The sequence below is a fragment of the Triticum aestivum genome, chromosome 6A (assembly GCF_018294505.1).
Source record: "Triticum aestivum cultivar Chinese Spring chromosome 6A, IWGSC CS RefSeq v2.1, whole genome shotgun sequence".
NCBI classification, from domain to species: domain Eukaryota; kingdom Viridiplantae; phylum Streptophyta; class Magnoliopsida; order Poales; family Poaceae; genus Triticum; species Triticum aestivum.
In genome coordinates, this window is record NC_057809.1 from 110,555,622 (window position 1) to 110,699,800 (window position 144,179).

Below are 144,179 nucleotides of genomic sequence, written 5' to 3' on the forward strand. Positions count from 1 at the left end.
TTGCATGGCCAGCAACGGCGCCCACGATGTAGACGACCTTGCAGAGCACCACCATCAGGCCTCGCACCAGTGTCGATGGCGACCTTTGTTGCAACGCCGCCTGCCTCTACAGCAAAGTTCTTAGACAGGGAGCACGGGCATCCCCCTGTTGAATGAGAGCACGATGACGGGAGCAATCACGTGTCGTATGCCAGAGCGGGGAGAGGGGGGGAGGGAGTACGCCATAAGATAGAGACGAGCGATGGGATAAGATTTCATAAAGGTTTCATTGTATGTCCACCCACTTTCACGTTGCCTGCCCGATCGGTTGAAACGAAGTGTTTCCCTAATATCAATTACTGTCACCTACATTTTGAGCTGGATTGCTGAACAAGCTTCACTTGGGTGGGGAAAAAGGGGATGAAGAGTGAGCTCATCAAAAGCAAAGATGTCCCTCTTGCAAGTTCTGTTTTACTCCCTCCGTCCGTGAATAAGTGTACATCTAGATTTTGTCCTAAGTTAAAGTTTTAAAACTTTGACCAACTTTATAGAGAAAAATAACAGCATTTATGACACTAAATTAGTATCACTGGATTCGTTTTGAAATGTAGTTTCATAATGACCAATTTGATGTCATATATGCTACTATTCTTTTCTATAAAGTTGGTCAAAATTTTAAAACTTTGACTTAGCACAAAAGCTGGATGTACACTTATTCACGGACGGAGGGAGTAAAGTTATAAGCCTCTCTAGCAAGCAAAACGAACATCTTGGATGACTTGCTCGGAGGAGAAATGGATGAAGAATTTCGTATTTATATTGTCCATCCGAAGGATATTGGTTACTAGCCCCACACTCATGGGAAATACCGTTTCATTCCTAGATGTATAAGCATCTGACGTGAGAAAAGAATCTGATTTTTTTCTAAAAAATTATTGACCTTCTATTGTACTCGTATGGAATTTTCACAAAGAAAAAAAATCCCGTCGACTTCAGGCAAAAAACAAAAACTAAGGATAAAAAATGGGGAAACTCTTACCATCACCCGGTGGATCGCAGCGGCGCGTCCGCCACCTCCCCTGTGTTACACGTGTTCAAGTGAGACCCCGCACTCAAACGCACTTTTGCAACAAAAGCTATGTTTCTGAAACATATATAGTGTTGCAATGGTCTACGACGAATCTACGTTTTGTAACAAAACTTCTCTTATAAAAATTTTCTACAATAAGACCTTGATTGCAGAAAACATTAAACTCAATTGCAAAAAATGCAACAAAACAACTGTTGTAAAAAAATTCTGCAACAAGACCTATGTTGCAGAAATAATTCCGCAACAAGACATATATTGCGGAAATATTTCTGCAAGAAAACCTGTGTTGCAATGGTGGGGCGCACCCGGCCGCTTGATGCGGCATCTGGCGACTCGCGACCCGGCTGATCTATTAAAAAGATTAGCCGGCGAACGCGTAGCACGTCCCTAAAAAATGTGAATAGAAACTTCTATATATAGTGTTGTTTTTGTTTTCTTCCATGAACAATATCATGGAATATTTTTCTTGGCCAAACTATTCATGCGAAGGTCAAGTTTATTTCAGAAAAGTTTCAGAATTTTTTAACTTTCCATACTCATCAGCTATATCTTATACAGTTATATCTTATACAAGTGCATTGTCACGGCTTTTGCTGTCGCCGGGTGGCTTCGGCCCTTCCGTTCTAGCTGTGCAAGCTCTCCGGCGGCTTGATCGCAGTTTTCTTGCTGCCTTATTCTCTGTAGTGAATTTGGCATGTATTTTTCAGTTTTTGTCAAATCTTTGCCTTTGTAATTCAGCACCATTGTATACTAGCCGGTTGATGGCTTCATTAATTTGAAGTCGGGCCTTTGTGCCTTTTCTCTAAAAAAAAGTGCATTGTCAAAGTACAGTACGCAGCCAGGAAATGAGTTAGAATCTCACTAGCATGCATCTGCAAGCTGAGCATAGCTCAGATACAGCTCACCTGGATTCATCGATGTTTGCATTTTTCTGAGTTTATTTTCAGATTTTTTTCTGAGTTTATTTTCAGTTTTTTCAACGATGTCAATCTTAAGATATTTTGTCGGCTAGATGCTCATATGTTGGGGTGTGCGTGCGTGCAGGGGCAATTCTACTGGGGGCTTTAACAGGCTCAAGCCCTCTCCACATATTTGCATGACCCAGACAGCCCAGCCCGCCCTTCATTTTTTTCTAGATTCACCACTACGTGCGTGGATTTATAGGTGTGAGAGGCTCAAGCCCCCTCTCCACATATTTGCATGACCCAGACAGCCCAGCCCGCCCTTCATTATTTTCTAGATTCACCACTACGTGCGTGGATTTATAGGTGTGAGTGCGTCTGCGATTGTACTGTAAAAAAACTCACATGTCTTAACAAAATGAAATATACACAAATCCAGATCTTCAGTTCATGACAGTCCTCCCATTTCAAGAATTTCTTCTCTCAAGCATCCAAGACAGAAAACTGCAGCTCTTCTCTCCAAAGAACCAGATGAACTTACCACAAAAAGAGATCACAAGCTGCCATAATTTCAAGTGAAGAATACTTAAAAGCATACTGTAACAAGTAACGAAATTTGAATATAACTTGCATCTAGAGCCGCAGCAGCATCCAAATCTAGCATTTCACCTAACGAGTTCGCATCAATATTCATTCAAAATCCAAAAACTAGGACCTACAGCCCAGAAACTGTAAAGACAAATGAGCACAGGAACATTACTTCAAAGTTGACTTATTCATACTTAACGGTGCAGATGTACCTGCAACTGTTTGCACCAAACCACAGGACTCGATGGTCCATTAAACCAGACACAGTACGACTTCACACAAACGAGACAGCACTTGAACAAAGGCGCACCCACAGGACGACACAGGGTACAGCAGCAGCAGCAGGTCGAGTGAGAGGGCAATTACTGACCACCACGGAGGCGGAGCACCAGGTGAAGGGTGGACTCCTTCTGGATGTTGTAGTCGGCGAGGGTGCGACCATCCTCCAGCTGCTTGCCAGCAAAGATCAGGCGCTGCTGGTCCGGGGGAATGCCCTCCTTGTCTTGGATCTTGGCCTTGACATTGTCGATGGTGTCAGAGCTCTCAACCTCAAGGGTGATAGTCTTTCCAGTGAGGGTCTTCACGAAGATCTGCATGCCACCACGCAGACGCAGGACAAGGTGGAGGGTGGACTCCTTCTGGATGTTGTAGTCAGCGAGGGTACGGCCATCCTCCAGCTGCTTCCCAGCGAAGATGAGACGCTGCTGGTCTGGAGGAATGCCCTCCTTGTCCTGGATCTTGGCCTTGACATTGTCGATGGTGTCAGACGACTCCACCTCAAGGGTGATGGTCTTGCCCGTCAGTGTCTTCACAAAGATCTGCATCTGCAAAGAATAATCGCAGATAGGATGGTAAGAATAAAGAAGCAGACCAGGCAAACTCACAATGATGGAACAACAAATACTAATGCATGGACAAGCTCACAATGATGGAAGAACAAACACAAATGCATGGACAAGCTTCTACAAATGTTTACAGATTTCATTGATCTAATGATTTAACATAGCTGCCAGACATGCTTATTATCTAAGAGAAACCTAGCTTCAGGGTAATAAATCAAGCACATCTGACACTAATCTACATGTATTCGCTATCTCAAAGATTAGAGAAGCTTCAGGAAAAATAACAATCTGCAATCCTAGGCCTACTAGGACAATCTTGGTACAACAGCAATCTGATAAAGAGCGACAGATCAGGCAGTATCTGTGTGTGGAGAAAAATTTATCGCGCAGCAACTATTTAGGATCATAAAAAATTTACCAAGCCAGAACGGAACTGTAATAATAGATAAAACATGCATAGACTAACATATGAGACCATATGGCATCAGGAATTGACCCGGAAGACAGATAGACCTAACCCTTCTGTCAATTTTTTCAGGGCTTGTTGAGCTGTGCCCTCAGCATTAACCCTTTGATTACCTGTCTGTGCTAGACCTTCGTGTGTTTGTATGTTTGAACCTTGTTGGATGTTTGGCTTGGGCAGTTGCTTTATAATATAAAGCGGGGCGAAAGCCTTTTTTGGTAAATTACAAAATAAACACAAAATCCGTACAAATTCGCTAAAGCTTATAACCAATCTAACAACGCAAATAGATAAGTCAGAGACTCAATAGACATATTTTCTTCATCAGAGATATAGCAGCGAGCAAACAGGTTCACGCACATCCAGACTATCAATTTTCTCACGGATTTCCATATAGCTGGTGGGCGTGCTATCAGAACGAAACCTATCTTCGGGTCAAAACCAATCCACAATCTTAGGCCTGCAGATCAGGCAGTACACGCGTCTGGAGAGAATTTTATATGGCACACAAGCTACTTGGGGGAATCTATCAAGCAGGAAGACGCACTAGAACATAAACATGCATAGATTAACATACGAGACCACAAGTCATCAAGGAATTCATCCTGATAAAAAATTAGCACACGCGAAATCCATACGAATTCGCTAAATCTTCACCGATCTAACCACAGATCGGAGCCAAATTCGACAGCACTAGACGTCCAGCTATCACGGAGCACCATAGAAACGTAGATCCAGACGATACAGGGAGAGGGGGAGCAAGCGCGGTACCTTGAGGCGGTGGGGAAGGAGGATTCGACGAGCCTCGGGTCGATTGGAGACGAGATTGGTGGGGATTTGTTGGTTCCGTTCCTGGGAGCGGTGGCGAGTTTACAATCCTGAGGCGAGGAAGGGGGCGGGTATTTATGGCGGCTGGTGACGGGCCGGGTGGGGGAAAAGTCCCGGGCCGTGACGATCCGACGGGCGCGGAGGATTCGAGAGAGGACGGCCGTCTACCCCGGGCGGGGTTGATGGCCGTTAGCCACCCGATCACGCCGTTAGATGGACGTTTTGTCCGTGTCGCTGGTAAGTATGGCCCGCTGGGCTGGTCTGTGCAGGTGTGATGATCGTAAGTTGAGTATTACAAAAAAAAATGCCATGTTAATTAACTCTACTAAAAAATGCTATGTTAATTAACGTGTCATTTTGTTCCACTCCTAGTATAGAAAAGAATAAATTTCCAGTGAGCTACTTTTGACTTTTTTTTAGCATCAGTACAGACACAAGCGCTCATATACACGCGCATACACTCATCCCTATGAACGCACACACGCACATCCTACCCCTATGAGCACCTCCGAGAGACTGAGCCGGCATATCATCTTGAGATTTACGAAGTCACCGTAGGCGCCTCGTCGTCGACGGGAACGTCTCCTCCCACTGAAACGCATCGCCGGAAATCCTGAAATAAATTCAGGAATGATGCGAGCACCAGGATTTGAATCCTGGTGGGTTTGGGATACCACTGTCCATCTAACCATCTCAACCACAGGTTGATTCGCAACGAGCTACTTTTGACTTGATGGGTTCATACTTTTGCATAGTTTGTGACGGCAAAGGAACACATTTTTTTATTTGCAAAAAAAAACACTTGGCATACTCTAGAGCAGGTGAATTCATACTTAACGAATGGGTACTTTCCAAATATATTATATGGATCATTTTTTACATACATTCATGGACGATTAGCTGGGATGAATGAGTTTATACAGGACCACATGTAAGTAACGAATAATGCAAGCTGGCAACTTGGCATACCTGCACAAAATAATACTCCCTCCGTTCATTATTATAGGACACTCGAACTTTTTTTCTAAATCGATGTATGTAGACAAGTTTTAGAATGTTTGTTCAGTCATCTTGGTATGTATATAGTCTATATTAAAGTATCCTAAACATCTTATAATAGTGAACTGAGAGAGTTCTAATGATTTCTTGGTTGTTCTTATCTGATACTCCCTCTGTAAACTAATATAAGAGTGTTTAGATCACTATTTTAGTGATCTAAACACTCTTATATTAGTTTACGGAGGGAGTATTTGTCATATGGACTCGTTTGAGCTATAGGCATAGAGGTAGGGATGCAAGAGCGGGTCCGCTCAATCCCACAAAATGCGGGAGGTTAGGTTAAAATGTACCGCAACAATCAAACAACTCAATGGTTAGGACTCAACCATAACTTGCACATTTAACAGGTTAGTTTGTTGGTTTACTTGCATCCTTACATGGAGAAAATGAGGAATGATGCATGTCCCCGTTGCCAAAACCTCCTTTGTTTTCTCTTGTTGCTTTCTCTTTTATAGGCACGGATAAGGGACAAGTGTTGGGAGTACTTCCTAAAATTGCACTTTTACATTTTAGGTTTTTGCTCTCCCGAAAACCGCTGGACATCATATTACGATTGTATTACTCCTATCTCTCCAAAGTTCAGTATATTACTATATTTTTCGTATCTCTCACAAGAAATACAAAATTGGCAGGACCAGGGCATGTGTGAATTGTTTGATTGAACTTTCTGTTTATTAAGGAACAGATAAGAGTATTTTGTAGAGCAGGACATATATGCACACGACATCACTTTGATTGCGGCAGGAAGCTGCAAATGTACTCAACTAACTATATCGTGCAAAATTAGCAACTGGCGGCTAGTGATTGCCATCTGTTGGCATAATAGACCAATGCAACAATAATATTTTGCTTAATCAATGAAACGCCGACCGTTGCCGGATTTAAAAAAAAAATATGTGAGACTAAACCGATGTGAATGAGACGTGTTGCTGTTTTATAATTTCAGCTCGGCGCTACCTTGGATTCGGTCAAAAAAAGCCAAAGCATTCTATATGCCCACTCATAATTCCCATGTTAAACAAGTATAGGCGCATAATGATTATGGTGCCGGGTCAAGAATTTGTGCACTTGTTTTGCCAAGGTGTATCCATATTGCATCCATTTTGAACGATGCAATGCAACAAAGTGCAGGGCTTTCCATTAAAAAAAGTATCCAAGTATCCCCAAGCTATGTTATGAACGACAGTGCTAAGCGGCGCGCAACGACCCGTTTCGAATCATCCTCCTATTCGCTTCGTCCTCCTCCTGACATTGAGCCCTTCTTCTTTCCCTCAAAAATTGCTCCGGGCACAAGCACCGCCAACTTCCACCATAACCAACCAAGTTGACAACACCACCCGGTTCACCGGCCTCGCTGCCCTCACAACAACCTCCGCCGCTAAAAAAAAATCACCCTGTCATCACCGGTTGCAGCACCCAGCGGCGGTCGCCCCAACTCCTCCGCTCCAGAACCAACACCCACCGGTTGTAGCCTCCCTCACCATGGGTTGTAGCATTCCTTAACCACCGACTGTAACATCCATCGCCTCCGATTCCAGCAAAAATCCTTGGTGCGCCACGGCCCCAAGGCAACATATTTCGACAGCGGTGGAGCAGGAGCTAGGGGAAGAATGAGAGGCACCCAGCAAATGAGTTAGCGCCGCTAATCAACGACAATGCATCTAACTTAGAAATATTTGTGTTCACCTGCCGTCATGCAGACTACACACGCAAAAAAAAAAAACTGGAACAAGAATTTTAACACAAACCGACCACGCAATAACGCAGCAGGGATCCCACAAAGGATTTCAAGAAACAAGATAGAAGTATAAAATTGCATCATCCAAATCTGAACAATGCAGCCACCGGTTTCACAGGAACATTCAGAACCTAGGAAATTAGCATCTATAGTCCAGAAAGTCACAGAAAGCCACAATATATCAAGCAAGCAATTCAAGCACAATCTATAAACAGAAAGGCCGCAATAAGATCATTGCCAGATCAAAACTGCAAGCAAACAATTCAAGCACAATACAGAACCAACAGCAAATTAGCGCAAGCAGATTTATCTGAAGTTCACTTATCTTTTCCTACTAATAAAGCACGGAGTGCTTCTGCCCGTACGTCGTCGGCGTTTTTGCATAAAGGTCCGTGTGCTTTTTAGTATTTGACCCGCAGTCCATGGATAAGTGAAAAACGATTCGTTATTAATTAGGGTCGGGTCAACGCGGTGGCACGGCAGCGCGATGCAGAACGGCGGCAGCGGCTGGAGCTTGCAGGGGCCGGATCCGTGCGCGGTAGGGGCTGGGGAGGCGGATCCGGAGGCGGGCGGCGTGGCGAGGATCGCCGGTGACGACGAGGAAGGCCGGAGCGCGGCTTCCCGGGCGGGTTCATGGCATCCACGACTATTGGGCAGAGGGGAGACAAGGAGGCGAGGGAGAGAAGAAGGGACAAAGGAAAAGCGGTGCGGAGAGAAGAAGGCCGGAGCTCGCCGGAGCCGGGCGATGGCGGACGGGCGCGGGAGACGGAGGGAAGGCCGGAGCTCGCCGGAGCCGGGCGATGGCGGACGGGTGCGGGAGACGGAGGGATCCCGTGCGGGGGCTGGTTCCGACGACCACTGCTGCGTGGCCGCGGGAGGACAGCACGCGCCGTCGCGCCGGAGCCGCCCAGGTCTCCTGTGTCTCTCCCCTTCCCCCCTTGCTCCTCTCTCTCTCTCTCTCTCTCTCTCTCTCTCTCTCTCTCTCTCTCTCTCTCTCTCGGAGCTCTTATCATCTCACCGCCGTCCTTCGTTTACAGGAGCAACCATGGATGCTCCGCGTTCAAAGTGTACAAGGCCGATTTGGAGTGGTTCCCTCGCAAGCTCCTGCTATTCCCCACCTCTCGCGACGTTCTGCATCTAGATTGTTTTCTTCAGTGGCAGGAAGGTGAGTGGGATGACCATATGTCAGGGAGTGTTTGGTTTAAAGAGAGATCACTGGGGATGAGTTCACGACCATGTTCCTGCTAATTTTTGGCAATATGGTTCAGAGAGTGGTAACTATTTGGTCAAACAAACATCTTCCTGTCTTGATATGCCTTTTTATTTTTGGTTATTTGTGAGAACTTTTAGTACATGTCTTTGTCATAGCTAGAACTTCTGACAACTTTGAAGCAAGAATGTTCAGAGAAATTGTTCCATGGAATAGCTAAACGATAATACTATTATTGATTTATGATAGTTTGCACATGCATACAGAAATAGATATATTCAAGCCTGTAATGGCTAACAGCCAAAAGTATGAATCTATTCTTGATACTCTTTTCCCCTTCTCTTAAAATAATCATATACAAATTATAAGCTTTCTAACATTTGCATATTTCAGGTTTCCAAGGAGGTACAGAAAGCGAGGTTCAAACAATTCAGTGCAGCAGCAGCAACACCTCCAAGGTGAGAAATAGGTTCCTATTTATCCTTCTTTGCTAGCTGTGTTCCTCTGCTGGGCATCGACCATGATCTCCATGTCGCCACTAAGGCCATGGCTCCTGGGATCGAGGACGCTGGGCTCGCATGGTCTAGGCCACTATTGATTTGTTTCTCTTGGTTTATGGCCTCTTTCGCCTATGGTCGGATCTGCGCGTCCGCGTCCACAGGAGGACTAGGATCTGGCTGTGCTCCACGACTATCACAACCAAGCCGGGGAGCACCAGAGATCACAACTTGAAAATTTTAACTGCAATATTTGTTGGTCAGTGTCCTCATCTGAAATTGTTCGTAAGGTAGTGCTTTATTCTGTATAGCATCCTTGGAAGATTGTGTGGTGTGATGCTTGGGTGTAGAGCCTTTTTTGTTATTCTGTATAGCAAAGGGAAATAGCCTCAGGCCCTCAGTTTGGTATAGCAATGGGGGTGATCCTTCGTTGGAAGAAACATTGGTGTGAAACAGATAGACTTACTGTTTTTTCATACTATACTAGCATAGTGTTGGTTGTTAATTTTAAGTGTATCAGCAGTTTTTTCAGCCAATGAAGTTATGCTCACGACATGGAGAACTTCAAGGACAACCTGCCTGAACAGTTTCTACCTGATTAGTGAACTAGGCCATTTACTATACAAATAGTTATTTTGTTGCAAGTTACGCCGTTGCTTCTAAATACTACACTTTTGGTTGTATTTAGCAACTAAGAATGACACAAGCAGCCGCTAAAACATTCGAGCAATGCCCAAGGTTAGTACAGGAAGCATAGTTGTTTGCTTTAGTAGAAATTATATTCCTTTTTTCCACTACTGTGAACATGGACGTGAGTAGGTAATTGCTCCTAAAAGAAACCTAATTAATGTATTGTTGAACCTAATTTTGAGATGATTTTTATTCTGCCATTGTACAGTGCACATTAGCATCGTCTAAATACACATGTCTCTGGGGTTTCTTTTTGGTGGCAAATTGATTCTTGCAATCATGGTGGAAAGGCCAGCAATAAGGCACTCTACACTGATGAAATTTGCATAAGTATTCCTCTTTGTGATAAGATTTCACCAAAAGTTTCAACATTAAGATGTTTACTTAGTTAAATCCTGAACTGAGGCACCCACCCATACATGTATAAGCTCCAAAAAATAAAACAATTTGCAAAGAATTTTTCAGCTTTCGGGCTATAAGCGTTAGACATTTTCATAAGAAATGCTGAATGTTAGTATCAATTGAATCAATTTGACCTTACACGCAGTGCAGGTATTGTTAAATCTGTAGTTGTAATTTATTCACCTGTAACTTGATTTTCTTTTCACTTCTCTTTTTATAAATTCATGTAGTCGGCTATAATAATGATATTTTTTTCTTTTGAGAGAGAAATTGTGTGTCTGCTCTGGTTTTAGTTTTAACGTCAGCTCGTTACAATCCGTAACTACTTGTAGACTACTTCATCCGGATGGGTTTGCAACTTTATGTACAGACTGCTTCAACACTTCTATTTTCTATAGGACTTGGATTAATAATCTCCAACAATATGGTCATGCTTCTTATATTTACTTTCAGTTCTAAATACATTTATGTTTTTCTCTATGTTGTACTACTAAACTATGTGTGCTAAAGTAAACATAAAAATATGACGGGGTGGTGGTTTCAGCCATAGAAAGAATTGATTTGGAGAACAAAGGGAATTTTCGGCGGACGAAGAACTCGCTCGAGATGCTCCAGTGATGATTTTATATAGCGTTTTATCTAAACCTGGGTTCCTTCTTTCAGACTGGGCGGTGCCCTATGATGTGAAGCCGGTGTAATAACTTTTTCATTTGGCATCGGTGGTGATGTGACAACCTTTTAGACAAGTTGGCACCTGTAACACAGTGGAAGACCTCATACGAGCTGGTTGCCTTCCTGGTAGTTGTTGCGGGTTTTGAATTAAGTGTACAACTATGTTTAAAACGCCATGATCAGAAGCTGTGGTGGGTGTACAGATTGACTCTTATTACATGACTATTCCTAAGATTGATTCTGATTGGGTTAGGGGCATGTGATTTTGTTCTCCCGGTGCAACGCACGGGCCCTTTTGCTAGTTCATTACTTAAGGATACTGCTGTGCCAGCAACGGTTTCAACCAACATAACATGGGGACTCGATAGTTTTCAAACCAACACATAGGACTGACACAAACGAGAAAACAGTTCAAACGATCGACAGGGCACCACCAACCGGACGACCAAGGATAAACCAGCAGGTACAACGCCAGGACAATTACTGACCACCACGGAGGCGGAGCACCAGGTGGAGGGTGGACTCCTTCTGGATGTTGTAGTCCGCAAGGGTGCGGCCATCCTCCAGCTGCTTGCCGGCAAAGATCAGGCGCTGCTGGTCCGGGGGAATGCCCTCCTTGTCCTGGATCTTGGCCTTGACATTGTCGATGGTGTCAGAGCTCTCAACCTCCAGAGTGATGGTCTTGCCGGTGAGGGTCTTCACGAAGATCTGCATGCCACCACGCAGACGCAGGACAAGGTGGAGGGTGGACTCCTTCTGGATGTTGTAGTCAGCGAGGGTTCGGCCATCCTCCAGCTGCTTGCCAGCAAAGATGAGACGCTGCTGGTCAGGGGGAATGCCCTCCTTGTCCTGGATCTTGGCCTTGACATTGTCGATGGTGTCAGACGACTCCACCTCAAGGGTGATGGTCTTGCCCGTCAGTGTCTTCACAAAGATCTGCATCTGCAAAGAAGAATAACAGATAGGATGGTAAGCATAAAAGAAGCAGATCGGCAAACTCACAATGATAGAACAACAAATACTAATGCATGGACAAGCTTCTATGGCAGCAGCATATTTTTTCATTTAAAGATATTAATGACCATAGGTCCATGTATGTAACACAAAAGTCTACAGATTACATTGATCTAACGATTCCACATAGCTGCCAAAACATGCTTATTATCTAAGAGAAACCTAGCTTCAGGGTAATACATCAAGCACATCTGACACTAATGTACATGAGCTTCAGGAAAAAAACAATCTACAATCCTAGGCCTATTAGGACGATCTTGGTACAACAGCAATGTGATAAATAGCAACAGCTCAGGCAGGATCCGCATGTGGAGAAAAAATTATCACACAGCTACTAATTTGGATGATAAAAGATTTACCAAGCCTGAACGGAACTGTAATAGATGAAACATGCATAGATTAACATATGAGACCATATGGCATCAGGAATTCACCTGGAAGAGCGGATAGACCTAACCCTTTCAGTAAAAATTAGGAAATAAACACAAAAGCTTAACCAATCTAACAACGCAAATAGATAAGCTTATACATCAAGCCAGAGACTCAACAGACATATTTTCTTCTTCAAAGAGATACCAGCGAGCAAATAGGTTCATGCCTTCATGCACATCTAGACTATCAATTTTCTCACGGATTTGCATATGTTGGGCATGTTATCAGGATGAAAACCATCTTCGGGTCAAAACCAAACTACAGTCTTAGGCCTATTAGGACGATCACGAGCGACAGACCACGCAGTCCACGCGTCTACAGAAAATTTTATATGGCATACAAGTTTTATGTACTACTTGGGCGAATCTATCAAAACATACGAGACCACACGTCATCAAGGAATCCATCCTGATCTACCCATTCAATACGAATTAGCATACGCGAAATCCCTACGAATTCGCTAAATCTTCACCGATCTATAACAACAGATCGGAGCCAAATTCCACAGTACCACGCGTCCAACGAGAGCACCACGGAAACGTAGATCCAGACGATACAGGGAGAAGAGGGGAAGGAATCGCCGTACCTTGAGGCGGTGGGGAAGGAGGATTCGACAAGCCTCGAGTCGATCGGAGACGAGATTAGCTTGGGATTTGTTGGTTCCGTTGCTGGGAGCGGTGGTGAGGATTGGAGGAGGGGAGGGGGTGGGTATTTATGCCGGCTGGTGACGGGCCGGGTGGGGGAAGTGACGGTCCCGTCTGTTTGGTGCGTGCGTCTCCGCCACGCGATCTCCGCGAAGGGTCCGACGGGCGCGGAGGGTTCGAGAGAGGGCAGCCGTCTACCTCGCGTTTGCCCCGCTCACGCCGTTATCTTTTTTTTTTTTGGAGGATTAAACTCACGCCGTCAGATGGATCGTTTCGTCCATGTCCATGGCGCGTATGGCCCGTGTAGGCGTGATGATTGTTGAGTAGTTCTTGATTGACGTGCTAATTGTTATGTTATCTTCTAAAAAAATTGATAATTGCTATGCTAATGAACTCTACTAAAAAATGCTACCCACTCTGTGTACATCCGTTTCAAAGACAACTAATATGAATCGGAGAGTATATTAATTAACGTGTCATTGTGCTCTACTCCTTATTATATAGATATAGAAATAAAATTCCGGTGACCTAATTTTGACTTGACGGATTCATACCTTTGCAGAGTTTGTGACGGCAAAGGAACACACTTTTTGTTATTGTGAAGGAACATTGGCATACTCTAGAGCAGACGAATTCGTACTTACCAATGGACACCCTTCAAATATCTTATACTGATCATTTTTTACACACATTCATGGACAATTAGTTGCGATTAATTAAAACTAGAGGCTAACCCGCGCTTCGTTGTGCCGTTCTTCGCTCAAGGATTTTTTTAGCAAATTATTGCGGCCGGTTGTTCGTTTGGCTTTTCGGTGTTTTCTTGGGTTTTTTTATGTTCTGATTTTGTTTTTTATCATTTGTATATCATGTTGAGGTGTTGCTATAGGGGGCATTTGTTTTGACAGGAGAGTGGAGTTGTTTAATTCGTTGTTATGGTGTCCCTTTCACATTTCAGCCTTGGTGTCAATCATTAGTCACTTACTGTGTGAGCCCTTTAGTAAGGCTCCAATTCCACACTGAAACCATAGAATTAATGTTCTAACATTCACATAGTCCAGCCCACGAAACTCCCACTTGCTCAGCTCGGCTCCCTGTTTCACTTGCTCGCTTGCATTTTTTGCTCTTTGCTCCACTGCTATCTTATAAAAGACTAGCTACCGTTTATTTTTGAAAAAAGTTTGTTAAATCAAATATGTTCACAAATTTTAAAAATCTTTAACTTCTAAAAACATTGCAAACTAAAAAACTTACCCATTTTTAAAAGTGGCCAAGAATTTAGAAATATTGGTGGAGGTGGATTTTGTAAAACATTCTAAAAATTCAAATAAAGTTCATGGATTTCAAAATAAAACTTCAAAAATATTAACAAATTGTAAAAATGTTCTACAATTTTAATGATGTTCAATTTTTTCAATAAATGGTCATGAATAAGAATGTGAAAAGGGAAATTTTAAAAATAGAGGAAAACCAGAGGAAAATAATGAAAAGAAAAAATAACAAAACCCATCAACCAAATGACACACAACCTTATAGGCGGACCCCCAATGACCCCACAAGTCTCGATGCACCAAGAGGCTTAAATTCTAGGAAGCTTAGTATCTTAATAGATTATATTGGACCACTTGTAAGCAGCGAACAATGTAAGTTGGCATACCTGCACAAAATAATAGTACTAGTGATTTCTTGGTTGTTTTTATCTGATATTTGTCATATGGATTTGTTTGAGCTATAGGCATGGAGGTACGGATAAGTGGCGGAGCTACACATAAGAACATAGGCGGACCAAATTAAAGGGAAGTACAAGTATTTTACTCCGATGCCCCATCTGCTCTCATATGCTAGATTTTCACTAAACCTGGGCAGGCCATAGCACGGTTTTGCTTGGGTGTAGCTCCGCCGGTGGTAGGGATGCAAGAGCAGGTCCCCTCAATCCCACAGAATGCAGGAAGTTGGTTTAAAATGTACCCCATGCATCTAACAACTCAATGACTAGACTCAACCGCAGCTTGCACATGGAGCGGGTTTAATTGTGGGTTTACTTCACTGGTATCCTTACTTGGAGGAATGGTGCATGTTCCTGTTGCAAAATCTCCTTTGTTTTTCTTGTTGCTCTCTCTTTTATAGCCACGGACAGGTGTAAGTTCCTAAAGTTGCACTTTCACATTTTAGAATTTTGCTCTTTCCAAAACCACAAGACATCATATTATGATTATTAACTCCTATCTCTCCAAACCTCATTAGATTTTTGTATCTCACAAAAAATACAAAATTGGCAGGACTAGTGCATGCATGAATTGTTTGACTGAACTTTCTATTTATTAAGGAACAGATATCTTGTAGAGCAGGACATCTACTTGGATTGGGACGCTGAACCAACCGATGCACTCATGCTCAACCATCTGGTGCTCTGGACAACTCAACTAATTAGTGCAAAATTGGCAGCTGGCGACTAGTGATTGCCACTTGGTGGCAGCATAGACCAACACGACAATAATATTCCAAAATTGATACTTTATACATGAGATTAAACCAATGTGAATGAGACCTGTTGTTGTTTTATAATTTCAGTTCGGTGCTGAGACCTTTGGATTGGATCAAACAAAAGCTGAAGCATTCTATATACCCACTCATAATTCTCACGTTCAACAATTACAGGCGCATAATGATTATGGTACCGAGTCAAGAAATTGTGCACTTATTTTTGCCAAGGTGGTGCCTTCTCGATAAGATCGGTAGACAGTGTCAGCCTCATGTGTAAGCAGAATTCACAAAATATACATTTGAACACACACGCACGCGCACGCAGGTATGCACGCATGCATACATTCTCCAGGGGAGGGGGGTGGTCCATTTTGCATCCTCTACTATAATTTTTTTATCCATATTGCATCCATTCTGAACGATGCAATTTTATTCCCCATGCAATAAAGTGTGGGGCTTTCCATAGAAAAAACGGTATCCTTCCCTTATAAATTAAGCATCCCAAGCATTGTTATGAATTTTGATTTGAATTTTTGCTCGGCAGTGCTAAGCGCCGGTCGACTGGCCCAAATTTCAGCAGGTTGGCACGCAGCGGCCTGTTTCGAGTCTCCTGCACCATTGGATCTTCCTCCTATTCGCTTCGTTGTGTTGCCATAGGTGCTATCAGTTCAGTTACTCTTTTAAAGAATTTCATGGGTGAAGCTGATTTTTTCACGAATACGCACAGTTTGTGTGTCATTTCATTGATAGAAGAAAATAAAATAAGTATACGGGGTACAACACAAGTCATGAACACAAGATGGCGTGAACAAGGTGCCCAAAGCAGAGAGAATGGGTGCTCGGCCCGAACAAGCAAACAACATAGCAAAACCCCTAACTTGAGAGGAAATCCTAGCCTACGCAGCAACCGACAACCACAAATTCATAATCGGGGACGTCGCGAGCACACAAGACGACTCCTACAAGAAGGATAACGACGTAGCGTCATCGCCGCCCGATCCAAAGAATCAGACCTAGGGTTTCCCCTGGTGCTCAAAGAGGGGCACAGAGGGAGGCCATGACAACGGATCCAAGAAGGGGACGACACTCGCAAGTGTCGTCGCTGCCAGCATCAGCAAGCCGAGCAGGGATTTCTCCTTGGCCTTAGTCTGAGCAATCCCATAGCCTCTGGACCAAGAACCTGGAGTTGGAGGTTAGACGTCGGTCAAAAACTGCCATCACAAGAGGGGGCCGCGCCGGACACAATGAGCCTTGGACATGACAGGGGACGAGGCATCGAGGTGGTCGGGGATGGGGAGCCGGCAGGGCGGAGAGGGCCGACGCAGGGCCCCAACGGCGATGCCGACACCGGCGAGCCCAGAACCGGAAGGCGACGCGGATCCGAGCCACCGGGGCCAAGGTCGTCCGGTGTCATGAAATTGTCACGGCAGATGTCCTAGTGAAAGGACTTAATCATGGAGCCATCGCAACTAGGAAGCTTAAAGGGGTTAAACGGGACAAAGGACACGAGAGGTTTATACTGGTTCGGCCCCTTGCGGTGAAGGTAAAGGCCTAGTCCAGTTGAGATGGTATTGCTAGGTTTCGATGACCGAGGAGCGAATACGCTTAACCTGGCTCTCAATCTGTTGTTTCTTGCCCTAAGCCGCCGCCGGGTCGTCCCCTTATATACACGGGTTGACGCCCTGCGGCCTACAGAGTCCCGGCCGGCTCATACAACGTGTCCGGCTCGGTGACTGTCAGTGTCAAAACCGGCGGATCTTGGGTAGGGGGTCCCGAACTGTGCGTCTAGGCTGGATGGTAACAAGAGGCAAGGGACACAATGTTTTACCCAGGTTCGGGCCCTCTTGATGGAGGTAAAACCCTACGTCCTGCTTGATTAATATTGATGATATGGGTAGTACAAGAGTAGATCTACCACGAGATCAGAGAGGCTAAACCCTAGAAGCTAGCCTATGGTATGATTGTATGTTGTGGTTGTTGTCCTACGGACTAAAACCCTTCGGTTTATATAGACACCGGAGAGGGTTAGGGTTACATAAGGTCGGTTACAAAGGAGGAGATATCCATATCCGTATTGCCTAGCTTGCCTTCCACGCCAAGTAGAGTCCCATCCGGACACGAGACGAAGTCTTCAATCTTGTATCTTCATAGTCTAACAGTCTGGCCAATGGAGATAGTCCGGCTGTCCGGAGACCCCCTAATCCAGGACTCCCTCAGTAGCCCCTGAACCAGGCTTCAATGACGATGAGTCCGACGCGCAGTATTCTCTTCGTCATTGCAAGGTGGGTTCCTTCTCCGAATACATCACAGAAGAATTTGAATACGAGGATAGTGTCTAACCCTGCAAAATAAGTACCACATTCCACCGTAGAGAGAATAATATTTTCGCAGATCTAATTTGCTGACTTGTCTTAACAGTATGACGTCATGTCATGGCCCAGTGATTATTCGAACCGTTCCCTTTAACCAGCCCCGCACATAACGCGAGGCAGTTTTTCGACACGTCTTGTCAAAGCAGAGATCGTGTCCCCTTATTGCGGGATTCTCATCAATATGGGCGTGGGTAACCCAACCGCGCCATCAATTGCGGCGCTTGGGGGATAAGCGAGTTTTACCAGGCAAGTGGGGACGCTTAGCTTCGTCCGCCCATATAAAGGGATAAGGATTCACCTTTCCATCCACGCCTTCTTCCTCCTTTGCTCATCCGTTTTCGCACACTCGAGCTCTAGCGCCCAAGCCCACACTTCCCACCTCAACCTTCTCCAACCATGTCCGGAGCGGGAGGCAGGTGGATGGTCTCCTCCGTCACGGAGGGAGACATCAAGAAATTGAGGAGAGCCGGATACCTGCCCGACGACATCGCGCACTGGCTCCCAGATGAGGGGCAGCTCATCCCCACCCCTAGGCCCCACGAGAGGGTAGTATTCCTCACCCATTTCCTCCGCGGACTAGGATTCCCTCTCTATCCATTCGTCCGGGGGCTCATGTTCTATTACGGCCTGGATTTCCACGATCTGGCCCCGAACTTCATCCTCAACATCTCGGCGTTTATCGTCGTGTGTGAGGCCTTCCTCCGCATCTAGCCCCACTTCGGCTTATGGCTGAAGACCTTCAATGTCAAGCCGAAGGTGGTGGGCGGCCGCCAGGCGGAGTGCGGAGGCGCCATGGTGGGAAAGATGCCCAACGTAACATGGCTCGAGGGCTCCTTTGTGGAAATCATAAAGGGGTGGCAATCGGGGTGGTTTTACATCACCGAGCCGCGCGACCCTGTATGGGCAGCGGCCCCCGAGTTCCGATCTGGCATCCCCACGCGGCTCACCTCCTGGGAAGAGAAGGGCATGTCCTGGGGTAGTTCGGAAGAGCTGACCGGACTCCAAACATGTATTCAAAACATGGTGAACAAGAAGCTTAAGCTTGTCAACATAGTCCAAGTTATGCTCATCCGCCGGATCCTCCCGTGCCAACAACGGGAGTTCAACTTGTGGGAGTTCGACCCTGCGCAGCACCGAACTCTGAACAGGCTCTTAGACACGACTCATGAAGATGCCTGGAGGGTGCTGTTCAAAAGTGCCGAGGTCCCCCCTCCTATTACTGAGGATCGCGGATTCAGCGCGAAGCGCCAAGCCAGTGCGGTAAGCTGCTTTACCTTTCACAGGATACTTTTTTTATAGATTGACTCTATGCGGGATCTAAACTCCCATACTTTTGACAGGACTGGCAGAAGATGGCCGGATAGATCGACTGTCCGGCTCCTTTGCCCGAAGGCCCCGCAGACGCTCTTCTGGCGAAGATGTTGACTCCGGCCCCTTATACGGTGCCGGAGAAGACCAAGAAGGCCAAGGGAACCTGTTGGGGATATTACTACTGGGCATAAACCGGCCTACCTGGGCCGGATGAACTCCATCAGTAGTTCAAAGGTGTTAAAGCCCAAAGAGGCAGATAAAGGCCCAGGGCCCGTAGTCGGTTTACAACCTGTAGCCGTATATTAGCTTTGCGCATATACTTGTAATATAAGTTAGGAACAAGGAGAGACCAACCCGGATACGAGTATGAACCGGTGTTGGGACTCTCTGAACCGGCAGGCGTCACCATGTATATAAGGGGACGACCCGGCGGCGGTTCAAGGACAACAGACAACAACTCGAGACATAGGTGAAGCTTGTTTGCTCCCTAGTCATCGAAACCCCATCAATTCCATCACAACTAGACGTAGGCTTTACCTTCCTCGAAGGGGCCGAACTAGTATAAACTCTCTTGCGTCTTTGTGTCCGCTTTAACCCCTTCAAGCTAACCCGTCGCGATGGCTCCACGACTAAGTCCTTTCTCTAGGACATCTGCCGTGACAAACCCACGACAGTTGGCGCCCACCGTGGGGCTATCGCACAATGGTTTCCGGTTCTTGGAGGGCCGCTTTGAAGGACTCAAGGGCTACGCTGTAGGCCGGATGACTAAAAGTCGTCGCGGCAAACTCTACATCAACGACGCAGGCTGGGGCCCCGAGGCCGGCTCAATTGAGTATGGGTACCGGGTCCCCTTTGATAGCATTCACGTTTTCATTGGCAAGATCGGTGAACCGGGCCCTAAGCCGGACATCTGCGCCGACCTTGTCGAGACGGCTCAGCGTGCACGATCTGCCCGGGTTAAACCGGCCATGAAGCGTGCCTTCGTGGGAATGATCCATGGAGGGAGTTATGAGGATGTATCGGAGCTTCGCGGGGCAACTACCGTTTGTTCCGGTGACGACTCTTCGACCGGAGAAACTGAATCTCTTTATCAGCTACAAGATGGCCGGATTGAGAGCTGTTCCGATGGTGACAGTATTCCGGACCCCTCTGATCTGCCTAACCGGGTTTGAATATTTATGACCGGAACACAAGCAGCGCTTCACTCTTCGACAGCCGCGGCAGCGATCTCCGGTTCAGCAACGGCAACGGCTGCCGGGGCAGGAGGCCCTGTCCGCCCGCCGGCTCAGGTTCTATCAGAACCGTTTGATGCATTGGTTGTGCTTATGGCAGAAGTTAATCCGCCAGATCAGGACGCTGACAACATGGAGATTGCAAAGGTAAAGGAACAAATCACCCAGGCCAAAACAGATCTGGCGGCTGAGGACACCAGGATGGCCGCAGAGCGGGCCGCTTTAGATGCACAGGCCTACAGGCTTATGTTAGACCAGAGCGCATTGCATGAAGTCATGAGGAGGAAGCACCGATCCCGCTTACCTCCGGTTTTTGAGGCCAGGGACCTTTTCAACACTCCAGGACCAAGAGCCAACAATCCGCTAGAGGGGAACCAGGCAGAAGCCCCTGGGACCGGTGCGCCGGTTCAGCCCCGTCAGATGGACCCGCCTCGTCAAAACACCGTTATACCTCGGGATGCTTTAACACCTCCGGGTCACTACTCCAACCCAATGGACAATCTTGTTGCCGCTGCTGCACGACTGGAGGCCATTCTAGTTGAAGGTGACTCGCCGCAAGCAGTAGAGATGCGACAGGTCAAGGAACTTCTGAGGACAGCTTTGGCCCAACAGGAGGCGTACTCGTACAGCTGCGACCGAATCCACTCGACCCCCCGTCCAAGCCGGAGCTATAGCAGACATATGGATGAACCAGCAATGTCGAGTAATGAACAACGTGGAGCACCCCATGGTAACAACCCGACGGGTAGTGCTGATGACGCTCAGGAAGTAGTGAACCGGGCCCGAGCGCGTAGGGAGGCCGAGTTAGCCGCACAACATCAGGCTCGGCAGCTCACGCCGGTTCGTCCAACCATTTCGATCGAGCCTGGTGTTACTTCTAGTTCTTTGGGGGTGCCTTGCCTCGTCCCCGCTTTACGCAACGTGCGTTTGCCCAAGGATTTCAAAGGCCCACGCAAGGTACCAAATTATACGGCGGATCAACCACCAGAGACATGGGTAGAGAGCTATGAGATGGCCATGGAGATGCTTGATGTGGATGACACGGCGTGTGTGAAATACTTCACCATGATGCTTGAAGGAACGTCCCGTACTTGGCTAAAAAGCTTGCCCGCTAATTCTATTAGCTCGTGGGCCCAATTACGAGCCCGGTTTATCAACAATTTCAAGGATACCTGTAAACAGCCTATGTCGATAGTGGACTTAGCTGCATGCATCCAGGAGGAAGGAGAGTCAACGACTCACTGGGTGCGCCGGGTTTCACAAGTGTTGCACTCCTCAGACCGCATCAACACTGACACCGCAGTATTAACCCTAGAAGGCAACTGCCAGTTTGGGCCCCTAAAGTTGAAATTGGGACGGATGAAGCATCATTGCACCAACATGGGAACCCTCATGGCCGCTTTGGTAAAATATGCTGATTCTGATAGTACCAAGGATCCCGAGTCTGATGATGACAAGACAGGGAAGGGGAAGAAGAACAGCAGCTCCAAAGGTCAACAGCATCACTGGGTAGGCAATGGCGGAGGAGGCAAGCGTAAAGCGGATGGCAACATGGATTTTGTGGCTAATACCAACGTACAAGACAATGGCCAGCGGCGCAAGGGCAGGCCGAAAAATCATAGTGGAGCGCCCAACCCCAACCCAAACCGCCTGAACTATTTGCTAAACCAGCCCTGTCCAAAACATGGGACGAAGGAGGAGCCAGCAAACCACCTTTGGAAGGATTGTTTTATTATGCAGGAGTTCAAGAATTCTAATAATTTCCGGTATGATCACGGATCTGGCGGCGGCTTAGGATCCGGGCCGGGTTACGGTGGAGGAAGTTCCGGTTCAGGATTTAATGGTAATCCGGGCGGGCATAATGGTCAAAATAGTCAGAACAACCAGGGTGGTTACAACCAACAGCAGCAACAGTCAGGTTACCAAAGCAACCCAAAGCAATTGAGTAGTGGGCAGTACCATGTCTTTACCTAGCTTGGACAAGCGAGACCGGAAGGTTCAGAGGCGGGCAGTCAACTCTGTTGAACCGGCCACACCCCGTTATCTACGTTGGTCTGAACAGCCAATCATATGGAGCAGAGAGGATCACCCACTCCAGGTTGATAATCCGGGTCAGTTGGCTCTGGTGGTGGCGCCTCAGGTGGGAGGTTACAAGTTCACCAAGGTGCTCATGGATGGAGGGAGCAGCATTAACATCCTATACTATGAGACCTTCCGTCGTATGGGACTAACAGATAAGAATCTCAAACTGTCCAATACAGTATTCCACAGTGTAGTGCCTGGCAGATCAGCATATCCCGTTGGTAAGATAGCTCTTGAAGTGGCCTTTGGGGATGATCATGATTCCAGGTCAGAGACATTAACGTTTGAAGTGGTGAAAATCCAAAGTCCATATCATGCCCTGTTTGGGCGTCCGGCATACGCCGAGTTTATGGCTCGGCCCTGTTATGTGTATTTGCAGCTCAAAATGCCGAGTCACAAGGGGACAATAATGGTTCACAGAAGCCGCAAAATCGCTTTGGAATGCGAGGAAGGAGATGCGGCTTATGCAGAGTCGGTTTGTGCCATCGAGGAGTTGAAATACTATAAAGACAATGTTGATCCGGCGGACATGACCCCGTTGAACAAGCCAACTACGGAGCACGATCCGGCCCTGAAGTTCAAATCGATAGCAGAAACTAAGCTGGTTGACTTCGTACCTGGTGATTCATCCAAGCATTTCAACATCAGTGCCAACTTGGATCCAAAATAGGAAAGCGCGCTCACCGAGTTCATCCGTGAGAATCGGGACATTTTTGCATGGAAACCCTCTGACATGCCAGGTGTACCGAGGCAACTCGCTGAGCACACACTTAATGTGGATCCTAAATATAAACCGGTGAAACAGTTCCTCCACCGGTTTAACGAAGAAAGACGCAAGGCAATTGGAGAAGAGGTAGCCAGGCTCTTAGCAGCTGGCTTTATTATTGAAGTTTTTCACCCTGAGTGGCTTGCCAATCCGGTGCTGGTCCTTAAGAAAAACGGCACCTGGCGCATGTGTGTAGATTACACAGATCTTAATAAGGCTTGTCCAGCAGATCCTTTTGCCCTCCCCCGTATTGATCAAATCATTGATGCTACGGCGGGTTGTGAGCGTTTAAGTTTTTTGGACGCATATTCTGGCTATCATCAGATCAAGATGGCAGTTAAGGACCAGGAGATGACGGCATTCATAACTCCCTTTGGAGCCTTCTGCTATGTGTCTATGCCTTTTGGGCTCAAAAGTGCCCAGGCAACTTATCAACGGTGTGTACAAAATTGTCTTCACGAGCAGATTGGCCGTAATGTACATGCTTACGTGGATGATATCATAGTTAAATCCAGGGAGAAGGAGACTCTGATTGACGATTTGAAGGAAACCTTTGATAACCTAAGGACGTATAAGATGATGCTCAATCTGGACAAGTGTGTCTTTGGTGTACCGGCGGGCAAGTTATTGGGTTTTCTGGTGTCCAACAGGGGAATTGAGGCTAATCCGGAGAAGATCACAGCCATCACCTCCCTGGCTAAACCAAAGTGTATCAATGATGTTCAACGCCTGGCAGGCCGGATTGCCGCGTTAAGCCGGTTTATCAGCCGCCTTGGGGAGAAGGCGATCCCTTTATATCAGATGTTAAAGAAGACAGATCAGTTCATCTGGAGTTCTGCTGCGGATGAAGCATTTGAGGACTTAAAGTGGCAATTGGCCAATCCGCCTGTGCTCGCCGCTCCCATTGACAAGGAGCCGTTACTGCTATATGTTGCTGCTAATGCTCGTGCGGTCAGCGTGGCTATTGTGGTGGAGCAAAAGGAGACAGGTAAGGAGCATCCGGTTCAACGTCCGGTCTATTATATCAGCGAGGTACTCATTGAGTCCAAGCAAAGGTATCCGCATTGGCAGAAGCTGGTGTATGGAGTTTTTATGGCAAGTCGGAAGCTTAAGCAATACTTCCAAGGGCACCCAATTACAGTGGTCAGTTCTGCTCCTTTGGGGGATATCATCCAGAACCGGGAAGCAACTGGCCGGATTGCAAAGTGGGCTATAGAGCTGGGACCGTACGGTTTGAAGTATGTGCCCCGAACAGCGGTTAAGTCTCAAGCACTTGTTGATTTCATCAATGATTGGACGGAAATGCAAGCACCTGAAGAAAAGTCGGATCATACGTATTGGACCATCCATTTTGACGGATCCAGGCAGTTGGAAGGCTCGGGGGCTGGAGTCATATTAACTTCCCCACAAGGTGATAAGTTTTGTTATGTTCTCCGTTTAATGTTCCCTTGTACTAACAATGCAGCTGAGTATGAAGCCTTGCTCCATGGTTTCCGGATGGCTAAAGAGATGAATCTAAGTCGAGTTAAGTGCTTCAGTGACTCGGACCTTGTGGCTTAGCAAGTTTCTGGCACTTGGGATTCCAAGGGCCCACTCATGGCAGCATATCGTCGGGAGGTGGATATTGTTGCAGGTTATTTCCGAGGCTATCAGGTGGACCACGTGGACCGGCGGAAAAATGAAGCGGCGGACGCTTTAAGCCGGCCGGGCTCTCAGCGCAAACCGGTCCCGCCCAATGTTTTTCTGGATGTGCTGCACAATCCGTCGGTGAAGATCCCTGGTGAAGAGGATTTGGCTATTCCTGATCCGGAGGCTCAATGGGTGGCAGTTCTTCATGTTATTCCGGATTGGACGCTTCCTTACCTGGCGTACAAGAACCGGGGCGAGTTGCCAGAAGATGAGATTCTGGCCCAGCAAATAATCCGGCGATCCAAGTCCATGGCTATCATCAATGGTGAGTTGCATCATTGCAGTGTGTCAGGAGCTTTTCAACGTTGCGTGTCTCCTGAAGAAGGCCGTGAAATTTTGCGTGAGATCCACGAAGGAGATTGTGGTCACCACGCTGGTTCAAAGTCTCTGGTGGCTAAAGCGTTTTGCCATGGTTTCTATTGGTTAACTGCTCATGCTGATGCAAAGGATCTGGTCAGACGATGTGATGGTTGCCAAAGGTTTTCAAGACGTGCTCATGTACCGGCTCAAGAATTGAGGATGATTCCAATTAATTGGCCGTTTGCGACTTGGGGGCTGGATATGGTTGGGCCTTTCAAAAGGTCCAAATATAAGAAGACCCACCTCCTGGTGGCGGTGGACAAGTTTACAAAGTGGGTGGAGGCAGAACCTGTTAGCAAATGTGATGCGGCCACGGCGGTTCAGTTCATCAAAAAGGTGGTTTTCCGGTTTGGATTTCCGCACAGTATTATCACAGATAACGGTACCAATTTGTCCAAAGGTGCTATGAAGGAGTTCTGCGAACGGGAGCACATCCGGCTCGACGTTTCATCGGTGGCACGTCCACAGTCCAATGGTCAAGCAGAAAGAGCTAATCAAGAGATCTTGAGAGGCATCAAGCCCCAGCTCATGGTTCCTTTGCAGAGAACGCCGTGTTGTTGGGTAGAAGAATTACCATCTGTGTTATGGAGCATCAATACAACACCCAACAGATCAACAGGATACACACCGTTCTTCATGGTTTATGGAGCGGAGGCGGTTCTCCCCAGTGATATCCGTCATGATTCACCTCGTGTCACGGCTTATATTGAAGCGGACAACGAGACAGCACGGCAAGATGCCTTGGACCGGTTGGATGAAGAGCGTGACATCGCAGCCGCCCAATCGGCGATTTACCAACAGGATCTTCGTCTATAACGCCCTCGATGCGGCTATATCTCCCACGTGTCGAAGCACGACTTAGAGGCGTAACCGCATTGAAAGCAATGTCGCAAGTGAGGTAATCTTCACACAACCCATGTAATACATAAGGGGAAAAGATACATAGTCGGCTTACAATCGCCACTTCACACAAATACATGAATAAAGCATTACAACATCCAAATACAATCAAGGTCCAACTACGGAACCAAAATAAAAGAAGAACCCCAAATGCGACAAGGTCCCCGATCGACCCCAACTGGGCTCCACTACTGATCAACTAGAACGAAACAACACAAAGGACAAGATCTTCATCGAGCTCCTCCTGAGCTAGATTGCATCATCTGCACGGACTCATCGGCACCTGCAAGCTAGTTTTGGAAGTATCTGTGAGCCACGGGGACTCAGCAATCTCGCACCCTCGCGATCAAGACTATTTAAGCTTATGGGTAAGGTAAAAGTATGAGGTGGAGCTGCAGCAAGCGACTAGCATATATGGTGGCTAACATACGCAAAAGAGAGCGAGAAGAGAAGGCAAAGCACGGTCGATAAAAGTATGATCAAGAAGTGATCCTAAAACAACCTACGTCAAGCATAACTCCAACACCGTGTTCACTTCCCGGACTCCGCCGGAAAGAGACCATCACGGTAACACACACAGTTGATTCATTTTAATTAAGTTAAGGTTCAAGTTATTTACAACCGGACATTAACAAATTCCCATCTGCCCATAACCGCGGACACGGCTTTCGGAAGTTCAAATCCCTACAGGGGAGTCCAACTTAGCCCATCACAAGCTCTCACGGTCAACGAAGGAATAGACCTCCTCCCGAGACATTCCGATCAGACTCGGTATCCCGGTACAACAAGACATTTCGATAGGGTAAAACTAAACCAGCAACACCGCCTGATGTGCCGACATCCTGATGGGAGCTGCACATATCTCGTTCTCAGGGCAACACCAGATAGGTCAAGCTACGAGTAAAACCAGCCCTCAAGTTTCCCCGAGGTGGCCCCGCAGGCTTCCCATTTCGGACCAACACTTAGACAAGCACTGGCCCGGGGGGGTTAAAATAAAGATGACCCTCGAGAGAGTGACTCCTAAGGGAAAAATAGGTGGTGGTGAGGCAAATGGTAAAACCAAGGTTGGGCATTGCTGGAGGAGCTTTACTTAAGGCGAACTGTCAAGGGGTTCCCATTATTACCCAACCGCGTGAGGAACGCAAAATCCGGGAACATAACACCGATATGACGGAAACTAGGGCGGCAAGAGTGGAACAAAACACCAGGCATAAGGCCGAGCCTTCCACCCTTTACCAAGTATATAGATGCATTAATTAAGTAAGATATATTGTGATATCCCAACAAGTAAACATGTTCCAACAAGGAACGATCTCCATGTTCCAACAAGGAACAAACTTCAATCTTCACCTTCAACTAATAATGCTATAAGAGGGGCTGAGCAAAGTGGTAACATAGCCAAATAATGGTTTGCTAGGACAAGGTGGGTTAGAGGCTTGGTTCAACAAAGTAGGAGGCATGATAAGCAAGTGGTAGTAGGTATCGCAACATAGGCATAGCAAAAGAGCGAGCATCTAGCAAGCAAAGATAGAAGTGATTTAGAGGGTATGGTCATCTTGCCTGAGATCCCGCAAGGAAGAAGAACGAGTCCATGAAGAAGACAAACGGACGTAGTCGAACGGGTCCTCACAAACACGACGTTATCGGAACCAACCCGAAGAAGCAACACCGGAAAGAAGCAAACAACATAGTAAACAACCACCACATAAGCATGGCACGATGCGCAAACAAGTATGATGCATGTTCGGTTTAATGATACATGGCATGGCATGGCAAAGTGCACAAACAATCCTACAGATTAAGTGGAGCTCAATATGCAACTCCGTTGCATATTGACGAAACACCACATGACTTATTTAGTTCTCTCTCATTTATGTACCCAACAAGATTAAATGTTGTTAGCATGGCAAGAGGTGAAGCAAATGAAAACTACCTATCTAGTCAAGTTTAAATGAGGCCGGAAACAACGAACAACAATTTCCGGAAACTCCTCATATGCATATTTTAAAGTTTGGTACTGTTCTGCCCTAAACAATATTTTAGAGTTTTTAAACATGCAAAGTGAGGCCACCATGTTAAACTAGGCATTTTTCTACCCCATTTACATATAAAGTTTATTAAATTTGGAGCTATGGTTATTTAGTTATGAATTAAATCATTTTAGCATGGCATAGGAGTAAATTAATGCAAACAATAGTTTAAGCATTTTTAACATGGATGAAAGTTGCATATTATTAAACTAGATGAAATTCTAAGCAAGTTTCACATATAAATCATTTTAATATGATGCACCGTTGATGAGTTATTAAATGCATGATCTAGAGGGACTAAACTGTAAAACAAGTTAACTGGAAAAAAATAGACAAATTCGCATAACTTAAAAAAAAACAGATATGGGTCGCAACAAAGGCCGACCCAACAGTGCATAGGATCTAGGCGACTGCTCACCATGGGCTTCGGCCCGTTGGTGAAGGAGGCTGGCTGGGGAGGAAGCGCCTAGGCCTTGGCGATTGTCGGTGAAGGCGGCCCAGGGGGCGCGGTCGAGCAGGCGAAGGAAAAGGGCGGTCAACGGGGCAGCGCTCGACTCGTCCCTGAAGTGAGGAACGAGCAGGCAGCTGATGCGGACGGCAGCGACGAACAGCTCGCCGGATCCGCCTGATCCGGGCGAGGCAGCGGTAGGGGAGGCCGAACATGGGCAGGACAACAGCGGGGCACCCAGATCCGGTGGCCTTGGGGGTCCCTATACAAGGCTGGAGATAGAGGGAGGTTAGAGGAAGGAGGAGAAGGAGATGGCCAGGAAAAAACAGAGCAGGGCGGCGGGATCCGACCTGGGAGGTTCTTCGGCGAGGCTTGCCGGCGACGAGGTCTCTAGAGACCGTACGGCGAGCTGACGGGGCGGGGTGAGTTGGCTCTCAGCACCTGCCCGCTGGATCGAAGGCTCGAGGAGCTGCTCTCCTTTGGTGCTGGACCCGCACGGGTGTCGGGAGGGGAGGCGGCTGCTAGCAGAGGATGTCGAGGAGCAGAGGATGTGCGAGGAGCTATTGCTGGGCTTTGTCGTCGGCGGGGACGAGGCCTCGGGCAGGAGATCGGCGAGCGGTGTTGGTTCCTCGGCCAGGAGGAAGGAGGAATCGAAGGGAGCCATGAGAGGGCTCTGGTTGGGTGGATCGATGGATTGGTAGGTGGAGGCAGCGCTGTGGTTGGGCAGATTGGAATGAGAGGATCCCGAGGGACTGGCGGCGGCGCTAGGTAGGATGGGACAAGGTACCTGATTTTTAGGGTTGGACCTTGTGTATTTATATGGCAGGTGGATTAAGTTGGGGCTATCGGATCCCTCCGATCGTAATCGGGCGGTCGAGAAAATAAATAGTTAGGAGATCCAAATAAGAAAACGCTGACGTTTTGTAGATGTTTGGGGATGATCCGGACACAACGGTGACGACTGTTCGGGTCGGGTCCAGGACAATTTCGGACGCGCACGTGAGGGGTTCGATGCACTGTGCAGAGAGGGTTTCGGACCGTGCGGTCGCATCGGACAACTCCGGAAGCGAAGAGGGGAAGGAGGATGGACTAGGTGGGCCGTGGCGAGACTGTGAGGGGGAGAAGAGAGAGGGAGGGCCCGGCATCTGTTTCCGAAGACCGAAAACGTCCGACGTTAGACCGACTATAATGTCGCTATAGTTATCCGTTGGGCTATCAAACGAACTCCGAATGCGATGAAACTTGGCAGGCGGCCTACCTACAACATAAAAACACCACATGCCAACTTTCAAACCATTCTGAGAACATTTTCCGGCCACTTATAAAATACTATTTCGGACATGCCACGGGCGCGTGCAAATGTGTCTGGGCTCAGAACGGACAACGGAAAGAACTCGGAGAACCCGGACGAATGCAAGTTTTGAAAAACATGATGATGCAATGCGTATGATGACATGGCAAGATGCGACACGCAAGCAAAAGACAAGGCAACAACAGCGAATAACTGGAGGACACCTGGCACATCGGTCTCGGGGCGTTACAACACTCCACCACTACGAGAGGATCTCGTCCCGAGATCCAGAATGGCACCGGAGGGAAAACGGAAGAGGAAGAGGAGAGGTAAAACTAAGTTGCTTCTTTGACAAACGAGTGAGACCAAAGAACCTTGAAAAGGTTAAGCCATTTCGAGAAAAAGAATAACGGAGATGACAAAGTTGAAAACACTCCGTTAGAAAAGAGGGACAAAGAACATTGCGAAAAACCTTGAGGTTGAAGGGCAAGATGTATATTGAAACCACTCCGGTTAAAACAAGATAGAGAAGGATTAAGAATGATATAATTTGAGCAGCACTCCGTGTGAGAAGGGAGGCAAAACTTGGCAGAATGGGAAAAATTCGAAAAGCAGGCACGACACTCCGGTTAAAAGGATAAGGACGAAAAGAACACGATCCTGACAAAACAAGAAGATGGGTTTCAGAGAGCAACATCACAATGCCTCCGGAACGAAAGAGTAGAGTAAAGATAATTGAGACAAACGAATGTAGAAGACAATGCCAACTTCTGCTACAAAAGAGCCTAAAAAGGCATCTTTAGGAGAAGGGTTGAACGGAATTGTTGGAACACCAACAACGGAAGGACAAGCTTGAAGTGGGCTTATAGAAGGCATCTCAACATTATGGGGTGACAACTTGCCACTCACGGAAAAGATTTGATTGGATTTATAAGACAAGGGGACGAGAAACTATTTCACCGGGAGGATAAATGAAGAGTTTGGGTCATTTATGGGCACCATAAATAGCAACAATCCTTAGGGAAGGTTTTAGGTGAAATATGACCCAAGATAACTCCAATGACGAGATTGATGGATTTAAAATATCTCATTCTTGATAACATGTGAATCATGAAACATGAACTCAAGATATCAAGAATGACATAATACCACCTCCAATGATATGGAAGAAAGAATTGCACTCCGGATAGCAAGAAGAAGAATGCTGGAGCTCCTCTCAAAAGAATCTTGATGAACACTTCGAGAAGGAATTAAATCCTTGATGAACCATCATGTAGAACCTTTGTGAGAACTCCGGTAATAAAAGGATGATCAAAAGGAAGTGAAGGATGAAAAGAATAAGATTGAAACCTTGCAATGATTAGATGGAGCTTTGAAATGATATAATTGAAATAACTTGGAGCTCCGTAAAAGAAAGATTAACCAAAGCAATCAAGAAACTATTCGTCATGAGCAAACTCCGGAGGAAAAGATTAACATATGGATGGAACAAGAATAAGAATTACATTATGCTTAACCTTCACCAATTTAATTGATGACAAGCAACGGATTTGGCACACTACTTATTCTTGTAGAAAGGATTAAGAGAGATATGGCGCAAACTTGAGAAAGTCTTCAACGATCCATCAGTAGAATTTGAAAAGCACGAATGCATAGATATGATACACGAAGGAAGAAAACTCTTGAACGAACCACCGTAAGAATTGAAAAGAACGATTAAAACATGAAGATACACCGGGAAGAATTAGCAATTAAACGAAGATGCTTGAGAGAATTTAGATACAAGAGGACGAATAGGTCACAAGCTTAATAGAGAATATTTGAATGATGTACCGGTAAGATTTGGGGAACGAGAGATGAAAGCTGAGAATGAATAAACCTGAATTGATGGACTCCGGATAACAAACTGAGAAGACTCTTGAATTACTCCGGATAGGTGAAAAGAATTCTCACGATCAAAACAAATACGAGAGGATGGCAACAAGCTAGAATCACGAATCTTGAAGAGAATGGAGCAAGATTAAAGAGAAACTCTTCTTCGGTCTTCAAAATCCGATAATGACGACGAGAAACACCACCAAGAATTATTTAGACACTCCGGAAGAATCAAAACGAAGAGGTTGAGCCAACGATGAAAAGAATTGGGAGATCTAGGAGAAAGACATTTGATTGATGACAATTCATTCTTACGTCAAACTTCGAAAAGCAATTTGAGGATAGCTCCAGGAAGATTGGAAGAGTCAGGTAAGATCCTGGGAAAAGACCTGTGGATTAGGGCCCACTCAAAATAAACACCGTTGAACGATTTAAAAGAGAGATTGCATCGGTTGAATTAAATGACTTGAATGAGATAACATCCTCGAAATAGGTTGAACTGATCTTGAATGAAAAGACGAGCCTTCTGAGATATTTTGAGCACTCCGGGACAAATGAATAGTGAGAAGTGAATTATTATGAGGTGCACCGGTATGAGAAGGCAATGAAATGAGGAAAGGGTAAGATCACCAAAGCTTGACTTGAAACCATTGGGGAAGATAAAAGAAACGAAGAATGATGAACTAGAAGCTCCGTTAGTATCTTCAAGAGAATCACCGGATAAGAACCTAAAGGAAAAAGAATGGAGAGGCTTCCATAATAAAATGGATACTCGATTAAGAAATCTGAGTCCTTGAAGAAAAACAAGGGAGGGAGGGCGGGAAAACAAAGGCAACTTGGAAACGGATGAAACGAACAACGTTGAGAAGACTTTGAGTTGATCTTGCGGATGTTGAAAATGATTAGATCCACTTGAAGAGAAGCACACCGGTTGAAAAGGATTGACATGACAATCTCGATTATCATGAAGGATTGGTATCCACATCGGAGTATGAGAACACCATTTAGAAAAGGTATGGAATCAACATTTAGACATTGAAGCAACTCGAATACCACAACTCAAAACAAAAAAACAAAGGATTAGCTTGTAGAATAAGCCGGAACAAACATATGATAGAGATTTTGCCCGAAGTTTTCGTGGTGGGGCCAACACGGGCTTGATCGTACAACACCATCATGTACAAGGCAGTGCACATGACATACAAAGCGTCCCCGAGTCGGCATAGCCAAGGACTCTTTAAGACACAACGAGACCACTGTAAAACCGACCGTGAATAGGCGGACCACTAGACGTCGAACCCCAATTTCATATCATACATCTGTCGGAAAGATATCCTAAGAGCTACTTGAATTCCCACTTATAAACTCCCGAACCTTTTCCGGTTATGCAATCAGGTGTTGGGGATACAGGGGAAGCATAATATCTCACCCAAACTAACAAATCCTACATCCAGCTGTATCCATCCTTCAACACATAACCAAGAAACCTTCGGAAATCATCTACCTCAACCTTCGAAAAGCATCCGTTATAGGAGTTATGGCAATACTCCCGACTCCCGCCCCAGTACTGGGTGGCGTCGAGGTTATCTCACCAACGAACTACATAAAAGAGATTTTCGATGTCGGCGTACTAAACTCAGGTATTCCAGAACTGCAACGATAAAATTATGACGACAACACCTCGGAGCTCAACTCCCCGGGACACTTCCACAAAACCCCTGACACGAGGCACCAAGACACTGTTCTCATCATAAAACCATCGGAATGATTCCAAGATACCCACGTGATCCTAAAATTTTTTTTAGTGAAATTTGAGAAGAGAAGAGTCAAAACTCTACGTCAGGATGCCTTACCAGAGCGATGAAGGGACTGGGAAGTAAAAAGAATTCCTAAACTCTCTGATATATAATTCCTAAATGACTCAAAATATTTTTCTAGACTCAACAACGGCTGCTAAAAACGATCAAGCAATGGGGCTCCTAAGGTCGGGGAAGGCACTGATTACCAACTTGTAACGCCCTCGATGCGGCTATATCTCCCACGTGTCGAAGCACGACTTAGAGGCATAACCACATTGAAAGCAATGTCGCAAGTGAGGTAATCTTCACACAACCCATGTAATACATAAGGGGAAAAGATACATAGTCGGCTTACAATCGCCACTTCACACAAATACATGAATAAAGCATTACAACATCCAAATACAATCAAGGTCCAACTACGGAACCAAAATAAAAGAAGTACCCCAAATGCGACAAGGTCCCCGATCGACCTCAACTGGGCTCCACTACTGATCAACTAGAACGAAACAACACAAAGGACAAGATCTTCATCGAGCTCCTCCTGAGCTAGATTGCGTCATCTGCACGGACTCATCGGCACCTGCAAGCTGGTTTTGGAAGTATCTGTGAGCCACGGGGACTCAACAATCTCGCACCCTCACGATCAAGGCTATTTAAGCTTATGGGTAAGGTAAAAGTATGAGGTGGAGCTGCAGCAAGCGACTAGCATATATGGTGGCTAACATATGCAAAAGAGAGCGAGAAGAGAAGGCAAAGCACGGTCGATAAAAGTATGATCAACAAGTGATCCTAAAACAACCTACGTCAAGCATAACTCCAACACCGTGTTCACTTCCCGGACTCCGCCGGAAAGATACCATCATGGTAACACACGCTGTTGATTCATTTTAATTAAGTTAAGGTTCAAGTTATCTACAACCGGACATTAACAAATTCCCATCTGCCCATAACCGCGGGCACGACTTCCGAAAGTTCAAATCCCTGCAGGGGAGTCCCAACTTAGCCCATCACAAGCTCTCACGGTCAACGAAGGAATATACCTCCTCCCGAGACATTCCAATCAGACTCGGTATCCCGGTACAACAAGGCATTTCGACAGGGTAAAACTAAACCGACAACACCGCCCGATGCGCCGACATCCTGATGGGAGCTGCACATATCTCGTTCTCAGGGCAACACCGGATAGGTCAAGCTACGAGTAAAACCAGCCCTCAAGTTTCCCCGAGGTGGCCCTCCAGGCTGCCCATTTCGGACCAACACTTAGACAAGCACTGGCCCCGGGGGGGGTTAAAATAAAGATGACCCTTGAGAGAGCGACTCCCAAGGGGAAAATAGGTGGTGGTGAGGCAAATGGTAAAACCAAGGTTGGGCATTGCTGGAGGAGCTTTACTTAAGGCGAACTGTCAAGGGGTTCCCATTATTACCCAACCGCGTGAGGAACGCAAAATCCGGGAACATAACACCGATATGACGGAAACTAGGGCGACAAGAGTGGAACAAAATACCAGGCATAAGGCCGAGCCTTCCACCCTTTACCAAGTATATAGATGCATTAATTAAGTAAGATATATTGTGATATCCCAACAAGTAAACATGTTCCAACAAGGAACGATCTCCATGTTCCAACAAGGAACAAACTTCAATCTTCACCTGCAACTAATAACGCTATAAGAGGGGCTGAGCAAAGCGGTAACATAGCCAAACAACGGTTTGCTAGGACAAGGTGGGTTAGAGGCTTGGTTCAACAAAGTAGGAGGCATGATAAGTAAGTGGTAGGTATCGCAGCATAGGCATAGCAAAAGAGCGAGCATCTAGCAAGCAAAGATAGAAGTGATTTCGAGGGTATGGTCATCTTGCCTGAGATCCCGCAAGGAAGAAGAACGAGTCCATGAAGAAGACAAATGGACGTAGTCGAACGGGTCCTCACAAACACGACGTTATCGAAACCAACCCGAAGAAGCAACACCGAAAAGAAGCAAACAATATAGTAAACAACCACCACATAAGCATGGCACGATGCGCAAACAAGTATGATGCATGTCCGGTTTAATGATACATGGCATGGCATGGCAAAGTGCACAAACAATCCTACAGATTAAGTGGAGCTCAATATGCAACTCCGTTGCATATTGACGAAACACCACATGACTTATTTAGTTCTCTCTCGTTTATGTACCCAACAAGATTAAATGTTGTTAGCATGGAAAGAGGTGAAGCAAATGAAAACTACCTATCTAGTCAAGTTTAAATGAGGCCGGAAACAACGAACAACAACTTCCGGAAACTCCTCATATGCATATTTTAAAGTTTGGTACTGTTCTGCCCTAAACAATATTTTAGAGTTTTTAAACATGCAAAGTGAGGCCACCATGTTAAACTAGGCATTTTTCTACCCCATTTACATATAAAGTTTATTAAATTTGGAGCTACGGTTATTTAGTTATGAATTAAATCATTTTAGCATGGCATAGGAGTAAATTAATGCAAACAACAATTTAAACATTTTTAACATGGATGAAAGTTGCATATTATTAAACTAGATGAAATTCTAAGCAAGTTTCATATATAAATCATTTTAATATGATGCACCGTTGATGTGTTATTAAATGCATGATCTAGAGGGACTAAACTATAAAATAGGTTAACTGGAAAAAAATAGACAAATTCGCATAACTGGAAAAAAAACAGATATGGGTCGCAACAAAGGCCGGCCTAACAGTGCATAGGATCTAGGCGACTACTCACCGTGGGCTTCGGCCCGTTGGTGAAGGAGGCTGGCTGGGGAGAAAGCGCCTGGGCCTTGGCGATTGTCGGTGGAGGCGGCCCAGGGGGCGCGGTCGAGCAGGCGAAGGAAAAGGGCGGTCAACGGGGCAGCGCTCGACTCGTCCCTGAAGCAAGGAACGAGCAGGCAGCTGATGCGGACGGCAGCGGCGAACAGCTCGCCGGATCCGCCTGATCCGGGCGAGGCAGCGGCAGGGGAGGCCGAACACGGGCAGGACAACGGCGGGGCACCCAGATCCGGTGGCCATGGGGGTCCCTATACAAGGCTGGAGATAGAGGGAGGTTAGAGGAAGGAGGAGAAGGAGATGGCCAGGAAAAAACAGAGCAGGGCGGCGGGATCCGGCCTGGGAGGTTCTCCGCCGAGGCTTGCCGGCGACGAGGTCTCCAGAGACCGTACGACGAGCTGACGGGGGCGGGGTGAGTTGGCTCTCGGCACCTGTCCGCTGGATTGAAGACTCGAGGAGCTTCTCTGCTTTGGTGCTGGACCCGCACAGGAGTCGGGAGGGGAGGCGGCTGCTAGCAGAGGATGTTGAGGAGCATAGGATGCGCGAGGAGCTGCTGCTAGGCTTGGTCGTCGGCGGGGACGAGGCCTCGGGCAGGAGATCGGCGAGCGGCGCTGGTTCCTCGGCCAGGAGGAAGGATGAATCAAAGGGAGCCATGAGAGGGCTCTGGTTGGGTGGATCGATGGATTGGTAGGTGGAGGCAGCGCTGTGGTTGGGAAGATTGGAATGAGAGGATCCCGAGGGAGTGGCGGCGGCGCTAGGTAGGATGGGACAAAGTACCTGATTTTTAGGGTTGGACCTTGTGTATTTATATGGCAGGTGGATTAAGTTGGGGCTATCGGATCCCTCCGATCGTAATCGGGCGGTCGAGAAAATAAATAGCTAGGAGATCCAAATAAGAAAATGGTGACGTTTTGTAGATGTTTGGGGATGATCCGGACACAACGGTGACGACTGTTCGGGTCAGGTCCGGGACAATTTCGGACGCGCACGTGAGGGGTTCGATGCACTATGCAGAGAGGGTTTCGGACTGTGCGGTCGCATCGGACAACTCCGGAAGCGAAGAGGGGAAGGAGGATGGACTAGGTGGGCCGTGGTGAGACTGCGAGGGGGAGAAGAGAGAGGGAGGGCCCGGCATCTGTTTCCGGACACTGAAAACGTCCGACGTTAGACCGACTATAATGTCGCTATAGTTATCCGTTGGGCTATCAAACGAACTCCGAATGCGATGAAACTTGGCAGGCGGCCTACCTACAACATAAAAACATCACATGCCAACTTTCAAACCATTCTGAGAACATTTTCCGTCCACTTATAAAATACTATTTTGGACATGCCACGGGCGCGTGCAAATGTGTCTGGGCTCAGAACGGACAACGGAAAGAACTCGGAGAACCCGGACGAATGCAAGTTTTGAAAAACATGATGATGCAATGTGTATGATGACATGGCAAGATGCGACACGCAAGCAAAAGACAAGGCAACAACAACGAATAACTGGAGGACACCTGGCACATCGGTCTCGGGGACACCTGGCAAAAGACAAGGCAACAACAGCGAATAACTTCATGGTTTATGGAGTGGAGGCGGTTCTCCCCAGTGATATCCGTCATGATTCACCTCGTGTCATGGCTTATATTGAAGCGGACAATGAGACAACACGGCAAGATGCCTTGGACCGGTTGGATGCAGAGTGTGACATCGCAGCCGCCCAATCGGCGATTTACCAGCAGGATCTTCATCGTTATCATAGTCGCCGAGTCAGAACCAGAGCCTTTCAGGAAGGAGATTTGGTGCTTCGGCTCATCGAAGATTAGACTGGTATGCATAAGCTATCCCCACCTTGGGAGGGGCCTTTTGTGGTCAGCAAGAATCTGCACAACGGGTCGTACTATCTGATTGATATTCGAGAGCATAAGGACTCGCGTACATCAGAGGAGGAGACTAGCAGGCCATGGAATATAGCTCATCTCCGGCCTTACTATACCTGAGCCATTGGCCATACTTATGTACATATTATGACAATGTATATATTATGATAATAAACCGGAACCTCAGCTAAAGCGGGGTATCTGTTCTTTTACATCATGTGAGGTTACACGGAGTTGCTCTAAAGCGGCCTCCGGTTTACCCCTTGAGTTCGCTTTGCTAAAAGCATCGTGTTATATCACTTGGAGGATTGGTCGTGTCCGAACCAATACCATGCCTCTTGATAGGCGAAAGCCACCAGATCACTTGGGGACTTGGTCATGTCTGAACCAGTCACGCCTCTTGATTGGCCTAAGGCCACAGAATCACTTGGGGGCTTGGTCGAACCCGAACCATGACCACGCCATTTGGTTGGCTTAAATGCCACAAGAATCACTTGGGGACCTGGCTAACTAGAACCATAGTTACACCTAACGGGAGCTTGGTCGTGTTTGACCATGGTTACGCCATTTGATCACCTTAAATAAATCTTTTTGGCAAACATTTTTGTCGTTGCTTTTTCTTCATACTTTTCTTTGAAGGTTTTTTTTTGCTTTTTATTGTGTTCTTTAAACCAGCAAACTTTTTTAACCAATCAATTGACGGAACACAGTTCACTCAATCCGGAGACTATTTGCCCGGTTTGATCCTTGTTGTTAACATCCTCTTACGGAGTAACACGGTGTTTATCACAACCCGACACGGTTTTATTATAAACCGGCACAATATGGAAGGAATTATCAGTACTCAAATTTTGGGTTATCACCCTTACTACAAAAAGTTGGTAAAACCAACGATGTGATTCAATGTCACAGGTATGATATATTTCATATTTGATTATACATATATACAGGAGTCATTATTTCCTCCAACAGTGTGGGTTTACAAAACTCCGCTTCAAGGTTGGCCAAGCCAACTTCACACTCAACGGTGGCAGGTATTATGTATCGCAATTTTTTTTTGATCATATATACTTAAAATTTTTGTTTTGGATGTTTTGACTTTATACGTACAGGCATCATATTCCGCCTGACGGTACAACCGCGGTGGCACTTAACGAATTTCTTATTTCAGAAAGTATTTTGGAAAGTTCATTACCACAGGAAGAACAGTTATGCATGAAGGCATATCAACATCAAAGGTATCAGCTAGCCTATTACAAGGCAACATGGTGCCCATAATAACATAATTTTTTTTCACAAAGGAGAGACAGTTTTAAAACCGGCTTCCGGTTTAAGATTGGCCACCAGCCTGGCCTGATGGTTGTGGGTCATCCTGCGCCGCTTCAGCTTCCGTTTCTCTACCCAGTGGCTGGAAATCCACAGTTGTCCAGTCGATTCCCATTAATGCTTGAAAAACAGCTTCGTCATGGATTAGCGAAGACGGATCAATATCGGGAGCGTAAGTATGCTTACGGATTGGAGGGATCAAGTTTTCCGATTCATGGATTGGTGCAGCTATTCGCTTGTTCTGGCTGTCATATTTGGCTTGATAATGAGACAAATCTGCCTCCTCAGCCAGTTGACAAGCTAGCGGACGTACCTCCCGGTTTATGGCTCACAAATCCGCTTCACCAAATTCTGACCCGTCTTCCTTCAAGCCGGGATAACCCTGAGCCGCTTCAATAGGATCAAAATCCGATACCCAGGATTTTGCCCGGATTAAAGCATTGATTGCACCAGTTCGAGCAGCAGATTTCTTCAGCTCTTCAACCCGGGCAGGAAGCACTGACAGTTTCATCAGAGTATCTTGAATCAAATTGGGCGCCGGTTTGTTATGAGATGCGGTGCAGATGATCCACTGGGCACCAGTGTACAATTGTTCAACTAAGGTATAGGCGGCTTTCAGTTTCCTCCGCACATCTGACCCCAAGTGACCAATGCGTGTCCTTGAAATACCATGAAGGGTTAATAAACTGGCGACCCTGTAAAGAAGGCAGAACCAATTCAGAAGGCAAGATGGCTTACCAAAGATAGCAGTGGTCATGGCATGAACGTGCCGCTTTATGCTAGTCAGTTCATCTGTCATTGGTTTTAATGCAGCCTCGGCATCCTCTGCTCGTTTGGTCAAAGCGGACTTTTCAGTGGCCCAATCCGCACGTTTCTTCTTGAAGTTCTCCTTAAGTTGTTCCATGGCGCTTAAGGCACTGGCCAATTCCTCTTTTGCTTTGGAGGTTTCAGCTTGTCGGGTTTTCAAGTTTTCTTGAAGATCGACGACTTGGTTTTGTTTCGCCTTTAGCTCCGCCTGCAGGCAGACGGATATATGTTTCAACAAATCGGTAGAAGGATTCAAGTGCCAACCACATAACAAGTTATGTGCTTAACACTTGGGGGCTAACGCATATTCGATCTTCATCTTTCAATGGTTTACAAAGTCCCAAGCTCAATACAAGTATTCAACTTGGCACTTGGGGGCTAATGCATATTCGATCTTCATCTTTCAATTGTTTACAAAGTCCCAAGCTCAATACAAGTATTCAACTTGGCACTTGGGGGCTAATGGCTATTTGATCATATGTATTCTGATGCGGCAGTTTCATTTACTTAAAGTACTGGTTTAACTACGCTAAGTTGAACCGGCCCTTGGGGACTACATCAGCAAATTTCAAAGCTTCAAGATTCATATTATTAAGTCCCGGTTTGAAAGAATATTTCAAATCGGCCCTTAGGGGCTAGGAGAGTCAACAAGAATGAAAGCATACAAGCAAGAAGGAGCATATGGAAGTTACCTCATATTTATCCTTCATCATATTAACCAGACCAACTTCACAGTCACGGCTGGTATACAGCCGGTTCAGATAGCCGGAATGGATATCTCGGGCGTTCAGAGCAGCGTAAGCCGTCAGATCAGCATTCCACTTGCCTTTGCCAAAAGCAGCTAATTCCTCCTTGGCAGAATGTTTGGATAAAGCGACAGGGTTGCTTGGCTCAGTATGGCCAGTGCCAGTAATGACAACTTCATCATCATTCGTACCGCCGGTTTGCACGGGAGCTGTTGGCTTGTCAGTAGGTTTCGCGAGACCGTTGGAGCTTTCAACCCGAAGGGAACCTGTGGGCTGATGGATAGGACCTGAGGTATCAGTAGGTCTTTCCTCAGCAGTAAGATCATCATCTGGTTGCGGTGGATCATTGGGAATATCCTCAGGAATAGCCGCTTCAAGATTGGGTGTTGTGCCTGGTTCAAGAATGACATCTTCTTCGGCCGCTTTATGCAGGCGGGCCTTCTTGCTCGCCCTAGGTTTGGCCCTGAGAAAAATAACAAAATTAAATACAACATATGTTCTAAGGCAATATACTACAAACATCACAATAAATATAGCTTACCCAAGCACCATTTTGAGCGGTGGGAGCTGAGTAGCCGACGACTCGCCAGAAGATGAGTGGGAAATAGCCTGATAATCAGAGTCAGACGGATTAAGAGGTTGACGGAAGCAGCCCGCTTTAGGACAAGTACTGACAAGCGAATTAGAGACCTCGGAATGACGTTTCCGAACTGGATTGTTCAGTAAACCGGTAGAGGTAACTACCTGGCCGCTGTGCCGGGTGGTGCGGCGAGCTTCGTGTTGTTGAGTCTTCATAAGAAGTTTAGGATCCAAATAAGCAAGAGGATGAGAAAATTTAACTTACCGGTTTACCTAACAGATTTTTGGTGAAGGCAAAGTTTCTGAATCGGAAGAGAGAATAATTACCTCTGCAACATCCGCATGGCTGGCTTCGGCATCATCCTGACAAATATCATTATCAATAAGATGCATGAAAAATAAACCAAGTGAGTCAAGCTCTACCTCAAAGTCCGGATTATCCACCTCGTCATCAGGGGCCGGATTAGAAGATGCAGTGGTTCTTTTCCGGTGGGCAGTCTTCTTCACAGCTTTAGTTTTTTGTCGGGTTGCTCTTTCCGGTTTATCTGTTTTCTCTGGTTTCTCCTGCGGCAGCTTTTTGCTCCAAAACGGATCATCACCCTGATTATGCAGACACTGATATTAGAAACAATGGCCAGACATATCGATAACAGATTCAGCAAAGAGAAAAATCAAAGTCTTACAGCTGGCGGTTTGTTGGTGGCGCAGAAGGGAAGCAGGCCGGTTCTAGCGCAGATGTGCTCCGGTTCATTCAGTATCTTATGCACAGCCTCCGTGATTTCTTCACCAGACAGCTGGAGTCTTGAATGTCGCAGTGGGTCATCCACACTATCAGTATATTCGCACATCAAACCGGAGCGCTGACTAAGGGGCAGTATGCTCCATGATATCCAACGGCGAGCAAGGTCAACCCCTGTTAAACCGTTGGCCATAAAGGCTCTGAGCTTTGACAGCTAGGGAGCATATTTGCTTCTCTCTTGGGCAGTCAATCGTTGAGGAAAAGGATGGGTATTGCTGAGCCGCTCCGGACGAAAACCAGGAAAGGGATTCTCACCAGCAGGGGAGGTGTCTTTGCAGTAGAACCATGTCTGATTCCACTCCTTGGGGTGACTGTGCAGCTTGGCGTGAGGGTATGTGACCTCTTCCTTTTTTGAATCGCCATGCCACCCAACTCCGTATTAGAGCCATCAGTAAACTCAGTACGGCGGTTTAGATGGAAAAGATCTCTGAATAATTCCACTGTGGGCTCCTCTTGAAAGAACACCTCACAAAGCACTTGGAAGTGGCACATATTTGTAACAGAGTTGGGGCCAGTGTCTTGCGGATGGAGTTGGAAATCAGCTAGAACATCCCGGTAAAATTTAGAACCGGGCGGTTTAAAACCCCGGGCTAAGTGGTCTACGAAGACAACAACCTCTCCTTCTCGAGGTGTGGGGGGCATTCTTTGCCAGGAGCCCTCCAATGGATGGTGTCTTTGCTGCCCAAGGCGCCAATCAGGACTAAATCGTCCAGTTGATCCTTTGTGACGCGAGAAGGGACCTAGTTGCACTCATACACTTGCTTGGCCATGATGAAATCTACAAGGTACATTGATATGTGCAATGTTAAACCGGAAGCAGATCTATCTAAACCGGAGTTTTATGAAGCAACAACATATGGCGGTTCAACAAGGGGACTAATGGCATATACCGGTTTGGAAAATTTTCTATCAGGTTAAACCGCCTGATCTAAACATTGAAGCAATTGAGATTGCGGATGGTTAAGTATGTAGAAACAGGTTTCACAAGGTCTTGTTACGGCGTTGGATCTGAAGCAAGTTCAGAAAATAAGAAAAATAGTCGAAGATCAAAGCAGAACAGTATTGAATCAATGGGCAGAAGTATATGTGAGATCTACGGTTTTGAGCAGGAAACCAACGGCAGATACTAAAAGTTACCGCTACCCAAAGCAAGGGTTCACATGTGCATCCAGGAGCTAGTACATGAGTATGAACAAGTGAGGAACACCGCAAGAACACGAAGCCCTAGATCAGATCTATGTTGATAAGAACAGAAGACCTACCAGAGCTGAGGAAAACGCGGAAGGTCGCCGCGGCTTTCTGGCACGTTCAAGTTGATGCAGCGGACAAGGGTGATGCAGAAGACGACGGCAGCGGCGGAGCTATGAGACTGGCGACACGAGGAAGACGAAGAGGAAGGGCACGAAGGGAAGAAAAGAAATGACCCTTCGGGCCTATTTATAAGGCAAATGACATGTGTCAGGCGCGGGAATCAAGGGACCGCAGATTTTGGAAGTAGGGCGGTCACCTAGGTCATTGCGAATCTATTAAACAAGAAGATATCATGGATGTTTTCTTTATGACAGATGATGTCACGCCGGTTTACAGCAAACAGAGAAGATGACGTCACGACGGTTCAACAACTACAAGAAGATGTTGAAGACGAAGATTTTTGCTAAGGATTGACATGAACCAGTTCAAATTAATCTGGAGCCTAATGTTGGGGATATTACTACTGGGCATAAACCGGCCTACCTGGGCCGGATTAACTCCATCAGTAGTTCAAAGGTGTTAAAGCCCAAAGAGGCAGATAAAGGCCCAGGGCCCGTAGTCGGTTTACAACCTGTAGCCATATATCAGCTTTGTGCATATACTTGTAATATAAGTTAGGAACAAGGAGAGACCAACCCGGATACGAGTATGAACCGGTGTTGGGACTCTCTGAACCGGCAGGCGTCACCCATGTATATAAGGGGACGACCCGGCGGCGGTTCAAGGACAACAGACAACAACTCGAGACATAGGCGAAGCTTGTTTGCTCCCTAGTCATCGAAACCCCATCAATTCCATCACAACTAGACGTAGGCTTTACCTTCCTCGAAGGGGCCGAACTAGTATAAACTCTCTTGCGTCTTTGTGTCCACTTTAACCCCTTCAAGTTAACCTGTCGCGATGGCTCCACGACTAAGTCCTTTCTCTAGGACATCTGCCATGACAAACCCACGACAGAACCCGAAAGAGTTCCCGACGCCAGGCGTCGTCGGACTCACCGTCCGATGACTCTGCGGCGCACTCTTCCCTCGAAGACGAGGAAGAAGAAGAAGAAGAAGAAGAAGAAGATGCTCCCCCACCGACTGGGGGAGACAAAAAGGAAGGCCGTCCCAACTGGGGGGGGGGGGGGCGAAGGGTCCAAGAAGGGAAGGACTCTCCTTCCGGACAGCTCCACCGCCGCCGACGAAGGCGAAGACGAGTGGTTGCCCAGGGCCAAGCCCCCGGGGAGATCGTAAGTATTCGGATACCAGAGTACCTATAGGATTCCTTTGTCACACTGCTTTCCCTAACGCCGGACACAATTATGCAGGCCGCCACGAGCCAGTATCGATGTATCATCGGACGACTCCTTGGGCTTGTCGGACATGGATAGTGATCCAGTCCCGACCGCCACCTCCCCTCATCCTGCCGATGACGCCGAGGTGTTGTCTCAAGAGGCACCGGATCGAGGGGAGGCAGTCCCGGAGGCGCCTCAAGGCGACCTTTCGGACTCCAAGAGCCGAGGGGACGGGGCCCCTAAGAGCTCCGAGTTCGGCCCTCAACCGAACACCGCGTCGGAACCTCCAGCGGTTCCAGGCTCGGGCAGGCGGCCTCCTTCTAAGAGGGGCAAGACGCCTGTGCTGGTGACCTTTGTCCATCCAGAGGCGCCGGACAATCTGCTGGAAGCGCTTCGCAGCACTTCCATCGACGAGGAGCACCGCACTATCATGAGTGCGGTGATCCAAAAGGTTCAGTCCGCCAAGAGCGGATTGACTGAAGCCTGTGCCAGCCTTCTAACAGGCTTCGAGGTAAGTGTTTTAAAATGTAGTAGAAATATTACCGCATAGACAGTAGCCCCTGATGCTTTGTTCGGTGTTCACAAAGAAAAGCCGAACAGAGGATCAAATAATATCGCAGGAGTCTAACATAAGTGTGTCAATATGCATATGCAGGCTTCGCTGCTGGCGTCCGCCGCACTGACTGCGGAGGTCGCCATACTGAAGCAGGACCTCGAGGGGTCCAGGAAAGAGCTCGGCCTTGCCAAGAGGCAGCTTGAGGAGAACAAGGGTAAGTAATACCCTGTCTATATATATATATATATATATATATAAAAGAGGACGCGATTGCAAAATGACAGGATCATCGTATGTTTGCCAGGGGCCACAACCGAGGTGGCGACCCTGAAGCAAGCGCTAACCAAGGCCAAAGATAAAGCGGCCAAGGAGCGCACCGAGCGAGAGAAGTACGAGGCTCGGGTGGGCGAGGTGCAGCAAGAGCTCCAGGCTCTCGTGGTGAAGCACGAGGCGTTGGAGTTTGACTCAAAGACGTGGGAGTCTGAGCTTGCCGCGGCCCTCGAGAGTGTAAAAAGTGCCAAGGCTGAAGCCCAAAAGGCCCTCCAATAGATCGATGCGATGAAGAAGATAGCGGCGGGTAAGGCTTTCTATATGCAAAGCAAGCATGTAAAAGTAAATTACCAATTACTTACCCAGATCCGGAGCTCTTCAGGAGCATTCGCAGATTTGCCCCGCAGTGTGTCCGATGCCGCACAATTTTACCAGGCCGAGGACGGAAGCTCGATGGAGAAGTTGTTCTGGTCTCAGTATCCTGAGGCCGGATATCCGGTACCAATGAGCGACCAGCTGAAGCAGATTGTCGAGCTACATAAGGCAGCCGATCAGGCCATGAAGAGCTTTATAGTCCGGCTGTGGCCTGGCGACGCCCTTCCGAACAGCTTCTTTAGCCTGGTGAGGCGGCTTGTGGATGCCTACCCGCGGCTGGAGGTCGTCAAGCGATCTGTCTGCATTGAAGGTGCACGCCGAGCTTTCGCCAATGTGAAATTACAGTGGGTCAAGCTAGACGCCGTGAAGCTGATCAAGGAGGGGCCGCCGAAGGGCAAGGAGCACCGCCACCCCGAGATGTACTACGAGAGTGTTCTGCCGGGTGCCCGTCTCATCGCGGACGAGTGTTCAAAAGATGTAATATTTGAATAAGACTTGCTCGTTTTATCCTGTATGTATGAAAACTTGTTTCATATGCGCTATGCAACACTTGTTGGAATTTAAAATATTACCTTTTGTTTGGCTGTTTATACAATCTGAGAGATGGCTAGTCCTCGGCTTCTGCCCCCATGCCACGAGTGCTGGGGTGTTCGGGATAAACCTGAGCACTCTTGTTCCCATGTTTGGGTCCTTCGAGGGAGGTGCTCAACACAGCGAACGAGGCAGCCGGACTAATAGTGCTTTATCACTCTCACTTAGCCATAGAATTCTATAATTTTAAATTTTGGCGAAGCCCCTGGTATTCGAAAGGCCGAATTCGGGGCGCGATACACACCTTTAAGCCAGACAGGGCCGGCCCCTCGCTCTAAGCGGCATAAGTCTTTATGGACTTGAAAACCTCGCCGAACAGCGACCAGTCTATCGCCTTATCATGACAGTCAGTTTTAGCTTTCTCTACTGAGGTGCTGAACCCAGCAGAACTGGGGCACAATCGCAGTAGTTCTCCTAGCGTTACCTTAGCCGATAGAGCGGAACGTAAGGTACCAAAACATAGGAGCCGGGCAAACCCAACATTTGACCAAAGACATGATTCGGAGCTGATGCATATAATGCTATAAGTTCGGGGTGCCGCACTTGTGAAAGTGTTCGGACTTTTCACACCGCATTGTGGGGTACGTAAGCCCCTGGTGTATTGGCCGTACCATAGTGTATGGTTGCAAGGCTTCATTAATGGACACACACACACACACACACACATATATATATATATATATACGACTCCTCTTTTATATTCTTAAGAGTATGTACTCTCATCTTAACGGATAAGGTTGAAGGTACCCAATAAATATAAACGCATTGCTAATAACATGGATTAGCTAACCAAGAGCTATTTTTTCAGGAATCAGTTAGTTAATTAGTATTGCATTAATTAATTAATAGCTAACGGATTTGCATGGTGCAACCGAATAGAAACTCCATGCATGATGGTCATGGTGGATGGAGCTAGGAGTATGTACTCATAGGAGTACCAACCCATTTTCCTATATATATATATAACAAGAGTGCAATAATAGTCGTAATGTCATGCATTGTTTATTAAAAAAATGCGTTAAAGCAGAGTGATACAGATAGTGCGATAAGCAAAGAGTAGGACTATGTCCCTTCCAAGGGCAAGCTGAGGAATGATATTAAATTGAATATTTCACTCATTACTGTAATCAACCCGGGAACTTTGTGGTATAATGTAGCTGTCTGCCTCCTTGGTTGCTGCATCATGTGTTTGGCAATAGTGCTGCCGGACAGTGTTTCCAGAGATTAAGGTCCTGAAAGAAAAAGAAAAATAACCAAACGGGAAGCCCCTAGTGCGGTTTAGGCCGCGTCTTGGGGCGTGCCGTAGTTGTGCCCCCCTCCCCACCTGTGCCCATGGTATTTTTAATGTGTAATTATGTACGCGCGGCACGGGTTTCGCCGCTGGGCTGGGATTGGGGTGGCCGCCGTATTGCTACGCGAGCTCAGATCGCGCCAGGCGGTCTATTTGCCGATTGCCCCGAGCGCGCTTGAAGGTGTCCGGGCTATGAAGCGCCGAACTGGTTGATTGCCTTGAGAGGCTGCTTTGCGTTTCTGCTGCGAGGGCTGCGGTGTGCTCCTCTGTTCAGAGAGAGCGCTCTGTTTCCATTGACTGTAATAACTCCGCGAGGTCCTGGCATCTTGAGCTTGAGGTATGCATAATGCGGTACCGCATTGAATCTAGCAAATGCGGTTTGCCCTAGCAGCGCGTGATAACTACTGTGGAACGGGACTATATCGAAGATTAACTCTTTGCTTCGTAAGTTATCCAGGGATCCAAAGACCACTTCCAGTGTAATTGAGCCTATGCAATGGGCCTCTACACCTGGAATGACGCCCTTAAAGGTCGTTTTTGTGGGTTTGATCCTTGAGGGGTCTATACCCATTTTGCACACTGTGTCCTGATAAAGCAGGTTCAGGCTGCTGCCGTCATCCATAAGGACTCGAGTGAGGTGAAATCCGTCAATGATTGGGTCTAGGACCAGTGCGGCGAATCCGCCATGACGGATACTAGTGGGGTGGTCCATGCGATCGAAGGTGATCGGGTAGGAGGACCAAGGGTTGAACTTTGGGGCGACTGGCTCCAACGCATATACGTCCCTGAGCGCACGCTTCCGCTCCCTCTTGGGAATGTGGGTTGCGTATATCATGTTCACTGTCCGCACTTGCAGGGGAAACCTCTTCTGTCCTCCAGTGTGCGACTGCCGGGGCTCCTCCTCGTCATCGCTATGCGGCCCCTTGTCCTTGTTTTCGGCAATTAACTTGCCGGCCTGCTTTAACACCCAACAATCCCTGTTGGTGTGATTGGCTGGCTTGTCTGGGGTGCCGTGTATTTGACACGAGCGATCGAGTATACGGTCCAAGCTGGACAGACCCGGCGTACTTTGTTTGAATGGCTTTTTCCGTTGACCGGGTTTAGAGCCTTTGAATCCAGCATTGACTGCCGTATCCTCAGTATTTTCGTTGTTAATGCGGCGCTTATGTTTGTTGCGACGTGACCTGCTATTTCCATCCTTGGTATCTGAGGTACCATGGTTCTTTGATATGTTATTACTGCAAGCCAGCCAGCTATCTTCTCCCGCACAAAAGCGGGTCATGAGCGTCGTGAGAGCTGCCATAGATTTCGGCTTTTCCTGACCAAGGTGCCGGGCTAGCCACTCGTCTCGGATGTTGTGTTTGAAAGCCGCTAAGGCCTCTGCATCCGGACAGTCGACGATTTGATTTTTCTTTGTAAGGAATCGAGTCCAGAATTGCCTGGCCGACTCTTCTAGCTGCTGAATTATGTGGCTCAAGTCATCGGCGTCTGGTGGTCGCACATAAGTGCCCTGAAAGTTGTCGAGGAATGCGGCTTCCAGATCTTCCCAACAGCTAATGGAGTCCGCTGGCAAGCTGTTAAGCAAATGTCGCGCTAGTCCTTTGAGCTTTAGTGGGAGGTATTTGATGGCGTGTAAGTCATCACCATGGGCCATGTGGATGTGGAGGAGGAAATCCTCAATCCATACTGCGGGATCTTGTGTGCCGTCGTGTGATTCAATATTTACAGGTTTGAAACCTTCTGGGAATTGATGTTCCATTACTTCGTCTGTGAAGCATAAGGGGTGTGCGGCGCCTCTGTATTGGGCTATATCGCGACACAGCTCGAATGGGTCTTGCCCGCTGTGTTCGGCCCGGCCGGATTTGCTTTTATTGTATCCGGCGTGATGTTTATCGTCTCGCAGAGTGGTGCGCCATCGTGATCCGTAGATCGATCTTGCATGCTTTGCTTTGTCCTCCAATATGTCCCGCAGGTCTGGCGTATCTCCCCATGCCTTTTTATTTGAATGGCGTCGGGGTGGAGGCTGAGCTTTTGGCTGGAATGCCTCTCTATTGCGGCCGCGAGGTGGCCGATCAGCCGTATCATACGCTTCTTCCTCCAGTCGGGGTAGTAACCTGCACTTTGGGTAATTCTTGGAGGGGCGCTCGAGTTTATATTCCTCGGCCGCGAGGACTTCAGTCCATCTGTCAGCTAGCAGATCTTGATCAGCTTGAAGCTGTTGCTGCTTTTTCTTCAGGCTATTTGCCGTGGCCATAAGCCGGCGCTTGAAGCGCTCTTGTTCGACGGGATCCTGTGGTACAGCGAATTCACCGTCGCCGAGGCTTGCCTCGTCTTCGGAGGGGGGCATGTAATTGTCATCCTCCTCCTCTCCGTCTGCCGCTCTCTCAGGAGAGCTGGCTTCTCCATCCTCCTGCTCTAAATCATGCTGGAGGGGATTGTTGTTGTCTTCGGCACTATCCGGAGTGTTATTATCTCCTGTGCCGGTATCACCACTTTTGCTTTGGCGGGACTTAGAGCGGCGCCGCTGACGTCGGCGCTTGGGTTGCTTCTTGGAGGGGTCATCCTCCGCTATCTCGTCGACATTGCCTTCGTTGGGTGTATCCACCATGTATATGTCATATGACGAGGTAGCTTTCCAGTGCCCTATAGGCGCTGGTTCATGTTCGTCTCCTACATCGTCGTCCATACCATCGATGTCTTCGGAGTCGAAGTCGAGCATGTCTGTTAAGTCATCGACAGTGGCTACGAAGTGGGTGGTGGGTGGGCGTCGAATTTCTTCGTCGTCCGCATCCCAATCCTGTTGGCCATAGTCCGGCCAGGGCTCTCCTGACAAAGAGAGAGACCTTAGTGAATTCAGAATGTCGCCGAAGGGCAAGTGCTGAAAGATATCCGTGGCGGTGAATTCCATGATCGGCGCCCAATTGGATTCGATTGGCAGGGGCACGGGCGGTTCGGAGTCAGAAAAAGAGTCCGGCACCTTGGAGTCACGGGCTGCGCGGAGGGTTAGGCTGGTGTTCGGCTCGATCGCCATTGAGACTGCAGCCCCTGAGGCGGTGTCTAACCACCTGTCCTCGATTGGCGCAGTGGGCTCCGGGCTAAGGATCGGAGCTAATGCGGGTGCGGCCTCTGGGGTACTGTTCGGCGGCAGAGCTAGGTCATACCCATCGTGACAGTGCGGCGCACCCGGATGGGGCTCGAATCCGTCGAAGATCAAGTCTCCGTGGATGTCGGCCGTGTAGTTCAAACTTCCAAATCTGACCTGATGGCCAGGGGCGTAGCTTTCAATCTGCTCCAGATGGCCAAGCGAATTAGCCTGCAGTGCAAAGCCGCCGAATACGAAGATCTGTCCGGGGAGAAAAGTCTCACCCTGGACCGCATCGCTATCGATGATAGTAGGAGCCATCAAGCCTAACGGCGACGACACAGAGGAACTCTCAATGAAAGCACCAATGTTGGTGTCAAAACCGGCGGATCTCGAGTAGGGGGTCCCGAACTATGCGTCTAGGCTGGATGGTAACAGGAGGCAGGGGACATAATGTTTTACCCAGGTTCGGGCCCTCTTGATGGAGGTAAAACCCTACGTCCTGCTTGATTAATATTGATGATGTGGGTAGTACAAGAGTAGATCTACCACGAGATCAGAGAGGCTAAACCCTAGAAGCTAGCCTATGGTATGATTGTATGTTGTGGTTGTTGTCCTACGGACTAAAACCCTTCGGTTTATATAGACATCGGAGAGGGTTAGGGTTACATAAGGTCGATTACAAAGGAGGAGATATCCATATTCGTATTGCCTAGCCTGCCTTCCACGCCAAGTAGAGTCCCATTCGGACACGAGATGAAGTCTTCAATATCTTCATAGTCTAACAGTCCGGCCAATGGAGATAGTCCGGCTGTCCGGAGACCCCCTAATCCAGGACTCCCTCAGTGACGTATCTTACATGCCTTACATTACAAGTCTATTCATACATGGCGGTTTATACTTACGGGCCTTAAGTCACCTCTGGGCTTGGGCCTATTATAAGCCTAACTATGAACCAGGCCTAACTATGAACCACAAACTTGTATACTCTTGGGATTCATTTAGGTAAACCGCCATTGTGGTTGACCCGGCCCCTCTTGGGCGGGTCATACCTGGTAGTCATATCCCCAACATTAGGCCCCAGATTGATTTGAACTTTGTTCATGTCAATCTTCAACACTCAGAAAAAATCCATACCACTGCTATGAAAGCCTTGTAACCCGCCATGACATCATCTCCAGGAATTTTGGAAACCCGCCATGACATCACCTTAACGGATCTTTATCTTAAATGCCTTTCGAAAATCGAGGCGTTCAATTAGCTGGATAATCATCATTTTGGCCTCCTCGTCTTTTGCGCCTGCCTATCGGCCCTTTCCTTATAAATAGGATCGGAAAGCCATCTCACATTTTTCTCCTTCTTCCTTCTCTCGCAACCCCTCTGCCGCTCGAGCTCCACCGCCGCCGCAGAGCACTTCGTCTTCCTCAACCTCAGCCACTGCATCAACCTGAATTGATCCAGATAACGGCGGCGACCCTCCACAGCAGATCTGCAGCTGTAAGTTTCTGCTTTTTCATACCTTAGATCCGCACTAGGGTTTGCGAGCTTCTTCGTGTTCTTCGTAGTTCGTCGGAGTTCGTCGTAGTTCACCCTCTAGGCTATACCACAAGCCTCTTTGATCTGAGAACAATGTTAAGCTGATGCGGTAGCTGTTTTAGTTCCACTTTTAGTATTAGTAGATCCCCTTTCTTGGAAGAAAAATCTTGTACAAGCTCATGAACTCATTTGTACTGACTTTTAGGTCTAGATTTATTTTTCTTTTCTGAACAGCCGTTGATCCAAAGTAATATCTGCAGTCTGTGAAACTTGTTTACCTCAGTACTTAACTAATTTTTTGTTGCTGGCAACTTTTGAATATCCTTAGTCATGGCAGCTTACCATTCCGGCTTATTTTTTCCTTCATATACCATTAGCCCTTATTTAAGCCGCCATTACACATCTGTATTGCAATCATTAACCTGTAATTCCACCAATTAACTTGAACCGGCAAATTACTTCCTTTTTAGCTTGTCTTTTCGCCATGCCGCCAAAGATGACAACAGTTTGCAACTGGGTCCCTTCCACAGTCACTGAGGACACTCTGAAGGATTTTGTCACCGTTGGGTATTTACCAGATAAGAGCATCATGTCCTACCGCACCCCTGACCCGGCCGAAGAAAAGCCTCAGCCAAAAGATGGTGAAATCATCGTCTTTACTGATCATATGAACCGGGGTTTTTCACCGCCCGGCTCAAAATTCTTCAGAGAGGTCTTGCATTTTTTCAAGCTTCGTCCGCAAGACATTGGACCCAATTCCATATCAAACATCTGTAATTTCCAAGTTCTCTACGAGGTTTATCTTCAAGAAGAACCTACTGTTAAACTCTTCAGAGAGTATTTCTATTTGAACCGCCAGAATGAATACACCAACGGCCCCAGCTTGGAACTTGGTGGGATTTCGATTCAGCGCAGACGGGATGTTGTCTTTCCTTTAGTAGTCTTGCCAAGCCATCCCAAGGACTGGAACCAAACTTGGTTCTATTGCAAAGACACGTCGCCAGCTGATGAAAAACCAATGCCGGGTTATCGCGCTGAGCGTCTTGACGCTAAGTATTCACTCCCTGATAAGCTTTCTGCCACTGAATGTAAGAAACTCATCCCAACCATCAAAAGGGTTCAAGCCTTGCTAGGAAATGGCTTAACTGGAGTTGACTTGATCCGTTGTTGGATCACATGGCGGATCATCCCTCTTAGCCGCCGATCTGACTTGATGTACAACTACACCCGAGGAGCAGACGATTCGTTACGCTATAGCGCCCTACGTCTGACTGAAAAAGCCATTGTTGAAATGTCAACCACCCTTGTCAACAACAAATATGAAGACTACAACAAAGTAGGGTTGAATCCTTTCTGCAAACTTAACCCGGCACCAGAGGCAAATCCCCTTGACTCCTTTTTCTTTAGTAGTTAAGTATTTTCATGAGTTTCAACCTGTTATTTTCCTACAGGCTAAATCTGACTTTTGGAAGGCCAAATATGATCATGAGGCTGCCAAAAAAGCTAGAGCCGCCGCAATAGCCGCCAAGAAGACGGCCAGAAAATCTAAGAAGAAACCAACTCCTTCTGACATGTTCAAGTTGGATGACGTCTCTGAGTCGGAGGTAGCCCTTGACTCTCTTGGCCTACTTTTTAACAACCTTATCGACACTGACTATTACCAGGATGACATGGGGGCCAGGCAGGCAGTAGAAGAAGAGGTAACTATCATTTCCTCCGACTCGGAACCTTTGCCAAGCCAGAAACCTCGGTGGGGTAACCCGGAAAGTAAGGTTTTCACACCCCTTGGCTTATTTAGATCCTCATTTTCTTTTGAAAAAGCAGCAACATGAGAGCCGCCGTCAGACCCGAACTAGTGGAGACGATGAGTTTCCCTCTGGCTTACCAAAAACTTCTCGAAAACGCGAGAATGAGGTTCTTTTACATCTCAACTCTGATGAACGAGTCACTTTTATAAAACACACAACATAATTCCATTTTTTGTAGGAGATTGCTTGTTCCTCCTCTGGCGATTCCTCCCAAACTCAGCTGCCAGCTTTTAAGACCGCCCCCGGGTAAAGATAATTATCCTTCTTCTGCACCTTTATGCCTGTATCGTTATATTGACTCTTTAAATTCTCCTTAGTGGTCAAACAAAGCCCAAGAAGGCCAAGGTGGCCAAACCGGCTGAAGACCCAAAAGTTGCTGAACCGGTGCAGCTGACTCTTGCCACGGAACAACCTGAAGCACCGGAAGACCCTGCTGCCAACGTTCACTCAGATCTTCCTGAGCCGTCTGTTGACGAAACCGTTCTCAATCCATCCACTACTGAACCGTCAAGCTCAGCTAACCCGCCAGAGACTTACGACAATGATGTTTTAATCACTGGTAGCAGATTCGTTGAACCGGGTAATCCAACTGTGCTGGCAAGACACTCCGCCAAGCAAGATGTCATGGAGAGGCAGAAAGTGAGGTTTGATGTCTCCCACTACACCCATCTGAGTATTGGCGAAGTATTATCTGGCTACCTTAGCCAAGTCAACTCCAGTCGTGACTCGGAGATTGAAATGGTCAAACAGTTGTATCAGAAATATGAGGTATGTCATCCGGCTTATATATACATCCTGTCAGCCCCCAAGTCTTCTGATTATGAAAAAAACTTGAATAATCTGTAGACTTTGAAATGTTTAGAAGATCTTGTCCTAGTCCCTCCAAGTCCGGTTTATATACTGTAAACCCGGATTCAGATGACAGCATAACTGTTGCATATGTAGTCCCCAAGGGCCGGCTTAATCAGTATGAATGAGTCGGTTCTTAAATAACAAAAAACAACAATATACATTAGCCCCCAAGTGCCAAGTGGTCTTGCTTGCAAAGCACTTGGGACTTCTGGAAAAATCCAATTCCTTTGATAATAAGATTGCGCTGACAAACATTAGCCCCCAAGTGCCAAGTGTTATTTCTTGCAAAAACACTTGGTACTTGTTTTTACAATCCGCCATGAAACTAACAACTTTATTCTGTATACATGCTACAACCGCAGAACTGGAATCCCAATTGACTGAAGCCAAGACCCAGCAGTCGACTCAGGAGACTGAAACAAAGAAGATTGAATCCAAACTCCAGTTGAGCATGTCTGAAACAGAGAAACTAAAGACCAGTTTTAACGCAGAGAAAAAATCTTGGGCCGATGAAAAGACGGCCCTGACACAGTGTGCTGAAACGGCCGAGGCGGCTCTCAAGGAAGTTACCGCTGAACTCACCGGTTTAAAGAACCATGTGTCTCAGATGGTCTCTGCAATCTTCGGTGATTCACCTTATTATTTACTTAAAGTCTATTTTGTCACCATAATGTGAGCCGCCTGCTTAACCTATTGGAAATACCTCACAGGTCACCGGAGCAGCAATCTGAGTCAAAATAGCTTGTTAAAGCTCAAGGCGGTTTACACCCTTGTGGAGCAACTGTATACTGGATCTCAATGGGCTCTTGCCATTATCTCCCCAGCTAACCAAGGACCAAACTTATTGAGTGATGTCTTGAAGAAGCTATCCATCTTACCCGCCAGATTTCAAGAAGTCAAGCGTTCCTGTGCGAGAGCCAGAGCCATGACTGCTTTAAGCCGCTCCAAAGCCTGGGTACCGTAGCTAGACCCGGTGGACGTAGCCAAGGGGTATCCCAGTTTTAAGGAAGATGGGAGTCCCTTCGACCAAGAAGACTTTGCTGCTTGTGTAAAAGAGATTCGTCCTCATGCCACCATCATTGCCGAAGAAACCAACCTTACCAAGTATCAGCCGGGTTTTGATGCAGAAAATAAAAAGATGGCGACTCCTTCGTATAAAGTGGCGGATCTAATCCCGCCGGTTCGCCAGCACACTTTCGCCCTGGAAATTGACCCGTCTAGTCTGATTGATGATGAGGTTGAGTTCGTCGCCCTTCATGGCTTTGATTGGTCCAAGCCCAATTTCCAAACGGTAGAAGAGGATGAACCGACAAGGGATGAGTCGTAACCATCCAAACAACCCGGCCTGGATTGATGAACCGGCTTTAGTTTATCATCCGCTATGAGAGTTTAAAAACAACATTGTCCTTTTGGGCTCCAAGTGCCTTGTAATAGGCCAGCTTAAAACTTTGTGTTTAGCTTATGCCATCGTGCATATTGTGCTGCGTACAACACTTTTATCCGTCATGTGAAGATATACCTTACATCCTTTACAATATCAGTAGTGTTTCAATCTGTTCCTGCATGTAAGATATGAAAATTGTCCTGGCGGTTTATCATCGGACGGGTCAAAACGCCCAGTATACAACCATGGAAACTAACATAACTGTATAAATAAGGCTGGATGTAAGGATAACTAAGGCTGGAAAACCTCTGATTGAAGAGACACAGATAAGCCTGTTATGAATTTTAACTTTGAAACACAACGGCAATATCATACCTGTGATCTTGAATCTGAACTGTCGGCTTATGTGACCCGAACAGTAAGGGTGATAACCCAATCTTTAGAAGCCAACACTTCCATATGTATGATGACTGTCATACACTAGCGATTCATCGTCAAAAAACCAAGCCAGGTTAAATTGAAACCATACTTATACTTAGATCGAGACGAAAAACCGCAAAATAAAAAACAAAGATAGTCTTTCATAAAGCATAAGTCAAACACAGAAAAAATTTGGAGGCTTCTGATTGGAATACGATTAGTAAACTAGACCAGAGGGGTTAAGCTAGGATTCAAATATGATCATGTAGCCCCCAGTGGCTTTGGCGTTGCGTCGATCAAGAGCGTACCGACAACTATATTCTCTTCGGTTCAAATACGACCTATGTTTGAACAGGAAGCCCCCAAATGACCTTGAGAATTTTTTAACGACTCTGATTCGAATACGATCAAAGTTGGACCCAAAAGGGTTTAAGCTATGATTCGAATACGATCAAGAAGCCCCCTAGTGAGTTTGGCATTGCACCGATCAAGAGGGTACCGACAGCTATGCTCTCTTTGGTTCGAATACGACCTATGTTTGAACAGGAAGCCCCCTAGTGATCATAAGGTTTAACGGCTAGATTCGAATACGATCATGAGCCGGACCAAAGGGTTAAGCTAGATTTGAACACCATCAACCCCTAATTGGTCATTTTGAAAGTATAATGATAAAGACAAGTGATTATTGAGAATGAAAAGGACGGAGCCCTGCTTTATTACTTATCATAATATATACAACGCCAAAGTATGTACATCATGAGAGCCGGTGGCTCAAGTATAGTAAGGCCAAAGATGAGTGATATTCCACGGTCGGCAGGTCTCTTCCTCCGACTTACGTGAGTCTTTGTGCTCTCGAACATCGATGAGGTAGTATGACCCATTGTTCAAGTTCCTGCTGACCACAAAGGGTCCTTCCCAAGGTGGGGATAATTTGTGTGCATCAGTTTGGTCCTGGATGAGCCGGAGCATGATACGTCTCCAACGTATCTATAATTTTTGATTGCTCCATGCTATATTATCTTCTGTTTTGGACATTATTAGGCTTTATTATTCACTTTTATATTATTTTTGGGACTAACCTATTAACCAGAGGCCCAGCCCAGAATTGCTGTTTTTTTGCCTATTTTAGAGTTCCGCAGAAAAAGAATATCAAACGGAGTCCAAACGGAATGAAACCTTCGGGAACGTGATTTTCGAAACGAACATGATCCAGGAGACTTGGACCCTACGTCAAGAAACCAACAGGGAAGCCAGGAGGTAGGGGGCGCGCCTACCCCCCAGGCGCGCCCTCCACCCTCGTGGGCCCCCTGTTGCTCCACCGACGTACTCCTTCCTCCTATATATACCTACATACCCCCAAACGATTAGATACGGAGCCAAAACCCTAATTCCACTGCCGTAACTTTCTGTATCCACGAGATCCCATCTTGGGGCCTGTTCCGGAGCTCCGCCGGAGGGGGCATCGATCATGGAGGGCTTCTACATCAACACCATAGCCTCTCCGATGATGTGTGAGTAGTTTACCTCAGACCTTCGGGTCCATAGTTACTAGATGGCTTCTTCTCTCTTTTTGGATCTCAATACAATGTTCTCCCCCTCTCTTGTGGAGATCTATTTGATGTAATCTTCTTTTGCGGTGTGTTTGCTGAGACCGATGAATTGTGGGTTTATGATCAAGTTTATCTATGAACAATATTTGAATCTTCTCTAAATTCTTTTATGTATGATTGGTTATCTTTGCAAGTCTCTTCGAATTATCAGTTTGGTTTGGCCTACTAGATTGATCTTTCTTGCAATGGGAGAAGTGCTTAGCATTGGGTTCAATCTTGCGGTGTCCTTTCCCAGTGACAGTAGGGGCAGCAAAGCACGTATTGTATTGTTGCCATCGAGGATAACAAGATGGGGTCTTTATCATATTGCATGAATTTATCCTCTACATCATGTCATCTTGCCTAAAGCGTTACTCTGTTCTTATGAACTTAATATTATAGATGCATGCTGGATAGCGGTCGATGTGTGGAGTAATAGTAGTAGATGTAGGCAGGAGTCGGTCTACTTGTCTTGGACGTGATGCCTATATACATGATCATACCTAGATATTCTCATAACTATGCTCAATTCTGTCAATTGCTCAACAGTAATTTGTTCACTCACCGTAGAATACTTATGCTCTTAAGAGAAGCCACTAGTGAAACCTATGACCCCCGGGTCTATCTTCCATCATATTAATCTTCCAACACTTAGTTATTTTCATTGCCTTTTATTTTGCTTTGCATCTTTATCATAAAAATACCAAAAATATTATCTTATCATATCTATCAGATCTCGCTCTCGTAAGTGACCATGTAGGGATTGACAACCCCTTATCGCGTTGGTTGCGAGGATTTATTTGTTTTGTGTAGGTGCGAGGGACTCGCGCGTAGCCTCCTACTGGATTGATACCTTGGTTCTAAAAAACTGAGGGAAATACTTATGCTACTTTGCTGCATCACCCTTTCCTCTTCAAGGGAAAACCAAAGCAATGCTCAAGAGGTAGCAAGAAGGATTTGTGGCGTCGTTTCCGGGGAGGTCTACGCCAAAGTCAACATAGCAAGTACCCATCACAAACCCTTATCTCCCGCATTACATTATTTGCCATTTGCCTCTCGTTTTCCTCTCCCCCACTTCACCCTTGTCGTTTTGTTCACCCTCTCTCTCTATCCTCCCTCTCTTTCTCTATTTGCCTCTTTTTTGCCTATTCCTCGTTTGCTTGTGTGTTGGATTGCTTGCTTGTCATGATGGCTCTTCCCCATTTGGTGATCTTCACCTTAAAAGGTTAGAAGAAATCGAAAGCAACGTTAGGAGTTTTATGGTCTTACAATTTGAGCATAATAATTTCTTTAGAAACGAGCTTAAGGAACAAAAAAGCTTTATGAGTTATATGAATAAAGAGCTCGATGATATGTCTAAAGAATTTGATGGTTTGAGATCCCAAATTTCTTGTCTTGAGAAGTTAATAGCTGAAATTTCGGACAAGCAGGCTTCCTTAGTTAATAAGATGGCCGCTAAGCCGGAAAACTATGAAAATAAAGATGAAGGTCTAAAAGTTATTGATGTGTCCCCTATTAAATCTCTTTTTTGCAATATGAATCTTGATAATGATGGGACCGAATATGGTCCACCTTTACCTAGAAGGCGTTCCAAAAATTCGGAGTTTTTAGATCTTGATCCTAAATTTGATAAAAGTGGGATTGAATAGATCAAAAATCTAGATGTTAATGAACCTACTATTTTGGATTTCAAGGAATTTAATTATGATAGATGCTCTTTGATAGATTGTATTTCCTTGTTGCAATCCGTGCTAAATTCTCCTCGTGCTTATAGCCAAAATAAAGCTTTTAGCAAACATATCGTTGATGCTTTGATGCAATCTTATGAAGAAAAACTTGAGTTGGAAGTTTCTATCCCTAGAAAACTTTATGATGAGTGGGAACTAGCTATTAAAATTAAAATTAAAGATCATGAATGCTATGCTTTGTGTGATTTGGGTGCTAGTGTTTCCACGATTCCGAAGACTTTGTGTGATTTGTTAGGTTTCCGTGATTTTGATAATTGCTCTTTAAACTTGCACCTTACGGATTCCACTATTAAGAAACCTATGGGAAAATTAATGATGTTCTTATTGTTGCAAATAGGAACTATGTGCCCGTAGATTTCATTGTTCTTGATATATATTGCAATCCTTCATGTCCTATTATTCTTGGTAGACCCTTCCTTAGAACGATTGGTGCAATTATTGATATGAAGGAAGGGAATATTAGATTCCGATTTCCATCAAGGAAAGGCATGGAGCACTTTCCAAGAAAGAAAATCAAATTACCATATGAATCTATTATGAGAGCCACTTATGGATTGCCTACCAAAGATGACAATACCTTGATCTATCCTTACTTTTATGCCTAGCTAGGGGCGTTAAACGATAGCGCTTGTTGGGAGGCAACCCAATTTTATTTTTATTCCTTGCTTTTTGCTCCTGTTTAGTAATAAATAATTTTTCTAGAATCTGTTTTGGTTGTGTTTTTTGTGTTTAATTAGTGTTTGTGCCAAGTAGAACTGTTGGGAAGACTTGGGGAAAGTCTTGTTAATCTTGCTGTAAAAAACAGAAACTTTAGCGCTCACGAAAACTGCTGCCATTTTTATTTGGAAAGTGCTATTTAGTTAATTATTTTTTCAGGTGATTAATAGATAAATTACTCACGTCCAAAAATTTATTTTAGAATTTTTGGGGTTCCAGATCTTGCGCTAGCTACAGATTACTACAGACTGATCTGTTTTTGACAGATTCTGTTTTTCGTGTGTTGTTTGCTTATTTTGATGAATCTATGGCTAGTAAAATAGTTTATAAACCATAGAGAAGTTGGAATACAGTAGGTTTAACACCAATATAAATAAAGAATGAGTTCATTACAGTACCTTGAAGTGGTGTTTTGTTTTCTTTCGCTAACGGAGCTCACGAGATTTTCTACTTTAAGTTTTGTGTTGTGAAGTTTTCAAGTTTTGGGTAAGGATTTGATGGATTATGGAGTAAGGAGTGGAAAGAGCCTAAGCTTGGGGATGCCCATGGAACCCGCAAGATAATCTAAGGATACCAAAAAGCCAAAGCTTGGGGATGCCCCGGAAGGCATCCCCTCTTTCGTCTACTTCCATCGATAACTTTGCTTGGAGCTATATTTTTATTCACCACATGATATGTGTTTTGCTTGGAGCGTCTTGTATGATTTGAGTATTTGATTTTTAGTTTACCACAATCATATTTGCTGTACACACCTTTTGAGAGAGACACACATGATTCGGAAATTATTAGAATACTCTATGTGCTTCACTTATATGTTTTGAGTTATATAGTTTTGCTCTAGTACTTCACTTATGTCTTTTAGAGCACGGTGGTGGATTTGTTTTATAGAAACTATTGATCTCTCATGCTTCACTTAGATTGTTTTGAGAGTCTTAAATAGCATGGTAATTTTCTTAAATAATCCTAATATGCTAGGTATTCAAGATTAGTAAAAACTTTCTTATGAGTGTTTTGAATACTAAGAGAAGTTTGATGCTTGATGATTGTTTTGAGATATGGAGGTAGTGATATTAAAGTTGTGCAGTTGAGTAGTTGTGAATTTGAGAAATACTTGTGTTGAAGTTTGCAAGTCCCGTAGCATGCACATATGGTAAACGTTATGTAACAAATTTGAAACATTAGGTGTTCTTTGATTGTCCTCCTTATGAGTGGCGGTCGGGGATGAGCGATGGTCTTTTCCTACCAATCTACCCCCTAGGAGCATGCGCGTAGTGCTTGGTTTTTGATGACTTGTAGATTTTTCCAATAAGTATGTGAGTTCTTTATGACTAATGTTGAGTCGATGGATTATACGCACTCTCACCTTTCCATCATTGCTAGCCTCTTCGGTACCGTGCATTGCCCTTTCTCACATTGAGAGTTGGTGCAAACTTCGCCGGTGCATCCAAACCCCGTGATATGATACGCTCTTTCACACATAAACCTCCCTATATCTTCCTCAAAAGAGCCACCATACCTACTTATTATGGCATTTCCATAGCCATTCCGAGATATATTGCCATGCAACTTTCCACCATCTCGTTTATCATGACACATTCATCATTGTCATATTGTTTAGCATGATCATGTAGTTGACATAGTATTTGTGGCAAAGCCACCGTTCATAATTCTTTCATACATGTCACTCTTGGTTCATTGCATATCCCGGTACACCGCCGGAGACATTCATATAGAGTCATACCTTGTTCTAGTATCGAGTTGTAATTGAGTTGTAAATAAATACAAGTGTGATGATCATCATTTAATAGAGCATTGTCCCAATAAAAAAAGGAGAAAGGCCAAATAAAAAAAGGCCCAAAAAAGAGAGAAATGAAAAGGGACAATGCTACTATCTTTTTTTCCACACTTGTGCTTCAAAGTAGCACCATGATCTTCATGATAGAGAGTCTCTTGTTTTGTCACTTCCATATACTAGTGGGAATTTTTCATTATAGAACTTGGCTTGTATATTCCAACAATGGGCCTCCTCAAGTGCCCTAGGTCTTCGTGAGCAAGCAAGTTGGATGCACACCCACTAGTTTCTTTTGTTGAGCTTTCATACATTTATAGCTCTAGTGCATCCGTTGCATGGCAATCCCTACTCCTTGCATTAACATCAATCAATGAGCATCTCCATAGCTCATTGATTAGCCTCGTTGATGTGAGACTTTCTCCTTTTTTGTCTTCTCCACATAACCCCCATCATTATACTCTATTCCACCCATAGTGCTATATCCATGGCTCACGCTCATGTATTGCATGAAGGTTTATAAAGTTTGAGATTACTAAAGTATGAAACAATTGCTTGGCTTGTCATCGGGGTTGTGCATGATGAGAGCATTCTTGTGTGACGAAAATGGAGCATGACTAAACTATATGATTTTGTAGGGATGAACTTTCTTTGGCCATGTTATTTTGAGAAGACATAATTGCTTAGTTAGTATGCTTGAAGTATTATTATTTCTATGTCAATACTAAACTTTTATCTTGAATCTTTCGGATCTGAATATGCATGCCACAATTAAGAAGAATTACATTGAAATTATTGTTGGAAATATGCCCTAGAGGCAATAATAAAATGGTTATTATTATATTTCTTTGTTCATGATAATTGTCTATTGTTCATGCTATAATTGTGTTATCCAGAAATTGTAATACATGTGTGAATACATAGACCACAACATGTCCCTAGTGAGCCTCTAGTTGACTAGCTCGTTGATCAAAAGATAGTCATGGTTTCCTGACTATGGAGATTGGATGTCATTGATAACGGGATCATATCATTAGGAGAATGATGTGATGGACAACACCCAATCCTAAGCATAGCTCTAAGATCGTGTAGTTCGTTTGCTATAGCTTTTCCGAATGTCAAGTATCATTTCCTTAGACCATGAGATTGTGCAACTCCCGGATACCGCAGGAGTGCCTTGGGTGTGCCAAACGTCACAACGTAACTGGGTGACTATAAAGGTACACTACAGGTATCTCCGAAAGTGTCTGTTGGGTTGGCACGAATCGAGATTGGGATTTGTCAATCCGTATGAGGGAGAGGTATCTCTGGGCCCACTCGGTAATGCATCATCATAATGAGCTCAATGTGACCAAGTGGTTGATCACGGGATCTTGCATTACGGTACGAGTAAAGTGACTTGCCGGTAACGAGATTGAACGAGGTATTGGGATACCGACGATCGAGTCTCGGGCAAGTAACGTACCGATTGACAAAGGGAATTGTATACAGATTGATTGAATCCTCGACATCGTGGTTCATCCGATGAGATCATTGAGGAGCATGTGGGAGCCAACATGGGTATCCAGATCCCGCTGTTGGTTATTGACCAGAGAGTCGTCTCGGTCATGTCTGTGTGTCTCCCGAACCCGTAGGGTCTACACACTTAAGGTTCGGTGACGCTAGGGTTGTTGAGATATTAGTATACGATAACCCAAAAGTTTTTCGGAGTCCCGGATGAGATCTCGGACGTCACGAGGAGTTCCGGAATGGTCCGGAGGTGAAGATTTATATATAGGAAGTCAAGTTTCGGCCATCGGGAAAGTTTCGGGGGTACTCGGTATTGTACCGGGACCACCGGAAGGGTCCCGGGGGTCCATCGGGTGGGGCCACCTATCCCAGAGGGCCCCTTGGGCCTCCCCTGCGCCTAGGGTTGGAAACCCTAGGGGTGGGGGCGCCCCACTTGCCTTGGGGGGCAAGCCACCCCCTTGGCCGCCGCCTCCCTTGGAGATTGGATCTCCTAGGGCCGGCGACCCCCCCTAGGGACCCTATATATAGTGGGGGGAGGGAGGGAAGCCGCACCCTAGCCCCTGGCCTCTCCCTCTCCCTCCCGTGACACTCCTCCGTCTCCCTGTGCTTGGCGAAGCCCTGCCGAGATCACCGTTGCTTCCACCACCACGCCGTCGTGCTGCTAGATCTTCATCAACCTCTCCTTCCCCCTTGCTAGATCAAGTTGGAGGAGACGTCTTCCCAACCGTACGTGTGTTGAACGCGGAGGTGCCGTCCGTTCGGCGCTAGGTCATCGGTTATTTGGATCACGGCGAGTACGACTCTATCAACCCCGTTCTCTTGAACGCTTCCGCGCGCGATCTACAAGGGTATGTAGATGCACTCCTCTCTCCCTCGTTGCTAGATGACTCCATAGATTGATCTTGGTGATGCGTAGAAAATTTAAAATTCTGCTACGTTCCCCAATAGTGGCATCATGAGCTAGGTCTATGTGTAGTCTCTATGCACGAGTAGAACACAAAGCAGTTGTGGGCGTCGATATTGTCAATTTGCTTGCCGTTACTAGTCTTATCTTGATTCGGCGGCATCGTGGGATGAAGCAACCCGGACCGACCTTACACGTAGGCTTACGTGAGACTGGTTCCACCGATTGACATGCACTAGTTGCATAAGGTGGCTGGCGGGTGTCTGTCTCTCCCACTTTAGTCGGACCGGATTCGATGAAAAGGGTCCTTATGAAGGGTAAATAGAAATTGGCATATCACGTTGTGGTCTTGGCATAGGTAAGAAACGTTCTTGCTAGAAACCTATAGCAGCCACGTAAAAACTTGCAACAACAATTAGAGGACGTCTAACTTGTTTTTGCAGCATGTGTCGTGTGATGTGATATGGCCAAAAGGATGTGATGAATGATATATGTGATGTATGAGATTGATCATGTTCTTGTAATAGGAATCACGACTTGCATGTCGATGAGTATGACAACCGGCAGGAGCCATAGGAGTTGTCTTTATTTATTTATGACCTGCGTGTTAACATAAACGTCATGTAATTACTTTACTTTATTGCTAAAGTGTTAGCCATAGTAGTAGAAGTAATAGATGACGAGACAACTTCAAGAAGACACGATGATGGAGATCATGATGATGGAGATCATGGTGTCATGCCGGTGACAACGATGATCATGGAGCCCCGGAGATGGAGATCAAAAGGAGCAAATGATATTGGCCATATCATGTCACTATTTGATTGCATGTGATGTTTATCATGTTTTACATCTTATTTGCTTAGAACGATGGTAGCTTAAATAAGATGATCCCTCGTAATAATTTCAAGAAAGTGTTCCCCCCTAACTGTGCACCATTGCGAAGGTTCGTTGTTTCGAAGCACCATGTGATGATTGGGTGTGATAGATTCTAATGTTCGAATACAACGGGTGTAAGCCATATTTACACACGCAATACACTTAGGTTGACTTGACGAGCCTAGCATGTACAGACATGGCCTCGAAACACAGAAGACCGAAAGGTCGAGCATGAGTCGTATAGAAGATACGATCAACATGAAGATGTTCACCGATGTTGACTAGACCGTCTCACGTGATGATCGGACACGGCCTAGTTTACTCGGATCATGTTTCACTTAGATGACTGGAGGGATGTCTATCTGAGTGGGAGTTCATTGAGTAATTTGATTAGATGAACTTAATTATCATGAACTTAGTCTAAAATCTTTACAATATGTCTTGTAGATCAAATGGCCCACATTGTCCTCAACTTCAACGCGTTCCTAGAGAAAACCAAGATGAAAGATGATGGTAGCAACTATACGGACTGGGTCCGGAACCTGAGGATCATCCTCATAGCTGCCAAGAAAGATTATGTCCTAGAAGCACTGCTAGGTGACGCACCCATCCCAGAGAACCAAGATGTTATGAACGCTTTGCAGTCACGTGCTGATGATTACTCCCTCGTTCAGTGTGGCATGCTTTACAGCTTAGAACCGGGGCTCCAAAAGTGTTTTGAGAGACACGGAGCATATGAGATGTTCGAAGAGCTGAAAATGGTTTTCCAAGCTCATGCTCGGGTCGAGAGATATGAAGTCTCCGACAAGTTCTTCAGCTGTAAGATGGAGGAAAATAGTTTTGTCAGTGAGCACATACTCAAAATGTCTGGGTTGCATAACCGCTTGACTCAGCTGGGAGTTAATCTCCCGGATGACGCGATCATTGACAGAATCCTTCAGTCGCTTCCACCGAGCTACAAGAGCTTTGTGATGAACTTCAATATGCAGGGGATGGAAAAGACCATTCCTGAGGTACATTCAATGCTGAAATCAGCAGAGGTGGAAATCAAAAAGGAACATCAAGTGTTGATGGTGAATAAAACCACTAAATTCAAGAAAGGCAAGGGTAAGAAGAACTTCAATAAGGACGGCAAGGGAGTTGCCGCGCCCGGTAAGCAAGCTGCCGGGAAGAAGCCAAAGAATGGACCCAAGCCTGAGACTGAGTGTTTTTATTGCAAGGGAAGTGGTCACTGGAAGCGTAACTGCCCCAAATACTTAGCGGACAAGAAGGTCGGCAACACTAAAGGTATATGTGATATACATGTAATTGATGTGTACCTTACTAGTACTCGTAGTAGCTCCTGGGTATTTGATACCGGTGCGGTTGCTCACATTTGTAACTCAAAGCAGGAGCTGCGGAATAAGCGGAGACTGGCGAAGAACGAGGTGACGATGTGCGTCGGGAATGGTTCCAAGGTCGATGTGATCGCCGCCGGCACGCTACCTCTACATTTACCTACGGGATTAGTTTTAAACCTCAATAATTGTTATTTAGTGCCAGCTTTGAGCATGAACATTGTATCAGGATCTCGTTTAATTCGAGATGGCTACTGATTTAAATCCGAGAATAATGGTTGTTCTATTTATATGAGAGATATGTTTTATGGTCATGCTCCGTTGGTGAATGGTTTATTCTTAATGAATCTCGAGCATAGTGTTACACATATTCATAGTGTGAATACCAAAAGATGTAAGGTTGATAATGATAGTCCCACATACTTGTGGCACTGCCGCCTTGGTCACATAGGTGTCAAACGCATGAAGAAGCTCCATGCAGATGGACTTTTGGAGTCTCTTGATTACGAATCATTTGACATGTGCGAGCCATGCCTCATGGGTAAAATGACCAAGACTCCATTCTCAGGAACAATGGAGCGAGCAACCAACTTATTGGAAATCATACATACTGATGTGTGCGGTCCAATGAGTGTTGAGGCTCGCGGTGGCTATCGTTATGTTCTCAGCCTCACTGATGACTTGAGTAGATATGGGTATGTCTACTTAATGAAACACAAGTCTGAGACCTTTGAAAAGTTCAAGGAATTTCAGAGTGAGTTGAGAATCAACGTGATAGAAAAATCAAGTTCTTGCGATCAGATCATGGGGGAGAATACTTGAGTCACGAATTTGGCACACACTTAAGGAAATGTGTAATAGTTTCACAACTCACGCCGCCTGGAACACCTCAGCATAATGGTGTGTCCGAACGTCGCAATCGCACTCTATTGGATATGGTGCGATCTATGATGTCTCTTATCGATTTACCGCTGTCATTTTGGGGCTATGCTTTAGAGACTGCCGCATTCACTTTAAATTGGGCTCCGTCGAAATCCGTTGAGACGACACCGTATGAATTATGGTTTGGGAAGAAACCTAAGTTGTCATTTCTAAAAGTTTGGGGATGCGATGCTTATGTCAAGAAACTTCAACCTGAAAAGCTCGAACCCAAAATGGAAAAATGCGTCTTCATAGGATACCCTAAAGAAACTATTGGGTATACCTTCTACCTCAGATCCGAAGGCAAGATCTTTGTTGCAAAGAATGGGTCCTTTCTAGAGAAAGAGTTTCTCTCGAAAGAAATAAGTGGGGAGGAAAGTAGAACTTGATGAAGTATTACCTCTTGAACCGGTAAGTGGTGCAGCTCAAGAAAATGTTCCTGAGGTGCCTGCACCGACTAGAGAGGAAGTTAATGATGATGATCATGAAACTTCAGATCAAGTTGCTACTGAACTTCGTAGGTCCACGAGGACGCGTTCCGCACCAGAGTGGTAAGGCAACCCTGTCTTGGAAATCATGTTGTTAGACAATGGTGAACCTTCGAACTATGAAGAAGCGATGGCGGGCCCGGATTCTGACAAATGGCTGGAAGCCATGAAATCCGAGATAGGATCCATGTATGAAAATGAAGTATGGACTTTGACTGACTTGCCCGTTGATCGGCGAGCCATAGAAAATAAATGGATCTTTAAGAAGAAGACAGACGCGGATGGTAACGTAACCATCTATAAAGCTCGGCTTGTCGCTAAGGGTTATCAACAAGTTCAAGGGGTTGACTACGATGAGACTTTCTCACCCGTAGCGAAGCTGAAGTCCGTCCGAATCTGTTAGCAATTGCCGCATTCTATGATTATGAGATATGGCAAATGGACGTCAAAACGGCATTCCTTAATGGTTTCCTTAAGGAAGAATTGTATATGATGTAGCCGGAAGGTTTTGTCGATCCTAAGAATGCTGACAAGGTGTGCAAGCTCCAACGCTCGATTTATGGGCTGGTGCAAGCATCTCGGAGTTGGAACATTCGTTTTGATGAGATGATCAAAGTGTTTGGGTTTACGCAGACTTATGGAGAAGCCTACATTTACAAGAAAGTGAGTGGGAGCTCTGTAGCATTTCTCATACTGTATGTGGATGACATACTATTGATGGGAAATGATATAGAATTCTTGGAAAGCATAAAGGCCTACTTGAACAAGTGTTTTCAATGAAAGATCTTGGAGAAGCTGCTTATATATTGGGCATCAAGATCTATAGAGATAGATCGAGACGCCTCATTGGTCTTTCACAGAGTACATACCTTGACAAGATATTGAAGAAGTTCAAAATGGATCAGTCAAAGAAGGGGTTCTTTCCTGTATTGCAAGGTACGAGATTGAGCACGGCTCAATGCCCGACCACGGCAGAAGATAGAGAAAAGATGAGTGTCGTCCCCTATGCCTCGGCCATAGGGTCTATCATGTATGCTATGCTGTGTACCAGACCTGATGTAAACCTTGCCGTAAGTTTGGTAGGAAGGTACCAAAGTAATCCCGGCATGGAACACTGGACAGCGGTCAAGAATATCCTGAAGAACTCGTCGTAAAGGGTTACGTTGATGCTAGCTTCGACACAGATCTGGATGACTATAAGTCACAAATCGGATACGTGTATATTTTGAATGGTGGGGCAGTAAGCTGGTGCAGTTGCAAGCAAAGCGTTGTGGCAGGATCTACATGTGAAGCGGAGTACATGGCAGCCTCGGAGGCAGCACAAGAGGCAATCTGGGTGAAGGAGTTCATTACCGACCCAGGAGTCATACCCAATGCGTCGGGCCCGATGACTCTCTTCTGTGACAACACTGGAGCTATTGCCCTTGCCAAGGAGCCCAGGTTTCACAGGAAGACCAGGCATATCAAGCGTCGCTTCAACTCCATTCGTGGAAGTGTTCAAAATGGAGACATAGAGATTTGTAAAGTACATACGGACCTGAATGTGGCAGATCCATTGACTAAACCTCTCCCTAGAGCAAAACATGATCAACACCAGAACTGCATGGGTGTTCGATTCATCACAATGTAACTAGACTATTGACTCTAGTGCAAGTGGGAGACTGTTGGAAATATGCCCTAGAGGCAATAATAAAATGGTTATTATTATATTTCTTTGTTCATGATAATTGTCTATTGTTCATGCTATAATTGTGTTATCCGAAAATCGTAATACATGTGTGAATACATAGACCACAACACGTCTCTAGTGAGCCTCTAGTTGACTAGCTCGTTGATCAAAAGATAGTCATGGTTTCCTGACTATGGACTTGATAACGGGATCACATCATTAGGAGAATGATGTGATGGACAACACCCAATCCTAAGCATAGCTCTAAGATCGTGCAGTTCGTTTGCTATAGGTTTTCTGAATGTCAAGTATCATTTCCTTATACCATGAGATTGCGCAACTCCCGGATACCGTAGGAGTGCCTTGGGTGTGCCAAACGTCACAACGTAACTGGGTGACTATAAAGATACACTACAGGTATCTCCGAAAGTGTCTGTTGGGTTGGCACGAATCGAGACTGGGATTTGTCACTCCATATGACGGAGAGGTATCTCTGGGCCCACTCGGTAATGCATCATCAAAATGAGCTCAATGTGACCAATTGGTTGATCACAGGATCATGCATTACGGTACGAGTAAAGTGACTTGCTGGTAACGAGATTGAACGAGGTATTAGGATACTGACGATCGAGTCTCGGGCAAGTAACTTACCGATTGACAAAGGGAATTGTATACGGATTGATTGAATCCTCGACATCGTGGTTCATCCGATGAGATCATCAAGGAGCATGTGGGAGCCAACATGGGTATCCAGATCCCGCTGTTGGTTATTGACTGGAGAGTCGTCTCGGTCATGTCTGCGTGTCTCCCGAACCCGTAGGGTCTACACACTTAAGGTTCGGTGACGCTAGGGTTGTTGAGATATTAGTATACGGTAACCCGAAAGTTGTTCGGAGTCCCGGATGAGATCCCGGACATCACGAGGAGTTCCAGAATGGTCCGGAGGTGAAGATTTATATATAGGAAGTCAAGTTTCGGCCATCGGGAAAGTTTCGGGGGTACTCGGTATTGTACCGGGACCACCGGAAGGGTCCCGGGGGTCCACCGGGTGGGCCACCTATCCCGGAGGGCCCCATGGGCTGAAGTGGGAGGGGAACCAGCCCCTAGTGGGCTGGTGCGCCCCCCTTGGGCCTCCCCTGCGCCTAGGGTTGGAAACCCTAGGGGTGAGGGGCGCCCCACTTGCCTTGGGGGGCAAGCCACCCCCTTGGCCGCCGCCCCCCTTGGAGATTGGATCTCCTAGGGCCGGCGCCCCCCCTAGGGATCCTATATATAGTGGGGGAGGGAGGGCAGCCGCACCCTAGCCCCTGGCCTCTCCCTCTCCCTCCCGTGACACTCCTCCGTCTCCCTGTGCTTGGGGAAGCCCTGCCGAGATCACCGTTGCTTCCACCACCACGCCGTTGTTCTGCTGGATCTTCATCAACCTCTCCTTCCCCCTTGTTGGATCAAGTTGGAGGAGACGTCTTCCCAACCGTACGTGTGTTGAACGTGGAGGTGCCGTCCGTTCGGCGCTAGGTCATCGGTGATTTGGATCACGACGAGTACGACTCCATCAACCCCGTTCTCTTGAACGCTTCCACGCGCGATCTACACGGGTATGTAGATGCACTCCTCTCTCCCTTGTTGCTAGATGACTCCATAGATTGATCTTGGTGATGCGTAGAAAATTTTAAAATTCTGCTACCTTCCCCAACAATTATGCCTAGTAGCATTCCACATCAAAAATTCTGTTTTTATCATTTACCTACTCGAGGACGAGCAGGAATTAAGCTTGGGGATGCTTGATACGTCTCCAACGTATCTATAATTTTTTATTGCTCGATGCTATATTATCTTCTATTTTGGACATTATTAGGCTTTATTATTCACTTTTATATTATTTTTGGGACTAACCTATTAACCGGAGGCCGAGCCCAGAATTGCTGTTTTTTGCCTATTTCAGAGTTTCGCAGAAAAAGAATATCAAACGGAGTCCAAACGGAATGAAACCTTCGGAAACGTGATTTTCAGAACGAACATGATCCAAGAGACTTGGACCCTACGTCAAGAAACCAACAGGGAAGCCACAAGGTAGGGGGCGCGCCTACCCCCCCAGGCGCGCCCTCCACCCTCGTGGGCCCCCTGTTGCTCCACCGACGTACTCCTTCCTCCTATATATACCTACGTACCCCCAAACGATCAGATACGGAGCCAAAACCCTAATTCCACCGTTGTAACTTTCTGTATCCATGAGATCCCATCTTGGGGCCTGTTCCGGAGCTCCGCCGGTGGGGGCATTGATCACGGAGGGCTTCTACATCAACACCATAGCCTCTCCGATGATGTGTGAGTAGTTTACCTCAGACCTTCGGTCCATAGTTATTAGCTAGATGGCTTCTTCTCTCTTTTTGGATCTCAATACAATGTTCTCCCCCTCTCTTGTGGAGATCTATTCGATGTAATCTTCTTTTGCGATGTGTTTGTTGAGACCGATGAATTGTGGGTTTATGATCAAGTTTATCAATGAACAATATTTGAATCTTCTCTAAATTCATTTATGTACGATTGGTTATCTTTGCAAGTCTCTTCGAATTATCAGTTTGGTTTGGCCTACTAGATTGATCTTTCTTGCAATGGGAGAAGTGCTTAGCTTTGGGTTCAATCTTGCGGTGTCCTTTCCCAGCGACAGTAGGGGAAGCAAGGCACGTATCGTATTGTTGCCATCGAGGATAACAAGATGGGGTCTTTATCATATTGCATGAATTTATCCCTCTACATCATGTCATCTTGCTTAAAGCGTTACTCTGTTCTTATGAACTTAATATTCTAGATGCATGCTGGATAGCGGTCGATGTGTGGAGTAATAGTAGTAGATGCAGGCAGGAGTCGGTCTACTTGTCTCGGACGTGATGCCTATATACATGATCATACCTAGATATTCTCATAACTATGCTCAATTCTGTCAATTGCTCAACAGTAATTTGTTCACCCACCGTAGAATACTTATGCTCTTGAGAGGAGCCACTAGTGAAACCTATGACCCCCGGGTCTATCTTCCATCATATTAATCTTCCAACACTTAGTTATGTTCATTGCCTTTTATTTTGCTTTGCATCTTTATCATAAAAATACCAAAAATATTATCTTATCATATCTATCAGATCTCAGTCTCGTAAGTGACCGTGTAGGGATTGACAACCCCTTATCGCGTTGGTTGCGGGGATTTATTTGTTTTGTGTAGGTGCGAGGGACTCGCGCGTAACCTCCTACTGGATTGATACCTTGGTTCTCAAAAACTGAGGGAAATACTTACGCTACTTTGCTGCATCACCCTTTCCTCTTCAAGGGAAAACCAACACAGTGCTCAAGAGGTAGCAGAGCACTAAGTCACCTTCCTGAAAGGTTCTGGACTTAACCCAGCGGCTGTGATAATGGCGCATGTCCTGTTGGTAAATCGCCGAGCGAGCTACTGCTAAGTCACGCTCTTCATCTAATAGGTCAAGTGCATCCTGACGGGCTTGTTCGTTATCAGCTTCAACGTAAGTCGCCACGCGGGGCGAGTCATGACGGATGTCACTAGGCAGGACTGCCTCTGCTCCATAAACCATGAAGAAAGGCGTATAACCTGTAGACTGATACGCCTCCAACGTATCTATAATTTTTTATTGTTCCATGCTATATTATATTCTGTTTTGGATTTTTAATGGGCTTTATTATACACTTTTATATTATTTTTGGGACTAACCTATTAACCGGAGGCCCAACCCAAATTGCTGTTTTTTGCCTATTTCAGTGTTTCGAAGGAAAAGGATATCAAACGGAGTCCAAACGGAATGAAACCTTTGGGAACGTGACTTTCGGAACAAACATGAAACAAAGGACTTGGAGTCTACGTAAAGAAATCAACGAGGGAGGCACGAGGCAGGGGGGGCGCCTCCACCCTCGTGGGCCCCTCGCTGCTCCACTGACGTACTTCTTCCTCCTATATATACCCATATACCCTGGAAACATCAGAGACAGAGCCAAAACCCTATTTCCACCGCCGCAACCTTCTGTACCCGTGAGATACCATCTTGGGGCCTTTTTCGGCGCTCCACCAGAGGGGGCATTGATCATGGAGGGCTTCTACATCAACACCATAGCCTCTCCGATGATGTGTGAGTAGTTTACCTCAGACCTTCGGGTCCATAGTTATTAGCTAGATGGCTTCTTCTCTCTCTTTGGATCTCAATACAAAGTTCTCCTCGATCTTCTTGGATATCTATTCGATGTAATCTTCTTTTGCGGTGTGTTTGTCGAGATCCGATGAATTGTGGGTTTATGATCAAGTTTATCTATGAACAATATTTGAATCTCCTCTGAATTCTTTTATGTATGATTGGTTATCTTTGCAAGTCTCTTCGAATTATCAATTTGGTTTGGCCTACTAGATTGATTTTTCTTGCAATGGGAGAAGTGCTTAGTTTTGGGTTCAATCTTGCGGTGTCCTTTCCCAGTGACAGCAGGGGCAACAAGGCACGTATTGTATTATTGCCATCGAGGATAAAAAGATGGGGTTTATATCATATTACATGAGTTTATCCCTCTACATCATGTCATCTTACTTAAAGCATTACTCTGTTCTTATGTACTTAATACTCTAGATGCATGCTGGATAGCGGTCGATGTGTGGAGTAATAGTAGTAGATGCAGAATCGTTTCAGTCTACTTGTCACGGATGTGATGCCTATATACATGATCATACCTAGATATTCTCATAACTATGCTCAATTCTATCAATTGCCCGACAGTAATTCGTTTACCCACCATAATACTTATGCTCTTGAGAGAAGCCACTAGTGAAACCTATGGCCCTCAGGTCTATCTTCCATCATATTAATCTTCCAACACTTAGCTATTTCTATTGCCGTTTATTTTACTTTGCATCTTTATTTCTCTTTATCATAAAAATACCAAAAATATTATCTTATCATATCTATCAGATCTCACTCTCGTAAGTGACCGTGAAGGGATTGACAACCCCTTTATTGCGTTGGTCGCGGGGTTCTTATTTGTTTGTGTAGGTGTGTGGGACTCGAGCGTGATCTCCTACTGGATTGATACCTTGGTTCTCAAAAACTGAGGGAAATACTTACGCTACTTTACCGCATCACCCTTTCCTCTTCAAGGGAAAACCAACGCAGTGCTCAAGAGGTAGCATGGACCTGTTTGAAAGATCATGGATGTCACCTAGAGGGGGGGTGAATAGGCGCTTTAAAATAATTACGGTTTAGGCTCGAACAAATGTGGAATAAACCTAGCGGTTAATTTGTCAAGCACAAAACCTACAACAACTAGGCTCACCTATGTGCACCAACAACTTGTGCTGAGCAAGATAAACTACTAGATGATAGCAAGATATATGACAAGAAACAATATGGCTACACAAAGTAAAGTGCATAAGCAAAGAGCTCGGATAAGAGATAATCGAGGCACGCGGAGACGACGATGTATCCCGAAGTTCACACCCTTGCGGATGCTAATCTCCGTTTGGAGCGGTGTGGAGGCACAATGCTCCCCAAGAAGCCACTAGGGCCACCGTAATCTACTCACACCCTCGCACAATGCAAGATGCCGTGATTCCACTAAGGGACCCTTGAGGGCAGTCACCGAACCCGTACAAATGGCAACCCTTAGGGGCGGTCACCGAACCCGTACACTTTGGCAACCCTTGGGGGCGGTCACCGAAACCCGTCAAATTTCTCGGGGCGATCTCCACAACCTAATTGGAGACCCCGATGCTTGCACAGAGCTTTACACCACAATGATTGAGCTCCGAACACCACCAACTGTCTAGGGCGCCCAAGCACCCAAGAGGAACAAGCTCAAGGATACCAAGCACCCAAGAGTAATAAGCTTCTCAACTTGTAACTTCCACGTATCACCGTGGAGAACTCAAACCGATGCACCAAATGCAATGGAAAGGGCACACGGAGTGCCCAAGTCCTTCTCTCTTGAATTCCACCGAAGCAACTAATGCTAGGGAGGAAAATGAGAGGAAGAACAAGAAGTAGAACACCAAGAACTCCAAGATCTAGATCCAAGGGGTTTCCCTCACATAGAGGAGAAAGTGATTGGTGGAAATGTGGATCTAGATCTCCTCACTCTTTTCCCTCAAAAACTAGTAAGAATCCATGGAGGGATTGAGAGTTAGCAAGCTCGAAGAAGGTCAACAATGGGGGAAGAACACGAGCTCAAAGGATAAAGTTCATTGGGGAAAAAGACCCCCTTTTATAGGTGGGGAAAAATCGAACCGTTATGCTCACAACCCGCACCGAGCGGTACTACCGCTCCAAGGAGCGGTACTACCACTAGGGCGGTAGTAGGCCTTTGAAAAACAATGACGAGGAGGCAAAAGGCAAGAAGAACCGTCGGAGCGGTACTACCGCTTGTCCTCACGGTACTACCGCTAGTGGTAGCGGTACTACCGCTAGGGGTAGCGGTACTACTGCTTGCGAGCAGTACTAAAAAATACATCCATGCCTACCACCACTGGACTTATGACGATTTTTTGGTCCAGAACGGAAGTAGCCGCGGAAGTAAAAAATTACATGCGGTACTACCGCTGCAGCCTTTCTAAGGACACCAAAACTGACACAACTTTTGCAAACGGACTCTGAATTCAATGAAACCAAGTTTGTTGAAAAGCTAGTGACAAGGGCTAACACAATCTTGATATAAATAACAATAATAAGAAAATTAGAAAAGGCCCATAAGAAAACGGTGAGAACCCTTCCTCGAATAAGACCGGTAAAATCTCCAACACTGAAAACACAATAGAAGAAGCATGTGAACTCCGTTTTAGATGAACTCGAACTTGTCAAGAAGATGACCATAAGCTCCAAATATCACAAAGAGAACCAAATGAGAACCAAGAAAGATGATGCAAGCATGTAATGGTTTGAGCTCTCTACGAATGATGCGATCAAGCTACTCACTTGAGAGCCCCCCTTGATAGTACGGCAAACGATCCTATAACCCGATCTCCAAAATACCACCATGAGACTAGTAAAATAGAGAACCTATCAAGGCCAAACCTTTGCCTTGCACAAAGTCCACTTGAGCTAGATGTAGACGATCTTGACTTCCTCAAGTAGGACCACCTTTCTTGATTGCGTTGGCTCAGTGAAGACTAGTAGATTGCTCCCCCATACTCCATTATGGGTGAGCCACTTTTCGGCACATCTTCAAAAGTCCATTATCACCACAATGGATGGCAATCTTCAAGCACTTGATCTCTTCGTGATGCATCACTTGAACGTGCACACCGCAACCTAACCCCACAAAGATCTCTCATGAAGACTATGGGTTAGTACACAAAGCGTAATGGACAATGCTTACCATACCATGGGATCACTTGATCCCTCTTGGTACATCTTCTATGCTTTGTGATTTGATCAACTTGATTCACTCTTGACTTAGTCTTGATCAACCTTGAACCTTTCCAACTCTCTTCATTTGGATGATTCCTTGAAGGTACATGAATGATCACACAATCTTCTTCTTCAAGACATGCTTGCAATAAGCTCAACTCTCACATGACCAATCTTTGGACAATTCCTTAATAGAACCTTGGTCAACACATAAACTCCTTGAAACCAACACATGGACTTCAAGAAGTGCATATGGACAAATCCTTCAAATATAACTCAATGCAACCATTAGTCCATAGTGATTGTCATCAATTACCAAAACCACACACGGGGACACCGCATGTCCTTTCACTGTTAGGGGTAGTATTGATGCTCCATATCACAGAGGGTAACTCCCCCACCCAACAACCCAGCGTCCATTGTAAAGGAACCATAAGCCGGGGCTTGAGACCTTTCAAGATTTCCTGATTTGCTCTTTCAGCTTGACCATTGGATTGGGGGTGAGCTACTGATGAAACATCAAGCCGGATATGCTCACGTTGACAAAATTCCTCCATAGCCCCTTTGGACAGATTAGTACCATTGTCAGTTATAATGTTGTGTGGAAAGCCAAAACGAAACATCACATTCTTCATGAATTGAACCGTCGTGGCTGCATCACACTTACTAACCGGCTCTGCCTCAACCCACTTTGTGAATTTTTCAACTGCCACCAAAAGGTGTGTCTTTTTATCTTTGGATCTTTTGAAAGGTCCAACCATGTCGAGCCCCAGACTGCAAACGGCCAAGTAATTGGAATCATTCGCAATTCTTAAGCCAGCACGTGTGCTCGCCATGCGAATTTATGACAACCGTCACACCTGCTGACCAGATCCTCCGCATCAGCGTGAGCCGTCAGCCGGTAAAAACCACGACGAAAGGCTTTGGCTACTAAGGACTTTGAACTGGCATGATGGCCACAATCTCCTGCATGGATTTCACGAAGAATTTCTTGACCTTCCTCAGGAGAAACACAACATTGAAACGCTCCTGTGACACTGCGATGATGCAACTTACCATTGGCAATTGTCGTTGATTTAGATCGCCAGATTATCTGTCTGGCCAAGGTTTCATCCTCAGGCAACTCACCCTGGGTCATATAAGCCAAGTATGGCACTGTCCAGTCTGGGATGACGTGAAGAGCCACCACCAATTGTGCCTCCAGGTCTGGAACAGCGAAGTCCTCCTCTGTAGGTAATTTGACAGAAGGGTTATGCAGAACATCTAAGAAAGTGTTAGGTGGCACCGGCTTACGCTGAGACCCCAGTCAGCTCAAAGCATCGGCTGCTTGATTCTTTCTGCGATCAATGTGTTCTACCTGGTAACCCTTGAAGTGTCCAGCAATGGCATTAACCTCACGGTGATAAGCCGCCATGAGAGGGTCTTTGGAATCCCACTTGCCTGATACTTGCTAAGCCACCAAATCTGAGTCGCCAAAGCACCTTACCCGGCTCAAGCTCATCTCCTTAGCCATCCGAAGACCATGGAGCAAGGCCTCATACTCAGCTGCATTGTTAGTGCAGGGAGACATCAACCGTAGCACATAACAGAATTTGTCACCTCGAGGGGAAGCTAAAACAACTCCAGCCCCCAAGCCCTCTAATTGTCTGGACCCATCAAAATGAATAGTCCAATATGTGTTGTCCGGCTTCTCTTCAGGCATCTGCAGCTCTGTCCAATCATTGATGAAGTCCACTAATGCTTGAGATTTGATAGCAGTGTATGGCACATACTTTAAACCATGAGGCCCAAGTTCAATGGCCCACTTGGCAACTCGCCCTGTGGCTTCTCTGTTTTGAATGATATCTCCTAAAGGAGTAGAACTAACCACAGTGATGGGATGACCCTGAAAATAATGCTTAAGCTTCCGGCTCTCCATGAACACCCCATAAACAAGTTTCTGCCAATGTGGATATCTCTATTTGGACTCAATGAGCACCTCACTGACATAGTAAACCGGCCGTTGAACCGGGTATTCCTTGCCAGCCTCCTTGCGCTCTACCACAACGGCCACACTGATAGCACGTGTGTTAGTAGCCACATACAACAATAATGGATCCTTATCAATGGGAGTAGCGAGAACCGGCGGCGCAGCGAGAACCAGCGGCTCAGCGAGCTGTGTCTTCAAATCTTCAAAGGCAGTGTTAGCAGCATCACTCCAGACAAAATCATTTGTTTTCTTCATCATTTGATACAGTGGTATGGCCTTCTCACCTAACCGGCTTATGAAACGGCTTAAAGTAGCAACACGACCCGCCAACCGCTGAACATCATTGATGCACACCAGTTTAGCCAAAGATGTAATTGCTTTGATTTTCTCCGAGTTAGCCTCGATGCCTCTGTTAGAAACCAAAAAACCCAAAAGCTTGCCCGATGGCACTCCAAAAATGCACTTGGTCGGGTTAAGCATCATCTTGTAGACCCGGAGGTTATCAAAGGTTTCCTTCAAATCATCTATCTAGGTCTCCTTCTCTCTAGACTTCACCACAATATCGTCCACATAAGCATGAATATTACGCCCAATCTGATTGTGAAGACAGTTCTGCACACATCACTGGTAAGTCGCCTGGGCACTCTTAAGCCCAAAAGGCATAGACACATAGCAGAAGGCTCCAAACAGAGTAATAAAAGCCATCTTCTCCTGGTCCTTAACTGCCATCTTGATCTGATGATAACCAGAATAAGCATCCAAAAAGCTCAAACGCTCACAACACGTCGTAGCATCAATGATTTGATCAATACGAGGGAGAGAAAAAGGGTCGGCCGGACAAGCCTTGTTTAAGTCCGTATAATCCACACACATATGCCAGGTGCCGTTCTTTTTAAGCACGAGCACCGGGTTAGCCAACCACTCTGGATGAAAAACTTCAATAATGAACCCAGCCGCCAAGAGCCGGGCCACTTCTTCACCAATGGCCTTGCGCCTCTCCTCATTGAACCGCCGAAGAAACTGTTTGACCGACTTAAATTTTGGATCAATATTGAGAGTGTGCTCAGCAAGTTCTCTCGGTACACCCGGCATGTCAGAAGGTTTCCATGCAAAGATGTCCCGGTTCTCACGGATGAACTCGATGAGCGCGCTTTCCTATTTTGGATCCAGATTAGCACTGATACTAAACTGCTTAGATGAGTCACCTGGAACAAAATCAACAAGCTTAGTGTCATCAGCTGACTTAAACTTCAGCAACGGCTCATGCTCTGTAGTTGGCTTTTTCAAAGACGTCATGTCCGCCGGGTCAACATTATCCTTATAGAACTTTAACTCCTATGTTGTACAAACAGATTCAGCATAAGCAGCGTCGCCTTTCTCACATTCCAAGGCTATCTTTCGACTCACATGCACTGTGATAGTGCCCTTATGACCCGGCATTTTGAGCTGTAAACAAACATAACATGGTCGTGCCATGAACTTGGCATAAGCCGGTCGTCCAAACAGGGCGTGATACGGGCTCTTGATTTTGACCACCTCAAAAGTTAGTTTCTCGGCCCTGGAGTCATGCTCATCTCCAAAGGCTACCTCCAGCTTAATCTTACCCATTGGGTATGCCGACTTACCAGGCACCACTCCATGAAAAACAGTGTTGGATGTCTTAAGACTTTTGTCAGTCAATCCCATGCGACGGAAAGTCTCATAATAAAGGATGTTGATGCTACTGCCTCCGTCCATGAGTACTTTAGTGAATTTATATCCACCAACCTGAGGTGCCACCACCAAATCTAGGTGACCCGGATTGTCAACCCGGGGAGGGTGATCCTCCCTACTCCATAGAATAGGCTGCTTAGACCATCTCAAATAGGGATGGCAATTTTATCCACAGATCTGGATATCCACGGATACCCGACCCGGTTGGGCAAGGGTATGGAGCACATTTTCGCCCATGGGTCCATGGATATGGATACCCACGAACAGCCGGGTTGGGCATGGTTATAGTTTATGCTCCATGGATATCCAATGGATACCCGTATGACATGTGGGGCCATATGCCAGTGATAGTAGAAAGAGCGAATCAATGGGAAATGGCAGGATATATGCAACTTGTTCCATGAGCTATATGCTGGAGAATCAACCTCTGGTATGTCACACTTAAGGACTCATCGTATTACTTGTTGCCTACTTATGCATGTAGCTTATGTTGTCATTTGTGAGTGAATGATGATGAGTTAATTTGCTCTTTAGGAAGGCTTCATGCTGACTTTTCTATGCCCATGGAGCTCCATGGGTATGTGGGTATCTAGTGGGTTTGGACGTGGGCACAAGTTTTTCCCATGGATAATTTGGTGGATGGGCAGAGGGTGGGAAGATGGGTCATGGGTTGGATTTGGACCAGCTCCACCCGCCCCAAACCCGACCCATTGCCATCCCTAATCTCAAATAACAAGGGACTGCCGGCTCAACAGCATTCACAGCCCTCTTATGAAGCTTCTGGTCCCGTCTGCACAAACTGGTGGTGAATACATGATACTGTCCACTATTCAACTGCTTTGTATTGCTCTAGTATCCAGATTGTTGTTGCTGCTGCTGACCCCCTTGGCCAGATTGCTGACTGTAACCACCTTGATTTCCTTGAGAACCTTGAAAATTGGAATTTGAACCGTCGCCCGGACCATGAAAACCGCCGCCAGCTGAGCCGCCGCCCGGACCATGATTGCCATTGAACATGTTAGAGCTCTTGAAAGCCTTTATGATCGTACAGTCCTTCCACAGGTGAGTGGCCGGTTTCTGCTGAGTACCGTGCCTTGGACAAGGCTCACTTAACAGCTGCTCAAGAGTGGGACCTGACCCGCCGGACCAAGGAGGTGGCCTCCCCTTACGTCGCTGATTGTTGCCCTGTGTATTGGTCTTAGCCACAAACTCCAAGCTACCATCAGCCTTACGTTTATTATTGCCTCCCTGATTTGCCGGGTTATGCTGATGACCCTTGCTGTTCTTCTTCCCCTTTCCTGTCTTCTCCTTGTCAGACTCAGGATTCTTGGTACTATCAGAGTCGGTATACTTGACTAGAGCCGCCATCAGCTGGCCCATGTCATTACAATCGCGTTTGAGCCGCCCCAGCTTCTGTTTCAGAGGCGTAAAACGGCAATTTTTCTCCAACATTAAGACTGCAGAGCCTGCATCCATCTTATCAGATGAATGTATTATGGCTTTGACCCGGCGCACCCAATGGGTCGCGGACTCTCCTTCCTCTTGTTTACAATTAGTCAAATCCACAATTGACATGGGCTGCTTGCAAGTGTCTTTAAAATTCTGAATAAACTGGGACTTTAATTCTGCCATGAGCCGATGGAATTGGGTGGCAGCCCCTTCAACCAAGTGCGAGACGTTACATCTAACATCATGGTGAAGTACTTGGCCATTGCCGCGTCACTAACCTCTAGTAGCTCCATGGCCATCTCATAGCTTTCAATCCATGCCCCTGGCTGTAAATCGGCCATGTAATTAGGCACCTTTCGAGGCCCCTTGAAATCCTTTGGCAAATGCTCATTAAGCAGAGCCGGCACCAAGCAAGGGACACTTCCTATCCTTGTGGCCACGCCTGCCTCAATAGAGGTCGTCGGATGAACGAAAAAAGACTGGTGAACCGCCCACTGAGCCGCCTGCTCAGTTGCCTGTTGAGCCACTTGCTCAACCTCTCGGCGGATCCTGTCCTAGTCAACCAAGTTAAGATCTCCATCATGCATCGGGTCATGCTCGCGCGGCTGGTTACGGCGTCGGGCATTGCTTGAAACGGCTGCTGAATCTATGTGCCTGCTATAACTCGGGCTCCGGCTTGGGCGAGGGGTCGAATGAATCCTGTCTCGACTATAAGAATAAGCCTCCTGCCGCGCCAGAGCCGTCTGAAGAAGTTTTCTGACCCTTCGGGTTTCAATCGCCCTCGGAGAATCACCCTTCGCTAGGAAAGCCACCAATCGCGCCGCCACATCGATCATGTTCTCCAAAGGGTTAGAATAATGACCCGGTGGTGTTGGTACATAATGAGGTGTAGCAGTATTCACACGAGGAGGTTCCATCACCCGTGGCTAAACCGCGCCCCAGCCCCGGGCGTTGCAACCCGGTTTTCATCTGGCGGGTTACTGGGGCCCGCCCCGGGTGTGCGGAAGAGGTTTCTAGGATCATAAATCAGAGGCAGACGGGATTGAGCCTTCTGGTGTCTTCTCCTCATGACTTCATTTGATGCGTTCCGATCCATCGTAAGTTGGAAAGCTTCTAATTGAATCTGCTGAGCTCGAGCATCTAAAGCCACCTGCTCTGCGGCCATCCTGACATCCTCTGCTGCTAGGTTCTCCTTGGCTTGTGCCACCTCCTCACTTAACTGTGCCACTTCTGCATCATGCTGAGCTTGATCCGTCGGGTCAACCACGACAGTTAACAGGGCTGTCATCCTGTCCATGAGATCCATTAGTGCCTGAGCCGGCGGGCGCGCAGGGCCTCCTGCCCCGGCCGCTGCTGACCCGGAGGTTATCGCTGCCGCAGCCGTAGAGTTTTGAACGGGCTGCATGCCTGTCATGAAGATCCCTGCCCTGCTCGGCGACTCAAAGGGGTCCGGAATACTGCTGCCATCGGAACAGCCCCCAAGCCCACTATCTTGCAATTGATACAATGAATCCGTCTCACCTGTGGACGATCCACCATCAGAGTAGATGGCCGTCTCATCGACACACACCGATCCTTCAGAGAACTCTCCTCCATGGATGCATCCCACGAAGGCACGCTTCATGGCGGGCTGAGTCCGGGCGGGTCTCACACGATGAGCCGTCTCGATGATGTCGGTGCAGATGTCTGGCTCAGGGCCCGGCTCGCCGATCTGGCCGATGAAGACGTGGATTCCACCAAAGGGGACCCGGTACCCGTACTCAATTGAGCCGGCATCGGGGCCCCAGCCAGCGTCGTCGATGTAGAGCTTGCCGCGATGACTCTTGGTCATCCGGCCCACAACGTACCCCTTGAGCACTTCGAAGTTGCCCTTCAAGAACTCAAATCCATCATGCATAGGCCCCACGGTGGGCGCCAACTGTCGTGGAATTGTCACGACAGATGTCCTAGTGGAAGGACTTAATCGTGGAGCCATCGCAACTAGGAAGCTTAAAAGGGTTAAACGGGACAAAGGACACGAGAGGTTTATACTGGTTCGGCCCCTTGCGGTGAAGGTAAAGGCCTAGTCCAGTTGAGATGGTATTGCTAGGTTTCGATGACCAATGAGCGAATACGCTTAACCTGACTCTCGATCTGTTGTTTCTTGCCCTAAGCCACCGCCGGGTCGTCCCCTTATATACACGGGTTGACGCCCTATGACCTATAGAGTCCCGGTCGGCTCATACAACGTGTCCGGCTCGGTGACGTATCTTACATGCCTTACATTGCAAGTCTATTCATACATGACGGTTTATACTAACGGGCCTTAAGCCGCCTCTGGGCTTGAGCCTATTATAAGCCTAACTGTGAACCGCCATCTTGTATACTCTTGGGCTTCATTTAGGTAAACCGCCTGAGGGAGTCCTGGATTAGGGGGTGTCCGGATGGCCGGACTATACCTTCAGCCGGACTCCTGGACTATGAAGATACAAGATTGAAGACTCCGTCCCGTGTCCGGAAGGGACTTTCCTTGGCGTAGAAGGCAAGCTTGGCGATACGGATATATAGATCTCTTACCATTGTAACTGACTCTATGTAACCCTAACCCTACCCGGTGTCTATATAAACCGGAGAGTTTTAGTCTATAGGACAAGATACACATCAACAATCATACCATAGGCTAGCTTCTAGGGTTTAGCCTCCTCGATCTCGTGGTAGATCTACTCTTGTACTACCCATATCATCAGTATTAATCAAGCAGGACGTAGGGTTTTACCTCCATCGAGAGGGCCCGAACCTGGGTAAAACTTCGTGTCCCTTGCCTCTTGTTACCATCTGGCCTAGACGCACAGTTCGGGACCCCCTACCCGAGATCCGCCGGTTTTGACACCGACATTGGTGCTTTCATTAAGAGTTCCTCTATGTCGTCGCCGTCAGGCTCGATGGCTCCTACGATCATCAATAGCGATGCAGTCCAGGGTGAGACCTTCCTCCCCGGACAGATCTTCGTCTTCGGCGGCTTCGCACTGCAGGCCAATTTGCTTGGCCGTCTGGAGCAGATCAAAAGCTACGCCCCTGGCCGTCAGGTCAGATTTGGAAGTTTAAACTACACTGCTGACATCCGCGGAGACTTGATCTCCGACGGATTCGAGCCACTGCCGAGCGCACCGCTCTGTCACGACGAGCATGATTTAGCTCTGCCGCCGAACAGTGCCCTGGAGGCCGCACCCGCGTCAGCTCCGACCCTTAATTCGGAGCCAACTGCGCCGATCGAGGATGGGCGGTTGGACGCCACCTCGGGGGCTGCGATCTTAACGGCGATTGAGCCGAACGCCAGCCCCACACTCCGCGAAACTCATGATTCCAAGGAGCCGGACTCCTCTCCGGACTCCGAACCATTCGCGCCTCTGCCGATCGAATCCGATTGGGCGCCGATCATGGAGTTTACTGCCGCAGACATCTTTCAGCACCCGCCCTTCGGCGATATTATGAAATCACTAAAGTCTCTCTCTTTATCAGGAGAGCCCTGGCCGGACTACGGTCAGCGAGGTTGGGGTACGGACAATGAAGAGATTCAAAGCCCACCCACCACCCACTTTGTAGCCACCGTCGACGATTTAACCGACATGCTCGACCTCGACTCCGAAGACATCGACGGTATGGACGCAGATGAAGGAGACGATGAAGAACCAGCGCCTATTGGGCCCTAGAATGCCACCTCGTCATATGACGTATACATGGTGGACGCACCAAAAGATGACGGCGAGGAGCGGAAGGACGCACCGAAGGCTTGTTCCCTCGAAAAGCAGTCAAAGCGGCGACGCAAGCGCCGCCCCAAATCCCGCCTCGACAGAAATAGCGATCACATAGACCCAGCACTGGAGCAGGGCAAACCGCTGCCGGACAACGGCAATCCGGATAATCAAACCGAACAAACAAATCCTATCAAGGATCATGGTCCGGACGACATAACGCCGGACAGGCACCCGGAGCAGCAGACTGCCCATACAAGGCTTGTTGCCACCACGAGGAGTCCGAGAAAGCAGAAGCAAAGGCTCAAGGCCGCGCAAGACACACTCCAAATCAGATGGAGTAAAATACTCAACATAGCAGCAAGGTACGGCAATAATCGCCCCTACAAAAGCTACCCAAAGCGGAAGCTGCTACCCGAATTCGATGAGGAGGCCTTAGACCCCCCGCAACCAAATATCAAAGCAGCCACCTGGTCGGATAGACGACCCCTCTACCAACACAGAGTGGCATACAACGCCGCTCACCATACAACATGCAACCAATGCGAGGGCTCACACCCAAAGGACGGTGCAACAAGATCCATCTATGGACCACGCAAGCGTGCCCCAGCATACAATGCAACACAACAAACATCCGAACAACGCGGTACACCCAGCTACAGGGGTGCCGCACACCCCCTATGTTTCACCGATGAGGTGCTGGACCACGAATTTCCAGAGGGATTCAAGCCCGTAAACATAGAGGCATACGACGGAACAACAGACCCCGGGGTCTGGATTGAGGACTACATCCTTCATATCCATATGGCTCGAGGAGATGATCTACACGCCATCAAGTACCTACCCCTCAAGCTCAAAGGGCCAGCTCGTCACTGGCTCAAAGGCCTCCCCGAAAGCTCCATTGGAAGTTGGGAAGAGCTCGAAGACGCTTTTCGGGCAAATTTTCAAGGGACATATGTCCGACCTCCGGATGTGGACGATTTGAGTCATATAACTCAACAGCCCGGAGAGTCAGCCCGAAAGCTTTGGAACAGGTTTCTTACTAAAAAGAACCAGATTGTCGACTGTCCGGACGCCGAAGCCTTAGCAGCTTTCAAGCATAGCGTCTGTGACGAATGGCTCGCCAGACACCTCGGCCAAAATAAGCCGAGAACGATGGCCGCGTTAACAAACCTCATGACCCGCTTTTGCGCAGGGGAGGATAGTTGGCTAGCCAGATGCAGCACCAGCGACCCCAGTACATCTGAAGTTAGAGATGGAAACAGGAAATCACGGTGCAACAGCAATAACAAACGTTGGAATAAAGAAGACAGCACGAAGGGCGCGGTAGTAAATGCCGGATTCAAAAGCTCTCGGCCAGGCCAAAAGCCGCCCCCTAAAGGCACCAGGGACGAACTGTCCAGCCTCAACAAAATTCTGGACCAAGTATGTCAGATTCATAGTACCCTTGGTAAACCTGCTAATCATACCCACAGAGAATGTTGGGTCTTCAAGCAGTCCGGCAAGCTCAACGCCGTACACAAGGGGAGGATACACCAAGTGAAGACGAGGACGAACCCCCCAAGCAAGACATGAGGGAACAAAAGCAATTTCCACCCGAAGTCAAAACAGTAAACGTGTTACACGTAATCAAGAAAAAAACAATGCGGCACTCCCAGGAAAGTATACCCAAGTGCCTATCACCACGAAGTCCTGCCACTGGTCATCTCAACCGATCACTTTCGACCATCGCGATTACTCAGCAGGTATCTGACACGCAGGACGGGCTGCCCTGGTATTAGACCCAGTAATTGGCGGATATCACTTCACAAGGGTCTTGATGGACGGTGGCAGTAGCCTAAACCTAATATATCAGGATACAATCCGCGGGATGGGGCTAGACCCAACACAAATTCGTTGTAGCAATACTACCTTTAAAGGAGTAACGCCAGGCCCAGGGGCTCGTTGTGCGGGCTCCCTCCTACTACAAGTTACATTCGGCTCCCCCGATAACTTCCGACGCGAGCATTTAACTTTCCACATCGCTCCATTTCAAAGTGGCTATCAAGCAGTGCTCGGACGCGAAGCTTTCGCTCGCTTTAATGCAATACCACACTACGCCTCCCTCACACTCAAGATGCCCGGTCCACATGGCATCATTACAGTGCACGGAAATATCAAGCGATCTCTGTGCGCCGAAGAAAGTGAGGCTGCCTTGGCCGCCGCACACTAAAGGCGCCCGGACAAAGGAAAGCATCCAATAGGTCGTCAAGACCTCAGATACAACTAATCAAGTCCGGCGCCGCTATTTATACGGAAATAAGTGGTCACACCCCTATTTGTCAATACAAGGGGCTCAAGGCGCGCAGACAAGTGGCAATTTCTTATCATCTTGAATTATACATGGTTTCTTTAAAAACTATCCTTTTGCACGACAACTTTTTCACTTAACTTCCTCTCTTTTACAGACGATCATCATGCTACACCCGTCCAGGATACGGCACAATGGAGACACAGGCGCAGACGTGCAGCAGGGATCCGCTCCAAGGATTCTTTTTAGATTAAGACCCTGCGTAAACCTTTCTTACTGTCTCTTGTTGATACATATCCACCGTTGAGAAGGATGCTGACGTCTTGGCATGTGGCCACGCTAGAACAATGCACGTACCTGGACACACGGGGCTTCTTACAAAGGCCACTATTTAGGCCCGGTTTATACCACAAAGACCGAATACCTTAGGGAGTGTTCGGCGTCGCGAGTTTGGCCCTATATGCGTCAGCTCCGAATCATTGTCTTTGGTCAAATGTTGGGTTTGCCCGGATCCTGTGTTTTGGTGCCTTATGTTCCGCCTTGCCGGCTAAGGTAGCACCAGGAGAACTACTGCGATTGTGCCCTGGTTCATCCGGACGAGCACCTTAGTAGAGAAAGCCGAAAATTGACTGTCATGATATAGCGTGAGACTGGTCAACCACTCGATGACCTGTGGGAATGTTAGAATTCCTCCACCTTAACGAAGGGCCATTTCCCGGCCAGGCATGTACGCACCCCGAGATCGGGAGAGTGCGGAGCCACCAGGGGCTATCTAGTAGCCCCACTGTCAAACTCCTATGGCTAAGTGAAAGTGCTAAAGCATCATAGTCCGGTTGCCTCGCTCGCTCCGCTATCACCTCCTTAATAGGACCAAGACGTTGGGTTAAGTGTGAATGCGTGTTTTTGCGAGCACCTCCGCATTATATGCGTGAGGGTTGAAGCCGACAGCTGCAATCTTTTAGGTTATACACATGTATACATAAACGGCCGCCCAGGAGGCATCATATTACTTTCAGGCAAAAGTATAAAAATAGCCTTATAAAAATTTATACAAGAATTTCGCTTACAATGAGATTACATATCACTCAAACATAATATTTTTTAGCACTGGGTCTCTATCAAACGGCCACCCTCAAGAACTTCTTCGAAGTAGTGCTCGGCAGCCTTTCGACCTATAGCCGAATCCCGCACTGCAACATTGGTAGCATCCATCTCCGCCCAATATGCTTTAACACGGGCAAAGGCCATCCGTGCGCCCTCTATGCACGCCGACCTCCTCATCGCATCAATACGCGGCACCACGTCAAGGACCTGCTGCACCAAGCTGAAATAGTTATTCGGTTTTGGCCTTCCCGGCCATAGCTGATCCACAACAGACCTCATAGCGAGTCCGAACAACCTATTTAGTTCGGCCCACTCAGCTAATTGGTCAGTCAATGAAAGTGGACGCTCGGGAGAATGGAATTGCCTCCAAAACAGCTGGTCTACTCCACGGTCCGTCTGACCCTGGAAGTACTTGGCCGCATCGGCAGCGCTCGCCGCCAAATCCATATACACATCCTCCGAACTCCACAGCCGATCCAAAGGGGCATACCGTGGATCTCCGAATTTCCTCCGCAACATAAAGGATTTCCTAGCTACAATATCCCTGGCTTCCCGCAGCTCCTCCTTCTTTGCCCTCATAGCAGAGCGGAGATCCTTTTTCATCGCAGCAACCTTCTCAAGGTCCGATGCCTTCGCTTGGTTTTCCTTTTCAAGAACCCAGCAGCAGTCGGCAGCGGCTTTTAATTCTATACCCATCTTGGCCATCTTGTCTTGGGTCTCGCCATGCGCGGCCCTCTCGGCTTGCAACTCTTCGGTCGCTTTCACAGCAGCCGCATTACCTAACCCCGCTTGTTCCTTGGCTCGGGCAAGTTCTGCCCGTAAGGCTTCCACAGTGGCAGCTCCATCTGCAGTCACAACATATTTAAGATACTGGCATCATGTTGCTCTTCCTATGTGACGTTTACCAGATATTGATACTTACCCTGTGCCTCGTCAAGCCTTTTGTTAACAAGCTCGATGTCGGCGTCTGCCGCATCTAACTGCCGCTCTAAATGGGCAAACTCGCTAGTCCGGCTAGCCACTGGAGCTTCCATCACCTGCACATAGAGGCAGTATGGTTATTTCCTGGGAATATGATCCTTTGTTTGCCGTTGTTTCCGGCGACAACCAGAGTCTCAGGGGCTACTATCTACACAGGGCACACCTAGCATGTGTAGTATTATCATACATTCTTTTACGTACCTCAAAGCCTGTCAGTAGACTCATAAAAGCTTCATGCAATCCGCTTTCAGCGGACGACATTCTCTCCATCACCGTATTCATCATCACACGGTGCTCATCTGAGATGGCCGCTCGCCCCACCAACTCCCTCAGAACATCCGATCACACGCTAGACGGGGTCGGACTCTTTTGTCTGCTCCCTTCGGGAGCCGGACACTGGGAGCCTCGGTGGTCAATGGGATTATCTTCTGGCCTCACCGTACTCGGAGAGGCCCTCCGCGACGACACTTCAGGGTCGCCCGCTTCTAGAGCGGAGGAGTCCGGAGGAGGCATTTCGCTCTCCATCATCTCTGGAAGAAGATCCCCCGAAGATGAGCTCATTTGAGAGGGGCTAAGGCCCGACCTGCAAAATATATGCGGTGGTTATTTTCTCAGAAGAAAAATGGCACATCTGTACTATTAAAGGTATTTCGGGTCATTTACGACTCATGGGAGAATTGATCCCCCCGCGGACTTTGTGCGGCAACAGCGCCCCCCAAGGTGGGACCCTCTGTGGGAGACTTCTTCTCCCGTTGGGAAGCTTCGGCTTTCGAATCCCCGGGCGCAGTCCTTTTCCTCTTCTGGCCGCCTTCCCTCATGGAGACGCTCGCTCCCTTGGCTAGAATGGACAGCATTGGGGGCCTGCGTCCGCCCGCATTATCCTCCACAGTATCTTCTTTCAAGGGCTCCGGGCAAGGTGCGGTCTGGAGCATCTTTTCCAATACCGGATTTTCCAAACCCTCAGGGAGGGGGGTCGAACACCGAATCAACTTTGCCTTTGTTAGCCAGTCCTGGTCAAAAAGCAAACTCTCAGAAATAACTTCGTAACAAAGTAGAGATAGTATGTTCGGTCGGAAGATGCCTTACCTATTCAGCGACGCAGTTACTACTCAGACCCACGTCCTTGGTGATTTCCGGACACTCCATCTGAGGTCCAAAGAATGACTTGTACATCTCCTCGTGCGTCAGGCCGAGAAAATTTTGAATGGCACACGGTCCCTCGGGATTGAACTCCCACAGGCGAAGAGGCCGGCATTTGCAAGGCTGGACTTGACGAATCAGCATAACCTGTATCACCGCAACCAAACTGAAATCTCCATTGAAGAGATCTCGAATGCGGCCTTGCAGTATAGGCACGTCCTTGACTGGACCCCAGCTCAGACCTCTGCTGGTCCATGACATCAGCTGTGGTGGGGGGCCCGAGCGGAAAATGGGGGGGCGCCCACTTGGCACTTCTAGGAGCCATGATGTAGAACCACTCCCGTTGCCACAATTCAGACACCTCTGGGATGGAATCTTTGGGCCACGGAGCTCCCGTCATCTTGCGTATTGAGGCACCTCCACACGCTGCATGTTGCCCCTCGACCAGGTTCGGCTTCACTTCAAAGGTCTTGAGCCATAGGCCAAAGTGAGGGGTAACCCGGAGGAAGGCCTCGCACACGATAATAAATGTCATGATATGAAGAAAGGAGTCCGGAGCTAGATCATGAAAATCTAGCCCGTAGTAAAACATCAAACCCCTGACGAAAGGATCCAGGGAAGGCCTAGGCCTCGGAGGAAGTGGGAGACGAACACGACATTCTCGTTGGGTTCGGGGGTGGGCACGGCCTGCCCTCGAGGAGGCAGCCAATGCAAAATCTCGGCGATCAGATATCTGGCCTCCCTCAACTTCTTGACGTCTTCTTCCGTGACGGAGGAAGGCATCCATCGGCCTTGAAGGCTAGATCCGGACATGACTGGAGGTTCGGAGCACCTGACCTGAACTTCGGGCGTTTGAGCTTGAGGTGAGGGAAGGATTCGATTGAGCATGGGAGGGAAAAATAAAATCCTTGTCCCCTTTATAAAGAGGGTGAATATCAAGCATCCTCTCCGTGTCCGTTTGGACTTACCTATAATCTAGGAGTCCTAGAAGCGGTTAGGTTCTCCACGTCCGTATTGATGAGAATCCCGGGATAAGGGGACACAATCTCTGCTTTAACAAGACGTGCCAAGGAAACCGCCTCGCATGACGCGCTAAGGTTGGATAATGAAACGACTCGGATAAAGGCTTGGCCGTGGTGTGACACGCTACGGAATACGTCAGCAGATTAGATTGGTGTAAATATTATTCTCTCTATGGCAATATGTGGAAACTTATTTTGCAGAGCTGGACACTATCTTTGTGTTCAAAATCTTCTATGAAGTACTTGGAGGAGGAACCCGCCTTGCAATGTCGAAGACAATCTGCGCGCTGGACTCGTCGTCATTGAAGCCTGGTTCAGGGGCTACTAAGGGAGTCCTGGATTAGAGGGTGTTCGGATGGCCGGACTATACCTTCAGCCGGACTCCTGGACTATGAAGATACAAGATTGAAGACTCCGTCCCGTGTCCGGAAGGGACTTTCCTTGGCGTGGAAGGCAAGCTTGGCGATACGGATATATAGATCTCCTACCATTGTAACCGACTCTATGTAACCCTAACCCTACCCGGTGTCTATATAAACCGGAGAGTTTTAGTCCGTAGGACAAGATACACATCAACAATCATACCATAGGCTAGCTTCTACGGTTTAGCCTCCTCGATCTCGTGGTAGATCTACTCTTGTACTATCCATATCATCAATATTAATCAAGCAGGACGTAGGATTTTACCTCCATCGAGAGGGCCCGAACCTGGGTAAAACTTCGTGTCCCTTGCCTCCTGTTATCTGTCACATCCCTAGCTCTGGCCTGTCCTATGCTTGCTTCCATCTGTGCATCATGTTTAAATTTTTGAAACTTGAACTGAGGAAAATTGGAAGCCTCAAAATCCTAAATAAAAGAAGGGCAAAAACCCTAAAATCTCATTCATTGTTCCAAAATGTTCTTCTTAAATGTTTGATAATTTTTGGCAAGGGTTCTGGTCCCAACCAAAATATTGAACATTTTTAAGGAATTATTTTGGGACTTTGAATTTCAATCAATACTATTTTGAATTTGAACTTATATCCAAATATTACTGAATATATGTTCAAATAACTGAAACATTTTTATGTGCTTTGGTATAATTCCATTGTGCTAAATAAAATGTTCAGGGGAATTTTGTCACTGTCTTTGAATTTGTTTTATTTCAAAACAGTGGCAAAATAAATTTAAAAATAAAACAAACAGAACAATAAAACAGGAGAGAGAGGAAGCCTACCTGGGCCACTTACCCGCAGCCCACCTAGCGCCCCCACCTGGCCCAGCAATGTGGCTGAGGCCCAGCCCAGCTCCCCACCGTCTTCAACCTCTGCCAGTAGGCAGAGGCGTGTCGACGCGCCCGCGCCCGAGCACCACCTCCTGCTTCCACCTCCTGCTGCCCCCTCATCACCCTGGACTCCCTCCGCGACGCCACGCACTCCCCCTCGACTGCCCCTCTCTCTCTGGACCCCCTCCTCCTCCTCTGCTCTCCCCCCCTCTCGTCACCGAACGCACCTGAGAGCGCCGCTCGCCGTAGCCATGACCACCGGCCACCCCTCGCTCCCTCTCCACATTCCTGAGCCCCATCCCGACCCCATGGAGCTGCACACCGACGCACGTGACCAGAGGAGGCCCCAGTCGACCGGAGCGTCATCGTCTTCATCCCCGGTGCCCGGAGATCGCCGCCGTAAATTCGCGTCGTCCAGAGCTTCCCCGACCTCGTCGTCGACTCTGCTAGTCCCTACGTGAGCCACTCTTCTTTTTCCCACTGGAATCCCCGTCGTTCCCCTCCCCTAGCTAGCTTCCCCACCTCGGCCGAGAGTTTCTCGCCGCCGGCCATGGCGTGGCCGTGGCCACAGCAACCGCAGCTCGCTCCCGAGCCCACCATCATGCTCAGCACGATCGCATGAACCCGTAGACACCCACAACGCCTCCTGCCGTGCTCCCTAACACCGACCCCGAGCTCGCCCGAGCTCCGGCCGCCGCCGAGGTCGACGCCGTGCTCAACTCCAGCCACCTCGCGGCCTCCCGCCCGTTCCTTTGGATGCGGAGGCTCAAGAGCTTCTCCCTAGTGCCCTCAGCGCGCCAAACCACCGCTCGTAGCGCCAAACCCGCCACCACCCGAACTCCGGCCGTCGCTCACGAGCTCGCCGTCGTCGGTACCGGCCATCACCGGCACGGCCACCACCACCGTTCGATGCGCACGAGTCCCAGCTCGCCGTAGAACCCAACCGCACCCTAAACTGTGCCATGTAGCGTGAACCCGATGCGTTTCCGCCGCTCCATTGGTCGTCGCCGGCGAAACTCCGGCGGGAGCTGACGTGGCTCCGTCATTAGGAGCTAACCCAGCTGGTTAATCAACCTACAGACACTGACAGTGGGCCCCACCCCTGGTTAAACCCCAGCCAGCGCTGGGTTTGACCGGGATTAGTTCCTGTGTCACTGACGTGTGGCCCCCACACGTCAGGTTTGACCTGGACCCGCCCTGATGACCTGATAACGTCAGGGTGAGGTCATGCTGACGCAATATTCCTTTTCTGGAATTTAGTTTATTTTATAATATTCAGGAAATTCCAGAAAATTGTATAAACTTCTAAAATTCATAGAAATTCAACCGTAACTCCAAATTAAATAATTTATATATGAAAAATTATCAGAAAAATTCAAGGAATCCATCTGTACCATTTTCATGCATGTTAGAACAACTTATAGATGCTGTTTAGCACAAATCATATTAATGGCATTTAAATATCCACATATGGAGTTTGAGTTTGAATCTTGGATTCAAACCAACTTCATTTAAACTGGTTCTAGTTGCATTAGCACAAAACACAGCATATTGCCATGTCACATTCATGCATCATATTGTGCATTTCATTTGATTGTGTTTTTCCTCAGTTGCCGGTGATTGCCCCCTTTCGATAGACGTGATACCGACGATGTGATCGATGACACCGATGAAGAGCTATATTATCTTCAGAAGTGCCAGGCAAGCAAAACCCCCTTGTTCATTCCGATAAAATCCCACTCTCTCGCTCCTGCTCTCTTTTACTGCATTAGGACAACAACGACATATTTGTTACTTGCTGCGGTAGTTGAACCCCTTTATCCTTTGCATGACCTGTCATTGCCACAGTAAATAGATGAAACCCACTAGCATGAGTAGGAGTTGTTTGAGCCCTGTTGTGCCTACTCATTCATGCTTGTTTGTCATGCCTGCTACTGCTTAGACTTGAGTCAGGTCTGATTCATCGGGGATGAATCAAAGGCGTGTGAACATGTCCTACTGTGTGTGAGCTAAGTGTGTGAACACGATTTGGTAAAGGTAGCGATGAGAGGCCATGTAGGAGTACATGGTGGGTTGTCTCATTGCAGCCGTCCTCAGGAACTGAGTTCTGTGTTTGTGATCCATGAACAGCTACTACCACACATTGGGATCCTTAATTGACTCTCTCGACTTATTAATCAACATGATCTCTGTCCAGGAGTTGCAACTAGTTTCTGGTGTTTGTAGGTAGTGTTAGTAGTCTACCAAGTGGCACCCGGTACAGGTGGGCTTGGGACAGACTAGGCACAGTGGCCCGGTGTACCAAGTGGCACCCGGATGGTGGGCTTGGGAACCCTGCTCACATCGTTTGGGGCCGTAAGCGACACCCCGGCCGGATCTCCTTGCGGATGGAACCCGAATAGGCGATAAACCTGGACTAGAGACTTGTTCGGTTAGTCAGGTCGTGGCCGACTCCCTCGCCCGGCTTCCGCTTGAAGGTTGTCGAGGTACATGACGTGTACAGGGCGGTAAGTGGCGAGAGCGTGTATGAAGAAGTACACCCCTGCAGGGTTAACATCATCTATTCGAATAGCCGGATTCCTCGGATATGGAAACTTGGACCCCTTGCATAGTTCATAGACAAGTGAAAGTGGACACTCTAAAATACGCAAGATAAGCGTGAGTGCTATGGATGGCGTTCTCGTAGGGAGACGGGAGTGGATCCATAGTGGTGTATTGATATGGTGAATATGTGGACTCGTGTGCGCCACCTCAAAAGAGTTACTTGCAATCGTAGTTCAGGTTAGCCACCGAGTCAAAGCTGGCTTGCTGCAGTCAAACTCCACCATCCCCTTTGTTGATAATGATGCATATGTAGATAGTTCTGATGTAAGTCTTGCTGGGTACATTTGTACTCACGTTGCTTAATTTATGTTTTTGCAGAGAGACTTCAGTCTCACTAGTAGTTCCGCTTGGACTTCGACGTTTAGCTTGTTACCTCAGCTACGATGTTGTGCCCTCGGCAGGATCTGGTAGATAGTCAGGCTTCTCAGCCTTTTTCATTTGTAGATGTCTGTACTCAGACATGTTGAGCTTCCGCTTGTGTTCTGACTTGTATGCTCTGAGTGTTGGGTCATGAGACCCATGTTTGTAATATCTCGCTCCCCGGAGCCTATTGAATTAAATACTTGAGTCGTAGAGTCATGTTGTGATGCCATGTTGTGTTTGCACATATCGAGCATATTGTGTGTATGTTATTGAAATGCTTGGTATGTGTGGGATCTGACTATCTAGTTGTTTATCTTTAGTAGCCTCTCTTACCGGGAAATATCTCCTAGTGTTTCCACCGAGCCATGATAGCTTGCTACTGCTCCGGAACACTTAGGCTGGCCGGCATGTGTCCTTCTTCGTTCCTGTGTCTGTCCCTTCGGGGAAATGTCACGCGATGAATACCGGAGTCCTGTTAGCCCGCTACAGCCCGGTTCACCGCAGTCCTGCTAGCCCAGTGCTACAGCCTGGATTCACTTGCTGATGACCGACACGTTCGATGCTGGGTCATGGATGCCTGTCCCTGTAAGTTTGTGCCACTTTGGGTTTATGACTAGCCATGTCAGCCCGGGCTCCTTATCATATAGATGCTAGCGACACTGTCATATACGTGTGCCAAAAGGCGCAAACGGTCCCGGGTAAAGTTAAGGCGACACCCGTGGGAATACCGTGCGTGAGGCCGCAAAGTGATATGAGGTATTACATGCTAGATCAATGTGGCATTGAGTCGGGGTCCTGACATTATCATCCGGCCTAGACCCACAGTTCGGGACCCCCTACCCGAGATCCGCCGGTTTTGACACCGACACCGCCATTGTGGTTGACCCGGCCCCTCCTGAGCGGGTCATACCTGGTAGTCATATCCCCAACACCCGGGCCGGAGAAGACGCAACCTCCAAGGCGCCGGGTTGGTTCCGCGCCGGAAGAAACACCCGCAACCCATGGACATTGGAGAATGTAGGTCCAGGGTTGTCGGGACCGGAGCCGCACCGGCCAGAGGCCCAACGCAAAGGCACAAACACCCGTAGAACGCTAGGCCAGCGCACTGCCAAGGGCAGCCGCCGCTGCCAAGTGAAGCTGATGCCAGGTTGTGGAAGAATCCACCTTAGTGGCTTTTATTAGCCTACTACGAGATGATTTATTATTTTGCCAGCATAACTATTACTCTAAATTTTCCTTATAAAGTAGCATTACTATCAGTCTTCCTCCCCACATCGCGTCCTTCTTTTCCAAAAAAATCGTTTCAGGCACGAGCGCCGCCAGCTTTCGCCATACCCATACCCCTCGCGCGAGGCAACCGAGCTCACAGCACCACCGGTTCGCCGCCCTCGCAGTGACCTCTCGTGCTTAAAAAATCGCTCCATAGAGCTTGCATCATCCTGTCATCACCGGTTCCAGCATTAGGCGGCGCCGATCCCAGCAAAAAAACTTGCCAGTTATAGCAAATAGCAGTAGCACGGTCGCCTCGACTCACCTTCGCTCCAGCACCACTGCCCGACAGTTGCAGCAATTCTTAATCCTTATTACCCGATAGTTGCAGCATTCCTTATCACCGATTGGAACACTCATTGCCGCCGATTCCAGCAAAAATCCGTTGTGTGCCACGACTACAACGCGACATATTTGGTAGCCAGTTCCGGCAAAAAATGATGTCGGTCACAGCTAAATTCGTTGCCAAATGTAGCAAACAACACCCTCGTTGAGGATCTCTAATCGTCAGCCACCCCCTGCAGGTGCTAGGGGAAGGAGAGACGGGATAGGATGACAAACGAGTGCGTGGCGATGCGACCAGCCGAGCACGAGGCCGGTCGGCCGGCACCAATCGTTTTTTTTTTAATAACCTACTCGCTCATCCTAAATATTTGTCCTTAGATTTCACAAATGAATTATCACATATGAATGTATATAGACATATTTTAGAGTGTAGATTTACTCATTTTACTAAGTATATGTAGTCAATTGTTGAAATTTTTAGAAAGACCAATATTTAAGAACGGAGGGAGTAGGTTGATGTTGTGTTAATGTGCTATTTCTCTAACTACTAGTACAATGCCCGTGCGTTGTCACGGGCTTTTGAAATATTTTGCCGGAGTAATATAAACATAATACATGTTAAACTTCACATGCTAGAGAAAAGATAACACGAACACAATCGGGTAATAATTGAAGTACACTTTACATGCAATATAAATTGATAACAGAAAGGCAATTTGAAGATGTATACATATGACTGATTATCCAACTAAAAATCTTTACAAATTAAGATCTACTTGATGTGCTTAAGAAATTCTCACAATATCAGAAATATTGTTTTTAGCTCCATTCGCATAATATTTGAGTAAGTACAATAAAAACTTCTTGTAGAATCATACCCATTCCACACAAGCAACATATGTAGTTAGCACAAATACTTCACGTCAAATGTCTTAAAATATGTAATAGAGAGTACTCACGGTACAAACAGGACGAACAATTCTTTACCATCCCACCAGAGCATAAAATAAAAAGTAAAATAGCCGGACACATCCCTGCCATTTCCTAAATTAATTTTATCTTGAATATAATGATAAAAAATGTCTGTATTTTGAATGTTATGATAATGAAATATATAAACTTACCAGTTTATACTCGTTGGAATACCAAGCGGAAATAACGCTGTCATCTAGATACATCTGAATGCCCGTGCATTGCCATGGAACAACAAGTTTAATACATTAATAAAAAATCATTTTAATTCACAACATGTCACTTGCAGCTTATGATTTCTTTGGAACAAATATCATTATGTATTACTGTTAGACAAAATCATGATTAGTCTTAAGACAAAATCCATGACTGCATTCAAATTTGAGGTGGTATAATTTTATGACACATAACACGTATATTATCAATTAAATTTAATGGTCGAAGTTAAATCACATTCAGAGAGTATATACACGCTACTTTTCTTACAAAATTTGATCTATGAATACATCTTCTCTTCCCCCTTGCAATCCATCTCCTCGGCTTTGCCGCAAGCTTTTTTTGCAATAAAAGCCACACTTTAATAAGAAAATGAGAAGTACATCATTTGGTAATAACCACACATTCAACAACGGACTTGAATGTCACTAACTCTGCTCTGCACTACAACGGGATTTGTCTTTGCCATACACGACGCTTCCAGCAACATCACAACAAATGCTCTGTCAGCTAACAATCATAGAAACATCTGTCATAATGGTTAAATGGTGCTTTTGTTGACACTTGTATACATATCGTCGACATATTTCAATGGGCATACACTACTTGCCATGTGTTACATCAAAATATATGACCACAACATCTGCTCTCCTTCCCCTCCTTCCGTCTGCCACCGAGACAGGGACCTAGACTTTGTGCTGCTCTTATTGATTTAATGAAAAAAGTTATTTATCTCTATTAGAACACAAATGCTTAGATAGCATCTGCATGTCAGGTAAGGATAATGTGGCTTGGATAGCATCTGCAAGTTAGGGAAGAATTATGCGACCGTGTAATATTTGGACAGGAACAAAAGTCATGAAAACCTAAAAGTAAAGTTCATGAAGACACAAACGATAGTCTTATCACTTCTCAGGTTTTCACTTTCTTATTAGTGTACCAAATTGGCTCAAATATCTACCTATAGTCTGAAAAATAAGAATGAACGAGATCACGCAATCAAGATGGAGGTTGTCATGCATTTTTCTCTGCAGATCATCAACATGAATAAACAGGTACATAAACAGAAAAAAATGATGAAATGGAACTTATTCAGCCGATTGGTCTTAGAGCATTGTATAAAATTGATACTCCCTCTGATCCATACTACTTGTCTCAAACAGATGTATCTAGCATTGATATACGTCTAGATACATCCGTTTCAGCGACAACTAATATGGATCAGTGGGAGTAATAGATCATGCAGAGATAATAGTGTACCTCTAAATGTAAGACCATCCAAGTGACAATATTTTTGTTGTCAGTACAAATGCAGTTGATGTTGCCAAAATAATTCATCTTCTTGGTCCATAAAAGAGGAGAAACTTAACACCAAAACATCTTATCATAAGTGATCCAAGTTGTTTTCTTGCGAGAGTGGGAATTCTTGGAATATCCTTTAACCAAATAGTGCGAAATGGACATCACTTTATTCAGGGGGTTCGTTCGATGGAATTTACCTTTTCACATAGCAGGAGCAGAAATTTGTGAGGATGAATGTCTCCATGATTTGTGACAGGAGAACTATAGCCCGCCAACACGAAGCCAACATACAGCCACGAGTAAGCAAAACCTACAGAAGACATTTTAGTAGTTTAACGATCAACGCTTCCACAAAAAAGTCTATGACATCCCAGCTTTTTTATTCTTATAAAAGAAAAGTACCAGGAACACCTGTGTTTTACAGGGCAAACTAATGGCAGAGGTAAAAACAAATCCCCACGGATCAACACAACAGCCTGCTGGGAACAAAAGAGCACGGAGCAGGCGCACACATAAAAAAAATAGGAGTGCAGTCCATCATATATAGACTTGGTTTTTGTCTTGAACAACTCAAGCAGCTTCCAAGTGGACACATGTACACCTGTATTTGGAATTTAGAATTCCTTGAGATGCCATCATGAGCAAGTATCAGTTTTGATCCATAAAACACATGGTCTCTCTTTTTCTAATCATTATACATCCTATAACATCATTAAATCTTATCAATCTATATCTATAAAAGATGCAAAATATCAATCAAATTACGATCTCAAATTTGGAATGAAAGTGAAATCGAGTCATGATATCTCGCTGAATTCGACATTGCATATGTTGTCCAACTTGAGTTCAAGTAGTCACCAGCAAGACCCTGCTAACTAACCTCGTACAAAACCTTTATCTCTAGATCTAAATTGGCGAACTTGCACGGAAATTGGAACTAATTTTTAGCATAGAGGGAAAGGGGAGAGGAGCACTCACCTGCCATGTTGCATGACCTTCATCGACCCAGCAGCATTCCAAGCCAAGATATGCCCTCAGTGTTCTAAAAATCTGCAGAACATCCTGTAAAAAACATTAAGTGTATCCTACATACAGAACAGGAGCAAGATCGATGCATGCCTGTAAAATCAAGAACCACTAAATCTGATTCATACACAAAAGAACATGGGAGAGCTTATGATATCCTGCTAGGCTACAGCCAGCACCACCCCTCCACCACGACCTCCTCGTCAGTCCCGTGGCCAGTAGCCACATTAACGTGAGGAGACGCGGGGGTGCAGACCGGCGAATATAAACGATGCATGTAACAGTTGAGATATAGAAAAATAAAGAGAATCACTCAAACTGGGAGGGCCAGGATGTTGTTCTGTAGTCGATAATGGATTCGTGAAATAAAGCCCGGGGGGGACCCTATTTCATCATAATGGATCCGTGAAATCTGTGGACAAGAAAAGAGATTCATCACGGGTGACTTTCATGTTAACTGAAACTACACAGTAACTGGCAAGCTTTATAAAAGATGCAAGCCTTAGTATTCGTTCAAGATCATAATAAGAAATTGTAATTTAAGGTAAAGACCTCAGCAAGTTCATGAGTTGGCCTCACCTCGGAGCATCCCAACAGAAGCCAACCCATAGCCAGGCGCATCAGCACGATCAAATGCGTGTACGACAGTGGACGTCTCATACACGGTTGTCTGATAACCGATGGACAAAGGAGAAGGAGAGCCTCATCAGTAGCATCATGGTGGATTTCACAGCTTGTGCTCCGCCCAACGAACATGGACGCCGCCGGCGGCGGCCCGGTGGAGCTCGAACCCGAGAGACTCTGCTGCTTGCTGGGAGGGGTCAGGGAGGGTCGGAGCACAGGAGCATTGACGTGAAGAGAGAGTATACAACTCAAGTGTGCAATCAAGCAGTATTCAACTCAAAGTCATTAGCCAACAAATTCCCTGTACCAAGCGATACGGTTTCTCAGGCTCAGACTTGCTTTCCCCAGCGTGTGTGGCGGTTGAGACATCAAACTTTTTAGAGGAAGGACATCGTCACTGCGAGAAGACGGAGCTAGTCATGCCTCCTTTTGGCTTCTCTGGCCAGTGGCGCCATAATACGACCAAGAGTGTTATACCCAGCAGGAGCAGTCATCTCGTCCTCCAAAAACAAAGCCAATATTTATATACAAATTACAGAGATACAAAACCAAGCTTGGAGTAACTTTTATAACACATGCACGAACGATGAACAAAAAATAAAATAACCTGCTGCAGTAGAAGTAGAACGTTGTTGTCACCGTGAAATGTAGACTGGACATCAGATTCAGCTTTGAAAACTCAGTCTTCAAACATTGGCCACCACAGGCCTCACGAAACTACTGATAAAAGTGAAAGAAAATCCAGTGAGAACCACCGATCCGTGTGGTCCGTGTAGAAAAAGATATACTCAATTATTTTAACATTTTCACAATACCTGAATTGTGGTCATATTCTGCCAGGTTAGTGTAGCTTTCAGAGCACTCGAGTAAACGTGTATCGCCTAACTAATTTAAGGTGTTCTCTTCACGTCCATATTTTCCTGAATGCATAAAGGTTATATAATTAATGTTCTGGCTGAAATTGAACTTCTCCTATTGGGTTCACCTACATTTTTTTTTGAGAAAGTTCTTTCCATTTTTCTCTCCTCTCTAATTTTTTTGATATATTATGCTGCAAATTTCTTGATTATTCTTTGCTGCATGTCAGGCTCACTTAGTTGTAACAGGATTTAGGAAAAACTGCTTATAGTGGTATTTAATCAATCTGCTTTGTTTCTTCTATGGATTTATAGCATGAAGAATCAATATGAGAAAATAGATATAACTAAATCCCATGATTTCTTCGGCAAATGAATGTTTACAAACTGCAATTCACATGTATAGGACATCATCAGACAATGTTATACTTACAGTTCTAATACCTAGTACATAGATCACGCCAAGGATCTGACAAATATTACTGGAGAAGGGCAGAAGGTGGTCATGAAAATCCAGCGTGATTGCTCAAGCAGTTCGTATCTATACACAATTTAATTTATATATGTGCTAGGAGGATCGATGCACCAGCGTGATTGCTGAAGCAACAACAATGCAGTAGGCTAGGTAAGAAATGGTGTGATGTGCTTCCTGAATTTTCCTTACCGATCGGAGAGGCTCTGCTCTGTGCTGCTACAACTATGATTACACAGTACTGTAATCTGAATTCCCCTGCATTAATATGACCAAAACCAAATATTGTACAATAGCCAACTAAATACAGTTGTTTTCATTCAAATGCAGGTCCATTGATTGACGACAGGGAAGTTGTGCGAACCTGAAGAAAATGTGTCTGCCCGTGGTCGGATTGCCGGAAAGTTGTGGAGTTTGGTGCGTCCGTCCGGAGCAGGGGACGTGCAGGCCGGGACGTGGAGCAAGGGACGGGCAGGCCGGCGTGTCAGTGTCCCGGCGTGGAGGGCGGTCTCGTTTGGCCGGCATGGAACATGCATGGAGTTCGACCCAGCTGGCCGCCCGCAGCTGACAGTGGGCTAGGCAGACCGGCGGCGCGCGACGGTTGGTGACGTCGGCAGCCTACGGGACTCACCGGCTGTGTGAGTGGCCATGGCGAGGACCTCAATCAGTCGTCTGGCAAGCCCGTCGAGCTTGGGGATGTGGGGATTCCTCCGGCCAGGGAGGGGAGAGGAGCGGCTCTAAAAATTGTATGGAAAATATACCATTAATGCAAACTTCTTAGCACAAGAGTACGTGAATAAGGTTGGCATACTACCTCAAAAGATAATCTTCCCAGTCATTCTACCTGTTCATAAAGAAATTACTTGTGAATATAATTAGATCATCATACGTTTTATGATGCTTTAGTTCCAAAAACTCACATGAATCTACTTGATGCCTTTCTTTGAAATAAGAAGAATGTCGCTCCTTATTTTTGCCATCAATTCCTCTGCTGTTCTTGCTATTCTCATTGATATACAACAAGAACATACATAATGCAAACCCCTTTTGCAGGGACATGAAAAGGCTGATAGTAGTTCTATAGTGGCATATATCAAATAGCTTTACTGGCACAACCGTACATGCCCTAAATACAGCAGAATTCTTTTAGTCTTGAGCACATGACGAAAAAACAAACTTGCGATGGGGCTTGTGGAGTTGTGGTGGAGGTTGTTAATTACCTGATGCAGTGGCCACACGCGCGCTAGTTGAGGGCTCACGGTGCACGCCGCACAGCGACCTGGACCTCGAGGGCCTTGGCTCTGTCAGGAGGAGGTCCCGAGTTCCTGCCGAGGACAGCTTGACGGAGGAGACGCACGGCCGCTCGCACTGCCCACAACGCGACCACGCCCTGCCCTAGGGTTCTGCGACGGCGGCAGCGTCGTCCACAGCCACACCCTCCCTGAGTCCTGCCCTGAACTGGGGTTCCGAGATGGCGGCGGTGGCGGAGGTCTCTGAGGTTGGAGAGGGGCAAGATGTAGGACGGCGGATGCTGGAGCAATGGCGGCGGCGGCGTCATCCCACAATCACGACCTAGGAAAAGGATTGAGGAGGGATTAGATCGAGAGAGCAGTTGGATTGGCTGCGTCGTCTTCCCTGTGAGGTCCGCGGCGGCGAGATCGCCCCTCCCCTGTCAGGTCCACGGCGACGAGATCGCGTCTTCCCTGTGAGGTCGGCGGCGGTGAGATCGCCCCTCCCCCATGAGGTCAGCGGCGGCTAGATCGCCCCTCCCCTGTGAGGTCGGCGACGGCGATCTCGTGGTTGGCGGCGAAGTTCTCGTGCGCCCTGCTGTAAGATCCGCGGCGGCGAGATCGCACCTCCCCTATCTCGCGTCTGCAGCGATCGTATGTCGAGGGGAATCGGGATCGAGAGGAGCCTACATGGATTTTTTTTAGTGCGTGGGTAGGAGGGAAGACGAAAAAAAAACCAGCGAAATAAAACAGATGAAAATGGTGGGACGAAAATAAACCCGAAACGGAGACTACCAACTGAGACATGTTTTTCTTGGTTTTTCGCGGCTGAGAGGAAGTATCAAAAAAGTACCAAAAAACACCGGGTGAGATGGGACGAAAATTAAACCCGAAACGCGACCTACCAACTGAGACATTAGGAGTAGAGATAGATGCTAGGGATGCACCATAAGCACCCGTGTATGTGCATGAGAAGGACATGTCAGGCCTATTTGAACCTTCTTTGCAAAAGTTCCATTTTGAAATATTTGAACTTCAGGTTTATCCTAAATCAATCATTTTAAGTTCAACCAAATCTGTAGAAAGTATACTAACATCATCAACATCAAATTAGACTCTTTTTTTGCGAAATAACATCAAATTAGCGTATAAAAGTACTAAGTTGACATCTCTTCTTTGAGATGGAAGAAGCTTCCCTGGGGAGGGGACTAATCACAAATGCAATGTTGAATTACAGTAAGCACCCAAGATAAAAGTTAGCAGCACTATATGAACGACAATGCATCTAAAGATTTTACTTTATTTTTTTACTACACACGCTGCAAAAACTGGACCGAGAATTACAAGAAACCGGTCACAATAACGCAGCAATCAACCACACACATAAGTGGGCAACTTCCATTTTTCAGATCCAGAAGGATCTCAAGAAACAATCAGCAGCAGGATCCACAAGATAGAAGAATAAAATTGCATCATCCAAATCTGAACATTACGGCTAATGATTTAGTCCAGAAGGATATCACAGAAATCCACAATATATAAACAAGCAATTCAAGAGAAAGTAGGAAATCATATAGGCTGTGATAGTAAAGATCATTGCCAGATCAAAACTGCAAGCAAGCAATTGAAGCACAATATACAAAACCAACAGCAAATAAGAGCAATATCTGAAGTTCACTTATTCATTACTTATAATGATACTGATGTGCCAGCAACGGTTTCAACCAACAGATAGTTCACTAAACCAACGCAGTAGGACTGACACGGGGATTCGACAGTTTTCAAACCAACACAGTAGGACTCACACGAACGAGAAAACAGTTCTACTGAACGACAGGGCACCGCCCACCGGACGACCAGGATAAACCAGCAGCTCAAACGACAGGGCAATTACTGACCACCGCGAAGACGGAGTACCAGGTGGAGGGTGGACTCCTTCTGGATGTTGTAGTCCGCAAGGGTGCGGCCATCCTCCAGCTGCTTGCCAGCAAAGATCAGGCGCTGCTGGTCCGGGGGAATGCCCTCCTTGTCCTGGATCTTGGCCTTGACATTGTCGATTGTGTCGGAGCTCTCAACCTCCAGGGTGATGGTCTTGCCGGTGAGGGTCTTCACGAAGATCTGCATGCCACCACGCAGGCGCAGCACAAGGTGGAGGGTGGACTCCTTCTGGATGTTGTAGTCCGGCGAGGGTGCGGCCATCCTCCAGCTGCTTGCCAGCGAAGATCAGGCGCTGCTGGTCCGGGGGAATGCCCTCCTTGTCCTGGATCTTGGCCTTGACGTTGTCGATGGTGTCGGAGCTCTCAACCTCCAGAGTGATGGTCTTGCCGGTGAGGGTCTTCACGAAGATTTGCATGCCACCACGCAGGCGCAGGACAAGGTGGAGGGTGGACTCCTTCTGGATGTTGTAGTCGGCGAGGGTACGGCCATCCTCCAGCTGCTTGCCAGCAAAGATCAGGCGCTGCTGGTCCGGGGGAATGCCCTCCTTGTCCTGGATCTTGGCCTTGACGTTGTCGATGGTGTCAGACGACTCCACCTCAAGGGTGACGGTCTTGCCGGTGAGGGTCTTCACGAAGATCTGCATGCCACCACGCAGACGCAGGACAAGGTGGAGGGTGGACTCCTTCTGGATGTTGTAGTCAGCGAGGGTGCGACCATCCTCCAGCTGCTTGCCAGCAAAGATGAGACGCTGCTGGTCCGGAGGAATGCCCTCCTTGTCCTGGATCTTGGCCTTGACGTTGTCGATGGTGTCGGAGCTCTCCACCTCAAGAGTGATGGTCTTGCCGGTGAGGGTCTTCACGAAGATCTGCATGCCACCACGCAGACGCAGGACAAGGTGGAGGGTGGACTCCTTCTGGATGTTGTAGTCAGCAAGGGTACGGCCATCCTCCAGCTGCTTGCCAGCGAAGATGAGACGCTGCTGGTCCGGGGGAATGCCCTCCTTGTCCTGGATCTTGGCCTTGACGTTGTCTATGGTGTCGGAGCTCTCAACCTCTAGGGTGATGGTCTTGCCAGTGAGGGTCTTCACAAAGATCTGCATCTGCAGAGAAGAATACCAAACAGAATGGTAAGCCTCAAGAAGCAAACTGATATGATGAAGACTACTACATAAATAAATAAGATTCCATACATCACATCATAGTGAATATAAACAAACGGCAGTAGCCATATACTTCCTCCGTCCGGAAATACTTGTCATCAAAATAGATAAAAGGGGATGTATCTAGACGTATTTTAGTATTTAGGTGCATGCTCATAACCATAAAAAAACTAAATATTGTTATTCCATGGAGCTGTCAGACATGCTTATATCATCCAAGGGAAGAAGCCTAGGTTTTTTCCGAGAAAAGTCAATCTACAGATGGTAGATGATAAACAAACGGCAGCAGCATATTTTAATCAGATGCACCAGAAGAATCTAAAGACCATTTATCTCAAGGATTCCACATAGCTGCCGGACATGCTTATCATCCAAGGAAAAAAGACTAGCTTTCTTAGGGGAAATCAATCTACAATCCTACGCCTATTAGGAAGGTCACGGTACAGAATATGAGCACGCGCGACACATCAGGCAGTATACGCGCTTCTGGAGAGACAGAATTACCACCCACAAGGCTAATACAGAATTCGACCAAAACAAAGATCTAAATGAATCTATCGCGAAGGAGCGGACGAACCAGTACACAAATCATGCATATGAGACTATATACGGCTAAAGGAGTTGACCTCAACTACAAACAGATCTATGTGGTAGAGAATAAACAAACGGCAGCAACATATTTTTCTTCACTATCTCAATGATCCAACATAGAGAAGTCTGTTAGCTTTTTCCGAGAAGCTAACAGACTGTCGCGCAGATGCACCAAAAAAAAAAAAATCTAAAGACCATTTATCTCAATGATCCAACATAGCTGCCGGACATGCTTATCATACAGAGAAAGAAGCCTAGCTTTCTCAGGGGAAATCAATCTACAATCCTACGCCTATTAGGAAGGTCTCGGTACAGAATATGAGCACGAGCGACACATCAAGCAGTATACGCGCCTGGAGAGAGAATTACGACACAAAGCTAATATTGAATTCGACCATAATAAAGAGTTAAAGACGTATCTATCCCTTCAATCTACCCCTTCAATCTACACGCAAAAATCCCTAAGAATTCGCCGAAGCTTCATCGACCTAACATGCGCGAACGGATCGGACAACAAATTTCGTTCCCACAGCATCAGATCGGAGCAGAAACCGACCAAATTCCACAATACTACACCTCCATCCAACCATCTAATCAACGCCGATCTAGACGACACGGGGAGAGGGGAGGCAAGCTCGGTACCTTGAGGCGGTGGGGGAGGAGTATTCGACGAGCGTGGAGTCGATCGGAGACGAGATTGGGTGGGGATTTGTTGGTTCCGTGCCTGGGAGCTGTTGTGAGGATTGGAGGATGGGAGGGGGTCGGTATTTATGCCGGCTGGCGACCGGCCCGGGTGGAGAAGGAATCTATCCCGTGCCGTGACGGTTCCGTCTGTTTGATGGGTACGTCTCGTGCTCGTCTCCGCCACGCGAAGGATCCGACGGGCGCGGAGGGTTCGAGAAGGGATGGCGGCTCCGTTTGGCCCGTCTGCCTCGCGTGGGGCGTTGGGGTTGGTGGCCGTTAGGCACCCCCTCACGCCGTTAGGCGGCTCCTTGGCCTGTGCCGCTGACGCGTATGGCCCGCTTTCCGCGTTAGTTGCGTGTGATTGTTGGTTGAGTGTTCCTGTCGCTGATTGCTCTGTTAGCGTGTCGTTGTGTTGCACTTCTCAAAAAAAAACAGTGGGCTTCCAGAAGGAAAAATGACTTTTGACAGGTCACAGGTTCATATTTTGCACAAATTGTGACGGCTAATGAGCACACCTGCCTTACCGAGTAATATATTTTACACTCCCTCAACCTTAGGCCCTGTTCGAAAGTCACCTGCTCCTAGAATCTGCGGAGCGAGACAAGTGCAGCTCCACCATTTTAAACTGCAGCTCCACCAACTCTGCTCCCGGAGTTGTGGAGCGGAGTGATACATTAAGAATGGCGACGTTTATTTTGGATCGGAGGAAGTACTATTAATTATTTGGACATGCTAGCATGGGTGATTACCTGGAAGAATGAGAAGTAGACCACTTGCAAGCAACATACTACAATGCAAGTTGGCATATTTGCACCAAATAATACTGATGATTTTTTTTCCTTTCTATGGTTAATTCACGATTGACCTCGTGGTTGCATGCACTCGGTCAATTTTGACCACCTGCTTTTGGGTCATTATTAGATGATATATTATTGGAAAACCTCCCAGGCGACCGACTGCATCAAGAGGTCGAGCTAGCAAACCGCACAAACCAAAAAACATGAGCAGATCATTCGGTGACCCCTATGGTGACGTCTTCGTAAGAAAATCCTGTGTGTTATCCTATGGAGACTCGGGGCTTAGAAGGAAGGTCGGGGATGGTGGCGGATTGAAGTTGGAGGCGTCGCAGGACACGCAACTGAGCTGTGATGTGACAACAGCGGCCGAGGGAGGTGGAAGATAAACAGTTGGGCTAGAGTGGGTTGACGGTTCGAGGTGCTGTCGTCGGAGGCGTGGAAGAGGCAGAGATTGTTGGTGGGGGTGCTTTAACGGTTGTGGCATAATCGTGGTCTCTATGGCGGCCGTGATGGTTCCTAATGGCAAAATTTAGACACAAATTTTCATTTTACAATCCAAAAGCAGGTGATCAGAATTTAGCCTCGCACATACTCCCTCCTTCCATCTATATAGGGCCTAATACATTTTTCAAGGCTAACTTTGACCAAATGTTAGAGCAATAAAATATGACATGCAACTTACACAAAGCATACTGTCAAATTCGTATGTGAAAGAAGCTTTCGATGATATAATTTTCACATTATGCATGTCATGTACTATTAATCTTGTCAATAGTCAAAGGTTGTCTTAAAAAATGCATTAGGCCCTATATAGATGAAGGAGGGAGTACTATTATTGCTCCTTTTTTATCTCTTCTTGTGTGTTCTTATATCTCTCTAAAGACATACAAAATTTGGCAGGACCATTGAAGTCATTTTACAATGATTTTTTTGTCAATCTTTTTGTTTCTTTATAAGGCACATATCCCTTCTAGAGTGAAACATATATGGCAGGCATTTGCGGGACATGATCTTAGGGGGGTGTAAAACACAAAACTTATATGCTTTTTGTTGTGTTTGTGTGCAGGGGGAAGAGAGAAGTATTATAGTATACTATTTTATTTTATTTCTTCAATCTATCTAAGCAGTCCCTAAGAAAATTTCTTCATGCTTTTTACCAAGGCCTAGGGGGCATGATTGTGCGGGGTTTTCTTTTTAACACAATACAATCGAAGTCGTTTACATACACGAGCATACACTCACCCCTATGAACGCACACATGCACACCCTACCCATATGAACACCTTCAGGAGACTGAGCCGACGTAGCATCTTCAGATTTTATGAAGTCACCACAGGCGCATCGCCGATAACGTCTCCTCCCACTGAACGGACATCACCGGAAGCCTAGAATAAATTCAGAAAAATGTGAGCACCAATGTCCGGTTTAGGACTTTAACCTTGATGGACTGGAAATACTGTCGTCCTCCTAATTATCCAACCACAAATTGATTCACGACATGTGCGGAGTTGAGTGATTGACCATAGCTCCGCCCTTAATTGGCAGGAAGCTGCAACACCCTCGAGATAATATTTGTTTGGACTTTAGACCAACCAATGCACTAGCGCGGAACCTTCTAATGCTTTGGACAGCTGAACTAACTATATTGTGCAGATTAGCAGCTGGCGACTAGTGGAACAACAGTATTGCAAAATCAATACTGATATAATAAGTGGAAACAATGCAAATGAGGCATGTTGTTGTTTTATAATGATATAAGTCTGGTGCCACCACTTGGATTATTATTAAACAGAAGTTGAGAAGGATCCTATAAACCCCCCACTTGAAAGAATTGGTGGAAGCGTATGCACTCTGGCAGGGACGCGTACGTGTTATATAGCACAAGATTACAAGGTTCGGCCGGTGGTTATTAGCCTTGACCTCTACTCCAAGTTATACACAAGATAAGGAGATAGATATCAATCTAGTCTAACCACCGGCCATGTTTACAACGGATTACACGTACACAATATTGATACAAGTTGACACGACTACAAGTCTATCGTCTAACATCTTCCCTCAATTTGAACGTGTCAAGGTTGAGATTGTTCTTGAACGCTTGTAGTTGTCGAACTTGTAGAGGTTTTGTAAAACCATCAGCAACTTGATCCCCTGTTGAAATGAATCTGATCTCTAGCATTTTTCTTGCAACTCTTTTTCTAACAAAATGGAAATCAATTTCTCTGTGTTTCGTCCTTGCATGAAACACAGGGTTAGCAGAAAGATATGTTGCTCCAAGATTATCACACCAGAGACAGGAGATATGTGGTCTTTCGACGCCCAACTCATCTAGTATGGTTTCTACCCACATTACCTCAGCTGTTGCATTTGCAAGAGACTTATATTCTGCTTCAGTGCTAGAACGAGAAACTGTTGCTTGTTTCTTTGCATTCCACGATATGAGGTTAGAGCCAAAGAATACAGCAAACCCACTAGTAGATCTCCTATCATCAGGACATCCTGCCCAATCTGCATCAGAAAAAGCACTTACTGTCGTTGAAGGTGACTTGCATATTCTGAGACCTGTTCCAGCACTTACTTGAATGTATCTCAAGATCCTTTTCACAGCTATCCAGTGTAAGGATGTAGGAGCATGCAAGAACTGACAAACCTTGTTAACAGAGTAAGCTATGTCAGGTCTTGTTAAGGTTAAATATTGAAGTGCACCAACTATACTTCTGTATTTGGTTCCTTCTTCTGGGCTCAACTTTTCTCCTTCATGCAATGATAATTTTTCAGTTGTAGACAGAGGTGTGCTTGCAGGTTTGCAATCCTTCATGCCTACACGCTTGATTATGTCTCTAGCATATTTCTCTTGAGTTAACAGAATACCATCATGTGCCTTTTTAACTTCAATACCTAGAAAGTAACTTAGTTCTCCTAGGTCCTTAAGAGCAAACTCAATTTTCAAATTCTTAAGTAAAGCTGAGGTGGCTTCTTGTTATGAGCTAGCAACAATTATATCATCTACATAAATGAGCATGAAGGTGATCACCTTCCCTTTCTTGAAGAAGAATAAAGAAGTATCTGTTGGGTTTCGTAGTAATTTCAAAAAATTTCCTACGCACACGCAAGATCATGTGATGCATAGCAACGAGGGGGAGAGTATCTACGTACCCAACGCAGACCGACTGCGGAAGCGATGACACGACGTAGAGGAAGTAGTCGTACGTCTTCACGATCCAACCGATCAAGCACCGAAACTACGGCACCTCCGAGTTCGAGCACACGTTCAGCTCGATGACGATCCCCGGACTCCGATCCAGCAAAGTGTCGGGGAAGAGTTCCGTCAGCACGACGGCGTGGTGACGATCTTGATGTACTACAGCAGCAGGGCTTCGCCTAAACTCCGCTATAGTATTATCGAGGTATATGGTGGCAGGGGGCACCGCACAAGGCTAAGGAATAGATCACGTGGATCAACTTGTGTCTAGAGGGTGCCCCCTGCCCCTGTATATAAAGGATGGAGGAGGAGGAGGCCGGCCAAGGCAAAGGTGCGGCCAGGATAGGGAGTCCTACTAGGACTCCAAGTCCTAGTAGGAGTCCACCAAGAGAGGAGGAAGGGAGAAGGAATAGGAGGAGAAGGAGAGGTGGCCGGCCCCCTTTTCCCTAGTCCAATTCGGACCAAAGGGGAGGGGAGGCGCAACAGCCTTTTTCCTCTTCCCACTAAAGCCCATCAAGGCCCATTACTTCTCCCGTAACTACCCGGTACTCCGAAAAATACCCGAATCATTCGGAACCTTTCCGATGTCCGAATATAGTCGTCCAATATATCGATCTTTACGTCTAGACCATTTCGAGACTCCTCGTCATGTCCCCGATCTCATCCGGGACTCCGAACTCCTTCGGTACATCAAAACTCATAAACTCATAATATAACTGTCATCGTAACCTTAAGCGTGCGGACCCTACGGGTTCGAGAACAATGTAGACATGACCGAGACATGTCTCCGGTCAATAACCAATAGCGGGACCTGGATGCCCATATTGGCTCCTACATATTCTACGAAGATCTTTATCGGTCAGACTGCATAACAACATACGTTGTTCCCTTTGTCATCGGTATGTTACTTACCCGAGATTCGATCATCGGTATCCAATACCTAGTTCAATCTCGTTACCGGCAAGTCTCTTTACTCGTTCCGTAATACATCATCTCACAACTAACATATTAGTTGTAATGCTTGCAAGGCTTATGTGATGTGTATTACCGAGAGGGCCCAGCGATACCTCTCCGACAATCGGAGTGACAAATCCTAATCTCGAAATACGCCAACCCAACATCTACCTTTGGAGACACCTGTAATGCTCCTTTATAATCACCCAATTACGTTGTGACGTTTGGTAGCACCCAAAGTGTTCCTCCGGCAAACGGGAGTTGCATAATCTCATAGTCATAGGAACATTATAAGTCATGAAGAAAGCAATAGCAACATACTAAACGATCGTGTGCTAAGCTAATGGAATGGGTCATGTCAATCAGATCATTCAACTAATGATGTGACCTCATTAATCAAATAACAACTCATTGTTCATGGTTAGGAAACATAACCATCTTTGATTAACGAGCTAGTCAAGTAGAGGCATACTAGTGACACTCTGTTTGTCTATGTATTCACACATGTATTATGTTTCCGGTTAATACAATTATAGCATGAATAATAAACATTTATCATGAAATAAGGAAATAAATAATAACTTTATTATTGCCTCTAGGGCATATTTCCTTCAGTCTCCCACTTGCACTAGAGTCAATAATCTAGTTGTGACGCCCGGATAATCAAGCTACAGTAACCTCTGCTAATGACACCACATCACCTCCGTTACTATCGCTAATCTCGCGTTAGTTCGAAAACGATTCAAATTCAAATTTGAGATTTAGGCGAACAACAAAAGTTTTCAAACATTTAAAACTAAAATGTCCAAGATGTGTCAAATAAATCATGGGTAATACTAGTGGAGAAACCACAAATTTTATAAAATGTTTAAAGGCTCTAAACTAATTAAAATAGCAACAGTAACAATTAATTAAATGCCTTTTAAAAATAATAATAATACAAACTATTTTAATTAGGTGTCAAACTTTTGGGGCAGTAGAATAAATTATAACATTAAAATAGGAGTTGTATTTATATTTTATAAAACAGAAATTAAAAGAAAATAGATAAAGAAAAGAAAACAGAAAACAAAGCTAAAAAAAAGTAAAAGCGCCCCCCCCCCCCGCTGGGCTTCGGCCCACCAGGCCGCTACCCGGCCGGCCCATCCCACAACCCCCCTGGCCTATATGGCCTCATCCCTGAAACCCTAGCCCCCACGCACCACTTCCCCCCCCCCCGTCGCCCCACGTTCCCCCACTCCCCACTCCCCCTTCCCCCGATCCAGAATTGGATCGGGGCGCTCAACGCCGCCGCCGCTCGGAGGCGCCCGAACCCCGCGCCCCGCCGCGCCTCCGTCCGTCCCTGCCGGCTCCCGTCGCTCATCCTCGCCCCCTCTCTTCGCCGGACGCCGTCCACGCACGTCGCCGCCGTCCTCTTCGCTCGACGCCGTCGCCAAAGACCAACACGCCGGCCTGCTTCCTCCTCCCCATCGGACTGCCTCCTCGTCGCCGGCCGTCCCCGTCTCCCTCCTCACGCCCGCTGCCATGACCCTGCAACCCCTTGTGAGGACCCCCTCCTTCTCCTCTTCCCCGCGCTCCAGCAGCGCACCTGCACGCCCGCGTCGTCCGCGCCGGCGCATGGCTCCCTGCCATGCTCCGACCCCCTCCCATCGCCGCCGTTCTCCGCCACTGACGCCGTCTCTCGGACCCCCCCTTGCCGGACCGCCACCTCGACCCCACCCCGGCCCTTCCCCTCGCCCCAGTACTTCGTCGATGCTCACCGAGGCCCCGGCTGGCCCCACTTGGAGCCGGCGCCCATGCTCACCCCCGCTCTCCCCTGCCGCACTACCGCCGCCGCATCCCTCCTCCACTGGTCCATCCGGCGGCTCCCCTCATCGTCGGCGACCACGCCCCGGGCGGCGCCCGGCGCCAGCGTCCCGCCTCGCTCGGGTTCGCCCCCTCCTCGGGTACGGGCGCCCAGCTCCACGCCCCTGCGCCCGAACGCCCAGCGCCCGTTAAGGCCCTGGGCCACTTACATGCGGGCCCCACCGCCCAGAACGTTTTATAAAAAAAATTAAAAAAAATAATAACTAAATAAATAATAATAATTAAATTAATTAATTAAGGAATTAATTAAGTTAATTAATCACAATTGGATTAACCTAATTAACTAATTAGTTTAATTAAACAGTGGTTAGATTAGTTAAACACTAATTAGGCTAATCAGCCAATAACCAGTGGGACCCACACGTCAGATTGACCCAGTCAACTCCCTGTTGACTGCTGACGTCATGCTGACGTCATGATGACGTTAGCGTGCACTATTCTGGATAATGTTGCACTAAAATAATTAAATAAATCCTGAAAATGATTTAAATCTTTTAAAATTAATAGAAATTAAACCGTAGCTCAGATGAAAATAATTTCAACATGAAAGTTGCTCAGAGCGACGTGACGAATCCGGATACGCGGTCCGTTCGTCCGCCACACACCCCTAACCTATCGAACCCGCAACTTTCCCCCTCCGGCTCCTCTGCCCGAAAACACGAAACACCGGGAATACTTTCTCGGGGGTTTCCCCCCTTCACCGGTATCACCTACTACCGCGTTAGGGCACACCGAACACCGCGTATTACCTTGATATATTTTGTGGTGCTTTGTTTGCTCTGTATTCATTATTTCTTCCCCCTCTTCTCTCCGGTAGACTACGAGACCGACGCTGCTGCTGACCAGTTCGACTACGGAGTTGACGACCCCTCTCTCTTGCCAGAGCAACCAGGCAAGCCCCCCCTTTGATCACCAGATATCGCCTACTCTTCTCTATACTGCTTGCATTAGAGTAGCGTAGCATGTTACTGCTTTCCGTTAATCCTATTCTGATGCATAGCCTGTCATTGCTGCTACAGTCATTGATACCTTACCCGCAATCCTAAATGCTTAATATAGGATGCTAGTGTTCCATCGGTGGCCCTACACTCTTGTCCGTCTGCCATGCTATACTACTGGGCTGTGATCACTTCGGGAGGTGATCACGGGCATATACTATATACTTTACACTGTTACATTACCTGTGATACTGTTCGGAGTTGGGGGCTGAAGGGGCAGGTGGCTCCATCCCGGTAGAGGTGGGCCTGGGTTCCCGACGGCCCCTGACTGTTACTTTGTGGCGGAGCGACAGGGCAGGTTGAGACCACCTAGGAGACAGGTGGGCCTGGCCCTGTTCGGCGTTCGCGGATATTTAACACGCTTAACGAGATCTTGGTATTTGATCTGAGTTGGCTACGAGCCTATATGCACTAACCATCTACGCGGGAGTAGTTATGGGTATCCCGACGTCGTGGTATCAGCCGAAGCACTTCAGACGTCAGCGACGGAGCGGCGCGCGCCGAATTGGACTGGAACGCCACTAGGCTAGGTCTGCTTTCGGCCGCCCTCGCAACGTGCAGGTGTGCTATGGGCGATGGGCCCAGACCCCTGTGCGCTTAGGTTTAGACCGGCGTGCTGGCCTCTCTGTTTTGCCTAGGTGGGGCTGCGACGTGTTGATCTTCCGAGGCCGGGCATGACCCAGGAAAGTGTGTCCGGCCAAATGGGATCGAGCGTGTTGGGCTATGTGGTGCACCCCTGCAGGGAAGTTAATCTATTCGAATAGCCGTGATCTTTGGTAACAGGACGACTTGGAGTTATACCTTGACCTTATGACAACTAGAACCGGATACTTAATAAAACACACCCTTCCAAGTTCCACAGACAACCCGGTGATCGCTTTTCCACAGGGCGACGAGGGGAGGATCGCCGGGTAGGATTATGCTATTGCGATGCTGCTTGGAGATGCTACTTGGAGATGCTACTTGGAGGACTTAAATCTACTCTCATCTACATGCTGCAAGACGGAGGCTGCCAGAAGCGTAGTCTTCGATATGATTAGCTATCCCCCTCTTACTCTGGCATTCTGCAGTTCAGTCCACTGATATGGCCTCCTTACACATATACCCATGCATATGTAGTGTAGCTCCTTGCTTGCGAGTACTTTGGATGAGTACTCACGGTTGCTTTCTTCCCCCCTTTTCCCTTTTCCTTTCTTTCTGGTTGTCGCAACCAGATGCTGGAGCCCAGAAGCCAGACGCCACCGTCGATGACGACTACTACACTGGAGGTGCCTACTACTACGTGCAGGCTGCTGACGACGACCAGGAGTAGTTTGGAGGATCCCAGGCAGGAGGCCTGCACCTCTTTCGATCTGTATCCCAATTTGTGCTAGCCATCTTATGGCAACTTGTTTAACTTATGTCTGTACTCAGATATTGTTGCTTCCGCTGACTCGTCTATGATCGAGCACTTGTATTCGAGCCCTCGAGGCCCCTGGCTTGTATTATGATGCTTGTATGACTTATTTTATTTGTAGAGTTGTGTTGTGATATCTTCCCGTGAGTCCCTGATCTTGATCGTACACATTTGCGTGCATGATTAGTGTACGATTGAATCGGGGGCGTCACACTAGTTCACATCGTCATGTGATTTAATAGCAATAGTTCACATCACCATGTGATTAACACCCATAGTTCACATCGATATGTGATCAACACCCAAAGGGTTTACTAGAGTCAGTAATCTAGTTCACATCGCTATGTGATTAACACCCAAAGAGTACTAAGGTGCGATCATGTTTTGCTTGTGAGATAATTTTAGTCAACAGGTCTGTCACATACAGATCTGTAAGTATTTTGCGAATTTCTATGTCAACAATGCTCTGCACGGAGCTACTCTAGCTAATTGCTCCCACTTTCAATATGTATCCAGATTGAGACTTAGAATCATCTGGATCAGTGTCAAAAACTTGCATCGACGTAACCCTTTACGACGAACCTTTTTGTCACGTCCATAATCGAGAAACATATCCTTATTCCACTAAGGATAATTTTGACCGCTGTCCAGTGATCTACTCCTAGATCACTATTGTACTCCCTTGCCAAACTCAGTGGTAGGGCATACAATAGATCTAGTATACAACATGGCATATTTTATAGAACCTATGACTGAGGCATAGGGAATGACTTTCATTCTCTTTCTATCTTCTGTCGTGATCGGGCTTTGAGTCTTACTCAACTTCACACCTTGTAACACAGGCAAGAAACCTTTTTCTTTGATTGTTCCATTCTGAACTACTTCAAAATCTTGTCAAGGTATGTACTCATTGAAAAAACTTATCAAGTGTCTTGATCTATCTCTATAGATCTTGATACTCAATATGTAAGCAGCTTCACCGAGGTCTTTCTTTGAAAAACTCCTTTCAAACACTCCTTTATGCTTTGCAGAATAATTCTACATTATTTCCGATCAACAATATGTCATTCACATATACTTATCAGAAATGTTGTAGTGCTCCCACTCACTTTCTTGTAAATACAGGCTTCACCGCAAGTCTGTATAAAACTATATGCTTTGATCAACTTATCAAAGCGTATATTCCAACTCCGAGATTCTTGCACCAGTCCATAGATGGATCGCTGGAGCTTGCATATTTAGTCAACACCTTTAGGATTGACAAAACCTTCTAGTTGCATCGTATACAACTCTTCTTTAGTAAATCCATTAGGGAATGCAGTTTTGTTTATCCATTTGCCAGATTTCATAAAATGCGGCAATTGCTAACATGATTCGGACAGACTTAAGCATAGATACGGGTGAGAAAATCTCATCGTAGTCAACACCTTGAACTTGTCAAAAACCTTTTGCGACAATTCTAGCTTTGTAGATAGTAACACTACTATCAGCGTCCGTCTCCCTCTTGAAGATCCATTTATTCTCAATTGCTTGCCGATCATCGGGCAAGTCAACCAAAGTCCATACTTTGTTCTCATACATGGATCCCATCTCAGATTTCATGGCTTCAAGCCACTTTGCGGAATCTGGGCTCACCATCGCTTCTTCATAGTTCGTAGGTTCATCATGATCTAGTAGCATGACTTCCAGAAAAGGATTATTGTACCACTCTGGCGCGGATCTTACTCTGGTTGATCTATGAGGTTCAGTAGTATCTTGTTCTGAAGTTTCATGATCATCATCATTAGCTTCCTCACTAACTGGTGTAGGTGTCACAGAAACAATTTTCTGTGATGTACTACTTTCCAATAAGGGAGCAGGTACAATTACCTCGTCAAGTTCTACTTTCCTCCCACTCACTTCTTTCGAGAGAAACTCCTTCTCCAGAAAGTTTCCGAATTTAGCAACAAAAGTCTTGCCTTCGGATCTGTGATAGAAGGTGTATCCAATAGTTTCCTTTGGATATCCTATGAAGACGCACTTCTCCGATTTGAGTTTGAGCTTATCAGGATGAAACTTTTTCATATAAGCATCGTAACCCCAAACTTTAAGAAACGACAACTTTGGTTTCTTGCCAAACCACAGTTCACACGGTGTCGTCTCAACGGATTTAGATGGTGCCCTATTTAACGTGAATGCAGCTGTCTCTAATGCATAACTCCAAAATGATAGTGGTAGATCGGTAAGAGACATCATAGATCGCACCATATCTAATAAAGTACGGTTATGACGTTCGGACACACCATTATGCTGTGGTGTTCCATGTGGCATGAGTTTGTGAAACTATTCCACATTGTTTTAATTGAAGACCAAACTCGTAACTCAAATATTTTACCTCTGCGATCATATCGTAGAAACTTTTATTTTGTTGTCACGATGATTTTCTACTTCACTCTGAAATTCTTTGAACTGTTCAAATGTTTCAGACTTATGTTTCATCAAGTAGATATCCCCATATCTGCTCAAATCACTTGTGAAGGTCATAAAATAATGATACCTGTTGCAAGCCTTAATATTCACCGGACCACATACATCAGTATGTATGATCTCCAATAAATTTGTTGCTTACTTCATTGTTCCGGAGAACGGCGTTTTAGTCATCTTGCCCAAAAGGCATGGTTCGCAAGCATCAAGTGATTCATAATCAAGTGATTCCAAAATCCCATCAGCATGGAGTTTCTTCATGCGCTTTACACCAATATGACCTAAACGGCAGTGCTACAAATAAGTTGCACTATCATTATTAACTTTGCATTTTTTGGTTTCAAAATTATGATTATGTGTATCACCACGATCGAGATCCAACGAACTATTTTCATTGGGTGTGTAACCATATAAGGTTTTATTCATGTAAACAGAACAACAATTTATTCTCTTACTTAAATGAATAACCGTATTACAATAAACATGATCAAATCATATTCATGCTCAACGCAAACACCAAATAACACTTATTCAGGTTCAACACTAATCCCGAAAGTATAGGGAGTGTGCGATGATGATCATATCAATCTTGGAACCACTTCCAACACACATCGTCACTTCACCCTTAACTAGTCTCTGTTTATTCTGCAACTCCCGTTTCGAGTTACTAATCTTAGCAACTGAACTAGTATCAAATACTGAGGGGTTGCTATAAACACTAGTAAAGTACACATCAATAACATGTATATCAAATATACTTATGTTCACTTTGCCATCCTTATTATCTGCCAATCACTTGGGGTAGTTCCGCTTCCAGTGACCAGTCCCTTTGCAGTACAAACACTTAGTCTCAGGCTTAGGACCAGACTTGGGCTTCTTAATTTGAGCAGCAACTTGCTTGTTGTTCTTCTTGAAGTTCCCCTTCTTCCCTCTGCCCTTTTCTTGAAACTAGTGTCTTGTCTACCATCAACACTTGATGTTTTTCTCGATTTCTACCTTCGTCAATTTCCGCATTACGAAGAGCTTGGGAATCGTTTCCGTTATCCCTTGCATATCATAGTTCATCACGAAGTTCTACTAACTTGGTGATGGTGACTAGAGAATTCTGTCAATCACTATCTTATCAGGAAGATTAACTCCCACTTGATTCAAGCAATTGTAGTACCCAGACAATCTGAGCACATGCTCACTAGTTGAGCGATTCTCCTCCATCTTTTAGCTATAGAACTTGTTGGAGACTTCATATCTCTCAACTCGGGTATTTGCTTGAAATATTAGCTTCAACTCCTGGAACATCTCATATGGTCCATGACGTTCAAAACGTCTTTGAAGTCCCGATTCTAAGCCGTTAAGCATGGTGCACTTAAACTATCAAGTAGTCATCATATTGAGCTACCCAAACGTTCATAACGTCTGCATCTGCTCCTGCAATAGGTCCGTCACCTAGCGGTGCATCAAGGACATAATTCTTCTGTGCAGCAATGAGGATAAACCCCAGATCACGGATCCAATCCGCATCTTTGCTACTAACATCTTTCAACACAATTTTCTCTAGGAACATATCAGAATAAATATATGAAAGCAACAACGCGAGCTATTGATCTACAACATAGATATGCTAATACTACCAGGACTAAGTTCATGATAAATTAAAGTTCAATTAATCATATTACTTAAGAACTCCCACTTAGATAGACATCCCTCTAATCCTCTAAGTGATCACGTGATCCAAATCAACTAAACCATGTCCGATCATCACGTGAGATGGAGTAGTTTCATCGGTGAACATCATTATGTTGATCATATCTACTATATGATTCATGCTCGACCTTTCGGTCTCCGTGTTCCGAGGCCATATCTGTATATGCTTGGCTCGTCAAGTATAACCTGAGTATTCTGCGTGTGCAACTGTTTTGCACCCGTTGTATTTGAACGTAGAGCCTATCACACCCGATCATCACGTGGTGTCTCAGCACGAAGAACTTTCGCAACGGTGCATACTCAGGGAGAACACTTCTTGATAATTTAGTGAGAGATCATCTTATAATGCTACCGTCAATCAAAGCAATATAAGATGTATAAAAGATAAACATCACATGCAATCAATATAAGTGATATGATATGGCCATCATCATCTTGTGCTTGTGAGCTCCATCTCCGAAGCACCGTCATGATCACCATGGTCACCGGCGCGACACCTTGATCTCCATCGTAGCATCGTTGTCGTCTCGCCAATCTTATGCTTCCACGACTATCACTACCGTTTAGTAATAAAGTAAAGCATTACATCGCGATTGCATTGCATACAATAAAGCGACAACCATATGGCTCCTGCCAGTTGCCGATAACTTGGTTACAAAACATGATCATCTCATACAATAAAATTCAGCATCATGCCTTGACCATATCACATCACAACATGCCCTGCAAAAACAAGTTAGACGTCCTCTACTTTGTTGTTGCATGTTTTACGTGGCTGTTACGGGCTTAAGTAAGAACCAATCTCACCTACGCATCAAAACCACAACGATAGTTTGTCAAATAGACTCCGTTTTAACCTTCGCAAGGACCGGGCGTAGCCACACTTGGTTCAACTAAAGTTGGAGAGACAGTCGCCCGCAAGCCATCTATGTGCAAAGCACGTCGAGCGAACCGGTCTCGCGTAAGCGTACGCGTAAGGTTGGTCCGGGTCGTCTCGTCCAACAATACCGCCGAACCAAAGTATGACATGCTGGTAGGCAGTATGACTTGTATCGTCCACAACTCACTTGTGTTCTACTCGTGCATATAACATCAACATAAATAACCTGGCTCTGATACCACTGTTGGGTTTCGTAGTAATTTCAAAAAATTTCCTACGCACACGCAAGATCATGTGATGCATAGCAACGAGGGGGAGAGTATTGTCTACGTACCCAACGCAGACCGACTGCGGAAGCGATGACACGACGTAGAGGAAGTAGTCGTACGTCTTCACGATCCAACCGATCAAGCACCGAAACTACGGCACCTCCGAGTTCGAGCACACGTTCAGCTCGATGACGATCCCCGGACTCCGATCCAGCAAAGTGTCGGGGAAGAGTTCCGTCAGCACGACGGTGTGGTGACGATCTTGATGTACTACAGCAGCAGGGCTTCGCCTAAACTCCGCTACAGTATTATCGAGGTATATGGTGGCAGGGGGCACCGCACACGGCTAAGGAATAGATCACGTGGATCAACTTGTGTCTAGAGGGTGCCCCCTGCCCCTGTATATAAAGGATGGAGGAGGAGGAGGCCGGCCAAGGCAAAGGTGCGGCCAGGATAGGGAGTCCTACTAGGACTCCAAGTCCTAGTAGGAGTCCACCAAGAGGGGAGGAAGGGAGAAGGAATAGGAGGAGAAGGAGAGGTGGCCGGCCCCCTTTTCCCTAGTCCAATTCGGACCAAAGGGGAGGGGAGGCGCAGCAGCCTTTTTCCTCTTCCCACTAAAGCCCATCAAGGCCCATTACTTCTCCCGTAACTACCCGGTACTTCGAAAAATACCCGAATCATTCGGAACCTTTCCGATGTCCGAATATAGTCGTCCAATATATCGATCTTTACGTCTAGACCATTTCGAGACTCCTCGTCATGTCCCCGATCTCATCCGGGACTCCGAACTCCTTCGGTACATCAAAACTCATAAACTCATAATATAACTGTCATCGTAACCTTAAGCGTGCGGACCCTACGGGTTCGAGAACAATGTAGACATGACCGAGACATGTCTCCGGTCAATAACCAATAGCGGGACCTGGATGCCCATATTGGCTCCTACATATTCTACGAAGATCTTTATCGGTCAGACTGCATAACAACATACGTTGTTCCCTTTGTCATCGGTATGTTACTTACCCGAGATTCGATCATCGGTATCCAATACCTAGTTCAATCTCGTTACCGGCAAGTCTCTTTACTCGTTCCGTAATACATCATCTCACAACTAACATATTAGTTGTAATGCTTGCAAGGCTTATGTGATGTGTATTACCGAGAGGGCCCAGAGATACCTCTCCGACAATCGGAGTGATAAATCCTAATCTCGAAATACGCCAACCCAACATCTACCTCTGGAGACACCTGTAATGCTCCTTTATAATCACCCAGTTACGTTGTGACGTTTGGTAGCACCCAAAGTGTTCCTCCGGCAAACGGGAGTTGCATAATCTCATAGTCATAGGAACATTATAAGTCATGAAGAAAGCAATAGCAACATACTAAACGATCGTGTGCTAAGCTAATGGAATGGGTCATGTCAATCAGATCATTCAACTAATGATGTGACCTCGTTAATCAAATAACAACTCATTGTTCATGGTTAGGAAACATAACCATCTTTGATTAACGAGCTAGTCAAGTAGAGGCATACTAGTGACACTCTGTTTGTCTATGTATTCACACATGTATTATGTTTCCGGTTAATACAATTATAGCATGAATAATAAACATTTATCATGAAATAAGGAAATAAATAATAACTTTATTATTGCCTCTAGGGCATATTTCCTTCAGTATCTCCCTTTGAGGGTCAAAAGCCAAGTTGTTGCAGTTTCATACTCAATCTAGAGTACCAAGCCATGGGTGCCTGTTTCAAGCCATACAGAGCTTTGTCCAATTTACACACATGTTGTGATTTGATGCCATCCACAAAACCAGGTGGCTGTCGCATATAGACCTCTTCCTCAAGAACGCCATGCAAGAACGCATTATGTACATCCAATTAACGAAGGCTCCATCCCCTGGAGACAGCAATGGACAAAACAAGCCTGATAGTAGCTGCCTTCACAACAAGACTAAATGTGTCCTCATAATTAATACCATAGCGTTGTTTGAACCCTTTAGCAACTAGTCTAGCTTTATACCTGTCTACGGTACCATCAGAATTCCTTTTTATTTTGTACACCCATTTACAATCTATAATATTTCTTCCTCGTTTAGGTGGAACTAGATGCCAAGTGCGATTTCTCATAAGTGCATCATACTCTATCTCCATAGCATGTTTCCAGTTTTTATCATTTAAAGCTTCTGTTAAATCTCTTGTCTCTCTAGCAGCAGCAAAGTTCACAAACTTGAAATTTTTATCATACCTAGCTGTTCCATCCTTAGGAACAAGCGGTTTGAAGATACCTTTCTGCGAGCGTGTATTGGGCCGTCCTATATTCACAAGAGATCTTGTTGCCGTAGAAGATCCGGTACCTCATACCTCTGACGAGAGCGCCAGCAGATCTCCCTCGACTACCGCTCGGTCGGGCGTGGGATCACGCGTTGGTGGCGACAGCAACGGGTCAGGCCCACGTGCAGGCGATGGCGCGCCAGGCGACACGCGCCTAGGAGACCATGCGCTGCCATCATCACTGCGGGGTGACGTCGATGGGTCAGGCCCACCGCGTGGGAACACACCAGCCGACGCGGTTTCTCCAGACCGCGTGCCCGTCTCGCGCCGCGTGTCATGTCCCGACGCGCCAGCCTCAGGTCCACCACCCGCGGCCCCGGCGGCGGCGACAGGATCCGCCTGGGGATCCGTTCGCGCAGGGGATCGCGCAGGGGGTGCGCTGCCAGAGGATCTCTCGGGATCCGCCTGGTTTGGACCTATTTCCTGCATAAAATCATAGGCTAGACCAGGATTTTTTGCCGCATTTTCTGCATTTTGTTCTGCAACACAGTCATCAGAATTAGTAGTACTATTAATCACATGATCATCAACATTTTCTCCCCCATGATCAGAAGGATTAAGCAACTCCGGTGGTAACAAAAGGATTTCAGCACATAGCCGAGCACCTGCATTAGGATGGAGAGTGGAAAAGGGAAAGGTGTTTTCATCGAACACTACATCCCGAGAAATATAAACTCGTCCTGTAGATATGTGAAGACATTTATAGCCCTTGTGCAAATTACTATATCCAAGGAATGTGCATTGCTTGGAGCGAAACTGGAGCTTGTGATTATTGTATGGTCGTATATTAGGCTGGCATGCGCATCCAAAGATGCGAAGAGATGAATAGTTTGGAGTCTCACCGAATAGGCGAGTGAGAGGATTTTCGAAATTTATGACTTTGCTAGGCATCCTATTGATTAGATAGGTAGCAGCAATGAAGGCCTCATCCCAGAACTTTAATGGCATGGAGGCTTGAGCAAGCAAGGACAAACCAACTTCGACAATATGTCGATATTTACGCTCAGCTGATCCATTCTAGTGATGAGCATGGGGACAGGAGACATGATGTGATATTCCAAATTTTGTGAAAAAAATTCAACTTCTCATACTCTCCACCCCAATCCGTTTGAAGGGCAAGAATTTTTCTGTCAAATTGTCTTTCAACGAGGTTTTGGAAGTCATGAAATTTCTGAAAAACTTCAGACTTATGTTTGATTAGGTAGATCCAGGTAAATTTACTGAAATCATCAATGAAACTCACGTAATATTTTTTTTCTTCCTACGGTTTCAATGACAGGACCCCATACATCAGAGAAAATGAGTTCCAAAGGAAACTTTGATTCACTAAAAGATTTTGGATAAGGCAACTGGTGACTTTTGCCTTTTTGGCATGCGTCACAAACAAGATTATTCTCATTATTACTATCACACGGGAGTTTATTTTCACTAAGAATATTCCTAACAACAATGGAAGATGGGTGACCAAAACGTCGGTGCCACCCGTCCAAAGATGGTCTAGTGACACTTAGCACTTGCTTCCTGACGTTTCCTCTGGTGTGTTTGACAGGATAGAGACCTCCTCTACCCCTGCCTCGAAGAAGGACCCTCCTCGTTTCCAGATCCTTTACAAGGAAAAAATGAGGGTGAATTTCAACAAAGGTATCATTATCAATGGAAAGTTTACTTGCAGAAATCAGATTTTTTTTGTGGCCTCCAGAACATGAAGGACATCATTCAAAAGAAGATCACGATCAGGGGTTAAAATAGTTGTATGACCAATGTGATCGATAGTCATACCTGATCCATTTGCGGTGTGGATTTGTTCGCCGCCGGTGTACCTCTCCCGGACGGTCAGCTTCTCCAAGTCGCTGGTGATATGGTCAGTGGCTCCGTTGTCCATATACCAGTTCGTGTCCACGTCGTATTGGGGAGCCGCCGCCACGTTCACCGAGCGCTCTTCCCCTCCTTGATAGGAGGAGTCGTAGCGCTTCCAGCACTTCCATGTTGGATGCCCGAGAGCTTGCCGCAGATCTGACAAGCAACCTTGGCAGCGGGATTGTTGTTGTAGTTCCCGCCGCCACCACCGTTGTTGCCCCCCATGTTGCCGCGGTTCGGCTGCTTGTTGAAGTTGCCGCAGCCGCGGTCACCACCGCCGCCGCCACCGCCTTGCCTGGGGAAGTTGCGGCTGCGGTCACCACCGCCGCCGCCGTTGCTGTTGTTCTGCTTGTTGGAGCGTCCGCGGGAGGCCGCGTTTGCAGAGGACTGGGAGGACCCGCCGCGCAGATTCATACGTGTCTCGAAGCTCAAAAGCTGCGAGTACAGCTCGGGGACGGTCACCGGCTCAACTCGAGAGCACATGGCAGAAACCACGGGGTCGAACTCCTCATCGAGTCCAACAAGGATATGAGACACAACATCCTCCTCATCTACTTTCTTTCCTGAAGCAACAAGTTCATCACATAAAAATCTAATCTTACCAACATATTCAGTGATGTTGGAGTTGCCCTCCTGAAGATTCGCCAGTGCAATTCTGACGTTGACGGTGCGGGCGCGGGTGTGTGAGGCTAGCATCCCCTGCACCGTGTTCCAGAGCTCGGCGGCGGTGTGGCAGGTTGCTACTTGGATGGCCATCTCGCGCGGCAGGGAGGACAACAGGTAGGAGAACACCTGTTGATCCTTCGCGTACCACGCGGAGAACTCCAGGTTGGGTGCCTTCGACTTGGTCTTGCCATCGTCGGAGGTGACTTCAACGTTAAGAGGGGGCACTACCTGGTCGATGTCGAGTAGCCTTGCATTTGCGCCCCCTGATCGCCGAGAGCACGGTTGCGCGCCATAGCGCCTCGTTCCCTCTCGTGAGCTTCTCGGTGACGCTGTGTGCAAATGGTGACGAGGGGAAGGAGGTGGAGCTTGAAGACGTCGCCATGGATGTGAGCGAGGCAGGCTCTGATTACCATGAAAGAATTGGTGGAAGCGTATGCACTCTGGCAGGGACGCGTACGTGTTATATAGCACAAGATTACAAGGTTCGGCCAGTGGTTATTAGCCTTGACCTCTACTCCAAGTTATACACAAGATAAGGAGATAGATATCAATCTAGTCTAACCACCGGCCATGTTTACAACGGATCACACGTACACAATATTGATACAAGTTGACACGACTACAAGTCTATCGTCTAACACCACTCACAATTCCCGCGATAGCGCATGATGCCCACTAGGTCAAGACTCAAGAAAATGAGCACTTGTTTTTACAAGGTGGGATGCCTTCTGGATAAGATTGATTGACATTTCAGTTTCAAAGTAAGCCGGATTTATACAAATGGAAATCTGTTCGGATAAAATACGATCCACTGGACACTACTAGCGGGTAGTGCGCCGCTTGTTGGCTGCTTTGGATTCTTTGTTGAGCCGTTGAAAATCTGTTGTACGTTTTGTGTTTCATGCTATTTGTAGCAAATGTTGAAAACAATTTGGTTGTTTTGCATAAATTTTATAGGAATGCAAACGTGTATACAATGGCACTTGGGAGTACAATTACATCTACTGCCCGAGTGGGCATATTAATTTTCTTTGGTGTAACATCTAGAGTTCATTGTTAAATGACAATGACTGGGAAGGAACCAAATAGATTACCTGAAATCACAACTTATCTATCCGGACTTCGAATATCACATTAAAAAATTGGAAAATTTAATCCATCTAACCTAGAAATATTTATCAGACAGACTTGGAATATAAGAATTGTTGAATGGCATTTACTATTAGTACTCCCTCCTGTCCTTTTTACTCCGCACATGTAGCTTTGTTTGAAGTCAAAGTTTGCTAAGTTTGACCAAAATTATATTAAAAAATATTAACATCTATAACATCTAATAAATATATTATGAAAATATATTCCAAGATGGATCTAATAATAAATGTGTTGTTATGTGGATGCTAATATTTTTTTTGTATAAACTTGGTCAAAGTTGGATAAGATTAACTTCAGACAAACTTAATATGCAGAGTAAAAAGGACCGGAAAGAGTATATATTCTCCAGAAAAAAAGCACGGTGGGAGAAGGAAACTGGGAATGGATGACGCATGCATGCAATTAATTGCTAAACATCGATGTATGCATATGTGTCAAATGTAATGAGATGGCATAGTCCCATGTGGTCTAAATAAGCTAAAGAGGGCTATGCATGCAACTAGACCATATCGTGTGTTTTTCCGCAAAATTGAATTGTGGAGTATTTTCTTAATATTATCTAGAATACAAATTCAGTCTTAATGATTTCAATTATGTGAGAAATTTCTGCATAAACAAAAAACACCTTAACATGAAAAGTTGTGCATGTCACAATTAAATAAAATGTGATTTAAAAACCACTTAGAGTGCACATGTATGTTCCATGAGCAGTGCTACATACTGTGACGATTTTTACACGACGATTCACCGCAACCTTTGATGATGTAGAAGCACTGGTGCGTGAAAAATAACAATTTAATGTCTTGTAGTGGGGTTTGTCTTTATAAGATGTATAGAACACTACTAATTCCTTGTGTAAAAAAATAGGGTAGAACTAATTCCTAATGCAAATCATATCTTCAGATATTTTCCCTTTCACTTTTGCAAAAAATAAAAACCTTTCTTCTAATTTTCCCTTCTGACTGAATTACCAAGTTATGCAGCTGAGAATTCAGGATGCAGGACCGTGATGCCTGTTGTTGGCAGTCAACAGAGAGAGCAGTTGAAATATATTGCCCACCTCCCTCCATAAATTCGGACATTTAGATGAGTTGGCTGGAGCATAAATTCAATATGGTATCCGAGCCAAGAGGTCTAGAGTTCAAGACCCTGTCAACGTAGTATTAAATAAAACGATTCTGCGGCCTACATCGATCTCACGTCTAAAGAATAAAAAAGCCTAGACGTGAGGGGGAGTGTTGAAATATATTGTCCGCCCCTCTCCATAAGTTCGGACTTTTGAATGAGTTGGATGGAGCATGAATTCAATAAGAGCAACACGAAGGCTGCACTGGCACACGAAGCAATGGAGCAAATAGTCAATCCGAGTTCAGAACATTACCAAGTCGGAAGCAGAATGCTGATCTTATTTCCCACTACTGTACTCCCTCCGTTCCAAATAACTCGTCGCAGAAATGGATGTATGTAGAACTAAAATGCATCTAGATACATTCATATCTGCGACAAGTAATTCAGAACAAAGGGATTAGAACATTTGGAATTATGAACACACGCCAATCCGTATAGAACTTTGACGGGAAAAGACCGGAGAAATCATGTTGCCTCGGCCTTCAGCACTCCCGGGGGCGGCACCACACCCAAGACCAGTTTGTACGTCAATCGGGAGGCACCGAACCATGAAAGAAAAAACTCACTTAAGGTGCACATGTATGTTCCATGCTAGAGTGATTCCCATGTCCAAATAGGAAGGATGCGAGTGGACTAAGCTAGCAAATTTTGGGAAATAACTTGTATTACTCATGTACATTCTTGTTGGAAATATGCCCTAGAGGCAATAATAAAAGCATTATTATTATATTTCCTTGTTCATGATAATTGTCTTTATTCATGCTATAATTATGTTATCCGGAAATCGTAATACATGTGTGAATAATAGACACCAATATGTCCCTAGTAAGCCTCTAGTAGACTAGCTCGTTGATCAACAGATAGTCATGGTTTCCTGACTATGGACATTAGATGTCATTGATAACGAGATCACATCATTAGGAGAATGATGTGATGGACAAGACTCAATCCTAAACATAGCATAAGATCGTATAGTTCGTTTGCTAGAGTTTTTCCAATGTCAAGTATCTTTTCCGTAGACCATGAGATCGTGTAACTCCCGGATACCGTAGGAGTGCTTTGGGTGTACCAAACGTCACAACGTAACTGGGTGACTATAAAGGTATACTACGGGTATCTCCGAAAGTGTCTGTTGGGTTGACACGGATCAAGACTGGGATTTGTCACTCCGTGTGACGGAGAGGTATCACTGGGCCCACTCGGTAATGCATCATCATAATGAGCTCAAAGTGACCAAGTGTCTGGTCACGGGATCATGCATTACGGTATGAGTAAAGTGACTTGCCGGTAACGAGATTGAACAAGGTATTGGGATACCGACGATCGGATCTCGGGCAAGTAACATACCGGTTGACAAAGGGAATTGTATACGGGGTTGCTTGAATCCTCGACATCGTGGTTCATCCGATGTGATCATCGAGGAGCATGTGGGAGCCAACATGGGTATCCAGATCCCGCTGTTGGTTATTGACTAGAGAGCGATCTCGGTCATGTCTACATGTCTCCCGAACCCGTAGGGTCTACACACTTAAGGTTCGGTGACGCTAGGGTTGTAGGGATATGTATATGCAGTAACCCGGATGTTGATCGGAGTCCCGGATGAGAACCCGGACGTCAAGAGGAGTTCCGGAATGGTCCGGAGGTAAAGAATTATATATAGGAAGTGCTATTTCGGCCATCGGGACAAGTTTCGGGGTCACCGGTATTGTACCGGGACCACCGGAAGGGTCCCTGGGGTCCACCGAATGGGGCCACCTGCCCCGGGGGGCCACATGGGCTGTAGGGGGTGCGCCTTGGCCTATATGGGCCAGAGGCACCAGCCCCAAGAGGCCCATGCGCCTAGGGATAAGGAAGGGAAGAGTCCCAAAGGGGGAAGGCACCTTCGAGGTGCCTTGGGGAGGAGGGACTCCTCCCTTGGCCGTCGCCCCCCTAGGAGATTGCATCTCCTAGGGCCGGCGCCCCCCCTAGGATCCCTATATATAGTGGGGGAAGGAGGACCTCTCGTACCACGCCTTTGGTGCCTCCCTCTCCCTCTCCAACACATCCTCCTCCTCCATAGTGCTCGGCGAAGCCCTGCAGGAGTACTGCAGCTCCATCACCACCACGCCGTCGTGCTGCTGCTGGAGCCATCTTCCTCAACCTCTCCTTCCCCCTTGCTGGATCAAGAAGGAGGAGACATCACGCTGACCGTACGTGTGTTGAACGCGGAGGTGCCGTCCGTTCGGCGCTAGGATCTCCGGTGATTTGGATCACGTCGAGTACGACTTCCTCATCCCCGTTCTTTGAACGCTTCCGCGCATGATCTACAAAGGTATGTAGATGCAATCCAATCACTCATTGCTAGATGAACTCCTAGATGGATCTTGGTGAAGCCGTAGGAAATTTTTTGTTTTCTGCAACGTTCCCCAACAGTGGCATCATGAGCTAGGTCTATGCGTAGTTCTCTTGCATGAGTAGAACACAATTTGTTGTGGGCGTTGATGTTGTCAATTTTCTTGCCGCTACTAGTCTTATCTTGCTTCAACGGTATTGTGGGATGACGCGGCCCGGACCAACCTTACACGTACGCTTACGTGAGACCGGTTCCACCGACTAACATGCACAAGTTGCATAAGGTGGCTGGCGGGTGTCTGTCTCTCCCACTTTAGTTGGAGCGGATTCGATGAAAAGAGTCCTTATGAAGGGTAAATAGAAGTTGACAAATCACGTTGTGGCTTTCACGTAGGTAAGAAAACGTTCTTGCTAGAACCCTATTTCAGCCACGTAAAACTTGCAACAACAATTAGAGAACGTCTAACTTGTTTTTGCAGCAAGTGTTCTGTGATGTGATATGACGAAAGTTGTGATGAATGATGAATGATATATATGTGATGTATGAGATGTTCATGCTATTGTAATAGGAATCACGACTTGCATGTCGATGAGTATGACAACCGGCAGGAGCCATAGGAGTTGTCTTTATTTTTGTGACCTGCGTGTCATTGAGAAACGCCATGTAAATTACTTTACTTTATTGCTAAACACGTTAGCCATAGTAGTAGAAGTAATAGTTGGCGAGCAACTTCATGTAGACACGATGATGGAGATCATGATGATGGAGATCATGGTGTCATGCCGGTGACAAGATGATCATGGAGCCCCAAGATGGAGATCAAAGGAGCTATGTGATATTGGCCATATCATGTCACTATTATTATTTGATTGCATGTGATGTTTATCATGTTTTTGCATCTTGTTTGCTTAGAACGACGGTAGTAAATAAGACGACCCCTCATAATAATTTCAAGAAAGTGTTCCCCCTAACTGTGCACCGTTGCAACAGTTTGTTATTTCGAAGCACCACGTGATGATCGGGTGTGATAGATTCTAACACTCACATACAACGGGTGTAAGACAGATTTACACATGCAAACACTTAGGTTGACTTGACGAGCCTAGCATGTACAGACATGGCCTCGGAACACAGAAGACCGAAAGGTCGAGCATGAGTCGTATAGAAGATACGATCAACATGAAGATGTTCACCGATGTTGACTAGTCCGTCTCACGTGATGATCGGACACGGCCTAGTTAACTCGGATCATGTTATACTTAGATTACAGGAGGGATGTCTATCTAAGTGGGAGTTCATTGAATAATTTGATTAGATGAACTTAATTATCATGAACTTAGTCTAAAATTTTACAATATGTCTTGTAGATCAAATGGCCAACGTAGTCCTCAACTTCAACGCATTCCTAGAGAAAACCAAGCTGAAAGACGATGGCAACAACTACACGGACTGGGTCCGGAACCTGAGGATCATCCTCATAGCTGCCCAAAAAGATTATGTCCTACAAGCACCGCTGGGTGACGCACCTGTTCTCCCTGCAGAACAAGACGTTATGAACGCTTGGCAGGCACGTACCGATGACTACTCCCTCGTTCAGTGCGGCATGCTTTACAGCTTAGAGCCGGGGCTCCAAAAGCGTTTTGAGAGACACGGAGCATATGAGATGTTCGAAGAGCTGAAAATGGTTTTCCAAGCTCATGCCCGGGTCGAGAGATATCAAGTCTCCGACAAGTTCTTCAGCTGTAAGATGGAGGAAAACAGTTCTGTCAGTGAGCACATACTCACTATGTCTGGGTTGCATAACCGCTTGACTCAGCTGGGAGTTAATCTCCCGGATGATGCGGTCTTTGACAGAATCCTTCAGTCGCTTCCACCGAGCTACAAGAGCTTTGTGATGAACTTTAATATGCAGGGGATGGAAAATACCATTCCTGAAGTATTTGCAATGCTGAAATCAGTAGAGGTAGAAGTCAAAAAGGAACATCAAGTGTTGATGGTGAATAAAACCACTAAGTTCAAGAAAGGCAAGGGTAAGAAAACCTTCAAGAAGGATGGCAAGGGAGTTGTCGCGCCCGGCAAGCAAGCTACCGGGAAGAAGCCAAAGAATGGACCCAAGCCCGAGACTGAGTGCTTTTATTGCAAGGAAAGTGGTCACTGGAAGCGGAACTGCCTCAAATACTTAGCGGACAAGAAGGCCGGCAAAACGAAAGGTATATGCGATATACATGTAATTGATGTGTACCTTACCAGTACTCGTAGTAGCTCCTGGGTATTTGATACCGGTGCAGTTGCTCACATTTGTAACTCAAAGCAGGAGCTGCGGAATAAGCGGAGACTGGCGAAGGACGAGGTGACGATGCGCGTCGGGAATGGTTCCAAGGTCGATGTGATCGCCGTCGGCACGCTACCTCTACATTTACCTACGGGATTAGTTTTGAACCTCAATAATTGTTATTTAGTGCCAAGTTTGAGCATGAACATTGTATCAGGATCTCGTTTAATTCGAGATGGCTACTCATTTAAATCCGAGAATAATGGTTGTTCTATTTATATGAGAGATATGTTTTATGGTCATGCTCCGATGGTGAATGGTTTATTCTCAATGAATCTCGAGCGTAATGCTACACATATTCATAGTGTGAATACCAAAAGATGTAAGATTGATAATGATAGTCCCACATACTTGTGGCACTGCCGCCTTGGTCACATAGGTGTCAAACGCATGAAGAAGCTCCATGCAGATGGACTTTTAGAGTCTCTTGATTACGAATCATTTGACACATGCGAACCATGCCTCATGGGTAAAATGACCAAGACTCCGTTCTCAGGAACAATGGAGCGAGCAACCAACTTATTGGAAATCATACATACTGATGTGTGTGGTCCAATGAGTGTTGAGGCTCGCGGTGGCTATCGTTATATTCTCACCCTCACTGATGACTTGAGTAGATATGGGTATGTCTACTTAATGAAACACAAGTCTGAGACCTTTGAAAAGTTCAAGGAATTTCAGAGTGAGGTTGAGAATCAACGTGACAGGAAAATCAAGTTCCTGCGATCAGATCGTGGAGGAGAATACTTGAGTCATGAGTTTGGCACACACTTAAGAAAATGTGGAATAGTTTCACAGCTCACGCCGCCTGGAACACCTCAGCGTAATGGTGTGTCCGAACGTCGTAATCGCACTCTATTAGATATGGTGCGATCTATGATGTCTCTTGCCGATTTACCGCTATCTTTTTGGGGGTATGCTTTAGAGACTGCCGCATTCACTTTAAATAGGGCTCCGTCGAAATCTGTTGAGACAACACCGTATGAATTATGGTTTGGGAAGAAACCTAAGCTGCCGTTTCTAAAAGTTTGGGGATGCGATGCTTATGTCAAGAAACTTCAACCTGAAAAGCTCGAACCCAAGTCAGAAAAATGCGTCTTCATAGGATACCCTAAAAAAACTATTGGGTATACCTTCTACCTCAGATCCGAAGGCAAGATCTTTGTTGCCAAGAATGGATCCTTTCTAGAGAAGGAGTTTCTCTCGAAAGAAGTAAGTGGGAGGAAAGTAGAACTTGATGAAGTATTACCTCTTGAACCGGAAAATGGCGCAACTCAAGAAAATGTTTCTGAGGTGCCTGCACCGACTAGAGAGGAAGTTAATGATGATGATCATGAAACTTCAGATCAAGTTGCTACTGAAATTCGTACGTCCACAAGGAGACGTTCTGCACCAGAGTGGTACGGCAACCCTGGCTTGGAAATCATGTTGTTAGACAACGGTGAACCTTCGAACTATGAAGAAGCGATGGCGGGCCCAGATTCCGACAAATGGCTAGAAGCCATGAAATCCGAGATAGGATCCATGTATGAAAACGAAGTATGGACTTTGACTGACTTGCCCGTTGAGCGGCGAGCCATAGAAAATAAATGGATCTTTAAGAAGAAGACAGACGCGGATGGTAATGTGACCATCTATAAAGCTCGGCTTGTCGCTAAGGGTTATCGACAAGTTCAAGGGGTTGACTATGATGAGACTTTCTCACCGGTAGCGAAGCTAAAGTCCGTCCGAATCATGTTAGCAATTGCCGCATTCTACGATTATGAGATATGGCAAATGGACGTCAAAACGGCATTCCTTAATGGTTTCCTTAAGGAAGAATTGTATATGATGCAGCCAGAAGGTTTTGTCGATCCTAAGAATGCTAACAAGGTGTGCAAGCTCCAACGCTCGATTTATGGGCTGGTGCAAGCATCTCGGAGTTGGAACATTCGCTTTGATGAGATGATCAAAGCGTTTGGGTTTACACAGACTTATGGAGAAGCCTGCGTTTACAAGAAAGTGAGTGGGAGCTCTGTAGCATTTCTCATATTATATGTAGATGACATACTTTTGATGGGAAATGATATAGAACTCTTGGACAGCATTAAGGCCTACTTGAATAAGAGTTTTTCAATGAAGGACCTTGCAGAAGCTGCTTATATATTAGGCATCAAGATCTATAGAGACAGATCAAGACGCCTCATAGGTCTTTCACAAAGCACATACCTTGATAAGATATTGAAGAAGTTCAATATGGATCAGTCTAAGAAGGGGTTCTTGCCTGTGTTGCAAGGTGTGAAATTGAGCTCAGCTCAATGTCCGACCACGGCAGAAGATATAGAAGAGATGAGTGTCATCCCCTATGCCTCAGGCATAGGTTTTATTATGTATGCCATGCTGTGTACCAGACCTGATGTAAACCTTGCTGTAAGTTTGGTAGGTAGGTACCAAAGTAATCCCGGCAAGGAACACTGGACAATGGTCAAGAATATCCTGAAGTACCTGAAAAGGACTAAGGAAATGTTTCTCGTCTATGGAGGTGATGAAGAGCTCGTCGTAAAGGGTTACGTCGACGCTAGCTTTGACACAGATCTGGATGACTCAAAGTCACAAACCGGATACGTGTATATTTTGAATGGTGGGGCAGTAAACTGGTGCAGTTGCAAGCAGAGCGTCGTGGCGGGATCTACATATGAAGCGGAGTACATGGCAGCCTCGGAGGCAGCGCATGAAGCAATTTGGGTGAAGTAGTTCATCACCGACCTAGGAGTCATACCCAATGCATCGGGGCCAATCAAACTCTTCTGTGACAACACTGGAGCTATTGCACTTGCCAAGGAGCCCAGGTTTCACAAGAAGACAAGGCACATCAAGCGTCGCTTCAACTCCATTCGTGAAAATGTTCAAGATGGAGACATAGATATTTTTAAAGTACATACGGACCTGAATGTAGCAGATCCGTTGACTAAACCTCTCCCTAGAGCAAAACATGATCAAGACCAGAATTCTATGGGTGTTCGATTCATCACAATGTAACTAGATTATTGACTCTAGTGCAAGTGGGAGACTGTTGGAAATATGCCCTAGAGGCCATAATAAAAGCATTATTATTATATTTCCTTGTTCATGATAATTGTCTTTATTCATGCTATAATTGTGTTATCCGGAAATCGTAATACATGTGTGAATAATAGACACCAATATGTCCCTAGTAAGCCTCTAGTAGACTAGCTCGTTGATCAACAGATAGTCATGGTTTCCTGACTATGGAAATTAGATGTCATTGATAACGAGATCACATCATTAGGAGAATGATGTGATGGACAAGACCCAATCCTAAACATAGCATAAGATCGTATAGTTCGTTTGCTAGAGTTTTTCCAATGTCAAGTATCTTTTCCTTAGACCATGAGATCGTGTAACTCCCGGATACCGTAGGAGTGCTTTGGGTATACCAAACGTCACAACGTAACTGGGTGACTATAAAGGTATACTACGGGTATCTCCGAAAGTGTCTGTTGGGTTGACACGGATCAAGACTGGGATTTGTCACTCCGTGTGACGAAGAGGTATCACTGGGCCCACTCGGTAATGCATCATCATAATGAGCTCAAAGTGACCAAGTTTTTGGTCACGGGATCATGCATTACGGTACGAGTAAAGTGACTTGCCGGTAACGAGATTGAACAAGGTATTGGGATACCGACGATCGGATCTCGGGCAAGTAACATACCGATTGACAAAGGGAATTGTATACGAGGTTGCTTGAATCCTCGACATCGTGGTTAATCCGATGAGATCATCGAGGAGCATGTGGGAGCCAACATGGGTATCCAGATCCCACTGTTGGTTATTGACCGGAGAGCGATCTCGGTCATGTCTACATGTCTCCCGAACCCGTAGGGTCTACACACTTAAGGTTCGGTGACGCTAGGGTTGTAGGGATATGTATATGCAGTAATCCGGATGTTGTTCGGAGTCCCGGATGAGATCCCAGACGTCACGAGGAGTTCCGAAATGGTCCGGAGGTAAAGAATTATATATAGGAAGTGCTATTTCGGCCATCGGGACAAGTTTCGGGGTCACCGGTATTGTACCGGGACCACCGGAAGGGTCCCTGGGGTCCACCGGGTGGGGCCACCTGCCCCGGGGGACCACATGGGCTGTAGGGGGTGCGCCTTGGCCTATATGGGCCAGAGGCACCATCCCCAAGAGGCCCATGCACCTAGGGATAAGGAAGGGAAGAGTCCCAAAGGGGGAAGGCACCTCCGAGGTGCCTTGGGGAGGAGGGACTCCTCCCTTGGCCGCCGCCCCCCTAGGAGATTGCATCTCCTAGGGCCGGAGCCCCCCTAGGCTCCCTATATATAGTGGGGGAAGGAGGGCCTCTCGTACCACGCCTTTGGTGCCTCCCTCTCCCTGTCCAACACATCCTCCTCCTCCATAGTGCTCGGCGAAGCCCTGCCGGAGTACTGCAGCTCCATCACCACCACGCCGTCGTGCTGCTGCTGGAGCCATCTTCCTCAACCTCTCCTTCCCCCTTGCTGGATCAAGAAGGAGGAGACGTCACGCTGACCGTACGTGTGTTGAACGCGGAGGTGCCGTCCGTTCGGTGCTAGGATCTCCGGTGATTTGGATCACGTCGAGTACGACTTCCTCATCCCCGTTCTTTGAATGCTTCCGCGCGTGATCTAAAAAGGTATGTAGATGCAATCCAATCACTCGTTGCTAGATGAACTCCTAGATGGATCTTGGTGAAGCCGTAGGAAAATTTTTGTTTTCTGCAACGTTCCCCAACAATTCTTCCCCTAGGCGAAAAACCTAGGGTTTCGACATCTTCCAGCGGCTGCCGCCGGAATCTATCTCGGGCCGCTTTCCTCACCCCCCCTGTTCGCACAGGGGCTTGGGCTGTTTGAGGGGACCCGTGACCGTACCTCGGCGCTGGTCGGGGGTAGGAGTTTGGCGAGGAACGACGACGGCAAGATCGGATCTCTTGCAGATGGCGGAAAACAGGAGTTCTCAGCGGAGGCAGGGGAAGGAACTTGCTGAAGAATTGCTTGCCCGGCTCACACTACAGGAGGAAGAAGAGGACGAATTCATATGGGAGGAGGAGCTGATGGATATGGTAGAACCAGCGAAGTGGTTAGCAATTGCCAGAGTCCATACACCAAAGACTTTCAGCCCTAATGCGCTGTATAATGACATGTGTGCGGCATGGAACCCTGCCAAACAGGTGGTATGGAGGAAGATCAAAACTAATTTGTTCACAACGCAGTTTGGGTGCCTGGGTGATTGGACTAAGGCGATGGTTGAAGGGCCGTGGTTATTCAGGGAGCAGGCTGTGATCATGGAGGCATATGACGGGTTTAAAAACCCTGATACTTTTGAGCTAGACAAGCTCTCTGTGTGGGCACAAATCCATCGGTTGCCGGATAAGTTCTTGATTGAGCATGCTGTAAAGGGTTTGGCATCTAGAATTGGAGAAGTAGAAGAAGTACAGCTGAAGCTACTGGCGGGTTTCTTTGGTGAATTTGTGAGGGTTAAAGTCAAAATAGATATTAATTCTAAGATAAAACAGTTTGTTACTGCAAAGAAGGGAGAATAAAGTGTGAAGTACCAAGTGAAATATGAGAAGCTACCAACTTTCTGCTACAACTGTGGTGAGTTTGGTCATTGGCATGAGGAATGTGGAGATGGGGAACACGACAAGTCTACCTTTGAGTGGGGGGATTTTCTGTTTGCTGACAACGTACGGTTCAAACCAGCTGGTAGGGAAAATTATGTCCCGCAATGGGGAGGGGGGAGACAAGGAACATGAGGTAGAGGTGGACAGGGGGCTGGAGGTCGTGGTAGGGGCCAAGAACGCTATAATCCAAACCAAAGTTGGTGCTTCAATGCCCAACATCAGCAACAACACCCGGGCGATGGATCTCAGGCATACCCAAAAGAGAATGCGAATGAGAATAGGGGGAGTACCGTGGTAGTCCCTTCTGTTATAGCTAATACACTGACGGAGACAACCCAATTTCCAAATAAGAGGGCGTCAGTTGAGAACACATCAAGTGTTTTGGAGGCTGCTGTGGTTGGTGGAGGGACTGAGGGAACTCAAGCACTAACCATCAGGGAGAAAACGCAGATCCCTCCCCTCCCACCTGTGTATGTTTCTCCGAGGAAGGAGAATAAAAGAACAAAGACAGTAAAGGATGACCAGGAGCCGGACAGCTCGGATTCAGTTATGAACCAAGGAAATGATGACACGACACAACCCAAGAACAGATCGGCGACCTCCGGGAGGGAGGATCACCGGGAGCAATGAAAACCCTAGCATGGAATTGTCGTGGTTTGCTTTCGACCACAACAGTTCATGAACTCTGGGATACCCAAGAGCGTTTGAAAGCCGATGTGATTTTTCTGTCAGAGTCACATTTGAATAATGAAAAGGTGGAGTCGGTGAGAGTTAAGCTAGGTTTTAAGCGGCTTCACCTTGTGCCTAGTGATGGACGGGCAGGTGGTCTTGTACCTTTCTATAATTTAATAAATGAAGTGGTTTTGAATTACTCTTCGGACAATTTTATAGATGGTATTGTGATGGATGGGAATGCACCATCTTGGCGGCTGACGGGGTTTTATGGAGAGCCTTGTTGGGAGAGGAAACACCTCTCTTGGAGTTATTTGAGGAATATACATGCAAACAATACTGGACCGTGGATGATTATTGGTGATTTCAATGAGATCTCAAACATGAGTGAGAAAGAAGGAGGGAATGCTAGGCCTGAACAATATATGAGAGAATTCAGAGATTGTATTGAAGACTGTGGACTGCATGAGGTCATGTTCATAGGTGATGAGTTCACTTGGAGACGAGGGGATATTCGAGAGAGGCTGGATAAAGCCCTTTGCAATGACTTGTGGGCAGAGAAATTCCCCCATGCAGCTGTAGTGCATGAGCAACACGTTCATTCAGATCATAGGCCTGTTCTGCTGGACACAGATTATTATAAATCGGGGATGGAACAACAGCGACGGAACCATAAACGTATGTTTGAAGCTCGGTGGTTAAATGAAGAGACCGTGAATGAGATTATTAACTCTACATGGGAACGAGCTAAACTAGCCGGGTTGGGACCTTCTCTCGCGGTCAGGACTCGGTCTGTATTGAAGGATCTGCATGAGTGGGATCAAGAGATACTAAAAAGCCCCAAAAAGATGATACACAAGCTGAGGAAAGACTTAGAGAAGCTTAAGAGAAGGCCGAATACTAGTGAGATTCGGTAGGAAATGAAGGATATTCAAGTTTTGATAGAAAATTTATTAGATCAGGAAGAGCTCATTTGGTTGCAAAGGGGGCGAGCGAACTGGTTGCTGCACGAGGACCGAAATAC

The 144,179-nt window shown here is 46.5% G+C and overlaps 4 protein-coding genes and 1 pseudogene across 9 annotated transcripts; 1 reads left to right on the plus strand and 4 right to left on the minus strand.

The window, feature by feature from the left end:
• Positions 1-2,727: 2,727 nt before the first annotated feature.
• Positions 2,728-4,851, minus strand: LOC123132384 (polyubiquitin). The gene is made up of 2 exons (XM_044552163.1): positions 4,636-4,851; positions 2,728-3,383 (listed from the first exon to the last, which is right to left on the minus strand). The coding sequence occupies exon 2, from the start codon at positions 3,381-3,383 to the stop codon at positions 2,922-2,924; it is 462 nt and encodes a 153-aa protein (XP_044408098.1). The 5' UTR covers positions 4,636-4,851; the 3' UTR covers positions 2,728-2,921.
• Positions 4,852-7,871: 3,020 nt separating this feature from the next.
• LOC123132382 (uncharacterized) lies at positions 7,872-11,201 on the plus strand. 5 transcript variants are annotated; one of them, XM_044552159.1, is made up of 4 exons: positions 7,874-8,400; positions 8,527-8,654; positions 9,093-9,157; positions 9,720-11,201. In XM_044552159.1, exons 1-4 carry the CDS (start codon positions 8,123-8,125, stop codon positions 9,777-9,779), a joined length of 531 nt encoding a protein of 176 aa, XP_044408094.1. In that variant the 5' UTR covers positions 7,874-8,122; the 3' UTR covers positions 9,780-11,201. The 5 variants fall into 5 exon arrangements, with proteins under 5 accessions (XP_044408091.1, XP_044408093.1, XP_044408094.1 ...); XM_044552160.1 differs by having other exon boundaries at positions 7,878-8,400; positions 9,361-11,201; XM_044552156.1 differs by having other exon boundaries at positions 7,872-8,654.
• Positions 11,202-11,223: 22 nt separating this feature from the next.
• On the minus strand, positions 11,224-110,546 carry LOC123132383 (polyubiquitin). 2 transcript variants are annotated; one of them, XM_044552162.1, is made up of 2 exons: positions 110,443-110,546; positions 11,224-11,902 (listed from the first exon to the last, which is right to left on the minus strand). In XM_044552162.1, exon 2 carries the CDS (start codon positions 11,900-11,902, stop codon positions 11,441-11,443), a length of 462 nt encoding a protein of 153 aa, XP_044408097.1. In that variant the 5' UTR covers positions 110,443-110,546; the 3' UTR covers positions 11,224-11,440. The 2 variants fall into 2 exon arrangements, with proteins under 2 accessions (XP_044408097.1, XP_044408096.1); XM_044552161.1 differs by lacking the exon at positions 110,443-110,546 and adding an exon at positions 12,993-13,199.
• Positions 107,768-110,631, minus strand: LOC100127086 (polyubiquitin). The gene is given in 3 exon segments (XM_044552154.1): positions 107,768-108,293; positions 108,295-109,149; positions 110,443-110,631. Coding segments are annotated over 2 exon segments (1,146 nt in total). The 5' UTR covers positions 110,443-110,631; the 3' UTR covers positions 107,768-108,002.
• An 18,996-nt stretch (positions 110,632-129,627) lies between these two features.
• Positions 129,628-129,766, minus strand: LOC123132809 (uncharacterized; annotated as a pseudogene).
• Positions 129,767-144,179: the final 14,413 nt, after the last annotated feature.

What these genes read in the sequence shown, in the direction of transcription:
- LOC123132384 (XM_044552163.1), bottom strand. Translation starts at nt 3,383, where the DNA reads ATGCAGATCTTTGTGAAGACACTGACGGGCAAGACCATCACCCTTGAG.
- LOC123132382 (XM_044552156.1), top strand. Translation starts at nt 8,123, where the DNA reads ATGGCATCCACGACTATTGGGCAGAGGGGAGACAAGGAGGCGAGGGAG. An exon ending in TTTTCTTCAGTGGCAGGAAG is followed by an intron (nt 8,655 to 9,092) that starts GTGAGTGGGATG and finishes TGCATATTTCAG; the next exon opens with GTTTCCAAGGAGGTACAGAA. An exon ending in GCAGCAGCAACACCTCCAAG is followed by an intron (nt 9,158 to 9,719) that starts GTGAGAAATAGG and finishes GTGTATCAGCAG; the next exon opens with TTTTTTCAGCCAATGAAGTT.
- LOC123132383 (XM_044552162.1), bottom strand. Translation starts at nt 11,902, where the DNA reads ATGCAGATCTTTGTGAAGACACTGACGGGCAAGACCATCACCCTTGAG.